General features: G+C 38.1%; 8 protein-coding genes and 1 long non-coding RNA gene across 11 annotated transcripts in view; 4 read left to right on the top strand and 5 right to left on the bottom strand.

The window, feature by feature from the left end:
• LOC141905929 (neuropeptide receptor 15-like) overlaps positions 1 to 13,460 on the bottom strand; it is a 15,744-nt gene extending 2,284 nt beyond the window's left edge. The window contains exon 1 of the mRNA XM_074795038.1: positions 13,247 to 13,460. Coding sequence (XP_074651139.1) covers positions 13,247 to 13,452 — 206 coding nt within the window. The 5' untranslated portion in view covers positions 13,453 to 13,460. The remainder of the gene's footprint in view (positions 1 to 13,246) is intronic.
• A 13,807-nt stretch (positions 13,461 to 27,267) lies between these two features.
• LOC141906155 (ragulator complex protein LAMTOR1-like) lies at positions 27,268 to 37,070 on the top strand. Its single transcript, XM_074795372.1, has 6 exons — positions 27,268 to 27,424; positions 28,254 to 28,330; positions 28,640 to 28,726; positions 32,114 to 32,191; positions 33,603 to 33,729; positions 35,272 to 37,070. Exons 1-6 carry the CDS (start codon positions 27,383 to 27,385, stop codon positions 35,362 to 35,364), a joined length of 504 nt encoding a protein of 167 aa, XP_074651473.1. The 5' UTR covers positions 27,268 to 27,382; the 3' UTR covers positions 35,365 to 37,070.
• A 511-nt stretch (positions 37,071 to 37,581) lies between these two features.
• On the bottom strand, positions 37,582 to 48,992 carry LOC141905597 (uncharacterized). The gene is made up of 13 exons (XM_074794532.1): positions 48,885 to 48,992; positions 47,789 to 47,831; positions 47,590 to 47,675; positions 46,248 to 46,394; positions 45,769 to 45,910; positions 44,772 to 45,061; positions 44,097 to 44,241; positions 43,223 to 43,234; positions 42,907 to 43,132; positions 42,530 to 42,663; positions 42,007 to 42,210; positions 40,595 to 40,827; positions 37,582 to 37,822 (listed from the first exon to the last, which is right to left on the bottom strand). The coding sequence occupies exons 1-13, from the start codon at positions 48,939 to 48,941 to the stop codon at positions 37,655 to 37,657; spliced, it is 1,887 nt and encodes a 628-aa protein (XP_074650633.1). The 5' UTR covers positions 48,942 to 48,992; the 3' UTR covers positions 37,582 to 37,654.
• Positions 48,993 to 52,007: 3,015 nt separating this feature from the next.
• Positions 52,008 to 53,153, top strand: LOC141906078 (uncharacterized). The gene has a single exon (XM_074795268.1). It carries the CDS (start codon positions 52,193 to 52,195, stop codon positions 53,042 to 53,044), a length of 852 nt encoding a protein of 283 aa, XP_074651369.1. The 5' UTR covers positions 52,008 to 52,192; the 3' UTR covers positions 53,045 to 53,153.
• Positions 53,154 to 53,177: 24 nt separating this feature from the next.
• On the bottom strand, positions 53,178 to 69,054 carry LOC141906077 (methylmalonic aciduria type A homolog, mitochondrial-like). Of its 2 annotated transcripts, none has more exons than XM_074795266.1 (7): positions 68,946 to 69,054; positions 66,910 to 67,305; positions 66,672 to 66,794; positions 66,405 to 66,575; positions 65,177 to 65,263; positions 55,530 to 55,678; positions 53,178 to 53,852 (listed from the first exon to the last, which is right to left on the bottom strand). In XM_074795266.1, the coding sequence occupies exons 2-7, from the start codon at positions 67,259 to 67,261 to the stop codon at positions 53,562 to 53,564; spliced, it is 1,173 nt and encodes a 390-aa protein (XP_074651367.1). In that variant the 5' UTR covers positions 67,262 to 67,305; positions 68,946 to 69,054; the 3' UTR covers positions 53,178 to 53,561. The 2 variants fall into 2 exon arrangements, with proteins under 2 accessions (XP_074651367.1, XP_074651368.1); XM_074795267.1 differs by having other exon boundaries at positions 53,181 to 53,852; positions 66,910 to 67,190; positions 68,946 to 69,022.
• A 3,759-nt stretch (positions 69,055 to 72,813) lies between these two features.
• Positions 72,814 to 73,763, bottom strand: LOC141906395 (uncharacterized). Its single transcript, XR_012619326.1, has 6 exons — positions 73,698 to 73,763; positions 73,494 to 73,583; positions 73,252 to 73,360; positions 73,125 to 73,151; positions 72,982 to 73,040; positions 72,814 to 72,897 (listed from the first exon to the last, which is right to left on the bottom strand). It is a non-coding gene; the product is annotated as an uncharacterized LOC141906395 (long non-coding RNA).
• Positions 73,764 to 76,459: 2,696 nt separating this feature from the next.
• On the top strand, positions 76,460 to 99,483 carry LOC141904947 (calpain-15-like). Its single transcript, XM_074793585.1, has 13 exons — positions 76,460 to 76,614; positions 79,609 to 80,775; positions 81,991 to 82,205; positions 82,980 to 83,163; positions 84,080 to 84,224; positions 84,729 to 84,795; positions 84,885 to 85,010; positions 86,233 to 86,394; positions 87,073 to 87,234; positions 91,580 to 91,764; positions 92,725 to 92,867; positions 93,307 to 93,485; positions 95,609 to 99,483. Exons 1-13 carry the CDS (start codon positions 76,564 to 76,566, stop codon positions 95,781 to 95,783), a joined length of 2,961 nt encoding a protein of 986 aa, XP_074649686.1. The 5' UTR covers positions 76,460 to 76,563; the 3' UTR covers positions 95,784 to 99,483.
• A 1,240-nt stretch (positions 99,484 to 100,723) lies between these two features.
• On the bottom strand, positions 100,724 to 126,905 carry LOC141905584 (kelch-like protein 8). 2 transcript variants are annotated; one of them, XM_074794515.1, is made up of 8 exons: positions 126,075 to 126,905; positions 124,802 to 124,945; positions 124,165 to 124,276; positions 122,866 to 123,034; positions 122,258 to 122,417; positions 121,370 to 121,571; positions 119,016 to 119,125; positions 105,780 to 105,913 (listed from the first exon to the last, which is right to left on the bottom strand). In XM_074794515.1, exons 1-8 carry the CDS (start codon positions 126,895 to 126,897, stop codon positions 105,900 to 105,902), a joined length of 1,734 nt encoding a protein of 577 aa, XP_074650616.1. In that variant the 5' UTR covers positions 126,898 to 126,905; the 3' UTR covers positions 105,780 to 105,899. The 2 variants fall into 2 exon arrangements, with proteins under 2 accessions (XP_074650615.1, XP_074650616.1); XM_074794514.1 differs by lacking the exon at positions 119,016 to 119,125 and having other exon boundaries at positions 100,724 to 105,913.
• Positions 126,906 to 140,506: 13,601 nt separating this feature from the next.
• LOC141906278 (G-protein coupled receptor 52-like) lies at positions 140,507 to 141,544 on the top strand. Its single transcript, XM_074795522.1, has one exon. It carries the CDS (start codon positions 140,507 to 140,509, stop codon positions 141,542 to 141,544), a length of 1,038 nt encoding a protein of 345 aa, XP_074651623.1.
• The last annotated feature ends 2,635 nt before the right edge of the window (positions 141,545 to 144,179 follow it).

Below are 144,179 nucleotides of genomic sequence, written 5' to 3'. Positions count from 1 at the left end.
GATGATCAGAGATTTTTCAGCAGTCGAGCAGAATTCACCCCATTTGCGCAGTGCATCATTTGCACAATTTGATTCATCATTGCACGAATAACGCGTAACAAGATGACGCTTTTTACTGTCACGGACGCGTCTCAGTTCCTAGTATAATCATATAGCTAGATGTGAAATGCCCGCGGGTATGCTACACACAGAGACGCTAGCGTCTGGATTATTTGAAATGTCTTTCAAAACTTGGCCGTTTGAAATATGTCTTGGCTGAATTAGAGAAACAACTTTCTTTAATGTATAAGACAAAGAAATCCCGACTTCAAAATCAAAGTCAAGACATTTTTTTTTCAAATTCCAAACGATAAGCGAGTCGTCGAAATGACCCAACGATCTTTTTCTGTTCCAGCGTTGATATATATCTTTGATGCAAATCTCTAAAAAGAATCGCCTTGTCATATGGAGCTTTAAAAGCAATCATATTTCAACACTATAACCAGATCCAGGTAGCTGTATTTGTTTCGATCGTAAGCTCTTTTTTTTCTACAGCATCAAAAACACATTTTCGAGTCAATTAAGGAATGAGTAGCTATGGCTCTATCTAAGTGCGGACCTAGTCGACACTTTATTGATTGCAAATGAGAATCCATCGATGAGCGATGCGTGTTTAGTATCAAATCGGTGAAATTAATGTGAAAGCAAGAGATACTTTGCAGATAAGAACCCCCCCCCCCGGTAACAACGAGGTATATATCAATATACATCCCTGGCAGTCAGCTGCACGGAAGAAGCCGACGCGCGGGTGAGTAGAAACGACCCGAGATGCGAGGCCTATGCGACTAATTCAACAAGTGTTTTTACGTCATGTTCCATCCCTGCGGCAAGTCATAACGGCCAATTAAGATGCGTGTAAGATATCCATCTAATGGAATGTTTATCATGACGACGAGTTTTAAACAGTGATCCAGCTCACGAATGCCCGGGGCTGAATCGAAGAAGTAAACCGTTGGCAGTTATTAGTTTTAAAAAAATATTCCTTTCAAATGAATATAAATTCAGAGACATTTTTTGCTGTCATGACTTTTATGTCACTCCTTTCAAGTCTTATTAGTCGCAAACGAAACGACCGTTGAGTGTTTATGCCAGCGAAGTTACGTCGAACAGGCGCCAGTTTAAAATAGTTTATTGCCGATACTTCGTTCATTGATCGGAATCGCTCAAAAGTTTATTCACGGCAGGTGTTCTGATTTTGGCTAATTTTGTTTAAAAGTTCCGATAGGATTTCACGGGAAGATCTTGGGGGGAATTTATTACAAATATCTGATAGCGTTACGCACGGAGGTATACAACGTATATACTAACAGTTCCACCGATTTCATAATTTATTGATGTGCACCGACCGCGAGAAAACGTGCTCCTATCTAACACTTTTCTGTGTAGCTTGAAATTGTTTATCTATCGAAATCATTCGCTAGTACACGAAGAAGGATTTATCATCCATCGATAAGCGCCGAAAAAAAACAAGTTTTATTTATTTTCAGTCTATGGTGGTGGTCGATCGATCGTCGGTTTCGTGCGTTCTCCCGTCGATAATGAAATATCAGTGACTGATTCTAAACTTATAACGTTCGCGTGATCCATTAGTTTTGCTGAGCATTCGTAATCACAACACTATTCAACCTTATTGAAATGGCAAAGGAGATTTGATTACTCAAAAAATATACACGGAATCATTCATTTTATTGCCGATTGTCTTTCTGCTTAGTTCGTATTGAAGTTTTTTTTTCTCGGAAAATCTACTGAATTAATTCACTTTAATTTGCGTTATTACTTTTGTTATATAGACAAAATACTTCTATAATAATAACTGTGTCTACGTGAAGCTTTTCGGTTGTATTTGAACTTAATTCCCCAGAAACGTTTCTTCAAGCAATCAAAATAACAGTCTGAAAACAAATATTTGTAGTGTTTGATTCAGCAAAAGATTTCTCATCAAAAACAAATGTAAATGCAATGTTTGACTGCGATAAATCGGTGAAACGCGTTGGGGGATAAGTACTTGGTTAACAGAGATATAATGCGTTATCGGGGAAAAAATCTAGAAATTATGAAAGACGATACATCCGTAGAAAACCGAGGGCCAAAGAACATTAATGGATTCTGTGAGACGCGACCGCGGATTTCCGAGCTCATTTTCGCCAGTATTTCTGCTCTGTGCAATGACGTTGTTCAATATTGTTCAGAAGTAAACTGAAAACAGTTTTTTTTTAACAGAACAGAATTTCAAATCTTAGTTGAACATTTTCGTGAAATTCGACCTAGCCCCGATAGAACATTGGATGTGCCGAAGAATAGGCGAGAAACGCAAAAATACACCGAAAAGATATAAACCCTACGAAGCTCTGCATCGGCCGTTGAAAATTCGACGAGGCGAACATCTCCAACGTATCTTTATCGCAAAACTATGAATCTGCAACGTATATTACAAAGTTGTCTGAAGAAGGTGGTTTCAAGTGTTTGCTTACACGCTATCCGTATACTCGTTTACAATATATACTTCGGGCATCTAACATATTGAAAAACGTACCCAATTTGTTTTCTCTCTCGACGTAAGCCTAAGCTTCTCACTGAATTCAGTTTTTATTTGATCACAAAACCTCTTAACAATACCAACGATGGTAATACATCGATTTTCGATATATAGATAAATGTGGTTGCGAGCTATCATCGCGGATATAAACAGCAAAATCGTACTGCAAGTATTGAAGCAATCTCTCGTGCCGAAAGTGAGTCCGATTCATCAAAACGCAATTATGGATACGTAATGTTTCCAGTAAATGATAGGTCGTGATCGCCTTAATTACCGCGTTCAAACTGTATATGTCGTTGTCCCGATCGATCGAGTTTTGTGTCGCGACCTTTTCTATATGGCATCGACTTCGGTTATTTTGTGGGAACAAAAAAAGGAGATGCGTGCACATTGATTTTCCTCAAATGATACAGAAAGAATGACATATTCAATAATAGGCTACGCTATCGTTTATGGTACAGTTCGTTAGTCAAAAAAAATTCCATCTAGGTTTTACAATGAGCCTCGCATGTGAATTGTGTTTTATGTGTAACCATCGTCTATCCATTAACAGTTCACCACACTGATAAAACTATTTATGAATAGTTATAGACAGGTTTAGAATAATAAAACTAAATGTAATATTGAATTTTTCATCGTTTATTTTCATACAAGAAAATCAAACCATATCAAAATGGTTGATGCCATTCCACATGATATAGGCTTAACTTTGAAATCTTAAACTATATATTGTGGAATTTCTTCGGTTTCTGCTCCAACAAGGGTAATTTTGCCTTTTTTCACGTTGAAAAAATGCCTTCATAATAGAGTTCGTATATTTCCAGTTGCATCGTGTAATGATGATAGGGCCCTGCAAGATATCGGTAGCTTGTGGCAATGCAGTCCATTGAGAAGATCGGAATGTGTAGACTTTAGGTAAAGCTTACATATCATTATCAATCAAAGATATTACTTCATTGACTTGACAGACGAAAGCAAGGAGTACAAGATGGAGCAGCTTCGATCATAATTACGGAAATTGAAGGAGTCGCATTTACGATTACAATGAATGACAGCAAATCGCCAGTAAATGGCTTGTAAAGTCTAATGCTGGTACTCTGAGACTGGCAAGACGATGCCTCAAAATTCCCCCTTCAAATGTTATTATAATATAAACAATGTACTCGACTCCTTCAAATTGTCATGAGAGGGTTCAATGGCACTAAAACGTACGCATCTGCACCTCCAAGAAATTGTTCAAAGGGTTAACATGATAACCGAGTGACACCGGAGCTCCAGCAGGCTACAGGCTCATGTCAAGGGGGTTTCGTGGGTAGTGAACGAACCTCTAAAATGTTCCCTTTAAAAGTACCCTTTAAAGTCAGTGTCAAACGACTTGGGTCAAGACTTTCCGCAATTTGGATACAATTTTCATGTTTTTCTTATGAAACTGAAAAGTAATCCATTCTTAAATGATTTATTCAGGTACCCAGGCACAACATATTCAAAGATCTGCCATTTGTCACTAAAAAGTGCCCTTTTTCAAAAAAGCTCGGCACGGGCCTGGGATTCAACCATCGTCTGATGTTGTTTCGCGATGGAAGAAAAATTCAATTCGATTACTCGTATACCAATAATCCAATGGAAAAGATCAAATGCTCATGTGAAATCTATAGAATGATGGTTCTTATAAAACCTTTGGCTAATCTACTAAACTGTCTGATTGGAATATCTACCGATTGAACCTATTCGGTAAATAATATTCAATTTCAGTCTCGAGGAATTATATTTGAATATATAGGAATTTGAATGATCGACAAAATGCGCTATCGATAGCGAGGAATCCAGACAGATATTCGCCCCATAAAACTTGTAATGGATATCACTCGAATGGCAAGCTGGTCAATAAATCAGTGTAAATATGAATTTAGCTGTAATAATCCAAATAATCTTACTGCAGATATCTTTTATTGGAAGCCGATATTCCTTAAATGGTAGACAGTTTCTGGTATCGCACTGACATCATGATTTGCCACTTTCATACGTACTTTGATAGCCGAAAAATTGAGAACGATGATTCCTTTGAATCTGAAAATATTGTTATCTTTTCCAAATTACAAATCAAAAAGCCCTTTTAATGTTTTCAGTTCCATTTCTTACAGACGGGCGAAAGTCTGAAGAATTATCTAATGGTTTAGACTTATTATCAGATTTTCATACCAAACGTAGTCCAACGTGGGCTCTACTATGGAGGCTTGCCTGGGTTTTTTCTTAGACTTCTAATTGAATCTGACACTGAATGTACGATGATTCGTTTCATTGAATAATGTAAGGTGTGTTTGTTATACACGGTATAAACTATAGTAATTACACTACTCATACTACATTACGTTAGACATTTGTCTAAACATATGATAGAAGTGTCAGCGATGGGAATATTAATCTTTCGATTAGAAAACCTTGTCAGATATCAATGATTGCCTCGATCGATGAATTGATCGAGTCCCGCGGGACGCGTTCATAAATCTGTCAATCGTGTCAGCCGAAAGCGATGTATGCGCAGCGAAAACAGTGACTGTTATCTGCGAAATTTGTCTTCATTATACAATCACGGACGCAGTTTCAACCTCAAATTCAATTTAATGCAACGACGCTTTGGTTTCGCTAGCTGTAAACATGGTACTCGGATTGTATAATGGATACGGCGTGAAGATGGCTGCCGAATCGTCCCGTAGAGAATTCGCTAAACCAATGCTTGGATTTTCTCAAAGTAAAGAAAAGGCAGTTGACGAGAGGAAGCAGAGAACACGTGTCGTATTGATTGTAAAACGGCTTAGAAAGTTTCAAGCGGAAGTTGACTCCATTTCACGTTTTACGCACTAATAGCCATCTCGTAATTGATTCCATCCATTCATTGAAGACACCGTTAAGTACATCAAACACGGAATTTTGCAACGTCATTATAGAAATTGTATAGAACATGTCCTCGACAATTGATTATTACACTAAAGGTTGGCCGAACTCATTTTGCCAATATTTAGTTTTTTACATTCATTTTTTGTTAATATTCATTTCAGATGATACAGCAGAACTTGCCAACTGTGACGACTCTCAATATACATGAATGGACCATTGGTGCATTTCTAGTCCTAGCAAGTAAAAAAGCTACATTGTATAAACATATTGTATAAAAAGATAAACGTCCCGTGATAGATACTTAGATATCGAATGAGATGAAATATTGAAACTTTGAATATGAAATGGAGCGCAGATGGTTTTAAGAAATGAATATATAGATAAATCCATAAATTGATTTATTGAATTGAAACCGCAAAGTTTCGGCTGTTGACTGACTGGTAATCGTCATTCCACCAGTCTGTTAGAGGAAGCATGAATATCGTTAGAATCTTTTTTAGATTTTTGGATTAAGAGTTCTCATTCATCCGAAGAAACACACGTATGTCACTCGATCATACCTGCGCGGCATCTTTCTTTTTTTTCGCTACGCTATCCAGTATCAATTAGTTACATATATAAAGTCGTTGCAAAATAACCTCTCGATCTTCATCATACATTTGTGGAGAGAACAAGTTGCAAGGTGAGAACATCTGATGGAGTGCGTCAGGGTGGCTGAAGACCCGCAAGATTGTCAGTAAATTAATATCGAGTATGCGCGCGATCGCACGGAATGATTAATGATGCGAAACCTTAAAAAGACCCAGCCATTATAAACCATAGATCAAATAGGCTTAATCTACGTTTTGAATTTTGTATTAAAGTCGTCAGTAGAATTTGCCATAATATTTTATTGTACTCTCAAAAACTTACATTATTAAACCTACATTATTTTCAATTATTCTTTTACTATTTCGTGACACTGCATTATTTTCAATAACTCTATTACTATTTCGTGACACTGTACCCCCCTGGTTAACACGTTGTAGTAGCGGATTCAGGGGGTGCCCGAGGGGGTGGTCTTGGGGGTCTGGACCCCTGCCTTCCCTTTGAGGCGGGCTTTTCATCAAGACAGTGATTGTTAAAGTTTGTAAAATTTGACACTCATCCTCTCGGAAACTGTAACATTTCTGCTGTATTTTAAAAACGTCTAAAACTGAAAGCGGAACCACGCGGAACCCGATAGAGGCATTTGACGCATCTTTTCTTTTGTTCTGGACCCCGGAGTATGTTAATTTAAACTATCTATTCAAAAATTAAAACCAACGCATCTCGAAGAGATCTCCCCCACGGTAGCTATAACTAAGAACAGTCGATCGCTTGTTTGGTATCGATTCAGTAACCTGTTGAAATACGAGCGTTTATATGAGTCTGTGTGAAAATTAGCGAACTATCCACAGGTTAAACGCAGTTAGCTTACGTCATTGCGGTTATAGACGAACTTGTTTTAATGCCCGAACAACTTCACGTCGGCGAACATGCAGTTTATCCCGGGAATATGGTAGATTACAACGTTTCAATGTTGAATAGCAGGAGTACTAGGCGAAATTATGAGATAAGACTTTGAGAAACTACAGACACTCGTATCTTACAGTACATCGTCTATAATATATAAAACCTGAACATTTTGCTTCGGCAAAATAATTTTTATATACAAACCTGCAGGTTTCTCGAGCGAACTCAGTAATTTCTCACTCTTCTGCGCGTTTTAATTCAATTTTAATTCTCAGAATGAATGCTTCGCTGCAAGGTCTGGTGAGGTTAATTTCATTTTGATATTCTGTACTTCTATCTGAGGTATGGGATATTGTTTTCAACTTCATTGCACGATAGAATAGGTGATCAAATTGATTCTAAAATTTTGTGTCTAAAAGGCCACGACAATCGTTTGCATTCAAAGTAACTCACTGCGAATACTTCCAAATTCATTCTTAATCTTAATCATCGAAAGACTTATTACCGGGTACCTTGGATAATCAAACAAAGACTTCCATCAATAATCTGCATTTAGAGCTCTTTACATTGGGAAAATTGGTAAATTACAATGAAGACAAGTTCTTACATTAAAGGGACGCACAGCAAATTATCTATATATTGTCGTTTTTGCCTCGGAAAAATGATGCCAAGGACATTAATAAGATACCGGCGAGAACGTCTCGGCGCAGAGATCGATATGCAAATCATTAATTGAACAAAACACTCATATGTGCGTGATAAACTTCGTGCACTCGAAATCTTATTCGATTAAACTGGGACTGTAAAAATCTACATACCGGGGCTGACCTATGTAACATGGATTTTCGAAAAAGAGAGCCTTGCAGAGTGGGAACTCACACTACAGGATAGTGTCGGCTATGGGTACAGCCTAGAGGTTTTTATATGCAATCTGAAAATGAGTACCATTTTGTTTTAGAATGCCCTTCTCTTTGCAATCTCCGATACCTTAAACCATATTTAATGATAATGCCGAGTGCCTACAAATTCATACAATCGTGACAGTCCATGGGCAAGCAGCTCCGTAAATTGTCCTACTCTATACAGCAAGGGTAAAAATTGGGATATTTTTTGTGGAGCAATCAATCATTATTGTAAGTGCAATTGTCCACAAGCATCATATTTGCAAATTCAACTGTAACTTTTTTGACGCCGCAAAAATCGTTAAAATAATGTTTGTGTACATTAACAACTACTATTCGTAATTCATAAAGGGGTCCGTGTGAGTCGATATGCACTACGTCTTCAATATTGGTCATCAATATTGGCGTTTTAAATAAAAAATAGAATTGTGAATTTTTATGTTCATCCTGTAATTGAATCTATTTCATGAATCTTATATTCTTTTTAAAAGATTTGTCTTTTTGGTAATGAATTTGAGTGGATGTGCCCTACGTCATCACTATTGGGGCTAGCCTGGTTAGACTGTTTGTCGGTAAATTCATTCTTACTTAAATTCAAAATAACTTAATCGACCCTTAATATCATCATATCATATCATTCGTTGTTGACAATATTAGGCGATAAATGTATCAATTTTCAAATCGTAAATAAAAATTCAAGTTAGTTTCATTGTTACTTCAGTATGCAGCTTGCACTTGACGACGGCCAATCTGACGCGCTGCAATGTCAGAAAATACCTAATCGTCTTATTTTTAACTTAGTCTTAACAACGAGGGCCTTTCATATAAATAAAGGCTGGTTTATGTCGACAAGCAACGCACCGCCTACCGACGCAACTGGGTTTATCGCCGATTAGCGGCAACTAGCGACCTACGAGCTGCTCTATCGGTTCGACATAAGCCAGCTTGTGACGGCAACCCGACGCCTACCGACTCGTCGCAAGCCATATCCGGCTAGTACCCCATGTTCTACTGCGGCCTACGGTAGGCCATGGACGTATAAACTAGATTATCTAGTAAATCTAGTTTATACGTCCATGGGTAGGCGGACAGTTGCTTTCGATCACAACCGACATAAGCTCATCTACGACGCGACGGAACTGAGCGCAGGGGTTCCAGCCAATAAGAGACCGCATATATATAGTACATATTATGACCGCTAGTTAGAGTCATTCGTAATTAGTCATAAACTTTCAAATTCAAGTAGTTCAAAACGTAAACCAAACCTCCAGCACGGCAGATGACTGGACCGAAGATTTAGAAACGAAATTGGTAGAATTATGGTGAGAGCGGCCATCTTACTATGGTGTCGCTAACACATTGTATTCTTAACAGAATCAGAAAAATAAAGATCTTGAAGAAATAGCTTTTCTAATAGAAATATATTTCCCAATAATTCAAAATTTTTCAAATTTATTCTCCAAAATGCTTATCACGTGAACATCTGAGCCGGTGCAGTTGCCAGTAATCATAACCGACATAAGCAGGGAAGCAACTGGGAGGATCTCGTATCCCGATAGTCGGCCTCAGTTGCTGGGAATCGGAGCGCAGTCGGCATAAGCTGGGCTGCGATCGCAGTTGCTCTCAGTTGCGTCGGTAGGAGCCGGAAGGCATCGCGTTGCTTGTCGACATAAGCCAGCCTTAACTCATCGTATCGTATTTACCAACTTATGCGGCGTATAGTTACGGTAAAAAGCGTATGGCTGTAAGCAAGATCTCTTTAATTGTCAATTAAAAAGATATAGAAACTGGTAATTTCATTTTGCTTCAATGCCTATATATAATACATATAAGCGGTTTACACTCACATTAGCTGGCCTAGATTTAGATGGTAGGCTAATTAATTGAGAAAATCTTATCGGAATTACTATAATTATGAAGTAATTTTCTTCTATTTACGACCGGCTTTTGACAGGCGTAAGAACGTATTTAACGCATGACGTTGGTTTAGACAGAATATCGCTCTTTGCGCTCAGTCAATCTGATTAATTCAAGTAACGGTGGCAAAGCGTCATCTGACCACACGTCAGCAACTATTTCAGCCATGTATATATTTTTTTTTTCGTGAATTCTCGTCATCGCGAAACTTGTTCATTTTCACGACGAAAAAAATTACGAGCACGGAAACGACGATGCCGCGTGGGTTTTTAACATGAAAAATAAAGGTATCGAGAATGATTGTGATCAATACGGAACGCTTATTTTGTTGCATCGAACATTTTTGGTCATGTCTGCCTGCTTTTTCCGAATGAATGCGCAAGTAGTTGTTAGCGGAACCACGTCACCTTATTTAACCACTCATTCGAACACAATTTCCTAACTTAATCGCGCACTTATTTTTCTAGCAAAGACTTTTTCCCCCCAATTGGCCAAAAAACATTTTACGTGGTAGTCGAAGCACGTCTAGTATACGTAGCACGTAACAAAACAAAAAAATATATATCATATTTATGTTTCTTGAATCTGTATTTCCATTATCGGTGTCTTTTGAAATACTGAGGGTATTCCTGTGTTTGGTTCTTTCCGTCTCCCTTTTGTTTACTGGGTTGTCTGATTTTCTACTCCACGGTGAATGAGAACCTCGACGAGCAAGGATAACCGTGGTTTGTCCGGGTCAATTATTTGGTCGAAGAAATAGCAAAGCGACTGCAATCAAAGGTAGCAAAGCGAAAAACAAGACGATAGAGTTTTAGAGTCGTCCGCAAATCGTCGCGTGGATCGTAGAAATTCGTATACATATATATGAAACCTGTTGTACCGTAAAACGGTATTGCTGACAACTATTGGGATAGAACAAAAGATAAAAACCCACCCTATCAAAAGACGCGCATTTTTTACATAACGTTCACCTTTCCGCGGCATCGATATATAAAGAAAGGAGATTGTGAAATCTTTTTGATGTGATTTTCTTACGAGAGCTTCAAAGTATATCAAATAAGACGTGACCAGATTTCCCCATAGATCAAAGACCAATCACTCCTCAAACGAAAAGTTCTCAACTTCTAAAACTCGGTATTTATGCGGTCGGTATTAAAGTTGGTACTGGGGCAAGGGTTAGACCGAGAATTTCTTACTCCTAAAGTAAGCTACACTGCAATCCCGGGTGTTGCTTGGTGATTTAGTTTGGACTCTGTATTAGAATCTAAAGAAAACGATGTTTGTTAGTTATCATTATTATGATTTTCATGATTATCATTATCATTATTACTCTCATTATTAATGCATTTTTAATCGAAATTTTGAAAATAAACTTCAGCCATTAATTGTATTGCAAAAAAGAGCTATCAGGCTAATTTCTAATTCCGATTATTTGGCGCACACTGACCCTATATTCAAAGCTTTTAATATCCTCAAGCTCAAAGATATTTAATAAACTTCAGCTAGGTACTTTTATCTACAGATCTGTCCACTCCGAATTACCGAAATCATTCGAAAACTATTGGAACCAAAATTTTCAAATCCACAGTCACAATACTCGGCGACGTCAAGATTTACAAACACTTTCTTTCAATAGTCTAAGAAGAAAATTTTCAGTAAAAGTATCCGGCCCTCTACTTTGGAATAACATCAGTGAAAATCTAAAAAACATGGAAAATTCTAAACTGTTCCAAAGAAATTATAGAAAGCAACTTTGTGCTTGATTTTATCATACAGTTATTCGAACTAAAATTATTGTTTTTGGAATATTTCAGAAAATAACTGGCTTATTAAATGATTATATCTTAATCAAGCTGTTATCATAGTTTACTTCGATTGCATTTTGTGTGTTAAGGGTTGACTGTGAGCATATTATTTTCTTTATTGCATTTCTCTTTTTTTCTTTTCTCTTTTGAGGGACCTGTTTTATACGAACTATTCCTTAGTTTCTACAGGCCCCTCCAGGTCTAATTTACTGTATTTTGTATTATGCTTTGTACACTATGCTGTAAATTATATTTGAAAAATAAAGTGTTCAAATCAAATCAAATCAAATCATCAGGGTTATACAAACTGGCATGATGGCAAATGCACACGTAATTTGCCAGATGTCACTTGACACAGACGGTGGAACAGAGTATAAAATTCAAGAAAGTTTGATGATTCGGTTTTGTGATCATGAGCTGAAACTTTCTGCAGCTGAACTTTTTCGTTAAAAGACATCCTCATTTTCTATCTTGAGTTCTAGCTAACGGGGAAAGGAGCGGTTCAAACAAAACGTTCTTTCTTCATTCAATTCAATTTCATAAAACCTGCTCTCCATTTAAGACACGATATCAATCGTCGATCACTGATTGTTTAGTTAAGTTGGTGACCAGGCGTGGCTGGTCACGTCCAGCACCCGGTTTCGATAAAGATGATGGCAATATCACATCATGTATTTCAGAATGCTCTGGTCTTGCACCTATCTCTGTATCGTGAAATTTAGATTGTTAGACTAAAATGATACATCCGTGAATGGGGACATGTCTGAGCTGTTGGAAATAGCAGACAGATATTGACACCATCACTCATATTGCCACGTATTTGTTGCGTCTCTGCCGCAGTTATCTGACGTTTTGATAATTCTTCAAATGTAATTCAACAATTATAATATGATTAATATGACAACTGCATAATTGAAACCCATTGCAAGTATCGCAATTAACACTGCGTGGTGAAAGTACGGGTCACAATTAACATACTACAAATACAGGATGCACATACAGCGTATGAGATATCACATCACACTTGTGGAAACTTCACAGTTTTGTTATTAAAAATGTGGCCTATCGATTCTGTGCCGTTCGTCGAATGTACGCAAATTCAAGAGCTCAGCGTTGTGTAATGACCATCGTGCGAAATGAATTTGATGAGAGAAAACTCATTGATATAAGCACGGAAAGTGTTGTAGAGAACAGGACGGTATACGATACACTCTGCGCCCATCACGAGAAATATCAACACTAAGTCCATAGAGTAATATGTTGATGATTCAAATGTCAATATAGACCTTTATATTGATTAGCGTAGATTTTCTGACATTTCCAGATCCCGATCTCAATTCCGTCGTATATATTTCGATTTAGAAAAAAGCAGGTGTTTGCGTTTTGGATAAACAGAATAGAAATAGGCTTATGAATGACTCTATAGAATTGGGCGAGTTTACCAGAGCTGAGAAATTGATAAAAATAAACTAGGTGGCATGTTACTGGAAAGTCTCCATATTTTATCATTTTCTTTTTTCTTTCTATTTTTCAACTTACACATGGAAATGAATTTTTCTGGTATACTTGTTAAGATGTTGCTATATGAATTCATGTCAAGATGTAAGGGCAGGATATAACTATTTCGGAAACACATGGATATTTTCGTGTCTACTCACCTCTCAACGCAAAGAGCCATTAATGTCATCACTGACGCATACACGGAAGAGGTCATTATGTACCTCATTGCTCTGCACGTGTCTTGCCCGAGTGTCCAGCCTCTGTTGCGGACAAACTGTATGATATCAGGAATACCAAAAAGCATTACAAAGAAGTCGGCCATCGCTAGATTCAGGATGAGAACGTTTGTCACCGAACTTCGCATTTTTCTGTCACTGAAAATAACGTATATTACCAAGGCGTTTCCTAATAGTCCAACAAGGTCTATGAGAAAAAACAAAAATCCAACACCAATAAGGGCACCCAGATCAGGCTCTGTAGAATTTTCCTCGGTAATGTTTTTCGGAAATGCCGTTGTATTTGATAGATTTGTCGTCTCAGCCATTGTTAAAGTATCTTTTCTTTATAGATGGACACACAAATTTAAAAAGTATCCGTATTTTGTTACCGAAACTCACTACGATTGTACCACGTTTCTCCCGCGTGACAGATTTTCGTGGCTTCGGCGAGAACGGTCATTAAATTCACTGTTCACGTCAAGAGGACAAGCCGGATGCGTGTCTCAAAAAGAACAAGACGTTTGCTATTCCCGCACTCGCATCACTTGCCGCCAATCAATGAACGAAGAATCTACCACAAGATGTTCAAAGGAGCATCAGTTCCGATAGTATGAAATCGAGTCAGTCCGACTCTTCAATGTTTACCGTTCGGAATAACGTGCTCCCACTGAGCGAACAGCGACACTTTATTCGCTCGTTAGTAGATTTCAGTCTATAACTAGAAACCGATGATGTTGATCGGGTTACTGTCGATTACACGTTTTTACGTTGCTTTCAGTCACGGATTGAACGGCGATATAGGCGAATGAGTTAAACTATAAAACTAGAACTATACACCGAGTCTAAATCTTTTATTTGTTTACACTATGCGCTGCAACTGGAAACACATCAATTCCACGAGGCAAATGAGGTAAAAAGATAAATTTTTGTCAAGCCACAGATATTCGTGAATATTCAAAAGTACGTATGCACATAATGAAATATCGTCCAGAATCATCTCGTACATTCATTGCGACGATTTTTTACAAGATGTTTTAAGATGACTTATGCCAATGAAAAAATTCATCGAGACTCAGGTGGATCCAGGGGTGGAACCAAGGGGAGGACGGTGAGCGGGAGGGCTTACGCCCCTCCTTAAAGTGACAAATTATATCAAAATCATACCTTGAAAATTCTAATAAATTCAAAAGCTTTTCGTTGTATTTCCAAAAATGTGAGTTCTTAAAAAAGGTACTCCTGTCAAGCTATGTAAATAGTGAAATGTATCCACTTATAGATCCCTAAATTCCTAAATCACTGAAATATTCTTTGATATTACGTTTGTATTGTCATCATATGTATGATATACTTGGTGTATACAATACGAGATATAAACATCTTACATAATATCTATTGTCAGAACTTGGCTAATATTAAAATACAATCCATTTTTTTCAGTACGGACTGGACCAAAAGGGACTGGAAAACATATCTATGAAGACACTTATTCTGTTGTTCTGTAGTTCGACCGTAATTTTGGGCTTGGTTTGTTGAAATACGCCCTTATATTCTAGAAAAATTGTCCTCTACTTATGGCTGGTCATCTAAAGCAAGAATTAAATTGGCGAAATATCACCACAACAACCCCATTTTACTATCTTTATCTTTTCCAAAAATTATTCAATTTCACATCGGTCATAACAATCTAAAGAAACTGTGTAAATATTTCTTGCCAAAGAGATTGAATTTATTGTATTCCTTTTTAGAGAAGAATTTACCATATGTATTTTTACCATTTCGGAATAAAAAAGGGTCATGAGTCAAGTTTCACGTCATGTTCTATTAACGTAAATAATCACTTATCTTCGAAATTGGTATTTTCTAATACTTGATTGATATAAAATTGATTCTGTACCCACTCGGCCCTTCTCGACAGGCGGGAAAGTTCACAGGGATCTCGAGAGCATCCTTTCCACTCGTATCGCGTAGAAAGTCGCTTTTCTCAACCATTCAACTCATATGACATCTTCATTAAAGTCACATAAGAAAGTTTGCATCCTTTCCAGGCATTTCCTGTCGGAAGAATGTTCTCCTTGCTGAATTCTGCCGACTATAAATACAAGAAATGGAAGAATGTGATTTCAACGCCGTAAAAACTGTTTCAATGATATACCTTGTAGGTTTCAATTGCATATTTCAATATACATCAATCCTGGCCTAGCATGCACTACTCAGTGGTTTCTGTATAAGTCATTGCGCACCATGTCATCAATATTGGCGTTTCAATTAATATCGTGAATTTTGGCGATTTTTGTGATTAAATATATTCCTTAACTCATATTTCATTTTTGATAGATTTCAAGTTAATCATTTTGAGATGTCCAATACACGGTAGATGTCCAATAGACGTCATCAATACACGGTGCTGGACTGGTTGCCGGTCAGTTCAATTCAATCATCGATATATTCAAAATCCGAAATAATTTCATTGATCCTTGATATTGTATAATTTGTGTTATGTTTCATGGTGTCAATAAACATTCAAGTTAGTTTTCTTGCTATGTATATATCAAACAGAACGGCAACTTCGGCCAGCACGAGATACGTGTATCCCGCAGTTAAATAAGCATCGTTTCGAGCAATTGATCGTCTGAATTTACAACATTTCAAATCCCCACCCCAAGCTGGTAAATTGACTGCAATGTCAGATCAAGATCAGCTATCAGACGTTCGATCGAACATTGCCGTACTAGTCTCTGGACTGAGAAGATTTCAAGGTAAACTTAAGAAATACCGCTCCAAGACGCGTAGGCACGTGTTTTAAGTAGTTGCTTGCGTATATCATCTTGAATTATCGGAGAGTCTGTGTTTCGCTGCCGAATTACTTGCAAAAATCAATCGTAACCGTTAGTCAAACACAGATGTCAATTGCTCTGATTTTATTATTTATTCAACTAGCTCGGTGTACAAGACAAAAACAGCTGCCAACAAATAAAACAACGGCATCCCTTTCTGAAATGAGCTACATGCGAATAGAAATAGTGTTTTTCAAAATAATACCGGACATTGTGTAATTCAGAATTCATCAATATTTCGCCAAAAGCCAGAACAATGTATATCGGTAATGAAATATTGTTTCATTTGCCAATTCAAACGTGTCCTCATTTGTTGACGATGCATTCAGTAGAAATCTGAAAAGTAGGAAATAGATTCCTTTTTATGTAATGATCCGACGAATCGATTGATTTGCACTGCTATGCGTTGTGCGAGCTGATATTTCAGACTCCTCTTAAAGCGTTGTTTTCGTTCAAACATAGAAACGAATATCCCGTTGCACGGCCTACTGAGTCTGATGATGTTGGATTTAAGCCGAACATTAGCTATACCGAGTGATCGATTGGACATGAGAAATTGAGAAAACTGTGTTCGTAGGCCTATACTCAATCGATTACTATCAGAAATCTTTTTGACGTTATAATATCTTATATAATATGGTGGTTATCGTTTGAGGAGCTGAATCATTTGGAATCGCTGATTTTTTTTACCTCCGCTTCCAACATATGTTCAAAACACGAATGAACAATGAAATACTCAAACCATGATGGCCCTAGTTAATCAATTCAGTCATTTGAGCAGTGGCACAAAATTACAAGGGAACTGAATTTGTCATCTTGAATAAAGGAGTAGCACACCATTATGCATTTTTTGGAAAATGCACAAAAATTACTAAATATTACGGCGGAGTTAGCCTTGAAATTTTTTAAAAGCATGGTTGTACCTGTGCTTCAGTACAAGTGTGAAATATTTGGTTTCAAATATCAGCAGAAATTGGAGAGAATAGTGACTAAGTACTGTAAAGTACTAATGGGAGTTCACCAAACTACGCCGGATTTCTTTGTCTATGGCGAATTTGGTATTTTTCCGCTGTTTGCACAATCCCAAATACAAATCATAAAGTATTGGGCAAAGATATTGAAAGCTAAGACAAGCAAATTAACCCGACATTTATACGATGTAATGCCAGCTGATAAACATAGTCAACCACACTTAATCAATTGGACATCTCAAGTGAGAGTCCTTTTGTGTAATTTGGGTTACGGCAGTGTATGGTATAATCAATCTATAGATAATGAATTTAAGTCAAACGGGAGTCTGTTAATTTATAACTACAGATACAATGTAATCTGTTATTTCCTATACGGATAGTAGGTAGAAGACCTCTTTTTTATATTGATTTATTTTCATAGAACTATACATAATGCAAGTACAAAACTAAGCATTACCGTATGTACATTACAAGATTAACACTAATTATGCAATAAACAAAATATGATCATAGTCTATGACGGACAGCCCAAGGAGGTTAAAGGCTGTAAATCTAGCAGAGTGGACTGCCCATGCGAAAAACTCTCTACTATCCGTACCAATGTCCACATTATCCTTGTTTGCGGCTATCTTTGTACTAGATATTGTTAATTATGTACTTGTCATAAAAGTATTCTTCTTTGAAAATAAAGTTTCTAATATATGTATATTATGAATTTGTTCTTGTTCATTTCATTTTCACTGCATACACATGTTCGATAGATAAAGATTTACTTCGTGCTAACTTTTTTTCCGTGAACTTTGTTCTTTAAGGAACAAATATAATAAATATTTCAATGATTCATTGATATTTCTCTGATATTAATCCGAAAATATACGTAACATGAAAAATGTATTGCAAATTCTTTTGAAGGGCTATCCTGGGGAGATATTAGGGCAATTTCATTTTCCAATTTGAGGTTATCTCACAGAAAATAACTTCTGACTACTCACAGCAGGATGAAAAAAAAATGTGTGATTCCGTGCAGGTCAAAATATACATTTTAGCGCTTTAGTCTATGATACCCCGTACTGTCTCCACCCCAACACGATAGCGACAGCACCTTCAATACCACTACTTTAAAATAGTAGTTAACAAAAAAGTAACCCATATCTTATACTTATTCCTAATTGAATAATGAATTATAATTTCTAAGATTATGTCTAAGATACTGTCTGGCTACCCCAACCTTCATCGCATAATTACATTTGACCAGTCCTCAAGCCCAAAGAACAAATAGGTATGAACAATGTTTGTGATTTGAGGGCGTTTTCTTATTATTGATAATCGGGGTTGAAAACTGAATCATTGAAGAAAATCATCGAACCATACGAAAATCCATAATGTAGAATTTGTTTTGCTTTTTCATTATGGCGAACAAGTTAATTCAATCGGCTCGGGGGTGGTGATGCCGGTAATTTTTGCTGATCGGAAACACTGTGTTTGAAACGTCAAATCATCCGGTCTGCTGAAGAAGCTCGCACTCCGACACCTACGACACTTCGGGGTTAAGCAGTCATAAGAGACACTAAATCATTTGGAATAATTTAGACAGTTACGCTACCCCTGCATTCGTTATTTTTTTGCCATCGAAAATATTTTGGGTGATTCCCTTCGCCACTGCAAATCATTTTGTTTTATTGATTAGGTAAAATCATACCGTTGGTCAAGACAAGGCCTCCATCCATCATTTGCAGTTCATCTTCTTCATATTATAATTGTGTCACTGTTCACCAGAAAAAGACTCATTTAACTACCCTGAAGGTAGGCCAACTCACACGTACACTCTCTTATTTTCTTCCTGATCGTTGGGGCGTCTCAGTGCACGGTAGCCGAACCAGCGATCCGGGCAATCTGTAAGGTCGATTCTTCAGTCCGACGAATTTTTCCGATATTGTAAAAACATCATTAATTCCCTAGCGACATTTACGTATCTATGTTTATCTATCCGCCATCTATATGAAATTACCCGAGTTCAAAAATCAATTTATCCGTGTTCCCAAAATGTGGCACGGAAAAGAAACCAATAACTCGACTACCAACGACGGTCTTTTGAAATGCCCAACAACGAAAGAACTTCATTTTCAACTTACGCTACCTAGTGCGAAAATACAACATCACGCTATATAACCGAAGTGGCTTTAGCCGTGCCAAATATTTTGCCCATGATTTATTTTATGAAGGTTATTCAAAAAAACTCAGCTAGGCCTGCTACTGTTGGTGAAAACGTATTTTGTGATCGAATATGAAACAGCTGCGTCTAAAACATTACTATCCGGAACATTTATAAACAAAGTGACTCAATCAACCTGAATCATGATACCGGAAAACGATCGTCTCAAATCGCTCTAGAGCCTTTGAAATGGAATCACTAAAAAAGTATCTCCTGGGGAAATTATATATCCAGAACCCCTCGAAAAAGAAACGGACGCAATTTTTTTTTGCGCGTTGATACCTCGCGCCGTGAGATATGAGCCAATCTCAACTTGCTTCCGCCGGCCCTGAACAACTGGCCAATCTTTTTAAAGTATATAAAGTAAATATGCGTAACTTTTTTAAGTCCTTTAAATAACGCTTTTGAAATACCTATTATTAGAAATATTACAGATTTAAACGCTGTAGAAAAATTACAAATTGAATAACACAATTACCTCTTTAATACAACAAACAGAAATAACAGTGTTACTTATTACAGCTATATACATATAGATGTACAGCTTTAGATATAACCCTTCCTAACACAAATAACTATTCTTTTACACAGAGGGCACTTGTAATCGTCGATATGTACAATAGGGTTGAAAATACGGTTTCTAGTGGCAGTTAGAGATTGGGGGTACTAAGTTTACATAAGAAAGAAATTCTAAAAATGGGCTTGCTGACATGGTTGTATTGAAAGCTTTGTGGTTTTGTATTTCTGTAGTAGAATTAATCGAACTTTGAGCTGATTACTTTTTAAAGAGCTAAGAGATCGGTGTTCTCTTACATTTTTACATGAAATATTACGCCTGGGGACTGGGAATCGGAATAGTTTTATTGTAGACGTTGACGTTGACCAAGTTAGCGCAAGCTTTTAGATGGTTGTTATTTGAATATTGTGGTGTCATCTATCAAACGTTGATAATTGCTAAATTACTTATGAAGAGTGTGCTGAAATCATTTCGCTGTATAGAAAAATTTACAGATGAAAGACAACAAACGTGACAAACTCGAGTGACTTCAGGTGAAGATCGGAGCGAACACGAAAGTAGATATGAGCCACGATTTCCATAGGATAGGATTGAATTTTCTAAATTCATCATCTAACTTACATTGAACTGCAATATCTTTGAATGATTTTTCATTAACTGATTCACATTGAATTCCAATATTCGATGAATTTTCATTATAGATAATTTGTTAATTATCAAAATTGAAATAATATAATTGTCTTTTTTCAATTCTTAAGTTAATCAAATCATTGCAACCTTTCGAAATTATTAAATCACTATCTCTTTCATTAAAAGGAGTTTGAAGTATATTTATTGTGTTTTCATCTAAATTACCTTTACAATTTAAAACTATATTAAATATATTAGGATTTTTAGCGCCATTATCAAAAGTATCGATAAGTTCAGTAATTAAATATGTTTCATTTGATAATATTTGATTAATTACAGTAGTATTATCAATTTTATAATGCCTCTCATACACTAAATTTGTCGCTGAGATATAATCTTTAATGTTAAACTGTGAAAATAATTTATCAGTTTCTTTTATTTCGATTTTGAATTTAGGTTCTTCTTCTGTCTTCATTTTTATAACAAAACTTTTATTAAAATAAATGTAACTCATACAATTATTCAATGTTAAAATATGAATTATTTCACTCACGCTTTACTCACACTTTTTATGTTTAAAAATCAAGAATCTAACACATATAAATATAAATATTCAATGTTTTAAATATGAATTATTTCACTCACACTTTACTCACACTTTTATGATTAATATATAATTCATTTTAAAATATATGAAATTCATGTAAATAATGTTCATGAATATGAAATTATTAGAAGAAATAGGGAATAAGTTGTTTCAGGTCAGAGGGAGAGAGGTTGAGTGAGCTCGACCTCTCGACCTCTGGCCTGAAACAACTTATTCCCTATTACTATCATCGTCAGGTGTGAGATAGGCCTATAGACTAAAAACAGGGGTATATATACAGAGAAGAACAGGTTAATTGAGTAAATTGGTGGGAGAGTTAGCAAATAATTAGTGTTTGGCAAGGCATGAAGCAATATACTTAGAAATAAGGGAATTGCGCGGAGAAAGCCATTATTTAAATGGGTACTTATGATACTAATGAGCACCGGAGGTGTCTGCGCGCGATGTTCTCTATCTTTGGTCCAGACTTTCTACTTTACGGTCTACGCTAGGGAGAATATTGACTTTATCAAGCACATCTTTAAGAAAGGGCTAATTTGCCACATCCTTCACACATCGATATTACTGGTTGAGCCCGGGAAATGCGACTGGATTCGATATCTAGGTACTCTAGAGTTTTCTGATTCTGATCCATTCTATGTTCTTCTAATATTTGTTCGTTGATGTTCTCGCCAATTAACTTTACTGTTTTAGACTTAGGTTTAGTTGGGGTTAGTTCACTATCTGACGATGAAGAGCTCGATGGTCGTTCTTAACGTTTGTTGGCGACAGTGGTTCATTGTGGATCAACTCGATACCCACTCAAGCGTGACGAAATTTAAGCAATATTCTGTTTATATACAGTGTCCACTGGTGTCGGTGTATAGAAATTAGCCAAGTCCAAACCAAGAACCGTAAGACTATGTTTCTAGCGTTAATCGCGACACCGCAGGTCTAATATTTACTGCACAGCCAGTGCCAACGCGAGATGAATGTTCTGTCCTGTAACAGGGTTCTTTATATCACCAGAATCACTCAAAACAATCTCAATTTTGTAGACGACAAACACTCCGTCACTTCATGCTATCCGCCATCTTGTTGTATCCTTTTTGTGTTCCGAAATTCGAGTTTTTAATTCACGACCAGTTTCTCAAAAGTAAATTTTATCACCGCCAAAACAAGGAATTTTGTAAACTCCGCAGTCCAAAGGTTTAGATTGATTGTTTCTAACCACGGTCTTACTAATTTTGTTTTCATGCGTGAAAATGATTCGTTTATCCAATAAAGGGATATTTTGATAGCTGTTTATTTGATATTTGATAACCTTACGTATGTCTGCAGGGAATCGATTTTTCAGATTTGACTATCAATTGATGGTTCCTGTGACTAGGATTTGTTTATGAATCTGTTGTATCATTTTTTAGGAAATGAGCAATGCGTTAAAAGCTTAGTAGGTCACTCGGCATCAAATAGACCGGGTTCGAACCTGGGGCAATCCTATATCTATCCTCTATTCAGCATCAGGACAACTCAGAATCAGTATCATCACAATCTCAGAAGCACAGGACCGGGATTGCATTCAAAAAAGATTATGATGACAAAATAGTCCAAAAAGACAGGTCGAAAGTAACCTTAGCGGATCTTTAACCTGAAACCTCCTGCATGCAAATTGAACGTGCTAATAGACCGTAGATCAAGAGTGACTGTCGATGGTGGGAGGGTTGTCTGGTCAGTGGTGACCAGTGAGCTGTGTGGTGATAACTTTGTCTATTCACTAACAATACCCGCTATATCGTTCAAGTTTCATATTGTGTTTTGTTTAGTGGCAAATTTTCTACCAAAAGAATTCCCGATCGCGCAGAATCAGTATACGTGTATTATGTCATACACTAAAACTCGAAATGAATTGAGCATTAAAAGTGTAAAATCTTTAAAGCTTCTCATAGAACTGACGATAGAACTGATACGTACACCATGCACACATAGAAGCCTACAGTTTTAGAAATTACAGCCTGTTGTGGCAAACTGTGGCGATGAGCCCGCACATCTATATGACTGCGCACAAGATGATTATAGAGTTTCTTCGAAACTAAAGCGAACATGAAGAAACAGACAGTGTCGCATCAGTACGAATCGAGTGACTGGTTTCTCTAACACTTTTCTCATCGCAATCAAAAACAATGACACTGAACGAAACAGTAGATCCTTGGCTGATTTGTTGTGGTACATTCTGTGATGGATCAGGTACGATCTTATCGTACAAGTCGAGCATGATACTAACGCGTGGTATACTTTATACAATCGGTATCATCTCTAACTGTCTCGCGTTCATTGTTCTCCATTTGATGAAACTTAGAGGTAGCAGTATTCTATATTTAGAGATGCTCGCTGTAGCTGATACCGTGAACTGTCTAACCGGTTTGTTCGGACGCGAGTTGGTCTCTAGGCGCTTCCCGTTGGAATATATTCGCTACAATCACATTTATCAGCAATATGTTCGTCATATCTTTCTTTACATAGACGCCATCTTCCAAATGACTACGACCACCAGTTCGTGGCTACTGTTCGCGTTAAGTTTAGACCGCTATGTAGCTATTAGATTCCCACTGTCTGCTAGGAATATTTGCACGATTCGAAATGCATTTCGTGTTTCTGTTGCAATTTGGATTCTTACTTTTATTTTCGATCTACCAACAATCTGGGATTTTAAAACATACGTGGAGATGCCCGATCAACCTTGTCGTTATATTTCGAGAAGGAAACTCCTGCTTCAGAATAAAGAATATGCATTGTATTACGATTTTATATTCGGTAAAGTTGTGTTGCAGTTTATTCCGGGTTTGATTGTTTTTTTGTTGTAATCTACATATGGCGGCTTTGGTTCGGTTAGCTGCTCGACAGCGACACAAACTCCAACAAATCGACGTCAAAGATGAAGATTCGACAAATAGTAAACAAGGACGACAAATAACTTTGACAATATTAGCTTTAAATGTAGTATTTGTGGTTGAATATGGAATGGCTTTAATAAATACAGTGTTACCGGCGATTTTACCTGATGGATCAGAATATCGTCCGTATCATTCGGGTCAGTTGTTACACGCTATCAATGCTATGATAAATTTATTCGTTTATTTAGTAATTCGAAGAGGTTTTGGAGAAACTCTAATTTCGTTTTTGAGTTGTCATCGTTTAGGAAACCGAGTGTAGTTGATCGAACAGGATAAAAGGTCACAATACAAAAACTGAATTTGGGAGTGGGTTGAAACAGGGGCACCCGTGTACATCATCTATTCAGCACCCAGATCACTCTGAATCAGTTTCAGGGTTGAAAGTGAGACGCCTGAAAATTATTCGATCATCGATCTCAACTCGATTCTTTTAAGAGCCAACCTCAATGTCCCAGAAACAGTCCTCTAGATTAAACCCAACCTGTTTATATCTCTGATATGATGAGAATTAATCTCCTTAAACCAAAACAATCTTGGGTCAGAACCCATGATCATAAGTTTGTACACCCATAATTTCCAATTTTTTCAAGAGAATTTATTTGAAATTTGAATTCTCTGATAATGGGCCATATACTTCCCGCCGAAAATGTATAACTTTTGATTATGTATGCCTGCAGGGAGAGCGATTCAATACAAACGAACAAAAAGGTAAAAAAATATATTTTAAAGATTTGATTATTGATTGATGGTTCAAACTATGTTTTTTATGGACCCGTTGTATCATATTTTAGGAAAGGAGCAAAACAAACAAAAAGACAAATAGATGCAATAAAAGCTCGTGTAGGTCACTCGGTATTAGTATCAAATAGACCGGGCTCGAACCTGGGACAATCCTATCTATCATCTCTTCAGCCAGGACAACTAAGAATCAGAATCTCAGAAGAAATACAGGGCAGGGGATTAAATTCCACCATAATTTGACCGTAGATCAAGAGTGACTGTCGATGTTGGGAGGGTTGTCTGGTCAGTGGTGACCAGTGAGCTGTGTGGTGTGGTGATAAGTTTGTCAAGTGTGGTGTTTGGTGACCAGTCAAGTGTGGTGAGTCTATTCACTAACAATACCCGCTATATCATTCAAGTTTCATATTGTGTTTTGTTTAGTGGCAAATTTTCTACCAAAAGAATTCCCGATCGTGCAGAATCAGTATACGGGTATTATGTCATACACTAAAACTCGAAATGAATTCAGCATTAAAAGTTTATGTAAAATCTTTAAAGCTTCTCATGGAACTGACGATAGAACTGATACGTACACCATGCACACATAGAAGCCTGCAGTTTTAGAAATTACAGCCTGTTGTAGCAAACTGTGGCGACGAGCCCGCACATCTATATGACTGCGCACAAGATGATTATAGTACTGTTTCTTCGAAACTAAAGCGAACATGAAGAAACAGACAGTGTCGCATCAGTACGAATCTAGTAACTGGTTTCTCAAACACTTTTCTCATCGCAATCAAAAACAATGACACTGAACGAAACAGTAGATCCTTGGCTGATTTGTTGTGGTACATTCTGTGATGGATCAGGTACGATCTTATCGTACAAGTCGATCATGATACTAACGCGTGGTATACTTTATACAATCGGTATCATCTCTAACTGTCTCGCGTTCATTGTTCTCCATTTGATGAAACTTAGAGGTAGCAGTATTCTATATTTAGAGATGCTCGCTGTAGCTGATACCGTGAACTGTCTAACCGGTTTGTTCGGACGCGAGTTGGTCTCTAGGAGCTTCCATTTGTTGGAATATATGCACTACGATCACATTTTTCAGCAATATTTTCGTCATATCTTTCTTTACATAGACGCCATCTACCAAATGACCACGACCACCAGTTCGTGGCTACTGTTCGCGTTAAGTTTAGACCGCTATGTAGCTATTAGATTCCCACTGTCTGCCAGGAATATTTGCACGATTCGAAATGCATTTCGTGTTTCTGTTGCAATTTGGATTCTTACTTTTATTTTCGATCTACCAACAATTTGGGATTTAAAAACATATGTGGAGATGCCCGATCAACCTTGTCGTTATATAGATAGAAGGAAACTCCTGCTTCAGAATAAAGAATATGCATTGTATTACGATTTTATATTCGGTAAAATTGTGTTACAGTTTATTCCGGGTTTGATTGTTTTTTGTTGTAATCTACATATGGCGGCTTTGGTTCGGTTAGCTGCTCGACAGCGACACAAACTTCAACAAATCGACGTCAAAGATGAAGATTCGACAAACACCAAACAAGGACGACAAATAACTCTGACAATATTAGCTTTAAATGTAGTATTTGTGGTTGAATACGGAATGGCTTTAATAAATACAGTGTTACCGGTGATTTTACCTGACGGATCAGAATATCGTCCGTATCATTCTGGTCAGTTGTTACACGCTATCAATGCTATGATAAATTTATTCGTTTATTTAGTAATTCGAAGAGGTTTTGGAGAAACTCTAGTTTGGTTTTTGAGTTGTCATCGTTTTGGAAATCGAGTGTAGCTGATCGAACAGGATAAAAGGTCACAATACAAAAACTGAATTTGGGGGTGGGTTGAAACAGGGACACACGTGTACATCATCTATTTCGAACGGACGGACCTGGAGGGCTAGTGCAGTATATAATTGTCATAACGGATGTTTTTTTAAAAAATCTAATCGAGGCTACGCCTATTAGAATTTATTCGCTACAATCACATTTAACAATATGTTCTTCATCTTTATGTAGAAGCCATCTTCAAAATGACCACGACCACCCAACCCAGTTCGCGCCTCGATTCGACTTCGTGGTAATATGATGAATTTAATACTAATTCTCGGTTTTTCTTATAGCATCATTACTGAGATTTGATTCACAAGAGCGCAGCACATTCATACAGGTTCCTGTCAGATCAATCAGGTCAGTATAACCAGATTAGTCTGTAGTGAAGAGTTGGTCGTCCTCACCTAACTCCGGGATCGATTGTTTAGCTTTTTGCGGTGCACGAGACACGTTCGAAATTTATTGACGGAACCACGGAAAACGTATGTAGTTTTTACTTTCTTAATATGTGAGCATTTACGAAGGTCTTACGCCCTATTGTTCCATTGCTCGGTAAGATAAGACAAATTAAGTCTTTTTATATTGTGTTGTATTTGCCCTTGCTCTTTTGGTAATTAGTGTAAAAGCTGGTTTTGAGGGATTCGATCTAAACTGTAGCCGGTGTCAGCTGACAAACCGACTAACCAGGAAGTGAAATTCGTGAAATAAATCATTCCGGCCAATAATTCCCGGTTGTTGCGTTTGCTACTCACATAAACCCATCAACCCGTTGGATGATATGGGGTGTTGTTTCAGCTCGGACGATGATAAAAGTTCACAGGTGATAAGAACCTGCTGGATCTGTCAAAAAACCAGACAATTCAATTCAATTTCACTTTATTGATCGTTATTTTTGGTGACTTGTTTTACTACAACATAGGCACTTAAATGTGGGTTTGTACAAACAATTCAACAAATTCATCGGCCATTTTCAAGTGCCTGTGGTTAAATCCTTCGATCATCCACCCTTTTTATTAGTTAGCACTAACCCATGATGACATGATCCTTCTGCTGCCCAATGCGTGCACTATTCTTGCCGCTGTCTATTAGAAGCCCGCGGGATGACATGAAACAATCCTACCTCCAATGTCTGTAATGGCTACTTAACTCTGCCTGGAGGCGTTTCATGGCCAGAAAACTTGATGAAAGAAATAATCTAAGCCATATCGCGAGAAATATGTGCGTTGGTTTGTTCTTTGGCTGGCAGTCTGGGCGCTACCCAAAAAAAATTTTAGAAGTGTGATGCGCTCAGATAAGGCCTCTTCTAAGTGAGTGATTTTCGTTGATATAACAAAGGTCTAAGTAAATGAACATACGTCTAATGTAGGCACCCCTACATGTATTGAATTGTAATGGTTGTAATGTTAAATTGCTTAATATTTCTTTTTGAATTGAATATAAGCAAACTTTAAACCCCCTCCTCCTCGTGCTACGGGTCTGTGTTCTCACATGGGAAAAAGCTGAAGTAAGGCAACTGATCAATATGCCTGGACGACCCTAGCCGAAGCCCCATGTGCCAGCTAGGGCACAAAAAGTGTCCTAATTAAGAAGTGAGTGTTTGATAACCTAATAGTGAATAGTGTTTTGAATTATCGTTGTCCTTTTTACAGGAACAAGATCCAGATGAAACCACCCGCTTACTAAGAAACCCTGTTAGTGACGCTGACCAAAGCAGGTCTATGTTTAGGTACGTAATCTAAGACGTCAGTCAAAATGTTTCAATCTAAGGAGTCAACTGCGGCTATCTTTGAGCTTAGGAGCCCATCGGCAGAGATCCATAGATGTATTCTACTTCAGGTTTTGAAGTTATCCATTCATAAAACCATCAATAGTATGCATTGTAGTCAAGAGTTTCTTTACCACCCGCCTTCTGGGGTCGTGCCAGCTAATTAATGTAAAATTAACCAAGCTGAATGAGAGGGTTGTATTATTATTAATGATGTATAGTTTTATATGGATATTTATTCAATTCACATCTATTTTCATGTGACCGCAGTGATAGTAATTCAAGCCCACATTATCAAGCCACGCAAAAAGGAGATGAGGCCTCGACATTAAGTAGGATTTTACTTCAAACTGCCAAGTAAGTTGAAGCTTTTTGTCAGTTAGATATGCTGTCTCGTGAATAAAGAATAGATCGTGACGCTTTATCTGACAATAGCCAATAAAAATGATTACAACATAGGCCTATGTGTAGTACCTAGAATAAAGGAATTGACTAGTTTCTTGCTTCTAGCTAATTTTGGAAATTACTCACACCGGTGGCGAGTCTCAACGTAAACGAATGTTTGGGGTTGAGTGATAAAGGGGGCTCTGTTTGACTGTACTCTTGAATGAATATCCTGTACTCATAAGTGAGCATGTTTTGCCAGTATTTAAGACATGTGCGCAATGGGAGCTTGTTTATAACTTAGATATAGTAAACCTTGCTTGAGTCACATCAGTGAAAGTTGGGTAATCTCTTACCGGTATATCCAATGAATATTGATGGTCCCGATTTCCCTTCTCCTTTTCAAAGAAATTAATATTTTTTTTATTCCAAAGTCAGATTTTATATGTCAGAAACTCGCCTATCTCGTAGTGCTTTTCTGCATAAATAAGAGATCAGTTAAAATCACCGAACCAAAAGTCGGAGGGCAATTTTCTTTCCATTGCAGTTTAATCAAAAATCTTCCCTATTCCTGGTTTTAAATTGACGATAGCAGTGCTTCATCTAGCCAAAAATAGAAGGGCGGTCCGCCCCGCCCCCGAAAATAGCCGCCCTTGTGCCCTTCAGATGTGTCCCATGCTCGCCCTTGTGCCCTCATCACTTGCCGTATGTCCGCCATCCTGCCCTTGTCAGTCACGAGTAATGAGTCAGGGCTTTCAAAATAAGCCGACGCATCCGACTGTTAGTAAGTTTCCTGCGACGGCTATGAAATATCTCGTATGATATCAACGATAGTAGCTCATGTGATCAGTGGTTATATTCAAATGTACTGCAGTCAGTGTGCATCGTGTGAAAACGTGCCTCAGACGCGTGGCCTAGTTTAAGTTTCCAGGAAATTGGCTGACTCCCAAACTACTGTCAATCATTCTAGCGACTGCCGTTGTAAAGCTGGTAGTGTATATTCGATGGATTGTTTCGTTTTGAACATATCGTGATGCTCTGGGCTCTGGATCTTTTTATCTAAACTATTAAACAAATTTTATATATACAAGGTGAAAAACTTTGTTCGGTGAACTCACAGAGAGACTCGCACAGACAATTAGTTTGAGTAGCCTAATAGCAATAATGTGTTCTTAAGCTGGCTGCTTACCAATTATCAACAGTTACTTGCCAATCACTAACACTATCAATTTAAATCAATTAATTTGATATTTCTAAGATTAAAAATATGCAATTTCATGTAGGCCTATACACTATTGCTGGCTCTTTTTCGCTGTATTTGCTACTTAAGATTGCTTTTTTCTGCAATTTTTTTGTCTGCAACTGGTTTTCCAAATCATTTTGAAAGCCCTATCTAGATTAACTTTTGTTCATTGACAGGCATAGGTGTAAGGATGTACTGTGGTCAAGTGTGTCACTCATGGCAAAATCAGAGTTAAACATAGTTTCTAGTCCTCAATCGTAGTAAGGGGTACCTCGATTCTATGCAATAGGGAACATTGCAGTTTGCCCCTAAAACAGACGTGAGCGCGTTATTATGTGCCCTTGCTCCGATGGAATCACGCACAAAAATGCTCTTATTTGAAATCAGCACCCTGCCCTTTTTTAATGCTAGATGAAGCACTGGATAGATATTAACAGTCGTTGTTTTAGTTGTTGTGATTTGTGTTAGTGTTTTTAAATCATTTCTGGTAGATCTTGATGTAATTTTTCCGCGTAACGAAATTAATTCTCAGGTTGTAATTTTCTAAGACAGATGATTTTTGCTTGGTCCCAAATGATCCGACTTGAGCAATGTTTACTGAACATGTGTAATAATTCATTGGTTCTCATTTCTCTGAGCAATGAGATTCACATTCCTCTGAGCAATTAGATTCACATTCCTCTGCGCAATGAGATTCACATTCCTCTGAGCAATGAGATTCACCTTCCTTTGTCACATTCCTCTGTGCAATGAGATTCACATTCCTCTGAGCAATGAGATTCACATTCCTCGGGTCAATGAGATTCACATTCCTCCGAGCAATGAGATTCACATTCCTTTGAGCAATGAGATTCGCATTCTTCTGAGCAATGAGATTCACATTCCTCTGCTCAATGAGATTCACATTCCTCTGAGCAATGAGCTTCACATTCTTCTGAGCAATGAGCTTCACATTCTTCTGAGCAATGAGTTTCACATTCCTCCTCGCAATGAGATTCTCATTCCTTTGAGCAATGAGATTCAGATTCCTTTTAGCAATGAGATTCACATTCCTCTGATCAATGAGATTCACATTCCTCTGTGCAATGAGGTTCACATTCCTCTGAGCAATGTGATTCACCTTCCTTTGTCACATTCCTCTGTGCAATGGGATTCACATTCCTCTGAGCAATGAGATTCTCATTCCTTTGAGCAATGAGATTCACATTACTTTGAGCAATGAGATTCACATTCCTTTTAGCAATGAGATTCACATTCCTATTAGCAATGAGATTCACATTCCTCTGATCAATGAGATTCACATTCCTCTGTGCAATGAGGTTCGCATTCCTCTGAGCAATGAGATTCACATTCCTCTGAGCAATGAGATTCTCATTCCTTTGAGCAATGAGATTCACATTACTTTGAGCAATGAGATTCACATTCCTCTGAGAACTGAGATTCACATTCCTCGGGTCAATGAGATTCACATTCCTCTGAGCAATGAGATTCACATTCCTTTGAGCAATGAGATTCGCATTCTTCTGAGCAATGAGATTCACATTCCTCTGCTCAATGAGATTCACATTCCTCTGAACAATGAGCTTCACATTCCTCTGAGCAATGAGATTCACATTACTCCTCGCAATGAGATTCGCATTCCTCTGTGCAATGAGATTCACATTCCTCCTCGCAATGAGATTCACATTCCTCCGAGCCATGAGATTACATTCCTTTGAGCAATGAGATTCACACATTCCTCTCAGCAATGAGATTCACATTCCTCTGATCAATGAGATTCACATTCCTCCGATCAATGAGATTCAATGTATACAATGAATTTTGTGAGGCTCACAAAATTGAGTTTCAAGCTAATTATCTGGGGCTGGTTTCATAGACTGGTGTTCACTTTACCCAGGGGTGACTGATTCTTTTTCAATTTATTTACCCCTAGGTTAAAAATAATACCAGTGTATAAAACTGGGCCCCAGTAATTTATAATATATGTCTTCCGAACTTGGAGTATTCAGTTTGATTACTCCATCCAAGGTCTGAATGACAACTGTCAGGTAATTATGCTGATGCATCTCTATCTCATGTAACTGACTAATTCATGGACATTTATATATATATTTCAGCAATGTTATTGATGTTTCTGCCATTGACACTCATAACTTAGAACAACAAGAATATTTCGATCGTGTTAAACATTATAAGTAAGTTATACACATAGTTCAACTAATGAGATGGGCCAGTTAGTAAAAGGGTTGATTCAACTACCCTGGTTCCAGTGGTGAAGCGTGACAGTAACATCTTAACGTGACAGTAACGTCAAAAGCCTCATCTACACGAGAACAGTAGTTTTGGTTATAATAGTATTGGTTTCATGTGCATGGCCGGCGGATCCGGGGTGGCCTTGGCCGGACCAAAACTTTGCCGATCACTTTGACGTAATACATGAATGCCGATAATCATACAAAATTTTGCATAAAAACTACTATCGTCTTGCCGTGAATTTTCTCCCGATGTAAGGGGATTAATTTCAAATATCTCATGCCAGAATGTCATTAAAACGCATCTCCTGGTTCTAAGCATTTCAAAAGCTTTTTCAAAAAGAGAACCCCCAGATCCCCCACCAGTGCTCGACATCTTGGGTGCTCGCAAATATCTCCACACTAGCGGAAGTGGCCGGACCAATGAGTTTCTCCTTCCGCCAGCCCTGATGTGTATGTAGTATCAACACGGCAAGCTCTGTGCTGGGTTGTTTTACATTTGAATTTATTAAATTGCATTGTTAAAGATTGGTTTGGAAAAATATGATATAATGAATAGATACATTAGAGAAGCTGTTGGTAATTTTCTATGACCAGATTTTGCATATTTCTTAGTTTTTTGGGAAAATCTGAAGATTCTTCTATGAATTCTATTGTTACATTTCAATATCTGGCACATCAAGAAGACTATTAAACTTCTAAGGTAGTCACCTGGTGGTCATATCTGGTAGGCTAGAATGTAATTTTTGGCCTGAATTCATTGTCGCTTAGCACTGATTGTCATGACAATGGATTTTGAGATTGGTATACTGTTGGAATGGATTTGTGATGTTTTGAATGGATTTTTGCTCAGTCCACTGTACACAATTGGCAGCCAGTCTTAGCATTCATTGTGTTATTTAATCAAAAACGTCAACAGATTCTTTGCTTGAAATTTCATATCCAAACGATAAAACTTAATTGTCTGGCTCCTGATACCACTTGTACCTGGAATCGTTATTAAGCATACTTCACTTCAGTAGTCCTATAGGCCAACCAGTCATGCTATTCACTCACATTATCACAATCCATTGAAAAGTTGTAGCTCATTGTTTTGAGTTGTAAATCCTGCCTCATATACAATCCCCCAATGTGAGAATAGCGCGCATTGAAGGTGTTACATTATAACCCTCGCTAAGTGTACGTATTCTGTATATTTGGACCAAATATCTGTTACGATATAACCGTTAATACGATATATAAAATACAACATATACCAGGGATCAGTTGCACAAAAGTTTGTTAAATTTATGCGTTACGTCCTTGTGTGGCTATTCTATTATCATGTTACATCGTTTCCTTTCTTATTTTTCAGAACGAGAGTTGAAATGATATGCAGTAATTCACATAGAATGCGATCGACTTCGACGTTACCTAACGCGGGAGCTCCGCCTCATGTTATTTTATCAGCCCCACCAGTTTCGTTGACTGATATTCAGTTTGTACGTATCAATTATTATTCTTGTTAATGGAATGCGGACTACGCTACTTCTTTATTTCAATTAATCTCGAATCGAACCATTTTTGCCATGTATATGTAGATCGATTATTCATGGAAACCTTTTTACAAGCACTCTGATAAGAAAAGTTATCTTTCGTATGATTTCTCGGTGGCTCGTATGAAAAGATTTTGTAATTTCGGAGAAATTGACTGTTATTTCGTATTGTACATATCGGTACAGCACACCGTCAGTCAAAAAAGCTCTTAAGTGGTTCCTTTCAGATTTTGTCTACACTCGTTCACTCAATTCCTAACTAATCGATTCTCGTGCAGTGGTGTGATTGCAAAATCAGCTGTTCTATCTGCAGTACAGTGCAGTATCAGAGTCAAGTGCCCATTACGCTGGGAGGGGTGAAGGGGATTAGAAGAATGGCCCTAAATGCGAAATAGGTCTGCTTTTGAAAAATAGATTTTCAGAAATTAAATTCCTATTCTTGTCCTACGTATTCCCGGTTCTGTAGGCCTTCAGGTATGCAGGACTGGCATTGAGCTCCATACGAAGCCTAGAACTGCGAGCGCATTTTCTAGTCACTTATTGAAAAAGTTCCATTAGTTTCCGATCTAGATGTAATGTATCTGGCTCTTTGTAGTCCATATATTTGCATAATCCGGAGTGGATTTCAAGGTCCGTTTGATCGTATCACAAGCTGCGATCACACAAGTGTTTGGTCCAAGCCAAATTTTAGCAGGGGTCATTATTGTGTGTGAATTGCAACTGGTTCCAGAGGTAACTCACTTCGCGTTGTTTAAGCATTGTTTAGTATCAAATCTCGTTTACGCGTGAATACACTCTGATTAGGCATGGGCCTAATTTAACTCGGGCCTGTGATCATGGCTATACTATTTATTGCACTTTGTCCTGACCAAGGGGATTCTGAAAAAATTTGCGTATTTGTCTAGAGGATAACTTTTTAAACGGCAATGTATGATGTTTATCCATTCATCAGGAAACTTCCACGGTTTCTATGTATAATTAGAATGATCAGAACCTATGCATAATTACTGGTAATTTATGATGTGTAATCCTGGTAAATTTACACGGTTGGAGGTGATCGAAATTACGCGGGGTTGACTGTATAATAACGCTTGCCAATAAACTAAACATCTAAAAAGAGACGGGGTAATTTCCTCTAATTGATGACAACCGAAACATTGTCGAATCGGTTGAGAATCACAATATCCGTGATAAGACGACGAGTAAAAATCCCACAATAAATGAATGAATCTAAAATGTTAATTTTTAAGATTAGAAATATTTTGGGTGGTTGCTACCACCCTTCTACAGTCTGAAATGACGTATTTATTTGGCAAGTCGTTTTAGATTGGAGAAGGGTGGTTGCTACCACCCGAAATATTTATAATTTTCAAAATTTACTTTTTAGATCCATTCATTTTATCGTGGAATTTTTACGCAACCGAAACCCTTTCAGGTTATGTTTTGTTTTTCGTTGCTTCTCAATATTATTCTATTGTTTACTTGTAGATAACTGTGGCGGCTGAGAAAGCTTCAAATGCGTTGAAAGATGTGAAAGTTCACCATATTGTGGATTTAGTTGTACCATTCGGCGTACCGTAATTAGTCTAAATCGTTAAACAAATGATATAATTATTTCTCTTGTCTTCACGATCACTGAACACACACACACACACACACGACAAGACGAGAGACAGGACTGGGGATGCTGCGGGGTTGATAACTAAACATTTCTCTTGCGTTTCTCTCGTATAAAGAATGAAACAACCATGTGATTCATAGGTTTGTTTACGTGGAAACGTTTTGATATATTGTGTGGAAAAATATGATTCGCCAATAACATCAATTGAAAGGTTATTTTTTTACCGTTGTGAAGTGAAATCGTTGCCGGAACCCCCGAAGTGTAATTTGTATGCATCGACTATCTTGGTTTATTACATCAAAAGTTGTTTCAATGGATTGGATTTCTACAACTCAAGCCAATCATGCCTCTGTAAACTGCTCATATCTATGATTTTTGATTTCGCATGAAGATCAATCCAACACTAATTATTACTCCGAAGTTGCTTGACTGAGTTTGGTGCAATCAACTGTATTTCTGTCAGAGATGTTACTGATTTTCTATATTTTGTCATTCGTTCATTGAGAAATTACGGATTTAATCTGATGTATCGAAATATCGAAGTACTAATAACATCTATCAGTATATTGTTATATTGTTGCACGGACTTATGCTGAAGACTAATACATGTATCAACTTCATAACGGATGGTACTTATACGTACATATAGCTGGTGATATCAGTGGAATCTTGTTATGTAGCGATTTATCAGTTTTATAACAAACCGAAATATCAAACCAATTCCTTATTGAAAAGAAATGAGATGATAATCGGTTGTTACGATAACTGAGGCAGAGCCGTCGGAAGGAATTTTTCAGTGGTGAGGTTTATTTCTGAAGGGGGTGTGGGGGCCCTCCCTCCCTTAGAAAAATTTTGAAAATTCAATCGCTGGAGATGCGTTTTGGAGCCATTTCACGGTCTCATTCACAGAAGCATGAGAAGTCATGAGCAACCACCTAGTACAGAGAATCGACGAGCTGCTACGCGGTACAGCGTTCTTTTGAGAAAATTTTTGTAAAGCAAAAAAGTGTTCCGACTGCCCTGCTGAGGTGAACCTAGTACCCTGAGCAGGGGCAGATCTAGGTGAAGGTTGAGTAACCTTGTCAAAGGCAGGTCCCCACCATTGGTATAAGATACTTTTGAAAAAATATACACGAAAGATGCAATTTCCGAGATGAGTGTCAAATTTGCAGGTTTTAAAGAAATGTGTCACAATGAAAAGGGCAACCTGAATTGGAAGGCAGGGATCTGGACCCTGGAGACCATCCTCCAATTCAGCCCCTGCCGAGGTTCATTGTAACAAGGTTCCACTCTATAAAAAGGTTGACAGCCATGTAGTGCAACAACGGTAAATGTTGCTCAACTCGAATGTTTTCTGTAATGCATAAAACATCTCTGACTGGGACTTGCATTTATTCAAATCTTGTATGATTATTCCTGTTGAGCAAGGTTTACCGATTCACCTTAATGATTATTCCAAGTATGTAATTGTGAAAAAAATGCGAAATAGTTGAAATGCGAAACACATTGATAGCTGTTTGATATATTGAACAAACTGGAGTGTCTCGTTGTAAATACCGGTACTGTATTACTATAAATGTAACTCGAAATTATTCACATTATACTGTATGATAATGATTATGAGCGTTGATTGAATGAATGTGCTAAAAATAAATAAAATATTTATTCAAAAATTTTCTATATAAACATGAATATCGTAATAGTTATCTTTTTGATTGACAAATGTGGTCTTAGATAATCCGACAAAGAAGTTTCGATAAAGTGCCTTATGTTACGTATAGGTGATTCGGGACATACATTGTATTTAATAATTCGTTAAAGGCTGTGGATGCTGAATTTCGGAAAACAGTTTGCAATTTGGTATGGGTGCCAAAACGAATCGATTTGGCTGTTGCGACTAGGCAGGGGGTATTACTTAATCGCAGTTTGCATTTCGGTGCCTCCGCTGCCTGATCGCAATTTCTTTGCAAAATTGCATATTCATGTATCTCCCGCATTTCAACATGACGACGATCGCCCTGTGGTGCAAGCATATTACTCAGAAAGTTACCATGAATTCACGAAATTACCGGGGCACCAATCCGGTTCTCTCGATGCTCTATCGCCTGTAATTAGCCTCTTAAACTTTTCGAACAAAATGAAAAATGCGTGTAATTTATGATATTATTTTATTCGTTTGTTTATCTTCAGGATTGTGAATATCTATCACATTAAGCGTGAATTGTACATGCATGAGAAATCGATCAAGGGTTAAGAGTTTTCGGCAATTTCGGTGGCAATCCATTCTAAATAGGACTGCACTCTCGTGTAAACGACTGGAGTTTTGTAACTGCCACATTCAGCTCCCCATGACACAATCCCGACTGTGATCCATTTGCCATCTTCATTTTTACATACTAGTGGTGTACCGCTGTCTCCCTTTGGAATGATAATAAATACCGATATATATGTTAGAATAGTAAAGCTGACTTTCAAGGTTTTCGGCTCAATGTTGAATACATATGTAAAACCGTATGGCGTACAGTGTCAAAATTATAACACCATTTTAACACGTCAAAAGACGACTTAGAAACTTTAGTGTGTAAACAAGGATGGAAATCAAGCCGCTCCCCACATTAATGAGAACTGGCGCAGATCTATGGGCATGTGCTACCCTTTAGATTTTCAGTTGCCCCCGAAAACCTTTCGGATAAAGAATTTAGCCCGTAATTTTTTGGTTTTCTTTTATTGAAAGAAGATCAGATGCTTGGAAATTGCGTCTGCCTTCGGCGCTTGCAACTGGATAGTGCCTCTTTGCTATATTGGCCTTTTCGTCGTGCTACATCCGCCCCTGGAGAAACGAGTTACCCAAAACAAGAATCAGAATTCCCTACATGACAGTATTTCCACGAATATGATCAGTATTGTGTTTATTTGCACTCTAGGATATGCACGTGGTACGACTCATCAACTTTGATAAAACATATTGAAATTACTTTTCAAAGCTGAGAAATAGCTTTTGACACTAAAAAAGGATTGATGTTATCATTTTGACAGTATATCCACGCCATTACACCCGATTAAATCAGATGTATATATTGTTATAGAAGCCATTATGAAAAAACCCATCCAAACTACTTATAAATGTGTATAGATACCCATTTAATATACATTGTCACATATATATTTTGAGTAAAATTGAAAAATCATTTTTAGCCTACTTTGGACTGTAGTCCCAGCGGACTATTGCGTTCACTTTTCGTCCGGCGTCCGTCTGTCCGTCCGTAGACAGAATCAAGTTATTTCGGGAAGTTTTGAAGAAGCTTCAAGGTAATGTCTTGATATTTGGGTTACACATGTATCTACCCTAGACACATCTTCAGGCCAAAAACTGGCCCTGTCAGAATCAAGATGGCCGACTGGCAGCCATTGTTGTTCGCCAAAATCAGCACTTTTTACACATTTTTGAAGTTTTCGAGGGAAATTTTGAAGACGCTTGCATCAATTACCTTGATCTTTCATTTATATTTGTATCTCTCAATGGCCCATCAGCATAAGAAATATGGGTAGATCGGACTCAAGATGGCTGTCCTGTAACCTTTTTTGTGCCCAAAAATGTCAAGTTTGGCCTGAATTCTGAGTCCTGTAGCTTCCTAAGGTTTGCATTTTTCATTGCAATTGCTGATGGGTATTCTTTGCAAAGGGATCTTTTATACCCGAGACAGGTAATTTTCATCAGGCAATTATGACGCAATTATGGCGGCCATCTTGGTGTCATCAGTACTCATTCGTAGGTAGGAAAAAGTTTTTCCACATTATATTGGATTGCCGATATTTTGTTACCACAATCAATTGGAAAGTTGTGGCTAATGACATGTTCTATGATTGTGGTCAGTTTCAAGCTAATTGGTTTTTGTATATGGCCACCAGGGGGCGGTGAACAATACAATAACTTAGTATTACTATATTATATTCGTTATTGATCTATGCATATTTTGATACCACAATCAATTGGAAAGTTATAGCTCATGACATGGTCTATGATTGTGGTGAGTTTCAGGGACATAAGTTGTTCTATATGGTCACTACGGGTCGTTGAATAGTAGAATAACTTAGTATTTCCTTATTATATTGGTACCCAGGAAGAAAGACACTCTAAATATTTGGATGGATATATGAAAGCTGTGGGTACTGGAGTGTGTAATGGGTAGTGTAGTGTGATCTGTGTGCATTTGTGGCCGGCACACAGATCACATTGTTCAATGGGGTTTGGTCCAGGACTCGCGAGATTTTCAACAACACGGAAGTAACGTGTAATAAATGATGACTTGAATTGCATGACTACCTACCCCTCATTATTGTTGGAAAACTAAACGTTCGGCACTGACTAAAAATTAGTAATAACATTTTAGAAATGGCCAGAATTTTAACTTAGGTCCTATCTCATTTTTATTTTACAATGGCGATTGGTATAATTTTTTTTTAAACGGCCGTTAAGGCTTCATGTTTCGTCTGCAATTCACTGCAAATAGTTACGCAACCACGCACATTTCAGTGTTTTTGGCAGCTGTACACTCAATCGGCACCGTTCGTCACTAGCTTCACTGCGGAATTATCATTAATTAACATCGCCATATCACATCATCAACTTATATTGTGCCTTAAAGCGCTAACAGCCGAAATAATTGAAATGGACACACGATTTCTATCATTGAAAATTGAGAGAGTGGCCATGTTTGTGTTTGCTGCTTCGCGTAAATCCCGCGCGGTGGCGCCACCGCGCGGAGTGGGGCCGAAACGTCTAGGCATATTTTGTTACCATGATCAATTGCAAAGTTGTAGCTCATGACATGTTCTATGAATATGGTGAGGTTCAAGGTCACTGGGCTTCACATATGGTCACCAGGGGGCATTGAATAGTAGAATAACTTAGTATCTCAATATCATATTGTAACTAGGCATATTTTGTTACCACAATCGATTTCAAAATTGTAGCTGCTGACATGTGCTATGATTGTGGTGAGTTTCAATGTCATTGGAATTTTTAAAGGTCATTGGATGTGGCATTGAATTTGAAATTGTTAGATTGTTGAGCATCTGAAACCACTTCCCAAGTGGGCACAGTGTCCCTGGACCCCTAGTTAACTTCAGACACTTCAAACAAATCTAAAGCTTTGATACAAGGTCCCCTCCAAATTAATGTTTACTCACGTGGCATCCTCCTTGTAGGTTTCCATGGGGTCCTTCAGCACACACGATACCTTCTTGCCAATTTTGGGGAGAATATTCGTATGCCCGAATCGTATCGTTGAATATCAACGTCCCATTATCGTCGTAGTCGGTGTACTGTATTTCTTTTTCGCCATAAACACCTTGATACATTTCCTTACACTTTTCGTGATCGACCAGTTCAACATTAGTATGTAGCGCCGTCTCCGGAAATACTGGAGTACATAAATAGCGAGTATATATGCAATAATTCAAAATACGTGGGAATTTTTTGTAGGAAGAAAGACAATACTAAAACCAAAAACATGTGTTTTAAGTTATGTGCTTTAAGTATAGGGTACAATGGTATAAGCATTTAGACAAAAATTCCGACCCACCCGAATTATGGCACCCCGTTAGGACGGGTGACATTCTATTTTGCTTGTCGTGCGCCGTGCGCTTTCCCCTCGTTAGCGCTTTACACACTTCAAATTTCGTGCGATTTTCATTTAAGTCGGTAGTTATAGGTAGGTCCACACGGTGAGGGATAAAACCTATCGAAAATGAACTTTCTCCCTCTACCAATATGACCGCCACGGCGGAGATATCTTGTATTTCTTGTTCGCGCTCTACACGCATATCAAATAACGTGCAATTTCTTTAAATTCGGTTTGTGTAATGGGGCAGCAATCGACAGTGATGATGATATAGGGGATTACCTAGTCTGAATACCAGGCGTTGTTTGAGGAACAACGGCTAGATTAGACTAGGGATTTGATTTGCCTGGAGTAAGGGTACCAAACACGGTGGGTATTCCCTTACCTGAACTGGGATACCCCCTAGTGGTTTGATTATTCCAATGGTTTGATTATTATTTAAAAGTTAGGTTGGGTGGGATGACCACATCAATGCGTAGCTAAGATGTTGGCCTATAGCAACCATAAGCAGGATTCCCCAGGATTTACGAGCTTATACGTATTTGAATTTAGCCCTCGAATTTCTCGTTTTTACTATAATATTTTGGAAAAGCGGTGTGCGCTCATTCTTGTTGCCCTATACACGCATCAAATAATGTGCGAATTCTTTTAAACTCCGTGTGTTAAAATGGGATTGTTATTCAAACCAATTTTCACGAACTATAGAACCGTACATGTCCATATTACCATAGCAGATTTCGTACCACAGCCTATCAATTGAAACAGGAAGGAAAATAATGTTGCCAAACATGAAGAAGAAAGACTAGTCGCCTTGTTGATGAAAAACATATTCTTATAGAATACAACTCTTTCACAACCGATAGAAGCAAACTAATCCCGGCCCCTACATTTTGGACAAACCGTATATACTTACAGGGAGGAGTAAACTTCTCTGATACATATAAGTATATACATATAACGAACGAACGAATGACCTACCTTCTGGATCCCAACTTGATTCGTTAGTTCTTCCCCATCCGGAATGTACACAGTTCGTACCGGTAGAGAATACCTCGTTTGGACCAGGCAGACAAACGATGTTGATGTAGTCACTAAGTTGTATGGGTAGATCCAGTTTAATCAGAGCAATGTCGTTATAAATCTCAAAGTTATACACGAAACCCTCGCTCAATGACTTGTTACCTTTAATTGAATGGAATTTAAGGAACATGAACGCGTCTGCAATTTAGTTTGCTGGGTATCGAATTTTAACAATTTCACGGAACAAACTCTATACACAAGCCATCAGCATTCTGTCAAATGCCACATAATAATGGCTAATTTTCACATTTTGTGCGTAGTTTAGAATTTAACACTTGTGTTGAAATATTTCAAAATAAACTAATGTCAAGTCAGGCCAGCGCGCGCAATTTGGATCCACGTTTTGGAGTAAAGCAACGGGGGATAAACATTTCTAATATAGACGACAAAATGAGCCTAGATAAAAAAAGTATATGTTTACCTTGTCCACCTTTATAATCAGGATGGGAAATTATCTTTTCAACATCTCGGAGAACCTCTGTTCCCTGTTCTAGTGTGAAATGACTTTCCCCGAGTAAAATCTTGATCTCATCTGGTGAATCCATTGATAAAGACCTAAACAATTAAAGCGAGAGAAAACCAAAAAACGGGCAAATATGAAAATTTCTTCATCGTTCATCTAGTCGTGCATAAAATCTTTTAGTATGGCCCGAATCAGCCCCCATACGATACAGTATTTACATCGGTGTAGCAATTAAATATGTAAAAGATGTCATTAATATTCGTCAGTTTTAAACACGCATTTACAAATTTGGAGTTTTTCTATTAGTGTATGATCCCTTGATCGCTGTGACTTACGAGACACAGTGAGCGGCAGTTAAAATCCATTGTGGATGTATGAGTGCCCCTCCGCAATTATGGGCCGCCTTCAACGATGTAACGTTAGCCTGTTGAATAGATACAATCCATGGCCATTCTCCGTGGTTCGTGGGGATTCCGTTGATCACTCGGCGATCAACATGATTTTCTATTTCTTGATGTGAAAAATCAGTCGACTTACTCGCACCGCAAGTCCCGGCAATGCCTGTACGGTTATATTCAATGAAGTTTTTTGCATGGATCTACACAATAAGCGAATCGGTTAGAACTATATTTTTCAATCGCATATACTTACCTTCGCCGGTTCCTGTAAAGACAAGAAAATGATGAAGTTCTTTTTTACTCATCTTCAATAATTGGTTGCATAATTTGATAAAGGTGGTAGGTGTATGTACGTATGTACGTACGTCGCGCGCACGCACGTACGAACGCACGTATATATATAAAAAAAATATATATAGCCAGGGAAGTGTCTCATTACACTTCCCTGGTATAGCTGAGAAATATTGCCCTGGGCCCAGTTTCATGAAAAAGTTTAAGCCTAAAAAGGTTACGTTTGAATTGTTGTCCTCATTGAAAACATGAAGTAACCATTGGCACAAAAAATCTGAGTTTAAATTTGTTTGTGAAAACGAGCCCTGAACAAGATTGCAGTGATCGGAAGGCACAAGCCCGGATGCGGACACAATGTTTTGTAAATTGACGGCTCTTTTCAAAATAGGCACTCCGAAACGCATTCTTGGATGATTTGTGCCTGGCGACTTTAATAGAGCCAAGTTTTTCTAGTAGCGAGTTGTCGAACGCATATTGCACTTAGCGACTTTTTGAATGGTTGACGGGGTCGGTCCCAGAAATTAGATATGGGGAGCTGCCCCTCTGCCCGGAGGTAGCACCACTGGAGGGTTATACTGAACGCACGGACTATCACTGCTGTCGATGTTAGACGACTGGATTATTCAATAGGCCTAACGTACTATGTAAATCTTAACAGAATTAGAAGAAATGATTTTTTAGAGAGTACATGGACTACAAAAAAAAACGATTTTCAGGAGTCCATGGATAATCTCGATACTCGATTCAGGATCTCGCGCCTCCCTGGCTCAATCTATCATGGACTCCATTTTTTTAAATGTATTCCATGATTTTACATATTACTAAAATTTTTTTACCACATCCGTAGAACTTCACATTCACTTTCAATTCATCCTTAGTTGTGTCGGGCGAGGCTACCATAGTTATGTTAAAACACGAAGCTCTTGTTGGTTCCTTATATAGTATGACATCCATTTTATTTTCATCAGTCAGTACAGCAATCTGTAATTGGATTTGAAGACAAAACTAGTTCATATCTTTAAGTTTAATTCCCGTCAACACGAAATAGATTCCAGATACCGTACCAAAGTATATAGTTGTTTAACGGATAAATAATGATAAATGTTTTTGGCGTTCTGGCGCCCTCATTTTTGTCCTGCACGTTATGTCCCGAATCAGCCACCTAACGTACGATTGGTGACCAAATATATCTCAGCGTGTGATTCTCCCATGAAATGCGTTGCCAGGGAACTAATCCGATAAATTGGCATACAATTAAGAAGACTGACTTGACAAATTTGACAATACTAACATCATACCTGCACTATACCACCATAGCAGTTTATTAGTAAAATATTTCTAAGAAGTCCAATGAACGTACGTAGCAATATATTAGATAGCGCTAATGAGAATTCGTGACTGGGTCCTTTGATATCGAACTAATAAAACGCCGCATCCATCACCCATAATGGTAATAATAGCGATAGTAATGATTGACGAAAATATGCTTAATACATAGATCACAGACTAACCTCGCTGTACTTTGAATAATTGATACAATTTCGGCTGTATGTTACTAGTATTCTGTGTTTGCCGCTGGTCCTGACTTTGATGCTGGTTATGATCTGTTCCGATGGAAAGGTTACAAGGAGCCATGCTCCATCTTTAGCGTGTTCTGGTATCCATCCAGCTCCTCCCCAATGAGCTTCGCCTGGACCATGTTGTCTGTCACTCTTTCCTTTATCGGATGACGTGAAAATTATATTTCCCTTTACGTGACTACTCGTTACCATTATGTCTTTGTTGTAACACCAAGATTTTTCTAAATGAATACAAGTCAGACAACGGATGTAAACGATCTTTTTCATATAATACAATTAATGAACTAGTAAACAAGGTGCCTGTCAGCCGAATAGCTCAGATGTGACTTCTTTACCGCTCTGCAACTGTATAGAGTAATCGCGTCGCAATTTAAACGATTTAAACAAAATTTAAACGCACGTTTAAATGAATGAAAAACATGGGTCAAATCAAATAGAAATCAGAAATTATTTTCTTTTGGATTCTAGAGACAAATGTAATTTGCGAGATTTACACAAATTTTCAAAATCCTTTCACTACGTGGCCCCTCCGCATAGAACACCCATATACCAAGTTACATCACTGTCGGACACAAACTGAATAAAGGGATACATTTTTTTATAAATCCCTAAGATATGATTTATTTTCATGGTGCAAACATGTAAAATCTGCCAGAACCATATATACGCAGTTTGATGAGGATGAAACCTGAAGAAACAGACTACCAGACTGTGGCATACATTGCAAATAAACGCTTTAAATAGTAAAAGGTTTCACATTTCTACGCGTCAAAACGACCAATATTATATTTGCAAAAAATATCAGATCACGATTTTGACATCGTGGAAAATATGAAATTTAAAGTACTGGGATGTATGCCACGGTGACGGCGGATAGCAGGTTTACCAGCCAGTCTGTCCTAATACAGCGAATCAAAATGATGCTTACCACAACCCAAAACCTGAGCCATGACTGTGGCGAATTTCTCGGTATGATTTGACGTGGTCGTTAGCCGCAGATATCTCATCAGTTTAACTCGATGGAATAAATTCACGACCGCAGATGTAGCGTCGTAATTACCTAAAAATAACTTTATAAAAACGAAAAGAAAATTCATCATCTGTTCATTATAACCATATTAAGTATTACTCTTAAGGCTAAAAATTTTTCTTTTAGATTTTTATACATCTCATGCAATAATCAATAAGGACAATCTTTTTTTACGCTTACTTCATCCCATACATAAAAACTGTATATCAACTCTAGATTCAAATTCGTACATTGCCCATGATGAAACAATAATCTGTTTATGCGTTAATAAAAGCTTGAATTAATGATAGATATGATAGATTATTATACCTAATGATCTACTGTCTATGTCCAAACGGTAATGATAATATGCATAAAAAAGTTAACTACGTTATTACCCTGGTTTGATTCTCCATATCCATTATAGGGAGGAACTCGTCACCATCTTTGCTGTAGAAAACCTCGTATTTTTTCACCCATGATTTTGAGATCGCGTCTCCTTTGGTAACGATTCCAGTGACGAGGTACATATCTTCAAGATCGAGCTATATCAAAAGTTTTACAACGAAAAATAGCTATTCTACATCAAAACTCATATAGTTCGTATTGTGAAAATGCCTGTCTACGAAATTATTCTTTATTCTACTGCAAAATATATATTTGATCCAGTAAATCGAACTATCGATGTTGGATTGTTTTAAACATCTACTAGACTGACCACTAGACAGACCGACCACAAAACAAGAACTTGATTTCCAACTATCAGTTGAACAGTAGAATAGCTCGTACACTTTGACGTGGGGAATAGATGATAAGTTTAAAACCCACTGTATAAAAGAATTTAAAAGCAAATTTTATTTATGAAAAAAAAAATCAAATCAAAAGAATACGACGTTTTGGCTCGCTTGTGGCCATCGTCAGGTATGAATAGAATGGCTAAAGCTAAAGGGAGAGAGAACAAGTTAATTGAGTAGATTTCTGAGTAAGCACCGGTAGATAATAAGCGATTTGTTATACTTAATAATAATAATAACGATAATAATAATGATAGTAATAATAATAGTAGTAGTAGTAGTAGTAGTAGTAGTAGTAGTAGCAAAGCAGTAGCAGCAGTGGCAGCAGCAGCAGCAACGATAACGATAATAATGATAATAATAATAATAATAATAATAATAATAATAGTAATAATAATAATAATAATAATAATAATAATAATAATAATAATAGAAATAGTAGTAGTAATAATGATAATTTATTTTCTAATATAGCGCCGTACTGATGGAATTTAATCATGGCGCTTTACAAAGCAAAAAACATAAGAATCATTAAGATACAGTAAAACATTAAGAAATTAGCTAGATATAAAAATATACGTAATCACACTTCAAATGTTCTTCTAAAAATGTAAGTTTTAAGATTACGCTCAAAAAAGCATCAATAGATGGCCTTTCCCTGACAGTTTTGGGTATGGATTTCCATAGGTGAGGTGCCGAGTTCTTAAAAGCTCTATTTCCATAATTTCGTTTTGGCACATTTTTGACAAAAATAATAGGATCCTGACTAGACTGTGGAGAGCGAGCTGTTACGTAAGGAGACTGATTTTTGGTAACATGGACATTGGTTATCTTTGGTTACTTTCGGTTACTTTGGAACTTATGACCATGAATTTTATCTTCAAATAACCAGGTTTACGAAACAGATTCAGATTTCAAGACTCTCCTGACTGAACTCTATACTCACCGTAATTTCACCATTTTCACTTGCTTCCCAAGTTTCGCCGGCCAGAGATGGAATCGGTAAAGGATCGTGACAATTCACGATAGTATCTGCAATACGATGAAAACCAAACTTCCAAAATACATCTATATTCTTTATACGAATGAGTGAATTTCCAGTACGCTTACATATATTCTATCCTCATTGGGTATTTCACTCTCACCTGTTTTTGATTTCGCATCGCTTGGAATTGGATCCTGATGTGACTATAATCAGAACAAGAAAACTAACTTGAAAATTTATTGGCGCCTCGAAAAATAACGCAGATATTGCTTAATATTGTTGACAATAAATAATATAATATAAGATTATATATACTATTAAGGATCATTAAAGTTATTTTGGATTAAGGTATATCGATAATTGAATCTAATTGGTCTGACCGGCAACCAGTACGTTCCATTACGTTTTTATTGAATGTGTATCTACTCTCGTGGGTGTTGTGGTCCTGGTTGAAAGAAGTCGTTGAAGTTTTTCTGTTTTAAAACTTTAAAACTAAGATGAAGTTATTGTTTTTTTCAATGCCAGATATTATGGATCACTCAGAACAAACTGAAGGCGCCTGATTTCGTGGATAATTGTTGATACACGATCGAACAAAAAACAAACCCAACTTAGAAACATGATTTTCTTTGAGAAGTTGGGAATAAATATTGTAGCCGATATACGCGAGTTTTCGGCTTAGAAAATTCGACCTTTACATAATACCACTCAATAGTAGAATGAATAGAAAAAAAAACTGTAGACCTACATCATAATTCTGGCCGGACAATGTGCGTTTTTCCAACATTCATGAACTTGTCCGAATTACTCATAGTCGACTGTATAACGGAAAGTTTCATACCATGCCGAATCTTTACCGGGATTCGACATGGACAGTAAATGATTGATAAAGAAGATCTGATTATGATAACCAATTTTATATTGAATGAAGTGAATACCAATTGAAAAGCCTAATTTACTTATCATATGGGAATCTATTTGAACATATCCAACAATGCTGGAACTCAGGGGTACAAAGCAGTGCTTCTAGTAACCTTTTAAAGCAACACATGCTTGAATCAGTAGAACATCGATTTGCGTAAACCAATAGTAAGAATGATAGACGTATGAAATACTATATCGTAAAATATATACGTATAAGCCTCATCAAGAGGTGTTGTCCACAGGCATTGGAGGCATTTGTTTCATATCAGGTCCAAAATACAACGTTTCCTACGTTAAATTCGCTGAAAGTTGTTTGAATATGCAAGGCTCACCTCGTGTAAAGTGAAAATAAAACAAATCACAAGAAAATTAATCCAATAATAAGACATTTCTGATAAACATGTAGACACAGGCACTGCAACAAAAATGAACTGGTCCAATAGAGAACATCCAGCGTGTTTACATACTGACCCAATTAGGCAACCAGATAAATATGAGAAATGATCGAAAATGGTAATTGGATGATAACATAATGAAATATGCTGTTTCATATTGTTGCTGATGAGGGCCATAATGTGAAATTAAGATTATTCAATTTTTGTATGACGGATAAACTGTTCTAAATGCGGCGTAAAAGTAGATGAACTGTTTTGACGCCACGAAAGAAGAAAACGGTTTAATCATCTTAAAATATCGCAATGTTAAAACTCCTGAGCACAGATAACACGAATCCCACATTTAGTTCTACTAGTTTTTATTTTAAACATTATCAAGCTGAAACGTATTTCACGTCTTACAACTATCCAAACATAATAGCCTACACTTGTCCATCTACATTTATTAAGAATTTCGTTTTATCGACAGCACTCTGCAGAGGCCGCATATCTGAGCATAACTGTTTCCTGGGAGGGCCCCGACCCCTGTTTCAACCAAATTAAAAACGAACGCCATATATCCGTCCAGCTGGATTTTGAATAAAAGTGTTTGTTTAAATGATAACTTGGTCTAAGCAGTGTAGGCCCGAGCTTACAATGCTAATACGCCCCTGTTCTGCCTTCTGTCTAACTGTCACGAAGTTCGAACTTAAGTGAATATACCTATACATCACTTTGATTGTGATAATTAGGGTTTTCTGACTTTCGTCGAAAACCCTCTTGAAATTCTGTTGATTATTATTATTATTATATATTTTCCGCCGATTTCGTCAAATAAAATTCATCTTCATTCAGATTCGGCAACTGACAGCTTCGAAACGAAATGTATAAATTGATACTGTAATAACGGTCTCTCCAACAGATTGTCTGAATGTACTTTCCATCCTATTTGAAACTTAAAATTACTTATTAGGTTACTGTAAATAAAGAATTGAATTGAATTGTTAGACAACAAGCACCGGCGAAATAACAGTTTGTGACGTCATTTAGTAAGTAAATAAAGGAGGGCTCCGAGAATTTCCAAATCACGGGGGACTATACTGGGGCTAGACCATTCAACCAAAAAGAGGATTGCTCCGATAATATCCAAATCATCTCATTTTATTTTTTCCATCGAATACCCGGTAATTAATTTTTCCTTTCGATCACATGCATCCAGAAAACCCGTTATCGCTGCTTTGCAGCTATTTTTTCTGTTTGTGATCAGGCTCGGGATGTTTCGAGATCGTTCCATTCCGTGCACTGGACAAGAGAGATGGACTCGGAAGTTGACTCCATTTGGTGAAAACAAGTATTTCAGATACATGTGCACGTACTATATTATTTTTCTCCGCGCTCCTTTGGACAGTGATAGTGGTTCTACATTAATAACTATGCGATTGATTTTCACGTTGAGACGCGCAGGAGCGGCGAGAAAAACCACATATCAGGTAACATCTAACAGCGGTATTAGTGACCGTAGTTCAACTTTGATGTCAGTGCTCATTTTGTGTTTATTTTTGATGAAAAACGGTTTTTTTCTGAGATCAGCAGTGTTATTAATTAATCTGATGGCAACTCATGACGAAAAAATTGGTAAAGGCTCCTTAGATGCAATTAAATCAATTGCTCATCGTCAAAATGATTGATCGTGGCATCTTAGCGAGAAAAACCACATATCAGGTAACATCTAACAGCGGTATTAGTGACCGTAGTTCAACTTTGATGTCAGTGCTCATTTTGTGTTTATTTTTGATGAAAAACGGTTTTTTTCTGAGATCAGCAGTGTTATTAATTAATCTGATGGCAACTCATGACGAAAAAATTGGTAAAGGCTCCTTAGATGCAATTAAATCAATTGCTCATCGTCAAAATGATTGATCGTGGCATCTTATATTTGATTTTGTTAGTGTATTGCGCTTCGAGGCGTCGGTTTCAAAGCACCTGAAAGCAAAGAAATCATAACTAAACAAACTGCACCTTATTCTTTTTTGATATCTATTTTGTGAACATTTGATGAATATTCATTAAATAAAACATAAAACGAATCACTGAACTGGGTCAAAGGGCCAACGGACTAAACTATGGACTAGGGACAGCCTTGCTATTTCATTGCTACTCAGTTTTTTTTCAGAGACTGTTCGATCCTGAAGAAATCGATAATAAATCAATCGCTTTTTTCATATATCGAACGCGTACAGGCGCTTTTATACTTCAGTTTTAAGTCAAAGAAAAATAATAACACACGCGCGTGGCGCTTGAGGGCAGATTTGTATCGCTGGTGTTTTTCTATGTGAAAACAAGTAATCTCTTTTGGTTAACTAGACCAATCAGACAATTGACTGGCAACCCATGACACAATACCCCAGTGAAGTTCATTACTTGTTCCTTATTCCTTACTCCGTTACTTATTCAGAATTCAACTCCCAATAAGGAACAAGTAACATGTTACTTGTTCCTTATTCAGATTTTCTTGTTACTTATTCAGAATTCATCTCCCAATAAGGAACAAGTAACTTGTTCCTTGTTCCTTATTCAGATTTTCGACTTTACCGGTTCAATTTTCGTTACTTATTCAGAATTCATTTCCCAATAAGGAACAAGTAACTTGTTCCTTGTTCCTTATTCAGATTTTCGACTTTACCGGTTCAATTTTCGTTACTTATTGAGAATTCATCTCCCAATAAGGAACAAGTAACATGTTACTTGTTCCTTGTTCCTTATTCAGATTTTCGACTTTACCGGTTCAATTTTCGTTACTTATTGAGAATTCATCTCCCAATAAGGAACAAGTAACTTGTTACTTATTACTTATTCAGATTTTCGTCTTTACCGGTTCAATTTTCGTTACTTATTCAGAATTCACCGCCCAATAAGGAACAAGTAACTTGTTACTTATTACTTATTCAGATTTCCCAATAAGGAACATGTTACTTGTTCCTTATTGGGAGTTGAATTCTGAATAAGTAACGGAATAAGGAACAAGTAATGAACTTCACTGGGGTTGACACAATATGTAGTTGGCTAAAAAAAATCGAAGCGTCAGAAAATGTCAATCCAGGTACGATCAAGTCGTCCATGGTACAATGATTGTGTATAGCGTCAATGCGGTACCGGTAATAAATAACAGCGCATTTATAGCGAACGCTAGTGACTAGAAAACGCGTCCCTAACAACCGTACGCGGCTCAACTGGCGTTCTGTTTTACAGAATTATCGTCGAGTAAAATGAATGCCGCAAGATTCAGTTCCCATTGCGGACGAACAGGATTCCGTCAAGAGGAGTTCAGCTATCCGTGGTTTATCGATACAAATGCGCTCGGGGATATCGCGGTCGCCGATACTGATAACCACCGAGTTCAAGTGATCGACGCCAATAACCATTTGACGATTATAAATCCAGCCGGTAAGTCCGGGCATCCGGGTCATGGGTTGGGAAGGCTTTGGTATCCAAGGAGCGTTAAGTTCACTCCATCGTTCATGCGGAATTGCCAGCTAGCTGTAGTCGATAGCGGAAACCGTCGGGTTGTGATGCTTGGAGTCGGTCGACCCGACGGATTCCTGGAGGAGGTTGTCGATATGGGAAATACATACTACGGGCAGCCGACCGATCTCGTTTTCGACGCGGATAGAGGTTTCATGTTCGTGACGGACACGTCGAAAAGTAAGGTATTCATTCACGACTCGGACGGCAGAATATTCAGCGAAGTGCGTCCAAATGCGAGATATCCGCTGCTGCGACCGACGGGAATCGCGATGGACCAAACCGGACGGGTTTTCGTTTCCGATACTGGCAACGATCGCGTGCAAGTTTACGATCGTAACGGAGAAAGCATAGGTTGCGTGGTCGGTACAGATCACACGAAATTATCACGCCCGAAAGGTCTATGCGTCGACCGACAGGGGCGAATACTGATAGCCGACGAAATGAACGATCGCGTGATGTGCTTATCGTCGGATCTATCAACACTAACCGAATTGGTGACCGGCGTGCCGCGGCCGAAAGGTGTCGCTGCGAACAACGGATTAGTAGTTAGTACCGGAGATCCGTACAATTTTATCAAATTCTTTGACGTTTAAAACGCTTAGAGAAAGAGGAAACGACTGTAAGACATCGATCATCAAACCTCCGACGAAACAAAAAAATTCATTCATTTTGAATAATAAATAGACTATATTTTTTTCTTCAAAAATCTCAAGCTTTATGCAAGCAAAACTGTCATAATAATTATCTACGCATTACATTAAAAACCTGATCGATGATTCTAATTAAAGCTCTTTATCAGCAATACTACTTCATCTAAAACAATATAATGATTAGCTGTCAGGGCAAGTAATATTACTCATTTAGGGAAAAACTGAATTCTTTGTTACTCATCATTTTCTAAACAAGCCAGAAAAAATTAGAAAGGCCCGAGTTTGAGAAGCTGGCACCTTTGTTTCGTGTGTTTGGCCATGATTCATTTGGAAGGCATTCCACCTTAAGCATATTGTCAAAATAATGATTTTGAATTTATTTTTTAGACTGCATTAGAAATAAACGACGTTTTAAAACAGATCATATTCTTTATCAAAATGAGTTCTCGGTGATTATCTACTAGCTTTCTACTCGGCTGAATTCTTTCAATAACACGTCCGCAGCGAAGCCCGGTGTGATGACCCCCGAAAGAACTTTCTCTTCTAGACTAGAATATTTCGCTCTGACGGCCGGGTGCTGTTGAAACAAGTGAAGTATATTGTCTTTGATTTGGTTCCACATCCAAATAGTCCGTTGTTTCTCGCGTTTATGCACCAGTTCACCGCTTGTCGTCATCACCTCCAGGTAATCTTCCATGATATCCCACAGCTGTGTTATTCCGTCTCCGGTTTTTGACGAGATCCGAGTCACCTACAAGAGACGTGAGCAAATTGAATGGTGCCCTTACCAAGAATCGGCAGAACTACATGTATTAGGAAATAATATTATTCGCCATAAAGTATCTTGACCAAAAATTCTTTTTTTCTGGAAATCTCTAAAAATTGCCTGAGAAATTAAAACATTGATGCTGACATAGAAACATTCATCAGGTTGACCGCTGACCTTGCCAGGGTGGTCACCTTCTACATTTACAGATTTCCTCAGTTTTCCCTGATTTTTCCATGTTATAACACAAAATTCCCGCAGTGAATCGGAGAACTTTGGTGGTTTAAAATGTTTCAATTTATTCACTTTTTTCATGAATCGCGTATCGATGAAAAAAACTGTGGTCAATTAGCATCATCTGAATTGCCTGAGGTTTTTGGCAAAATTTATCGAATTCCCTCAGTTTTTTCTGATTCCCTGAATTTTCCAGGTCAGTGGCCAACCTGCTTGCACTATTGCATTGCCAGATCTTGCAGCAAGATTTGTGGGTGCAAGGCCACTAAAATATGAACCTTAGTTTCTTATCCTAAACTTCTTCACAATATGACGAGGGCAGGTGAAATTTATGTTTATCACCTTAAAAAAAGATACGATAAACACCAGATGAGGCAAAATAAAAACTTGATTTTCATTTTCGAAATAAAACTATTTCCATGCATCGTACAAGGGCTGTAGGATTTAGAGATGCCAGCACCAAATTTATAAGACCGGACAACTGTTTGCTAACAGTTTTTTTATTCAAAAATTCAATTGCTATTCGCACTAGCGGCTCTATGACCTATGTCAACAAAAAAAACTTTAAAATGTACACGGGCAGACAAAACTTTAATACAACGGTGAAATGCTTGAGTATGAAGCACGCATGCGGATTTAAGTTTGCATAAAAAGACATGCAATATTTCTTGAGGGATATGGGAGCACTTCCTTTTTTTCATTTCAAGTGACACTCATGTAGTTTTTAGAACTGATGAGAAACTAGGTATCAATTATGACTGGGGGACCATCCATGATCAGTACATATGCAAAAATCAGCCGTTTTTTGACCCAACCCCCTCCTGTACACAGCTGAACTTTTCTTCACTTTATCCCAAACGCCGCCGCCGCCTTTCAGCGGATAGGCGGCGTCTATAGTACCTAGTATTTATGAGAAAATAGTGCAAATAAAATCATCCTCGATGTCACAGTCATTATTACAAAATTATTAAGGATGTTTTAGAGAACCTAAGGTCCTTAAAACTCACTTCATTTTTTAACTTGAATGCAGAACGAACGGTCAATAGAGTGCAGAAATGATTATTAGGTGAGTAATGATCATTAGAGCTACGTACCCCCCTCGGCTACCTCCCCTGTACGGATTTGTATGCATTTTCACAGACCCCCTCCCTATCATGCGCACGTTCTAAATGGATGGTCCCTGGCCTATGAAATTTTTTATAAAGGCATTCATGCAGTCCTTGGGACTGGAAAATACCAATATACAGACTTTTCGACAAAATTCTGTCTTCATGCCCTTTTCCACATTTTTACACCAACATCGTGCCCTTTTTGACATAAAAGTGCCTTTGAATACATACATGGGGCAAAATTTTGAAGATCGTATGGAAGACCCCCAGATCAACTTTTGTCTTGTTTCTATCCCCGCAATATGAAAGAGAAACGTACCTTGGGTCGCCAGGTTTTAGATCTTAATCGTAATAAACGTAAAGCACTTGAGTATTCCGTCTGTATTCTTCTCGCCGCAGGCATCAAATCACCATCCGATTTATTGATAACTATTACATCAGCCATCTCGACTATACCCTTCTTTATACCTAACAAGAAAACAAAACATCGTCTAAGTCAGTTAATATTGAAGTGTCTATAAACCTTCTACAAATGTAGCTGATGTTGATAAAAGTATTATCCTAAAAAAACGTTTGAACAGTTTACAAAGGCAACATACGTCATGTGCGTACATGTATTCATTTTCGCTTGAATAATAGATTATCGATGAATGAATTTACAATCATCTGTTATCTCACTTTTACAGATCCGTTATCTCACTATTAGAGATTCGTTATCCTACTATCGGGGATCCATTATCACACTATCAGGGATCGATTATCACACTATCAGGGATCGATTATCACACTATCAGGGATCCGTTATCTCAATATAGATCCGGCACTTATGAAGTACCGTACTTTGCTGGTGCCGAATTCACCAAAATACCACGCTTATGCAGCCAGTTCCGTTCACATGACGAGTCGGCAATTTTGCACTTGGAAAGCCCAGTATGGCTGTCATCCGGTGTGCCGATGAGGGGATTGTAATTAGTGTCGTATGTAGCATACTACGAGGATGTAAATATGCAGCAGCTAGGCGCTGAATCTATGCTCACACTACAGAAAATACGCGGCCAGCTCAGTTCCATACTGAGATTGGGTTTTCGGCACGGAATCACTTTCCGCGCTTCATAAGCCGCGTATTTCAGTTAAAAATCTGAATCAAATAAGCCGCAAATAGGCCTCGAATAATTTCATTGTGTGAATGCTTATTACCACACTGAAATCCTAGTGTGAACGCAGTTATTAGAGATCCGTTATTTCACTCAGGGATCCATTATCTCACTCAGGGATCCATTATCTCACTATCAGGGATCTGTTATCTCACAATCCGGGATCCATTACCTCAATATCATGGTTCTGTTATCTCACTATCAGGGATCCGTTATCTCACTTGGGATCCATTATCTCACTAACAGGATCCATTATCTCACTATCAGGGGTCCATTATCCCACTATGAGAGATCCGTTATCTCCTTTAGGCATCCATAATCTCACTTAGGGATCCGTTATCTCACTCAGGGATCTATCATCTCACTATCAGGGATCCATTGTCTCACTATCAGGAATCCGTTATCCCACTATCAGGGGTCCGTTATCTTAGTATCATAGATCTGTTATCTCACTATCAGGGACTCGTTATCTCAGTTTTAGCAATCCATTATCTCACTATTAGAGATCCATTATTTCATTCAGGGATCCGCTATCTCACTATCAGGAATCCTTTATCCCACCATGAGAGATCCGTTATCTCACTCAGGGATCTATTATCTCACCATCAGGGATCCATTATCTCACTATCAGGAATCCGTTATCCCACTATCAGGGGTCCGTTATCTAAGTATCATAGATCTGTTATCTCACTATCAGGGACTCGTTATCCCACTATCAGAGATCCGTTATCTCACTATTAGAGATCCATTATTTCACTCAGGGATCTATCATCTCACTAACAGGGATCCATTTTCTCACTATCAGGAATCCGTTATCCCACTATGAGAGATGCGTTATCTCCTTCAGGGTTCCATTATCTCACTTATGGATCCGTTATCTCACTCAGGGATCTATTATCTCACTATGAGGGATCCATTATCTCACTATCAGGATGCGATATCTCACTCTAAGCGTTATCTCACTCTAAGGGATCCATTATCTCATTCAGGGATCCGCTCTCACTATCAGAAATTCTTTATCTCACTATTAGGGATCCGCTATCTCACTATAAGGGATTGTTCCTTGTCAGCTTAGAACGGTGCAGAAATATACCCAAGAAGAAAGACACTCTAAATATTTGGATGGATATATGAAAGCTGTGGGTACTGGAGTTTGTAATGGGTAGTGTAGTGTGATCTGTGTGCATTTGTGGCCAGCACACAGATCACATTGTTCAATGGGGTTTGGTCCAGGACTCGCGAGATTTTCAACAACACGGAAGTAACGTGTAATAAATGATGACTTGAATTGCATGACTACCTACCACCCCTCATTATTGTTGGAAAACTAAACGTTCGGCACTGACTAAAAATTAGTAATAACATTTTAGAAATGGCCATAATTTTAACTTAGGTTCTATCTCATTTTTATTTTACAATTGCGATTGGTATAATTTTTTTTAAACGGCCGTTAAGGCTTCATGTTTCGTCTGCAATTCACTGCAAATAGTTACGCAACTACGCACATTTCAGTGTTTTTGGCAGCTGTACACTCAATCGGCACCGTTCGTGACTAGCTTCACTGCGGAATTATCATTAATTAACATCGCCATATCACATCATCAACTTATATTGTGCCTTAAAACCCTAACAGCCGAAATGATTGAAATGCACACACGATTTCTATCATTGAAAATTGAGAGAGTGGCCATGTTTGTGTTTGCTGCTTCGCGAAAATCCCGCACGGTGGCGGAACCGCGCGGAGTGGGGCCGATACGTCTAGTATGTCAGGATATCTCTCAACTGTTTCCAATCTCCGGCCGCAATTAAACGTCGCCAGCATACTCCTGACGACAAACGGTTGCGTAGTCATGGTAAACTTTGGTTAAATTGGGTTTCACTAACTATTCATGGACTTAGCAAAGAACTGCTTGGAGAGTTTTGGCTAGATGAAAACTCCCAAAGCCCAGACTATTTAGTCCAGACTATTTAGTGCATATTCTCTCCCTCCGGCTAAAAGGAAAATATATACAAACATGGCAAGCTTTATGTAATCAAACTCGAGTTGCTGATACTTACAAGTTCTTCAAAACAACTTGGGGTTCTGAAAAGTATCTCACAGACTTACAAACTGACTTGCAGATTTCATTTTACCGATTCCGCTGTTCAAATCTTGTGTTACTGATCAAAGTGTGTCATTACGACCGTACACCACAAGAAGAGAGATGCAAGAGAGAAGCATTTTGGGACCAAAATACCATTTTTTGTTAACCTGTCCTTTTCAATGACCTGCGTGCGGCGTATTAAAAAACCTTTATACAGAAATAGATCAGGCCATTTAAAAATTTACCAACTTACAAATTCTAACGCAAAAACTTGTATCGACTTGTCACAAGTTCTTTATTGTCAGAAGAGCTTAAAACATTTTCAGATCTATTGTTTTCTTTGCCACTTTGTTAAATCAATTTTATGTATTTGTACTTTTTGCTCTATGCAAGTTATCTTTTGTGGGCAATAAAATATGAATATAAGCTAAACCATGGACTCTAAATCGTTTTAGAGTCGATGGCTAAACTGAATGTCAGTTAGTCCGAACCATTGTCCCTGGACCATGAATTAAATTCCAACAAGTGCTCCAGGAGGCAAAGCAGCCAGCCTGTAGTATTCACTTTACAAGAGACGATCCAATTTGTGGGTTATATGTGACACTGATAGGCTGTTGAAAGAAACAATTTATTTCTCAACTGTGATGAGTTTTTGCAGAATAAAACATGATTTGACGTTTATCTTGCTAAGTAAAATCTGCAATCCGACGCATGGCTAATTAGTATGTAACAGTAATTCATGCCTATGGTGTAGGCTATTCTATCCAACCCTTGCCCAATATTGTCGAAGATAAATTTTCCGTTGTACAAATAAACAGTCGTCCCACAAACTGAATCAACTTAAAATTTCACAGAAAATACCATCTTTTATCACAAAATAAACCCGGAAGTAAAATAGTAGAATATAGGTCGAGAAGATACACAATATCCATGGAATATGAATACGTAAAAACTCCACTAAAACGTTTTGGTGAAATTTTGGGATTTTTGACGGAAAGCAGAATATACTGTTGGCGCTCACATGAACTTCTGCTGATATCTGCAGCTACCCAATGATCTCCGATTGGCTTCTTAAAACTGATTGTATTCCGCTATAGTAGGATTTTGAGTGATTGGCTGCGATCGCCAGTGCCAGCGATTAGCCATCAGTCGCAGCGACCGCCTGATCACCGACTGCCAGCGTCGCGCAGAGTGGTAACCCGGCCCAAGCGCTACCTGCGCAGCGACCTACCAGATCTATGCAGTCCCCTTTAATATTATTGTACAGTGGCGGATCTAGGTTGGAGCCCAAGGAACCAGGGCCTTTCCCCCTAGAGTTTTGAACATTTTCTTTTTTTAACTCTGCATTATCTCGAATACTGCCGTGCCTAGGCTTTAGAGTGGTGTATACTTGAATTAATTTCCATTTCCATTCCCATTTCCACGTATTAAAATTAGTTCTAAATTGTAGGAAATCGCACCATTTTGCACATGGCAGCAGGTTTTTTTTTTCCGCCCACAACATTTAAGCGCATTGTGAGTGCTTTACATAAATCTCTAACAGGGCCCCCCCACAAAACAGCCCTATAGGTCCACCCCTGATTGTACAAAGGTGCAATCTCATGTATGAATTTTAAAAACTGACAACAAAAATTTAAACTGTAGACGCTTGAACACGGACAACAACCAGACCACGAGTATATAATACTATCAACATGTCTTATATTTGACCTGTTTTTATCTTTTGACCTTGTTGATTTAATCTTGTTTTTTTTCGCTGATTTCAACCTGGCCAACCATGAAAAACGAAACAGGACATGAATGGAATATCTCACGGCACGCCAGGCAAAACAAGCATTACGCCAGGTATTTCTCAACGTGCATTCATTCAATCAGCATTGATTGATTGACGGGTTTCCCCGATCCGATACAAGGAATCAGAAAGAAGGGGGGAATTCCCATCAAAATAGGGGTCAAAGGTTAAACAACTAAACCTACTGAATGTCCGACCCATAAAAAGGTTCGAAGTGTATACATTTGTTTTTTTTTTTTGTAGAAGTAGTGTTAGGGTCGACTGGCAACAGCACAAAGAAGCATTCAAATAATATCCTAAATTCCACTTAATCATCTACAGGGAATTTCTTTTTTGGTTGGTTTGATATTGACTTTGAAAACTATAGCATTTTTCTTAGTTCTTACGTCCGCGTATTTGTGTTTTGTAAGGATGGAACTAGGCTCATAACCCGAACAAATAAAGCTAAAATATTTTGTTGAACGAAATAATTTGTCCACTGATCAAACAAAAAGCTTTTCTAAACTGAAGCTGAAAAGTCGCAGTCGGCCCTGGCAGATTCATTTTGACTGGCTATAAGACCAGCTACACCCTTAACAATAAACAAACACAATGCACGCAGGAACTTCGTAAACTATCCACAAATTAAAGCTAACACCGAGAAACAACCAAACAAGAATCAATCAGAAAGACCCAGAAGTGACAATTCAGACGAGGAATAGAGCGAAATATCAGTGCTGTTGCCAAGTCGATTAACACTACTTCTGACGAGCGAGGAATTGGCTTGAATTTATATACTAGCTGTCTGGCTCGTGTAGGGAATTCCCCGATACCAGTTTCATCAAGAGGGCATGTATGGGAACAATTCAACGAGTCACCATTCGTTTTTATCAATATCCGAACGTGAAGCAATTATTTCCATACAGACTACTATTGGTGAAATTTATTCTTGTAAAAATAAGGGATGCTGTGTTTAAATCGATAAATATATGTGTCACGTGATTTTGGGATGAACAAGAATGACACCATTGTCGTTTGGATGGATCGTGAAATAAAAGCTAGTTAATTTCTTTTTGAAGCTCAGGAAAGAAGAGCATGTAAGATCCCAGGAGAAACAGCTAACACAACACTATACTATCCTGATGTGATTTTACGACGAGTCCATATCCTTTGATTTAGAAATAACTTCAGAATTTCGTTTGATATTGTTGCAGATTAGAGATTTGCTATAGTCACGAACAATTTCTTCAAATTCGATTTTGTAAAACGAAAGAGAACCCGTTGAGACCCTTGTGCCGCATCGAAACGAAGACGTCATTTGATTCAATGTAATAAACCTCGTGGTGACTCATTGTGTAGTTTCCAATATTATAACATTATTCACTTGCACTTTCTATATCATCGGTATCAGTAGTAGTCTAAATAAATGAATGGAATTCCAACGTCCAATCATCTATCTTATCTTATATAAAGGGTTGCACACGGAAAACAACTCAACAAAAAATATACAAATGGACAATACATATGAGCTTAAACCTTATAGCTATTTCAAAATCCCAATGTATTAAATTAGGCAGCAAACAAAAATTCTGCCTAACCAGTTGCTTGGCCATTGAGGCTGGATGGATATGAGCATTTACATACATGAACGGGAACCGAAAATGTCCAATCGTGTAAATTAGACTGACCATCGAAATTGAACTATATATCGATTACGATTTCCAATTTCAAAATCAAACCCAACCTGTTTTGTTCCAGCAGTTGTGGAGAGTTTGTAGGGGACACTCAAAATACGCATAACATCAAATCCCAAATCGAAAAATTAAATAAATTTTTTCACTCACGGAGCATAGTTAAGTAATATTGAATAAGAAAAAGCTTGAATGAAGTTCCTGTTTTTATTCATACCTGGTAGTAGCTATACTTATATTATTATACACAAGCGGAATTTTTCAGAGTTTTTCCTTTTTCCTCTTACTAGACGTATAAAAAAACTTGCAAATTATTGAATTTTTACAGGGTTGTCCCCAGCTAATTATTGGGTGGCTCATTAGACTTCAGATAAAGTTTCCATAGCATAAAATAGCCTTTCAATCAATACAACTACTACATGTTAGGTGATAATTGTGACCTCTCTTTTGGGACCTTGTGAATCATGCGTGGCGAAAAATGAAACGTGCAAAATGTGAACCCTTTTTTGACCGTGGCAGTTCAAACGAAGCCCCATCCTTGCGTATTCTCCAGTTTCTTCGTTGTTTGTTTCAAAATGAAAATGAAATGGAATTTCAAAATTTCCTATTGATTACTAATTACTTCATTCTTTTATATAAATAAAAAGCTTGCTGTGCATGCAATATAATATAAGCGATAGTAGTTTGTTCAGTATGATATCATTTCTCACGATAATTCAGTGCACACTATGCAATAAATTTCTACTTTTATCGGTGCTTAGTTAGACCACAACAACATCGACATGGCGGCTGGCAATCTGCTGCAGTGGTGATACAAACGGCTGCATTGTTTCACACATCAGGGCTCGGTTTCATAGAACCGGGAACAAGATAATTACTCGCAACATTTTGAAATTTGTCAGTTATAACCATGGTTTCTCATTGTTACTATGCTGGTTGTTACCCAGATTTAGGAGTTACCCATAGGGATAACTATGATACCAGTCTATGTAACCGGGCCCAGGGCTGGGTTTCATAGTTTCATAGATGCGGAACCAAAATAATTACTCACAACATTTTGAAATTTGCCAGTTAAAACCATGGTATTTCATTGTTACTATGGTGGTTGTCACCAAGATTAAGGATTTACTCCTAGGGGTAATTTTGATACCTTAGTCTATGACACTGGGACCAGGTCGAAGATTTACTCCTAGGGGTAATTTTGATACTTAAAGGCTGGCTTATGTCGACAAGCGACTTGATGCCTACCCGCCTACCAACGCAACTGGGTTTATCGCCGATTAGCGGCAACCAGCGGTCTGACGCCTACCGACTCGTCGCAAGCCGTATCCAGCAAGTTGCACATGTTCTACTCTGACCTATTGTAGGTGGACAGTTGCTTTCGATCCCAACTGACATAAGCTCATCTGCGACGTGATTGAACTGAGTGCAGGAATTCCAGCCAATCAGAGAACGAATATACAAAGTACAAATTTTGACCACTAATTAGCATCATTAGTATCTTTCAAATTCAAGTACCTTCAGCACAGCAGATGAATGGACCGAATATCTAGAAACGAAATTGGTAGAATTGCTTTGTGAGTGGCCCTCTTTATATGATGTCGCTAGCACCTTGTATTCAAAACCGAATCAGAAAGATTAAGATCTAAAAGAAATAGCTTTCAACTGGACTAAATTTCCCAATAATTCAAAGTAACTTGAATTTATTCTCAGAATGCTAATCACGTAACCATCTGAGCCATTGCAGTTTCCAGTAATCATAACCGACATAGCAGGGCAGCAACTGGGAGGATCTCGTATCCCGCTAATTGGCCTCATTTGCTTGGAATTGGAGCGCTGTCGAAATGAGCTGGCTGCGATCGCGGTTGCTGAGTTGCGTCGGTAGGAGTCAGTAGGTGTCACGTCGCTTGTCGACATAAGCCAGCCTTATCGTCGGTCGTTAGGAATCGGCAGCCAGTCGGCCAATTTTTGCGACATCAGTGTACTAAAGATCGCTAAGTCTGGTCATAAGCACAATCGTAAGGATCGGGCATGTTCTATTTCTTATGACGATCGGATCATATGCAACCTGAGTGTACTTATGACCAAATCGCAATGAATCGGGGTCGGATCTTAGTGCGACCTGAGTTAGGTATTTAGTCTATGAAACCCATCCTCGCTTGCCAGGGGTTCGGTATCGCTCCCCGAACTCACTTCCACCAGCCCCCTGGCCTCACGACGCGCGATTTCATTGCTCGCGCTTTTGCGCATGACGTCATATATCGATATGCGAATTACTTCCTTGTTCGGTAAAACGTTCGCTGATTGGTCCATTAATCGAAATTCCAACAGAAACCTAATGTCCCTTGTTACAAGCGCTGTGATTGGTACGGCAGGATTCTGGTCGGCTAGTAACAACTCCAACGACTCGTGAGGTCAAGGGGTTCGAGGAACGACTTTAGCTTTAGTGGGTTCGAATCCCTTGACAGGTGAAGATGATGAAACCGGGAAACACAAATTTTCATTGGGTGCAATATTTTCGTAAGACTATATCACAGAATTCAAAAGCCTGCCCGAAACCACCCGATCAGCACGCACTATATGTTTATTAGACTTAAGAAAATTGCAAGCGATAAATTGTTTAGTGCAGGCTTTAGATCATTTTTTATAGTTCAGAGGAATCCTAAAGCCATGCTCAAGTCAATTTACAGTCGAATCAGATCGTCGTAAGAACAGCGGTAGTAAACACGTGAGACTGCCGATTGCCGAATATTTTGTCTCACGTTCTTAAGAGCACTCAGGTCGACTACGACACAATCATCACAGAGTCTAGAAGTCATGTGATGCAATACTCATCACTGATTGGCTACATTAAGATCAGCTGTAGGCAATAGAACTTGTTCTATCGTTACGATTCAGCTTACTATCGGTCTGCAATCAATCTGTCGCAAGCAGACTCATGTCGAAAAAGGTTCCATGTGAAAAACATAGTGAAATATTAGTAACTAACGATCCACCGCCCCTCGGTGCATTATAGTGGTACATGTATACACACTGGGGTGGAATTCTGAAAATTTTCAAATTATCTCCAGCACTTTTGGGAATCAATTAGTCAGCGCTGAAAGGCATACGGCTAATGACATCGTCAGGTCAACGACTGCATAAGCTCACTAGACGCGAGCTAGAAAACCAATGATAACCGTCACAAGCCACTAGTAATGAATCGAAATAAAACTGATGGATGATGCCTGACCGGTCAAAATAGAGCTTGAGAAATAACTTCTTACCTTGTAATTCATCACCCCCTGCAGGTGGGATCAATAAACAAAACATATCAACCATATCTGCTACCGCGTATTCTGACTGACCAACGCCTGAAATATTTCAGAAACCAATCGAAATTCAGATGTTGGAGATCACATAAACTGAAGAAGACCCACACAAATTAAGAAATTTAGACATTTTTCATATGAAACCACTTTTTGGATGCAATTACCATATTACTATACCCATACAGCTCCCGAGACATCAACACTGGCTGCCGCAGTTTTCTACTCAGATTCAGATTCATTCACTACAGTAAACTACTGTCAGACATCTTCACAGACATAGACATACAGTCAAGCCCGATTTAGGATCGGAATATATTGGATTTTGATTTATCGTATTGCAATTTAGTGACCAATTATATCCTTCAATAAAGCCCATACATATTCATTTATTTATGTATAATAAACTTTTAAAAGCTTTACAAATAATTTGGATTTTTTTTACAAGTCATTGCTATTCTATATGGTTCAAATGTTCAATATCCATTTACTCTTTAGAATTCAAGTTGTATCGGATAATCTCAAGTGCGATGGTTTGATTTTACTGACATATCGAACTGCAGTAGATGAACTCCGTCAGCGTATTATTGATCTTTGTGGATTTTCCCTGCTATAGCTAGATTTAGCGATATCATTTTATGCTTATCTGGTATCTAGTATCGATGAATGAAAATAGGGGTTTATCGAGTCTAATGGCAGCCAAATGGCTTTATTTATTTCATATGGTCAGACAGTAGCGAATCACCAAGGGTCTGCTTCCTTAGATAATATGCCAGACCCAAGTCTTTCAATAGACTTGACATTTCAAATTGCGCGACACTTTCCTCAGTTTTGGTTCACTCATGATGCGCTTTCATAATGAAACCTATGGCCAATTTAGGGCACGAGTGCACAGTAGTAGTAACATAGTGCCTAATATGAATCACCAATAGTCACAGAGATGGAGGATCGATAGTATTGTCAAGTACAGTATTTTAGGTGATGAGCCGTTAAAGTCTAACGGTTTTGGTGCAGAATGAACAGAAATGAAGTCAAAATTTTACTGGACAATAAGGCAGATTACCGAATAGAGCAATACTGGACTAGGCAATGTTCATGTATTAAAAAACAGTTGCAAACGGAAATCTTATTTTCAGGCAGGAACCGGTTAAGGCAGAGTGCACTGTAATTATTGAATTCAACTTACCAACTGTTTCCACAAGAATATAATTATAGCCAGCACCTTCACATAAAACGATGGCTTCGTTTGTACTTCGTGCTACACCACCCAAGTTACCACTAGTTGGAGAGGGACGGATATACGCATTCATGTCGCAAGATAATTCAGGCATACGAGTTTTATCTCCCAATAAAGAACCTAGTGAATTATAATAACGATAAATCAAAATTCAGAGAACGATCTTTTTGATGTATTTTCATAAACCGGATCAAGTGCACCCGATTAAAAACTCACCTCCAGTTGTGGATGACGATGGGTCAACAGCCAAAACAGCAACCTTTTGACCTTGAGATGTCAAGAATTTACCAAAACGTTCAATGAACGTGCTTTTACCAGCGCCAGGAGGGCCTGAAAGACCTGAACGAAAAGGAAAATTAATGAAATGTCCATATCTTTTCATAAACCAATAGCAAAAACTTCAAATGCTAACTGATAGTAGCAAAAATACATGTATTTTTTATAGTAGGCATACCTATTCTGAACGTGTTTTTCAGGTCTGGATTGGTTCTTGGACGCTTAAGAACTTTAGTTAAAAGCATTTGTCCTTGAGCTTTTTTATGCGGATTGGTCGATTCCACTAACGTAATAGATCTCGCTAAAGAGGCTCGTTTCCCTTCGGTGAGACCGTTGAATAAATCGTTGACGACTGGGTCATCTGGACTGATATCTTCTAATAAATAAGAACTCGCTTGAGTTTGGAAGGTTCTTTTTGACAATGAGTTGTCATGGTTTCTTACAGGCCCTTTTTCATTACTAAAACATAGAAGTGTCCGAAACTGAATGACTGCATTCGGGATTCTGAAGTTAATTGCTCGGCGAAACATGATCCGACTGTCATTAAATCATCAGAACACTTGCGGAAAATTCTCTGCAAAGAAAGCAATAATTGAAACTGTGATGCGATATTTCTTGAACACACGCCGCAAAAAGGACCCTGTATCGGGAATGAGTTACTAGTTATTTGTTAAATGGTTCGATGGAGGTATCATGATGCACTTCAAAAAACAAAATAGCAGATTTTTCAACTGGGCTTTGGTGACAGTTTCATGTTAAAGCCGAGCAAAGTCTGTTTATTTTTGTCTGGGATCAAAATTTTTTGCAGGCGTTTATTTCTCTTATTTAATCTTTTGCACACAGGCCTCAATTTGGTCTAGATACTATCAGTGAAACTGTGCTTTCTGAATAAACCATCATTTTACGCTGTATTGTTAAAATAAATAGACCTTAGCACACTTATAGGCTATGAGTCCATTTTATCAATTTTTGATGAGAGAAAATCACTGCCAGAAAAAAAACTAGCGCAGCATGTGCCGGTACCTCACCCAAGAGGTCGCACTGATGTTTAAGGTGGACTCCTTTCTGGTCCTACTTAGTCAGTAACCTGTCTGTGGTTTAGTTTCACGATCGGATATTTTCACAAACCACAGTCAGGAATGGGAAGGTCATTTTTGTATGAAATCTTCGTCAGCCAATTTGACTGACGAGTAATTTGCCTGGCATTTCATTGTCTCTTAAGATATCCGTCTAATTTTTGTTGTAATCGACGCACAACAGATTCGTAGTTTGTCTGATACCTATAACACCTCACCTGACGATCTTAATCCATGTGCAAATCGGCCGTAAAGTGAGAGTAAATTTCCGTAGAGTCAACAATCTGCCATTTTGAAAATTACTGGAGGTGCTGGCACCTGTGGAATGAGGCCAGGACAACAGCACAAACTAACGAAGCGAAACAACGAAATTGAAAAATATTAAGAAATCAACACTTATTCCCATTTTTCTTTTACCAGAATTTATTATTTAAATGTTTATTAAGGAAAACACGAAGATTTGAAATATAGGTTGGAAAACCATCAAAAATAAAAATTGTCGTTTCGTCTTGGAAGTTTTATATAAATCCTTGTAGGTCCCCTTGTCTTATCATGCCACATGTGCAATACAGAGAAATGGCGGCCAATGGCGAAATTTGTGGAGAAATTAATTAATTTTTCAAAATAATGTTGATTAATCACTCGAAACATGCATAAAATTGGATTATTTCGAAAGGTACCTGTGTTAGTTTGTGAATTAAGCCATTAATTGTGGACTGAAGTGGATAAAAAGTATATTTTTGAAGTGTTTCTTTTTTCAACCGTGTTTTGGCCCTTGTGATCCCTAACGTTGGTATAAGCGCATCCGATTATAAAAAGCTTACCACCAACGATTAGGTAACTAACTAGGTCCTACTAAGACCTTTATCAGGTATGTACTACCAAAAATAAGTGAGCTAGGCCACCCGGAATGCTCTCAAGTCAGGTTGAAATAGACATTACTAGGCCTATAGACAGACTGGCATCCATGACATGGGTCATGATGATGATGGTCATTTTTGGACCTATTTTAGGCCAAAGACTTTGCGGCAAAGAATATGATTTAGCCAGGATGAGAAGAATTGAATGAGAAATGCGAGAGGATTTTCCACACCTGCTCTACTAATTAGCCTAAACCCTATCCCAATCCTCAACCTACATTTGAGATGCATGCTTAAATCTTGGAGGAAAGTAAGGTCATATTTTTTTTCAAACGCTCTTCAACCTTGAGCCACCATCAGGAAAATGGCATATGAGTTAAACTGCAGCGTCCCGTGAGAGGACCCGGGCCTGTGACGGGACATGGGTCCTCTCACGGGACAAATGTAGAATTCTTACATGAAACGTCGATTCCAATGCTAGCGGTTTCGAGTCCCTTATATATTCTTATGTATTCTGCCTATAACGATTATGAATAAATAAATTCAACTATCGATTGTAATTATTACATTTTCCATTTTGATTTCATTTATAAATACATAAGGGCCTACCGAAAAATTCTAATTTACTGCAGGGCCAGGGGGACAATAGGGGATATGAATGCACGTTTTTCACGCAGGATTTTACAACGGAACCCGCGATTCAAGTTACCGTCCCGTGAGAGGTCCCGATTCAACACAATGTCCCGTGAGAGGACCCGATTTTAAATACTGTCCCGTGAGAGGACCCGATTAAACACACTGTTCCGTGAGAGGACCCGATTTTGAATACTGTCCCGTTAGAGGACCCTATTTTAAATACTGTCCCGCGAAGGAACCCGATTTTAAATACTGTCCCGTGAGAGGACCCGATTCAACACACTGTCCCGGGAGAGGACCCTATTTTAAATACTGTCCCGCGAAGGAACCCGATTTTAAATACTGTCCGTGAGAGGACCCGATTCAACACACTGTCCCGTGAGAGGACCCTATTTTAAATACTGTCCCGCGAAGGAACCCGATTTTAAATACTGTCCCGTGAGAGGACCCGATTCAACACACTGTCCCGTGAGAGGGCCCTATTTTAAATACTGTCCCGCGAAGGAACCCGATTTTAAATACTGTCCCGTGAGAGGACCCGATTCAACACACTGTCCCGTGAGAGGACCCGAATCAACTTACTGTCCCGTGAGAGGACCTGGTTTCAAATAATGTCACGTGAGAGGGCCCGATTCAACACACTGTCCCGTGAGAGGACCCGATTTTGAATACTGTCTCGTTAGAGCACCCTATTTTAAATACTGTCCCGTGAGAGGACCCGATTCAACACACTGTCCCGTGAGAGGACCCTATTTTAAATACTGTCCCGTGAAGGAACCCGATTTTAAATACTGTCCCGTGAGAGGACCCGATTCAACACACTGTCCCGTGAGAGGACCCGATTTTGAATACTGTCCCGTTAGAGGACCCGGTTCAACACACTGTCCCGTGAGAGGACCCTATTTTAAATACTGTCCCGCGAAGGAACCCGATTTTAAATACTGTCCCGTGAGAGGACCCGATTCAACACACTGTCCCGCGAGAGGACCCTATTTTAAATACTGTCCCGCGAAGGAACCCGATTTTAAATACTGTCCCGTGAGAGGACCCGATTCAACACACTGTCCCGTGAGAGGACCTGGTTTCAAATAATGTCCCGTGAGAGGACCCGGATCAACTTACTGTTCCGTGAGAGGACCTGGTTTCAAATAATGTCACGTGAGAGGACCCGGTTCAACACACTGTCCCGTGAGAGGACCCGATTTTAAATACTGTCCCGTTAGAGGACCCTATTTTAAATACTGTCCCGTGAGAGGACCCGATTCAACACACTGTCCCGTGAGAGGACCCGAATCAACACACTGTCCCGTGAGAGGACCCTATTTTAAATACTGTCCCGCGAAGGAACCCGATTTTAAATACTGTCCCGTGAGAGGACCCGGTTCAACACACTGTCCCGTGAGAGGACCCGATTCAACACACTGTCCCGTGAGAGGACCCTATTTTAAATACTGTCCCGCGAAGGAACCCGATTTTAAATACTGTCCCGTGAGAGGACCCGGTTCAACACACTGTCCCGTGAGAGGACCCGATTCAACACACTGTCCCGTAAGTGGACCCTATTTTAAATACTGTCCCGTGAGAGGACCCGATTCAACATACTGTCCCGTGAGAGGACCCGATTCAACACACTGTCCCGTGAGAGGACCCGAATCAACTTACTGTCCCGTGAGAGGACCTGGTTTCAAAGAATGTCACGTGAGAGGACTCGGTTCAACACACTGTCCCGTGAGAGGACCTGGTTTCAAATAATGTCACGTGAGAGGGCCCGATTCAACACTCTGTCCCGTGAGAGGACCCGATTCAACACACTGTCCCGTGAGAGGGCCCGCTTTTAAATAATGTCCCGTGAGAGGACCCGATTCAACATACTGTCCCGTGAGAGGACCCGATTCAACACACTGTCCCGTGAGAGGACCCGAATCAACTTACTGTTCCGTGAGAGGACCTGGTTTCAAAGAATGTCACGTGAGAGGACTCGGTTCAACACACTGTCCCGTGAGAGGACTAATGAAATTGTCCACTTTGTCAATGTTGAGTCCCATGTTCATAATGATAATGCATTTTTGCCATATATAAAAATTACAACAAGAAATTATTATTTCAACAATATGCGTACAATGATGGCTGGATGTACGTACTAAAAGCCAAATTGGCTATGTCCCCTTAAAACATAAAACAAATCGTATATATGTGAAATTATGTTCAGTTATTTATTTATCAAAATCTGTAAACCATATTACATTCGAAGACTATATTATTCATATTTGAACATAAACAACATACGTTGGAATTCGAAATCAATTTAGCATTTTAGATTACTAAATCTTTGTCGCCAAACTAAATTATTACTTATCATTTAATTATTAATTATTACTTTACACGGTAAAAAAGGTTATCATCAATTCTTTCATATTTCCCCTTTTACTCTTCAGCAATATTTCCCAATTCCGGATAGATGTATTATAATTTGAACCAAAAATTATCATTTCATATTGGATGACAGAAAACGCCCTTGTCTGTTAAGACACAATACAAAAATAATATTTAACACGAAGTAGTACACAGCATAAGACATCGACAACAAACCAGGCAGATAAAACGATCCACTAATTAACAACAATTTACAATACCATCTCGGCCCCGGCTGGAATCTTTCAACCATCATTCATAACTTCTGAAACATCATTGCAAAGAACTTCTATAGGCTATATACTACACACATCTATTAGAAGACTGGACAGCATTTCAACAATTCAAACATCCATGTCACAATCTGGTTCCTATTAAAACCATTACCAAAATTCAGCAAAGACCATCTCTAGCAATCCAAAAGTTCATCGCAACAAGAAAACTTATTCCATAGAATACAATCATTACGGGATAACCAATCTACAACAGCTCCCATTTAAGAATCGAAAACTGCTTCACTCTTCAATAATCTGGCAAGAAGTATTTGGACATTAGTCGTTGTACATCTTTTAGTTTTTTGGCCTCTGTTCTTCTTCCAAGAATATCAGCCTCGTTGTATGTGATATTTCGGTAGGTTGACACCAATAAACAAATGGCCTCTTTAAGCAAAACGTCATTAACATACGTTACTGCTGACCTGAAAAATATTTTAATACAATGAATATAACATGGATGAAATTCTTTTAAGAAATTAGCAATAGAAGATGAGAATGAACTTACGTCTTTCCTTCTTTAAAAACTGAATTCAGCATTTTAGAATGATGTTGTCGGAGGGTCATGTAGCGAGTTGAATATGGTTTCCTGTAATTGAAATGAATTGATTATCATTTCGAAATATAGTAAAAAAACTTCACGTCTGATTCATGTATATACTTACGATTTGTCCGCAAAGGTAGGGCTGACGTATGATTTCATTACACTATAGAGATATGCATGGCCCTTTAAAATATTGAATATTACGATGATCGAAAGAAAGCTCATTTATTTGTACGCATTTCATATTTTCTGTTATCAATGCTTACCCCATCAGTTAAAAGTCCATAGCCATATCCTTTCAGTTCTTTTTCGGCTCTTTCATGGTCTTTGTTAATCAAGTCCAAATGTCTCCTGAATTCCGGCCTTCTGAAACCAAAGATTGTATATTATCAACAAAAGTTTGAAAAATTCAACAAACTGGCGAGATTTCTACTAAGGTACAATATTTACCTCTTGTCTTTTATCTCGGCATTAATTATACGAGAAACGTGATATTCAACCGCGCCAAGCTGCGAAAAGAAAAACATTTGATTCATTGCTTTCTAGTGGAAAATGGCAAGAGTTTCGTATGCATTATGTATCGGATTCCATACCTGACTCTTAATGAATCGTTTAGGTACCTATATAAAAAGAATGCAATCACATTGTATAAAAGGATAGCATAGCAAGGATATAGGCATAGCTTATTTGATCAAAATATTTTTTTAGTTCATCGCTTACCTGAAAACACGTTTCGCATCTATAGTCAATTTTCTCCACAGTATCTTCGTTCAGACCAATACATTTCGGATGGAACCACCCACTACATTCATCGCATTGCAAATACTTCCTAAAATGCAAATGCAGAAAATTTTGAAAGTGAAGGTAAGTGAAAGTGAAAGTGAAGGTAAAAGATTTTTTCGACAATGACGACTGAATCTTAAAACAACAGCCTGATCTTATATGATATAATTAAGCTTTACCTTCCATCATCTGGTTTCTTGCAAACGCAGTAGATTCCTTTATCGACAACCCGTCTTCTTTTTTTCTGCGGTTCTCAGAGGTAACTGTCACTTTGACGCTATGAAATTCAATTAATTAACCCTTAGCTGACATGAACAAGGCTTCTGATGGCTGTATTATTTTTGCCAAATAGTCAGAAGGGGTGGCATATACTATCAACTTACCGTCTTCCGTGGGTTAGGCCGCAAGGTTACCCTCTGACACTCTCGACTGACACGCGTCGTCTTGGGATATAGCTCCTTTTTACTAGGGCAACGTAGTGAATATCTTGAATATGCCCTAGTAAGATGGGTTCAGCATTTTTACATTCGACAGGATCTATCATATTGATGTTTGACTGCTCTGAACTGGTATATAGTACCATTGGTCTCCCTTAACAGTCAGCTGTGGCACGGACAACTAAAGCATCGGCCCAGGTGGCTTTTTGTCTCATTTTATTAAGATATAATGGCCATGTCAGATGAGACTCCAGAAAGTCGGCCTTATCAGCCCCATCCAGCGAAGCAAACCATAATATGTGTATATAATATTTATTGTAGTCTGTCTTGATATATCAATGGGTTTTTAATTTACTTACAGCGCAATATCTATTTTCAGAAAGGTATGAAACAGCCATTAATCGTAGCTCATGTGCTGTTATGTCAACGTTTTCTCGCCTCAATTGTTCGACAACAGCTGCAAAAAAAGCAGCTTCCGTCATCCGCGACCGACACAATATTCAGATTGGATTCGGAAACTAGAGATTGAAGCCTTTTCTCTGCACTCTGACGGAGATGTGACTCTTTGAGTGATAACTTCATACTGATTTTAATCTGTTCTGCCTCGGTGAGATTTTGTATATCAAAGACGTCGTCATACAATCTAAGCCAGCCGTCTTCTGCGGACACCTGTAATTTCATACAGTAAAATATATTTTTTTTCAATATTTGATCATTTTTTCATATTGTACATTGAAGTTTTCATGCAACAACTTTTGGCTCACGTTTGAAATATCATCGCCCACGTCATCGTCTTGGTCCTGTCGTTCGCCGGACACCTATAAATCAAAATAGAGAAATATTCCAACAATATTCACTATTTGTCATAAAGATATTTATTCAACAACTTTTCGTTCAACAACTTTTGACTCACGTTTGAAATATCATCGTCCACGTCGTCGTCTTGGTCCTGTCGTTCGCCGGATACCTATAAATCAAAATAGAGAAATATTCCACCAATATTCACTATTTGTCATAAAGATATTTATTCAACAACTTTTGACTCACGTTTGAAATATCATCGCCCACGTCATCGTCTTGGTCCTGTCGTTCGCCGGACACCTACAAATCAAAATAGAGAAATATTCCACCAATATTCACTATTTGTCATAAAGATACTCATTCAACAACTTTTGGCTCACGGGACAGTGTGTTGAATCGGGTCCTCTCACGGGACAGTGTGTTGAATCGGGTCCTCTCACGGGACATTATTTGAAACCGGGTCCTCTCACGGGACAGCAAGTTGATTCGGGTCCTCTCACGGGACAGTATTAGAAATCGGGTCCTCTCACGGGACAGTGTGTTGAATCGGGCCCTCTCACGGGACATTATTTGAAACCGGGCCCTCTCACGGGACAGCAAGTTGATTCGGGTCTTCTCACGGGACAGTATTTAAAATCGGGTCCTCTCACGGGACAGTGTGTTGATACGGGCCCTCTCGCGGGACATTATTTGAAACCGGGTCCTCTCACGGGACAGTGTGTTGAATCGGGCCCTCTCGCGGGACAGTATTTAAAATCGGGTTCCTTCGCGGGACAGTATTTAAAATAGGGTCCTCTCACGGGAGAGTGTGTTGAACCGGGTCCTCTCACGGGACAGTATTTAAAATCGGGTCCTCTCACGGGACAGTGTGTTGAATCGGGCCCTCTCACGGGACATTATTTGAAATCGGGTCCTCTCACGGGACAGTGTGTTGAATCAGGTCCTCTCACGGGACAGTGTGTTGAATCGAGTCCTCCCACGGGACAGCATTTAAAATCGGGCCCTCTCACGGGACAGTGTGTTGAATCGGGTCCTCTCACGGGACAGTATTTGAAATCGGGTCCTCTCACGGGACAGTAAGTTGAATCGGGTCTTCTCACGGGACAGTGTGTTGAATCGGGTCCCTCACTTTGAATTCTCTCTCGAGAGTGATCTAGGGCCATTAAGTTGCCCCCCTCCACTTTTACTTTTGTTTGCAGTGTAACGCTTAACAAACGGTTACTAACACCATTGGCACCAAAATTGTCAAGATACATTCACTTTATTTTCGATAGTATGAGTCAGTCTATACACTAAAAATTGAAATTTCGATAGCTGTGGTTCTGTCTTCTCTTGATCCGATCTTCATTATTACATTTAATGTTTCGATTTGATGATATCATTGATCTGAAATAATAAAATTACGAACAAATTTCGATTATTAACATGTTCTTAACATTATTTTGAGTGTATATAGTAACCAATCGAGTGCAGTTTCTTTCGACATTTCGTCTACGAAATGCAAAGTTTTCATTTTCCATCGGGACCTGTGACGGGACATCCTTGTCCCGTCACAGGCCCCAGGTCCTCTCACGGGACATGCTGCATAGCTGCAGTTTAACCTGTTTCGAAAATGGTAGCAACCGTATTTTATATCACACCCTAATATTCGGCATCGGACTTTTTTGGTGGCCAATGGATTATATTGCAGACCTGCTTCAGAATACTGTTTCTAAATTACTTGTATGGTAAAGTTTACTTTATTTCAATATAACGTTAGGCCTATATCAGGCGGCAATATCGATACCAAATCTTGTAGGCCTATAGGTCTTATTTTTGTCCGAAAGAAATTGATTTGAATTGAATGGAGCGAATCGGTCGCTAACTTACATCTGTCAAAACTGTCCTTAACGTCCGCTGGCTTTACTGTCAAAATAGAAAGCGAAAAAAGCAATGTTCCCCCGTCCAAATTTCCTCTAAGCGGGCCTACTACTAGGCTCTAGTGTAGTAATCATGATGAACAGGAAAGAAAATGGGTTCAGGAGCTTCAGTTTTATTCACGAAGAAAAGTCAAAAAGTTGAGGTAAAAAGAAGGCAAACAGTAAACACAACAACACTACCTACCTCTACTACTACACACCAAATTTGACTAACTTGTGACTTTTTGTCACGAAATTCGTGACAAAAAGTCACCAAGTTGGTGTTCTAGACACAGGGACTTGTCACAAAAGAATTTTGACCCAGTATCCACTAGGTACTAATATGTCAAAGTCAAAGAACTTGGTAAAGATACAGCCAGATTTAAGTTTTAATGAATAAATAGAGGCGAGCCAGTGCCTCTTCAGTCATAGAATTCTATATTGTAAAAAACATAGGACGTTTTGTTGAAGGCACCTGTGTTCGGCGTGGCCTGTGGCCAAAGAAAATCGCCCAAAATATTGAAGATCCGCCATGAGCGATGGTTCGCCGTGATCACGTGATCTAGAAAAGAATTTTATTTTTGCGAAAAAAAATACTTTGGGAATGTTGATTATAAATTATAAGCCCGTTTTTGTTATCATCCATACGAGAATAAATCTTTCTGTATCGTCAGTACGCCAACATTAAATCTTCACGGCTACCCAAGTTCTACTACATTGTATTGTATAAAACATAGGTTGCGGCTGGAAGGTACCCGGTGTTTGGCGTGACAAAGAAAATCACACAAAATATCATAGATCTTCGAGCGAATTAAGGGACCCGTGAAATTTAAAAAAAAGAAATTTATTTTCTGCAAAAAAAACATGGGAGTTTGGGAATGTTGATTATAAATTGAGAGCCTATTGTTTTATCGATTATACGATAATAAATTTTTCTGTAGTTAAAAATCGTCAGATTTCTACATTAAATCTCATGGCTTCAATAGTTTTATATTTTTTACACAAAAAATTTGTTCCTAAGTATTACAACAGGTTGCATGGGTACGGAATTAATGGAACAATGGTATTTTAGATACGGATTATATTGTATGTAGGCCTATACGAATTTTACTCGAAACGGAAAAAGGGAATAGCGTTTGAAAAATGGGAGTAAAAAACACATAAAGATACGATATGTTAAAAAACGCACGGCATTTTACTCCCAGGGATTTGCAAAATTTTGAACTAATTATTTAGTACTTGTGTGGAGGGGAACGGTCATTTTGTAACAGGCGCGTTATTCTCCGGGACTCGACCCTTAGTGACACTGTGAAACAGGTGCGCCTGTTATTCTAGAAAATTCAACCCGTTGCTAAGGGACTGTGCTTTTTGTGGGATTCGAATCCAGTCTTCCATTCGGTTTCTATGGAGAAATACGAAATAAAAATAACATTTTTTGACATTATTTTGTGAATATTTTTTGTAAATATTCTGAAAATTACACAAAATCATTTTGTTATCCTTCATTCACGTATTTAAACTACCCGCGCGCCGACGCGGCCCGCAAGTTTCGACGAAAGTCCGTCCGTGACCGTCATTTTGGTTGCCGCGATTTAGCCAATGCCCATGTGTCCCGGATGTAAACTACACTTTTTGAGAAGGACGGTATGGAGAAATATAGAAAATTTGAATTTGCCTCACATGCGCGATTAACTTAAGGAGCTTCCAGCTCGTGCCTTCGGCGCTCGCTGTGCGCTTAATAAAAGATTTTTTAAATATTAGTACCTAGGATGGGTCAAAATCATTTTGTGTCAAGTCCTGTGGTTCTATCTAGATTGTTGACGTGACGAATTGATGTCGCCACAACAACCAGGACCAGAGGCAGGGGCTTATGTATCAGAGTTGTACGTACTGTAAAAAATTGCTTGCTACGCACACAGTGCAGGGCAGGGGCTTGTCACAATTTGATGGAGGATGGATGACACCAGTGCCCCTGTGATAGTAGGCCTATAAGCCTATCCTATTATCATAGGATTAACAGATTATTGTTTTTACAGTACTATTTGGTACAGCTATATACAGAAAATCGACAATTAACAATGATTATATTTATTTTTCCTTCAGTCTACGATTTATGTTTTTTAGAACAAAATATAGGCCTACGTGGTTAAAACAGGATCCATTGATCGTTGCAACGGCATTCAAACATTTTCTTATTGCTGGTACACCTAAGCCCGCGATGCGTTCAACACACAAACGATGGGCAGGATTATTCTATTAAAGCTGTATTAATTATCTAATCTAGACTTTGTGGCACAAAACTATAGCCTCCTTGTTCTTTTAATCATTGGTAGCAAGCATTTATTATTGGATTGCCGATAATGCATTCTGATTGGCTAATTCACACATATAAGACAGTAGTTTATCTCTTAAATTGTTCATTAGTGGTAAGCAAACCAGTCAACCTCTGAGCAAATGAAATGGTAGAAACCTGTATTTTCTCTCATAAAACCACAGGCACTCACTGATGGGTTTGGGATACAGTTTCTGGGGTTATTGATAATGTTTCTGTATTTTGTACGGTATGCAACAAATCGGAGAAAAAAGTCTTGCTATTGATACGTTTAAAAAGACGATGGACACTGGCTCCACGTCACAACAACATCAGGAAATACTGGCCCGAAATACAAATACAATTGATAAACAAAATCATCAGCAATTTGATTATTTAGGACCCTCAGAACTTGCTCTCATGCTTACTGTACATGTATGGCCTACCATTTGCTTCTATCGATCTTAAAGAAGGGATTGTCCCCGTTATTAATTTTAACGTAGATTTCATTCCATTTAGTGTCCCTTACAAACCCACCACACCTGCCGGGAGCAAAACAAGGGGTTTGATTTTGAAATCGGAAAATGAAGTGCTGATATAGTCTGTTTATCGAAGTACATAGGCCCTAATTGGAAATTTCAGTTCCAGTTCATTCAAACACTCTTCCAACCAGCCTGAACCGGCAAGCAACTGATTGGGGTTAATTTTGTTGGCTGCCTAATTCAATATATCAAGATTTTGAAAATAACTATATTTTAACCGTTTACTTTTATTAATCAATGACGACAATATTCAGTAAATTTCTAAATTCTCATCATCATGATTTTATCTTTTCATCATTCGATAGTTGGTAAAGATGACTGAGAACGGTATTCAGTGGCGATGCGATTATTGCACGTCGTTCAACGAATACGGCCGAGTGAGATGCAGTCGATGTAATATTCGGCGAAGAAACTCGCGCGACGACGCGGAAATCGACTCAATTGGCCGGCGTAAATCGTGGCATCGAAGTGTCAGCGACAGCGGCTCGAGTCTGAAATTGCCCAATAATGTATTACCGCGTAATCTATCGGCATTGGACGTACAAACGAACGGAACGCAGTCGCCTACACACTCCGAAAGATGGGAATGTCCGAGGTGCACTTTCTTAAATGCCGTCGCATTACCGAGGTGTGAAATTTGTGAAAGCAAACGATTTTCCAACATAGGCCTACCAGTTTCGATACCCGACGAGCTAACAGTTGCGCCCTCTAGTAGTTCCGTAAGCGTCAACGGGACTGTTACTTCAACGGGAGGTGATAAAACGCCACCTACTGCGGAGACTAAAACTATTTTCGCCACTTTGTTAGATAAACTACCGTTTGTTAATAGCAATAATAAACCGACCGATGCTAATTTACCCAAACCTAGTCAGAAACTAGACACAACGACTGAAACTTGGACCTGTGCCAGCTGCAACTTTCCGTGTAATCCGAATTGGAGTCGTGAATGTTCAACTTGTAACTCGTCGCAACGGCTGGGATCCGTCGTCGATAGCCTAGCCTCGAAACGTCCGAATAATATAACCAATCAGTGGAAATGTGCAGTATGTGCATCATTAAATTTCATCGACAGCCCGATTTGCACCCTGTGTAAATTGCCCAAAGGTAACGTCATCGCAGGTCCTCCTAAATGTGGAACAAATATATGGAAATGTCCCAAATGTACCCTTGACAATCCGAATGCTTGTCTAGTTTGCGGCGTTTGCGGACATGATCGTGACTCGAATTACGACAAGGCGGTGAAACGTAAAAGTTTGTCGACCGGAATTTGGCGATGTAATCACTGCACGTATTTGAATAACGCGTTGTCGAAGATCTGTAGCAATTGCGAGACGACGCTGGATACAGGAAGCCCGGAGACGACGCGACCGAAATTACTACATTGCCCGAGCGTGAGGGTGGATGATGTGCGCTACGAGGCGGAGAAACACGGACATGAAACAATGGAGAGAATCAAACTTCATTGTATGGCGGTAAGTTTTTCGAAAAAACCTGCGTGAAGTTAGTATTTTCTTAAAAACTACGGTCAAGCCCGCTGAAGTCGAATTGAAGTATATTTTCAATCAGCTTTTCGACAAATTTTTTGTCCATTCAGACAAAAAATATATGAAAATAATACTATGGGACAGTAGAAAACAATCTTAGATGATGATCATGGAGAAATTAAAATCAGGTAATTCAAGAACATGTACTTAAAACGTCGTAGTTCACTGTGGTTACTTCTCGAACAGTTTATTCCCAATATGCAGATGGTGCATTTATATTTGATTTCATGCTATGTTAGTAATTTACTTTCACGTAGGCCTATCTCGTAAAATACATTGATCCAAATGAATTAAACTAAAGCAGGCTTGACTGTAGCTCATTCTAAAAAATGCCCTTCAACTTCCAGAAATTGTCAATACTTTCGAGATGAAAATTTTGCCAAATACCCTTCTTCACAAGTTTTCTTTCGGGTGCACGGAGCACTGTCAGTATCTAATGCCTGCTTAACACACAGTTACTGCTTTGTTAGACTAACCATGGTCAGGCTGTGGTTACGGGTATTTCCTGGAAATAACATGATGAATGATATTGTTGGTCGACAACATCTTCACAGACCAGAATTCCACGAATTGTCGTAGGGCCTATGATAGATTATTATAGGCCTGTTAGAATTTTCTTTTTTTTTCAAAATTGCAAGATGGTTGATATTCAATAATACACCACTCGGATTAATGGCCAGCTAGAGTTCATTGTATATCACACCTTTAACCGGACACTAATGGTATGCCAGTCTCTTCCACAAGGGTACGAGATCAGTTAACAGTAACCTGTTAAACTAACTATATATAACCTAACTTGGCTTTTGCGCGGCCACGTTATATGCGCACTAATAACACATCAACTGTGGTTAGTAAGAGAACATTAAGAGCGCTTCCATATACCCGCCCCTGACAGGATTCAAATAGCCTAAAGCCGCGACCACACAGAGATGATTTGGCCCAAGATGATTTGGCACGGACCAGGCTCGAGGCTAAATTTGGCCCATTTGGCACCTGTGTGAACAGTTGTTCCGGGCCAAGAAATGCTTGTGTTAGGCACAGTAACGTATGAGTTATAAATCTGACTATATATATTAGTTTTTTATCAAATGATGTAACTATAATCGAATCAAAACTGGAATCGTAAAATTTTTGTATTTTCAGAATAGCGTTTCATTCGTGGACGATTCATTTCCTCCGGCTCCAACTTCGCTTTATTTCAGTTCCAATAAAGACACTCGGACCACGCGACCATCAATTAAATGGCTTCGGCCGTCAAATATTCTGGTACACGATAACAGTGAGAGAAATCTAGATTGGAAAGTATTTCGAGTACCTCGACCGTCAGATATCAATCAGGGCACCCTCGGAAACTGTTGGTAAGGCAGAGAAAGATTCAAGTTTAAATTGAAGCTGAAATGGTATTTATGGGAGGGAGGTAAAAAGACCAGTTTCGCGGTAGATTCAAATATGTATATGTATAGTGCATATACATATACATTCTGCTGTTCGCGCAATAGGGAACCGTCCGTGGCAATCAAGGATTCCACTTGTCGGCTAGCGAGGATCCGCCCAGTTCGCTATTCAACATTCTATGTCCAATATCTTCTTCGCATCAATTAAAATCGAATATCCCTGCAGTAAATAAATTATCACTGAAGACCATACCAATGACTAAGTTGACAAATCAATCTAATTAATATCATTTCGGTGGGTTGTGTGAATATATAGTGGATTCGAGAGCCTTGAAATTTAGTCCCGAGTTGATTGAAAATGAACCAATTTTGACACTGTAAAATGTGAGTGCTCGTCACGCGTCTGTCATTGCAGTCCGTCAGTTAAATCCAGATCTGGACATTATACACAGTCCACCTAGCCTATACACAAATGTGCATGCATATTGAATTAGTCCCAGCTCGTAATTAGCGTGTACTGATATCTGGTTTATGAGGAGGTTGTGCTTTTAAAATTGCTTCTAACAGAACGAATGAATTATCTGCTGTCCACTAGATTGAACCATATCCCAAAACCGTTGATATGATAACACGTTATGTCACAAATCTCCAAAACGCTCCAATAGGCGAGGATTATACAATGACCTAGGGTTAGGTAAAGGGTGAACCTTATTGATTACCAATTACTTTTCGATTCAGGTTTTTGAGTGCCCTGGCTGTTTTAGCCGAGCGACCGGAGCTGGTGGAGAATATTATGGTCACAAAGGAGATAAGCGAGGAAGGAGTCTATCAGGTTCGATTGTGTCGTGATGGACAGTGGACAACTGAAATCGTCGATGATTTGTTGCCTTGCGATTCAAATAATAGACTAATCTATTCTCATGTAAGATACAGACTGTACAACCGAAAATAGTTTGAGCTGAAAAAGTAGATATTACTAAACTTACTAACTCAAAACATATAAGACCCTTCTTGATTACATCAGTACCAATTAAGAAATGTTTTAGGAATTTTCTAATTTCGTGCTGACTGTTAGGTTCTCCCAGTGGAGAGCACATTTGAACTTTGCAGAACGCATACATTACTTGTGCTTAAGTGACAATCTTTTGTTATTACCAATACTATTCGGCCTAATTCAGAAATTTGCTCAAGATAGACTGATTTTAGCCCACTTGACTATTGCATTCATCTTTTGTCCGTTTGTGGTCCGTTCGTTCTTCCATCTGTCTATCCTCAGATGGAATCTAGTTATTGTGGGAAGTTTTGAAGACGCATCAATGGATTGTCTTGATAGTTGGTAGCACCCTAGGCACATCTTCAGCCCCCCAAAAATGTGTGCGATTAGATTCAAGATGGCTGACTGATGGCCATGATTGTTCAGCAATAGCAACATTGAATTGTATAGATTCATCCATCCATCCATGTTTCTTCGTATAGTTGAACCTTTTAGACTTATTTTCACTGGATAATATTACTTACTGGAGCTCATCTAGTTCTCTGGACTTGTTCACAAACTGGTGTTTCCTCTGATGACATCATTCTGGGATTCCGATTGGTTGAGTCATTTGGGCATTCCTACTGCATTTGTTCACCAGGGAGTGTTTAATAATGAAATTGTCAGGTTATCAAGCTTTCCACCAAGTAGGCGTGATGTCCCTGGGCCCCTAGTAGTTTATCTTAATAAAATATAAGCAATCACTAATGTTTACTGCTAGAATTTAATGAGTTACGTATCGATGTTTTTTACTCCAACTTTCATTACATGAAACTGCATCGTTTGATAATTGTATTTTTAAAAGGCAAAAAGGAAACAGCTATGGGTGCCACTGATAGAGAAAGCTATGGCTAAAATATATGGATGTTATGAAGCGCTGATCGCTGGTAAATGTATAGAAGGTTTAGTGACATTAACTGGAGCTCCATGCACCAGTATAATGTTACAAGGTAAGCTGTAATAAATCGGTTAAATTTTCGTTTTTCAAAGATTAATTGCTGTTAGCTATACCATAACTGAGTTCGTTGCTAGAATATTTAAACCAACCATTTTCAATTGATTTATCATCTCATATGTAGCCCTTTCATGCTTTTCACGTACATGTACATATACATGTGTACGTAAAAAAGAAGCAAAATTTTCATCCCCTTTTGATAGAAAAAAGGGTGATGTTATGCTTCCTTCTAAAGCCTAGTGCACACTGCAAGAAATGAATGCGAAGCTCAAAATTTGTGTTTCGATGATTTGGTTCACCCGCTGGCACACCGAAACAAACCAACAGCACCAGGAATGGAAACAAGTGTTTTGTATTTCGCGAAACGCCAGTGTTTTGTTAAACCATGTTTTGGAGCGGTACACACAGTCACGAAAAGCGTTTTGTCTTCATGTCTTGCTGTGTGCGCTGCGCTTGAGGATACAACCCGAGTTGATGATGCATTATCGATATATTACAGATAGTAAAGATGAACAGGTCGATAAAGACTATATTTGGGCTTGTCTCCTCAGTTCAAGAGAATCGGGGTCAGTTGATTCATTGAAATGGAATTCAAATTTACGACACTTTGTATTTCGATTGATACATAATAGTGGCTCTAATTTTCGTATGATAGATTTTTGATGGGAGCTTCATGCGGAGCTGGTAATATGAAAGTTGACGATGATCAGTATAAGTTGTTAGGATTAAGACCACGTCACGCGTACTCGATACTTGATGTTCGAGATGTCGATGGAAATAGGTTTGTAAAATTTGCATCTGTCATCTGTCCTGGAGACTTTTCATACCAGTATACTAATGAATGTGCCCATTAATTACACGAAAGTTTTGACAATTTTCTGTGTAGGCCAGTGGTAAGAGCGTTCAAATCTGAAATACCAGATCATTGGTTTGAACTCCGAACATTACCATTATACATGTAGTGTGCCGAAATTGTCTCCGTTGCCGGACGGAAGGTCGGCACCCCTTCTCAGTACGCAGTATTCACATTAAAAACCTTCATATATTCCAATATACAACTGGGGCGAATCCAGAATTTTCAGAGGAGAGTGCTGGTCATCCCCAAGTAATTCTAAAAATTTGTCTCATTTTCATGCATTCTGAGCATTTTTAGGCACTGCTTGATCATCTCATATATTCAAAATGTACGTAGTAGTTTGAAACGTAGCGTTGAAAATAAATAATACAAAGGAAACTTTCCAAGGGGGTGCTCTAGCACTCAAACCACTCCCTAGATCTGCGCCTGCACAAGAATGTGGTAATAGTTAGGTAGTAAGAACCTCACTTAGATGAAAAGGTATGAATCTTTGTGGAATAAATAACTTAATTCTCTTATTCAGTCATCAGAAGATTCCAATTTGGCATTCCCGTGCGGGTGCCACAAACCCTTGCCTCGCTTCACATAGGAGGAAATGGGTAGCTGGCTTGATGGATGACTGCTTAGCATAGTTCTACCCTAGGACAGATGACTGATTACAGTTGGAGATATGGGCTGAGGGTATAATAATGTATTTATGGAATGTATTTAGTGCTAAAGAAGGATCATTATTATTTCATAACCATAGTCAACTATTATGCAGATTTGGAGCCCCTTGGACCAGTCGCACTGTCATGTCTTAGATTTAAGACCTTCTTGGTTCTCTAACCAATCTTAGTAAATAATAACTGAGGACAAGACTTATGATTTAAGACCACTTTTGGACACTTTTGCAGTTGAGCCCTGGTGGTCTACCTGTTTATCCTCATTGATATTGTTTTAATATTTGTATACATGTATCTACCCTAGACTTGTCTGCTGGCCAGAAAATTGGCCGATCAGAAACAAGATAGCCAACTGGGAGCCAATATTGTCTGCCAAAATCAGCACACTTCATGCATATTTGAAGATATTTTAATCAATTTTCGATGAAACGTGTTTAGCATCTCTCCGTACATCATAAAGTACTACGATATACAAATTTCAGGTTGTTACGTTTGAGGAATCCATGGGGTCATTTCTCGTGGAATGGTGATTGGTCCGATGAATCGCCATGTTGGCAAACGATCAGCGACAAACATAAATGTCAGCTGATGGTTCACGGGGCTAATGAGGGTGTGTTTTGGATGTCATTGGAAGATGTTATGAAGTAAGTTGTAAATTACTAAATAGTTGTAAATTTGAACTTTATATGCCGGCTGGCAATTACAATCACAATGTTATTTTTCAAATGATCTCCGTTATCAATGATATATGATGAAAATTATTTCCTCATACATCACTGATCAATCAATTTTGATTGGTTGGCTTTAACCATGTGAAAAAACCAATTATGTATAATACAATTGATAGTAAATAAGAAAACTAAGTAAACTAGGTTAATTGACGCCTTGAAGAAAAATACACCCATTGCCTGATATTATCGACAATGAACAATATGATATGATATCAAGGATCAATTAAGTTATTTTGAATTTGACCATTTCAACAAATGAATTGAATTGATTAGAACCAGGCTGGCCCCAATATTGATGATGTAGAGGGCACATCCACTTAAAATACATTATCAAAACTACACAAAAGTTGATTGAGTGGATAATAATAAGACTCATGAAATATGTTTATATGTAATTACAAAATGGACGCCAAAATTCACTGTTCTAATTGATATTTCAAAACCAATATTGATGACGTAGTGCACATTGACTCACAAAGTACCTCTTATAACGCATACTAGGTATCAATGTATATAAACATTATTGAAACAGTTTTAACAGTGTCAAAAAAGAGTGTGATGGTGGGCAGTGATATGTATATTTCGTTCCAGATATTTTGACAGTATTGATGTATGCAAGATATTACCGGACTGGTGGGAGGTGCGGTTACCAGGGACTCTACCTGGAAACGGTGGCCAGTCTATAAGTGTTACCAACCTCATCGTGTTGAAGCCGACAGAAATCGAGTTCAGTTTATTCCAAGAAGGAGATAGGTCAGTTTATTAGATAAGATATTTTGATGATACCTGGGAGATATTGTGGGTTAGTACTTAGTGAGATCTTGGCAATGGGGTACCGGCAGTGCTACTGTGGCAATCAAGGATTCCACTTATGGCAGGCGAGATCCGCCAGGTTTACTTGTAGATCATTGGTCGTCCGCGTTCAATTTCTTCTACATTTCAATTAAATCTAAATGAACTTTTCTCTCAAGTGAATCAATTATTTATGAAAACTATACCAATATCCAAGCAGAAGGATGAAAGTTATGTATATTTTCGGGGTGCTGTGATAATATGTGGATTGAGGAGTCTAAAAATCCAGTTCAATGTTCATTGAAAATGAACTAATTTTGACAACGGACGACCTACTGCTTGTCACGCCATCTGGCGGGATAGCTGATTTTGCGGGTACCCCATTCAATTACCAGGCATAATGTTGTGGGATCTTTTGCCGTCATAGAGATCCTTCTCAGAGTTGGCAATAGTGCTATTAATCAGCCATTATTCAGAACTGATCAATGAACATTAAGGATGAAGCAGAGTTTTTTCACACTGCCAGCCAATATGGTTAGGAAATGTATCATTCCAACTGCTGGAGTGCGAATACAGTCAACTACCTGTTATCTGCCACTATTGGGACCACCACAATTTTGGCGGATAATCGAGGTTGGCAGATAAGTGAGTTTAAGAAATTGTCATTATCCTCAAGAATGCCGAAATTTCAAAACGGATTTTTATTGTTATTACCGAGCTGTTTTCAATGAATACACAAACTGTTTCATTGAACTCTGCCTTTTATGAAAAGTAGTAAGAAGTTTATTCTATCATTTAGAATATTCATCAATTGTATTCTGATGAGAGTTTAGTACTGGTAGTTCTTTAAGCCTAACATAGATGTTCACATGGGCAGGGGTCAGATTCATGTGAAAAATGAATATTCATGCGAAATACGTGAAAATTTGGAATTATATCTTCGAGAATATTTTTGCATTTTTTTGTCATGGCGAATGTAAAGATTTACAATTACTAGCACTAGCAGGCCTGTAGGCTGGGGTGTGACACGTCATTGCTCTCTGTAACAGCATTGAGTTCTGCCCACGACAAGTCACATAAAAATTTCACTATGAAATTTGTTTTCTCATAGAATGTCTCATGTGTCCCAAATTATATTTTTAAGAGTCTGAAAGAAGCTCACAAATCACTTCAACGGGCATCAAATTTTAGGAAATTTCTAGGTGAGATTCCCCAGAACCCCTTTACAGCTTCGTGCCTAGAGCAATCACAAGCATTAGTTCCGCCTTCATTAAACGGCAGACTACAATCGAATTTATTCCTCTGGGCCTGAACTCAAATGTTTTCATTTTCTGAATTAACATATTTTGTATGTGAAAATATTGTGAAATAAGTCAGAAATCACAATGTGAAAAATTGTGAAAATGCTGATATGCATCAATCTGACTCCTGCATGGGTGATGATTTAGAGGATAACATCTTGAGGTGATTTACAAACAACAGGATCAATGTAGACCATTTGTTGCCGATAAGTAAAATTTGTTCTTTGTTACTACTATATGTGTTGAATATTTTTGATGGTGCATAATCGAACAAAAATTAACTATTATTATGAGATTTGTTTAGAAAATTGTGTGGCGATGGATGATATTGAATTGGGTGGAAAATCGGAAGTTAATAGCATTAATCAATTTGGGACTAATATTCTACTTGGCAGTAGCCGGGAGTGATGGATAAATGGAGGGTTGATAACCGGGAGTTGACTGTAATAAACAGTGAATAAAATGAACAGCTGAGAGTTAGAAGTGTTAGCAAACATACGTACTACAGGGTTCGTACAGATCAGGGAAAATCAGGGAATTTTTGAATCAAGAGATATTTTCATGAATATCATTGTTTTGTGAGTCAGTTATGAATCTCAACACCAATGATAAGACGATGGGTAAAAATCCCGCAGTAGATGAATGAATCTAAAAAGTTAATTTGAAAATTAGAAATATTTCAGGTGGTTGCTACCACCCTTCTTCAGTCCAAAATGACTTGTCAAATAAATACTATATTTGCATTTATCCGAAATATTTCTAATTTTTGAAAAACTTTTTAGATTCATTCATTTATTATGGAATTTTTACTCGCAATTGTTTTGTATCTACTCTTTGTATCTGCATGCCCTTAGCAGTGTACACTAATTATTTTTCTTAAATTACCAACCACTCCAATTACACAATATAAAGATGGTGGTTGATATGATAAGATTGGCTAGGTGTCCTTAGTAAATAAAATAAACAGTAAGTTAAGAGGTCTAAAGGCTGGCTTATGTCAGCAAGCAACGCGACGCCTACCGATGCAACTGGGTTAATCACCGATTAGCAGCATCTAGCAGCCTACGAGAGGCCGCCAGTTGCTGCTCTATCGGTTCAACATAAGCGGCGACGGCAATCCGACACCTACCGTCTCGTCGAAAACCGTATCCGGCTAGTTGCCCATGTTCTACTCCGGCCTACGGTAACATAAGGCAATCTGCGACGCGACAAAACTGAGCGCAGGGGTTCCAGCCAATAAGAGACCGCATATACATAGTACAAATTATGACCGCTAGTTAGCGTCATTCGTAATTAGTCATAAACTTTCAAATTCAAGTAGTTCAAAACGTAAACCAAACCTTCGGCACGGCAGATGACTGGACCGAAGATCTAGAAATGAAATTGGTAGAATTATGGTGAGAGCGGCCATCTTTATATGATGTCGCTAGCACATTGTATTCAAAACAGAATCAGAAAGATAAAGATCTTAAAGAAAAAGCTTTTCTAATAGAAATATATTTCCCAATAATTCAAAATTTTTCAAATTCATTCTCAAAATGCTTATCACGTGACCATCTGAGCCGTTGCAGTTGCCAGTAATCATAACCGACATAAGCAGGGAAGCAACTGGGAGGATCTCGTATCCCGCTAGTCGGCCTCAGTTGCTGCGAATCGGAGCGCAGTCGACATAAGCTGGGCTGAGATTGCGGTTGCTCTCAGTTGCGTCGGTAGGAGTCGGTAGGCGTCGCGTTGCTTGTCGACATAAGCCAGCCTTAAGGCAAAACGAAGAAATACCCTAGTTTCTCAAGAAAGTCAAATGCTGCCCGTGTCATAAAAAAGTCCCCAATAAAAATTGAAAAGTCAAATGTGCCCGCCGCATCGGAAAAACATGCGATCGTCTGGTTTTATAAAAATTAAAACCTCCTCGCCCGCCTGGCTGAATAATGTGCGACATTGGCTTATTTTGCGGGTGTTAATATGCTCATCCTTCATGTAATCAACATTTTTCGGTGATAACAGCAGCGACAGGTTCGTTTCATTTTACTTCATTTCTTTAAGTTTAGGGAACTTCTTAGTTCTAAATAAGGTTTTTTGCATAAGTTCTTCTCGCATTACTAGTATTTGACATGGTCCCTCTTGCGTCTCTTCTATAAGTCTCTGGTTTAGCTTTTTATTTCAATCTTTTTTTTTTTAAAAAAAAGCGATGAAATTAAAATTTGCCTGCCCTTTGCATTTTCCAGAAAAAAATCTGATGAGAAACTAGGGTATTCCTTTGTGTGGCCTAATATATGAATGAATCTAATTATGACTGATGTGGTATTATGATTGAAACTATATCAATTGATATACGGTAATTCATGCTATTTCCTCTCTTAATGAATTTCATGGGCAGATTCACTCAGCATCGATCCCACAGAAAAATAAGAAATTTCCTTAGGAGGGTCCCAGACCTTCTAGTGCATCTTTGTGATTGCAGTAGTGATGCCCCACAGGTGCGACAGGTGCGACAAATTTTCGGCCAATATTGACAATATGAATTTTTATTTTTTTTAATTTTAAAAACATATTTGGAGTGTTCAGTGTAACAATTTGTGGACTGGAATACATGGTCAAAAAACTGTAATAGGCATTAAGTGCCAATTCTTTCTTTTAAAAACATTAAAATGCATGTTGATATCTGTGGTTTTCAAAATTTTCTGGGGGACCCAGACCCCTATAAATTGGCACATAATCTCGACACAAAATGTGCCCTCTTTTCCTGCCTAACCATTGCAAAAAAGGATATGTCACTGTTGCAGTGTTGAGGCAACCTTGAATTGTGTCAGTTACAACTATAACATAAATGGCACTGAAAATCTCCTGCTAATTATTCAGATGTGTTCAGTTATTTAGCGCAAATCAGGCAATTTGGAGACTTTGATCAGCGAAAATTCATAATTAGGGAAAATCATGGAACTCTGGGTGTCCATATCTGTACGAACCCTGGACTGGTACTAAAAGAGGCAGTCTTCTTTTATTTGCAGAGGGAGTGAGGCTAATTTCCCTGTTGATTTATGCGTACTGATATTCCGCGGGCGTGTAGGCAGTAATGTTGGTCCTCTAGTTGAGAGTAGTCGCAGACAAATTCGTCGCTTTGTCAGTTGTAATTGTATGTTGGAACCAGGAGATTATTCTATCATAACCACAGCTTTTAATCACTGGTCATTAGGTAAGTTGATCATATGAGAGAATCAACTTAGTAGTAATGTAAGTTCGTCATATGTGGGATATGATGAAACTTAGTGACAATGTTTCCAAGGCTAAAGGTGTATATCAAAAACCCAGAGTTGTTGGAATATACAATGTGGAATGGAAAGTTCGGTATTACAGTAGACCCTGCTGGACTTCGTACTTGTCAACTCGTTTAATTTTAATTCTATTTTTAATTTCCCTTATTTTCCTGAGTTAACATTGTATTTTTGTCCAGAGCGGTGAATCTCTAGCGATTCCCCTCGAAGAAAATGTTGACCAAGGAATCAGTTATAATTTTGGGAGAACCGATATTAAAAATTGCAAGCGCTAACATGCTCTCTCTTTTTTACAATGTTCTCTTGTCTGGTACAGTTTACTCTAATCCGGATGATATTTGACACTGATGACAATGCAGTTAATGATAAATCTCGGTCAAACAATCTATTACCTTCGTTTACGTGTAGGTAGTCTGGATAAGATCAAAAACTGAAATAAACTCACTGGTGTTTTGATTAACTGCTTACTACTCACCAGTTGTTGTTGCCTAATTGCTCCCTATTAGAGAGCAGGTAGTTTTATGTCATTTTGCATCATGGAGGAATTTCAATTAGGATATCTCTATGCCATAATATAAACCTCATACCCAGACGATGGTGTTAATGACTTGGCTCAGAACATTTCATTTTAGTCTTAATCTTACTAGGGTTTCAATAACATGTAGTTGCACAAAATTCATGATTTTCACTCGTAAATATTCCGCTCACACTGAGCTGGCATGGTTGTTTTGTTTTGAATGAAGACCCTATGAGGGCATATAATTACATTCAAATATATATATATATATATATATATGTATATATATATATATATATATATATATATATATATATATATAAATATATATATATATATATATATATATATACATGTATTGTAGAAATACACAGCGAGCGAAGGGTGAACTCTGTACTGGTAATACACAGTAGGAAGAAAGTGACAGTAGATCAGCTTGATGTACCTGCAGTCATGTTAGCAGATGCTATTATTCAACTCACTGTCGCTAAAGGCAAACCACACCACGTGAGTTAATCCATGATAATGATCACTCTATGAATCAGCCATACGTCGCATTACTAAATTGCAAAAAGCCATAGTCACACTTTTCAAGAATCATCACATTCAATTTCATTGTGAAACATATTTCATGACAAGAGTGATGCATTTCCTATGGGGAAGGAGTAGTAGCTGGTATTCTTAGTTATGGCTTGATGATGAAGTCGGTTGCTGGGGTGATATTTGACACAAGAATTAAGCAATATAACCTGTCATTTTTGCCAACTTACTACTTAAGAAATAACTTCTGTTCAATTTGACGTGATTGACGGCAGATCAGATTGAGCTATGAAATAATGTTATTTTTCGATTTCATCCAATGAATAGATCTGGGCTTACTTTTCAGAAATATTTAACTATTATGAATTTAACAATTATATGTTTATACCAATGTTTCTATTCACAGGGTCGTGAAGGAATGACAGCGTATTATCTATCGCAGGGATGGTCCGGTATAATCGTAGTCGTTGAAAATCGTCATCCGGATCGATTTCTTCATATTAAATGTAACTGTTCTGAGAGTCATAACGTAGTCTCTACGCGTGGAGATATGTTTACTATAGATAGCATCGCACCATTACACAGGTATATATATATATATATATATACTATTGTACATGTATGTATTCATAAGATTTTATAAGCTCCGCTGTGACCGAAGGACAGCGGAGCTGATGGGTTAGAGTTATTATCCGTCGTCTGTCCGTCCGTAAACTTTTGCTTCAATTTGCTACTAGTGCTACAGTTCTTTTCTAATCTTGACCAAACTTGGTATGAAGCTAATATGGGTCAAGGGCTAAAAAGTTATAGGCCTAGAGCCGTTTTTCTAATTTGATCTCTAGGGGGCGCTGTTCAGGTGGCGCTTGTAAAATCTGTAAATCGCTACTTGTCCTACAATTATTGTCCGATGTAGACAAATCTTAGTATGCAGATACTACAAGCCAAGGGCTTTAAAAGGTATAGAGCCGTTTTCACAATTTGATCTCTAGGGGGCGCTGTACGGGTGGCGCTTGTAAAATCTTTAAATCGCTACTCATCCTACAATTATTGTCCGATGTTGACGAAACTTGGTATGTAGATACTATGGGCCAGGGGCTAAAAAGTTATAGAGCCGTTTTCCTCATTTGATCTCTAGGGGGCGCTGTACGGGTGGCACTTGTAAAATCTCGAAATCGCTACTCATCCTACAATCATAATCCGATCTTGATGAAACTTGGTTTATAGATACTGCAGGCCAAGGGACAAAATATTATAGAGCCATTTTCCCAATTTGACCTTTGAGGTCATTTTCAAGGTTATGTCATTAAAAACTAGCTTTTAATGTCTAGTTCTCTACCACTAGGTGGTGCACTGGGCTCATTCTTTACACTGCACAACTAGACCCTCATACTAACATTGTACTCAAGTTTCATTAAGTTCGGCTAACCAATTACAAAGCTAAGTAGTCGTAAGTGAGACAAAGAGATCCATCCTCAGGCTCAAATCCATCTCTATTACGATCTATATTAATTATAATCTATCTCGAAATTACTTTGCGTTAGTTCCCATCGCATTTTGGATATGTTTTGTACCTAGGGCCAAAAGCTAAGTTTTGTCAGGACAAATTTTCTAATTTCGACCCCGTTCCTGAGTTATGAGGATGAGGTCATCGTCATTGTCGTTCACTGAAAAACAGGATTTAGTGCCTAATTCTACCGCTAGGTGGCGCACCCAGCTCATTCTTTGCATCTTTATTTAATCTATCATTTGTTAGTATATGTAAATAGGTATACAAATTTTGCAAAACTGATGTGCAATATGTTATAGTTATAACATTCATAGTAGTAACAAAAGTACAGTACAGCCTAAAGTAACATAACTCATAATGCGTTCGTCGGAGATCGTTGCGTTTTCGTTTTTGATAAAACGAAATAGAAACGGGAATCAAACTAGTTACTACTGCGGTTCAAATTTAACGTATCTGGCGCACGCACAGCGAATGCACATATGTATTAATAGCAGCTCCCTTCTTTTCAAGTGCAACTTCTTGTATTTGGATGACATACATGGTAAAATACATTGAGTAACATTATAAGCGCCTAATAGGAGCGTTTCGAAGTTTCGTTGCACCCATAAGGATGCAGCGAAACGCGTTATTCTGAAACGGATATTCGCCGCTAACGAGTGTCGAACGCGTTCGGAACTAAGCACAAATGAATTACAGAACGCGGTTTGAACGATATAAAACTAAACACAAACGAAAACAGAGTTAAGTTTCTTCTAGGCTGTACCGTATGACTCAAGAGAGTAAAATATTTGGAAATGAAGTAAAATCAACTGGATCCATTCCAATGTTGTGAGTGAAGAGTTAACTTTTGAGCTATAATATTTTCAAAGTCAAATTATATCGACGTAAGAATTGTGTTTCTGGGTCCTGAACATAAATGAGTTATGGGACAGATATCCAGAGTGGAGTTCTGAATGTGGATAAAATCTAGAGCAATACACATTCATTCAATTTTCATTTCAGTGTGTGTTTAATTTATGATTTAAATAATTGGAAAATAATTCAATATTCAGATGACATCAGTAAATCTAGCAATCTAGCCCCTCCATTTCCATAGTTGACTGCTGGTTATCACTGTTCCCAATTAATTTGAGTTGGGATGAGTCGGTATTTTCCGTGTAATTGTTTTGATTTTATGCATATTTCATTCTTTCATTTTCAGACAAGTAGTAATGGTTTTATCGCAGTTAGAAACAACGGAAGGTTACGCTATCGCTCACCGTCTTCTACATCGATTATCGTCGAAACATTCGCTGTCTGACTGGGGTCAAGGTCAAATAAACATTCCATATCTATGCGATGAAGTTCGAGGATTGCATGAACCCAGACCGCTATGATGCGAGTCGTCACAAATTAGAGCGTAGAAGTTAACGAACGAATGTCCGATATTGCGAAAAGCGACACAAAAAATGTTGCCCAATGTTTTCAAGGCTTTTGCAAACTTCGACGTTGTGTTTTTATTGGTCATAACGAACTCAAATTTTGATGTGATATCCCCTTAATTTGGCTGTAACAAGTTTCTGCTGTATTCTGAAGTGCACGACAAGCAGTGTTTGATTTGCATTTGAAAAGACATTTAAGTTTTTCTGACGCTGTTTTCGCTGGGCTTTTTGCTGGATCAAATACAAATAATCAAAACTGTTAAAAGCAGGAAGTTTTAAGTTTATGTAAATTATGTGAGGCTTTTGTTCGGTAATGAATGATATTATGTTTTTCACTGTTCGGCTTTTACTGCAAGCAATACGTTCAGATTTTCAATATACGTATGTCTAGCAGCTAGTACTACTGTGATAGGCTTGGCTGCAATGATCCCAATTTTAACTTCATTTCATTCCAGGTCCCAGTTTCACGGAGTTAATCAGGATTAAACTGAAATGAATGCATTCCAAGAGAATCCCAAAAAGGTTGTCGTCGGCGACATCATGATTTTGCCCTGCGAAACTGGCTCCAGGAGTTTGATAGGACCAAATAAGGGAATTCTGTCACTGGTTCTTAGATAAACTGAATATTTTTAGTTACTGGTGTATACATGTAAATGTTTTTGCTGTCTGTTGAATTAGTATCACGAAGTCTACTTTATGATGAGCGAGTGTCTCTTAAACCTCAGGAATAGAATTATTAACTCTGAAACAGTTTGATGTGAGTAGATTGATACATGTAAGCATGTCTGTAAGTATTGTACTGCTGTTTTCCACACATATTCCGCTGTTCCTCCGCTGCTTGTATATACACTGGTACAATGTATATCGTTCCTTTGAAAATGCTAGCAATGTTTGTCTGCTTTTCTTCATATAAGCTACGTCTACACTTGCATCTTATACGTCTACACTACGCTCGAAAACGCAGATTCAATGCAGAGTTTTCCGCAAAACCCGGATTTTAGAAACCCTTCTTGAAAAAGACTCTTGAGTTAAGTGTAGACGCTACTCGTTGCGAATGCGGGTTTTCGTTGAACCTGCGTCCATTGAAACCCGGGTTCAATGAGCTAGTGTAGATGTAGCTATAATCCGACTTAGCTAAGACTGCATTACAAAAATCGGAGCAACCCTCAGGTTTACCAGAATCCCATTTATTAGATTGTAGTGTGATAGGTGTACCTTGATGTTCGTACTCATTATAATTTGCTATGCATAGCATAATGGTACCTGATTATCTAGTTTTTGAGTAATTGAAGGTTTGACAACTTAAACAACCATAAGAAACATACTGTAGTTAGGATTTATTATCTTGTTATTGAGCCTTCTAATGATAGATTTCTGGGGTAAAATTTTACCACCATGACAATCATTGTAGGAAGTAGGGCGATCTAAATGGCAGGGGCCTACTAAGAATAAAGAGCAATTAGAGGAGATAAAAATGAACCAAGCAGGTAAGAGGTAGAACTGCCCCCTAGATTCACCCAAGGAGAGTCAGTATTATTGCATTGGTTTACTCAACGCTGACTCTGTGATGTCACCATACATTTGCCTTTGCGATCTTTGAAATTAACCAGGGCCCTCGCTGTCTGGGATAACCAATAGATTCTTGGTAATATTTTCTCCGCGAGCATTGAGGATAGCGTTTTTCAAGATTTCAAGACTTACAAATGAAAAACGCTAATTAAGAATTGAGACTGGCAAATTTAGTCTAGAATATCCATCGTTCATCACTAAGAGTGAGGTGCTGAACGAATCACAAGATTACTAGCATTGCCTAGCAAATTTTTGAGGCTTTCCCATTTGCTTATAGTTCTATGGTTTACTCATTATCTTCAGCTATCATCATGCAGGAGGACCTACCTAACTATATTTAAGCTGTTGTTAATTTTGAGTTCTTTTGGTAGTTAAAAGCATTAATGAAAATGTTAATGCGAATTTTCAATGTTTTTTTTTCCAACATTGGTGTTACCCTGAAAATGTTGGATTTATTTTAAGTCAGAATTTTTAGCACATCGAAATGAACGGTGAAAATTATGATATACTGGTATATCTGAGTATGCTATTGCATTGTTACTGTATACATGCATATTATATCTACATAATTCTAACTGGACAAATTGGTTGGATGTACAAAGTTAATTATGCATGTACATGTAATACCATACCAGGTACTTATTAACACCCCACATTCACCTATTACCAAATAATCTCACTCTACCTAAATATATGTGAAAAATAGCCTCTCACCTTCCACTATTATATCAACAAATACATGCTGACTTTGCTGTAGGTCTGACAGGTCAGACAGATAAAAATGAAAACTAAATGTTTATAAAAACACCAAAAAAGCAACAAATTTGCTATGGAAAGGGGGTTCTACATAAACTCGTCAAATGAAATAAGAATCTTGATTTTTACCAGTACTGAAGGCCTGGCCCCAAAATATTTATCCCCTCACATGAATCGCATGAATTCCCTTGTATTCAGAGGTACCGGCTACTTAGCTGTAGGTAAAAAGTTTGTGTTTAGACTCTAAATCATTTTGAATCATCTAACTCGAAGGTGAATAGCATTTGAGTAGACTTACCTTGATTTCTAAAATCTTTGGAGTAATTATACCTACACTGTAATTTCTCCTTTTAGTTTAGAATGGGAACTGCTTCATATATTTCCACTAGATGAATTGACTCCATGAGCGCCCTCTGGTGGAGTCAGAGTGATCACTCGCTATTATTTACATTTTATCTATTTATAAAGGTGATGTGTATGGGCCTTACACTTCTGGGCCTGGTTTAAGTCCGAAAAAGGTCTTAAACCTGACTTGTCTTAAGTTGTTAGATTGGTAATAGAACTAAGATGGTCGTAAATTGGTCTTAAGTCTAAGCCATGACTATGTAACTGGGCCCCGTAATTCTGTACACTTCACTACCATAAACTAGTTTAATTAACTCCAGTTTGTACATCCAACTTTGTGACCCTATGAAACTGCACAACTTATTTCCTATTGTCTGTGCGTATACTCTATACAAGACACATAAATGTGTTTATTCTGCAGTCAAAAGCCTAAGCGTAAATTAGAATGAAATATTCAAATGAAACACTGGTTACGCAATGCACGAACTTACATATAGCATGGACATATCTTGTTTATACGTCCATGGTTATAGCAAGCACTAAATTGTATCTATCAACGATAATATACCTCAAACCCAGGGCAGGACCTAGCATTTCAATGTTGGGGGCAGAAACCTTAGACGGCAGTTACCTTAAGTGTCGAAAACTGATATAATATATATGATTCTCATATACCCAAATAAAAACTGTTAGGCCTATAACAATATGCCTAAGGGCACGAGAGCACAAGTAATAGCAAAAAAGGCCCGATCGTACCTGAATTTCAGGGGGATAGCACTGCCTTCCTGCTCCCCAATGGTGCCCTGAATTCCCGAGCTTCACTATCTTATGATCTTTACAAGCACTTTTAAGTTGTCCACCAGAACATATCCTGGTATTATAAAGGCAGATAATTTTCAACAGCAGTTGATATAAATCAGTTATGTTATTGCAGTCTGTTGCTAGAATCATGAATGAAAAACTGAATGAAATAAAAGATATTCTTGTGCATGTAGTTACATTAAAACTTTTTTTTTTTCTTATTGTATGAGGTAGGGTTTTAGTCTGAAAATCTGATGTAGCGGTTAGGATTAATTTTTCAATACTGGTTGAACATGTGGTCATTCCTGCAGTTTTGGAGAGCACACAAACCAGGGCACTTTTTCATTCCAGTACCTACATATTCAAGTCGACAGGAAGTTGAAAAGAATTGGGACCTCCCTTTAGAAAATATTGTATTTTGATGCATTGTAAGATGCATTGTAAGAGCATCTCGGGAACAGTTATTGGAAAATTTATTTGTACTTGAAAAGGGGCTGGCCCCTCTGATGTCGCATTTGAAATCTGTTTGACTGAATGCAATGTCAAACTAGAACAGTATGCCAAAGGCCATGAAAGGCAAACCAATAAAACAAGTCAGTGGTGCAACCATTCACCCTGACTAACAAGTTTATCAAAATAGGACGAGAAGAAATCCAAGATAAGCAAATAGTAAAGGGGCAAGAAATCGAAGACAAGCTACAAAAATATTGTACATACATGTATATACTTCAAAAGCGGCCGAGTTCACTTTAATTTTTCATTGACTTCGTAAAAATTATTGGTTAAAGGCGAGAAGAGAGATTAACTTGGTTTTTGCTCTCACATCGAGCTTCATGGATATCCGTCAGATATTGCCGGCTGTGTCATGTTATCAAGAAATTGAAGATGGCTGCCCTGGCGGCCATATTTGATGGATGATAACCTCCATTTTCAATGGGAGTGGACATCTCACCTGTCTACATCATCACACTGAGTTTGAAGAAAATCTATCAAGAAATGTAGGCTATACATTGGATACAATCCACTACTCAACCTTATTCCAGGATACCCTAACTATATTTAGGGGGATATAGTAAGGTATGACATGTTATTCATTGGTTAAATTCCATAAAGTATGTACTGTTTCAAGTTTTACGTCTGTAGTAAATGTAACTGGCTCAGCATGTACTACTTTTCTGAATGGCCCCCACAGCCCAATCCATGTAACATGTACTTTTAGGGTGTTGCATTTGCTATCAGCTTTCACTTAAATTGATGTCACAGCACTTGTATTAGGGGGAGGGGGACACTTGCAATGAAGGCCATGCGGTGAGGAATATAGCATTGAGTGGGTTCAATTTCAACTTAGAACTAAAATAGCAATCTTTGCTATTATAAGCACCATCGATCTGATTTAAAGAGAAAAACATCACAGTTATCTATAATACCATTTTATTATTGAACATACAATGTATAAGCTGTTTTAATTGAATATCCACAGAGGAACCTGCCTACTGTAATTATCTATTTCATATGAGCTGCGACTTTTAACAACTATATGTACCACATTATCATGGTTGATTCAACACATGCACCGCCAGTAAAACCTTCGAGTAATCATTATTAAGCCAAAGTAAAATCTTAATAGAAAAACTATTTGATATCTACTATTAAGATCGTTTAGGATTTGCCAGGTACACTATATTCAAACAATAACCACTGAAATATATACTAGAATAGCATGGGCGTCCCCAGGAATTTTCATAGGGGGTTCGAATTAGCATCAATCCAGCATCCAAGCACAATATCTGGTGTTTGGTGGGCCTCCCCCAAAAAACTTTAAAATTGGAGGCTTTAGAGACGTTTTCCAGGCTCTAAATGAATCATTTAGAGGTAAAAGGCTAGTCAAATTGGCATGAAAAATCTTTAACATTGATTATATAGTACCTTGAGAAGTTAGCTATCTCGAAAAGGGGTGCGTCTGCTACCCCCGCACTCCTCTTGGGGACGCCTATGAATAGCGTTTGAAAATCAACAAATTATAAAAGTACCAAACATGTAGATACTAGAATAACCCATAACCATTGGTTAGACCAACTAAATCTTCAAATGATTCGTAATAATGTTAACAAAACAACAACAAAATTAAAGAGCAAAATAAACAAGATAAGGCTAAAAAAAATTGATACCTTGTTTCTCCGCTCTGCTGAGCTTAAATGTTGACCCGGCCGGCCGCCTATCTACCCTATACATTACTTTTTTTAAAATCGTGATCAATTTTACCATAACAGACCCGGCCGCTATAGAAATGAACTGTTTACAAATTTTATCATATTTTACAAAAATGACCCGGCCGCTGCGGAGAAACAAGGTATCATTTTTGTTTAGCCTAACCACATGATTAAATACATATTTAAACGGGAATTGACAGCTACATGTACTGCCGGTTTCACGAAGCTAAATGTAATTGAATCATATCGCTCGTTACTTATAGCCGGAATCACACAGAGACGATTTGGCTCAGCCGGGCCAAAATGGCACGGATCGGGCAGGAGTAAAATTTGGCCTGAACCTAGGAGAGCGCTCACACGCAAACCATTCACTTGATACTAAACAATGCCCAAAGCGAAGTGAGTCATTTCCGGAACCAGTTGCAATTCAAAAACAATTGTTTATCCCGTGCTAAATGCTAAAATTTGGCTCAGGCATGGTCCGAAGTATTTGATCGGGCCAAAAATGCTCAAGTGATCGCGGCTTATGTCATTAGCCTTGTCTGCATGAGAACAGTAGTCTTGGTTACAAAAAACCAAAGACTATTTATTAGCTTCTGGTTTATGTGTCATTAGAGTCTACACTATGACCACCGGTCTTGGTTAATTTTAAGTTCCTGGCATTGGTGAGTGTTGTTCGTTTATTCTGAGTTTGGAAAAACTAGGTTAATACATTGTAACGTAGAGAAAAACCAGGAAGAAAGCCACTAAATATTTGGATGGATATATGAAAGCTGTGGGTACTGGAGTGTGTAATGGGTAGTGTAGTGTGATCTGTGTGCATTTTGGTGGCCAGCACACAGATCACATTGTTCATTGGGGTTTAGTCCAGGACTCGCGAGATTTTCAACAACACGGAAGTAACGTGTAATAAATGATGACTTGAATTGCATGACTACCTACCACCCCTCATTATTGTTGGAAAACTAAACGTTCCGCACTGACTAAAAATTAGTAATAATAATCAATAACATTTTAGAAATGGCCAGAATTTTAACTTAGGTTCTATCTCATTTTTATTTTACAATTGCGATTGGTATAATTTTTCTTAACGGCCGTTAAGGCTTTATGTTTCGTCTGCAATTCACTGCAAATAGTTACGCAACTACGCACATTTCAGTGTTTTTGGCAGCTGTACACTCAATCGGCACCGTTCATGACTAGCTTCACTGCGGAATTATCATTAATTAACATCGCCATATCACATCATCAACTTATATTGTGCCTTAAAACCCTAACAGCCGAAATAATTGAAATACACACACGATTTCTATCATTGAAAATTGAGAGAATGGCCGTGTTTGTGTTCTGCTGCTTCGCGTAAATCCCGCGGGGTGGCGCCACCACGCGGAGTGGGGCCGATACGTCCAGTGGAGCTTCTATCTATCTTATGTAGTTTAGATACTAACATAAATCTCAGATTTTCAATCCATTCAATACACTGTATTGAACAATTGCAAAAGTCTTCATTGTAAGGGGTTGAATAATGAAAAGTGACTCCATGATGGGAATGTTCAACATATCTACACCATGATTTTTGACAATTTAAAAAATCTTCAGTTGGTAGGCATGGAGTCATATAACTATACTTAATCTTTTCAAGAAAAAGGTGTCTCTTTTCTATCAGGCAACCCTTATCAATGAAGACTTTTTTGCAATCCTTCACTACAGTGTAGAATGGATTAAAAAACGATGTTTTAGTATAACTGCCAGCATTCTGGTCTTATTAAGACTTTGATCAGGTATGTACCACTAAAACTGACTGAGCTAGGCCACCTTGACCCAGTTCCACAGTTGTGAGTTAACACTGAGTTAAAGTTTGTTCATTTTCAATGAGTTAACTCACGAGTAAAATCTTAACTCAGAACTCTGGAACTGGGTCCAGATTTCCTCTCCAGTCTAGTTGAAATAGACATTAGTCCCTGGGCTGTAAGACATCACCTAGCTCGCGGGGTTTAATAGTCACAAGATTAGACCCCACATAGACATTTGTCCCCATTTGCTTTGAAACTAACCCCTGTACCCTGATACTTTTTCAGATAATTCACGGAGAACACAATTGAGCCACATTGAATTCTTTTGGGCCACAAACCTCATTGCATGAGGGATTTTCGCCAGGATAATAAATTTGTCACTTCCTAGCCTTATGTACATACACATCATCATCAGTGACCAGAACATACACAATAAATTCTCAGTAGACATATATCAAACAAAAAACAAGTAGGATAAAAATGAACTTATCCAACTCAAAAAGCTCCCGTGACCTAAAATGCACAAGTTACTCTGACTAAAAACCGGTCAAAAAACCAGTTATATTTGAATTTTACATTGGACCTGATGAAATAATACAACCAGAGAAGATAGTATGACTTCATAATAAATGCACTAAATTTACTCACACACAAACATACCGATATTGACCATTCTTACAGTTCATGAAGGATAGATCATAATTTTACACCATTTCCAATCTTCAGGCAGGCTGCACATAGGAACATACAGTATTTGGTATATATTTCGTTGGGCACATGTATAGCGGGTAGCAAACAACTACATATTCCATGGCCACACACATATTATAGACTGGATCAACTAGGTCCAATTCTACCAAACGGTATATTAGCTTTTGGTGGTTCTGATGCTTAGAAATTGTTATATAAATAATGGATAGAATATGATATCAATCATTTGTGTTTATTCGTAGTATTTCATTTGTAATTTTCATTTGTAAAGAACGAATCTTCGAAGAAATGATTTTATCGGCAGCGAATGACCGAGAACCAGCGAACTTATAGTGCCCTTATAGTCGATACCGTACTTCTATAAGCAGCCTGTCTAAAGTAGACATTTTACGAACTACTTAACCCATTATAGCTGTGTATGATATCGATTGCAACTGGTCACAAATGGTTAATTAGGTCAACTTTGACATGATCAGCAATGGTGTGTGACTAGTCTGTCAGTCGCAAGAACAGCTTATGTCGGTGAAAAGTAGGAACTCGTTGCAAGTGGTGTCGTAGGTGGTCGCAAGGCTACAGCCAGTCATGGAGAATTGCATCGTAAGGCCAACCTAAACCTGCATAAAGGATACACAGCATTCTGCTCAAGCTGGACCTGACCGTTTAATAGGTTGTTTTATAACCCGACATAAGGAATATACCTAGATATCATTGAAGAAATCAGACAAATTTTCACGATCCATAAAAAGATCTGATGACCTCATTCCAAAAATACTCCTCTTAATGTATTTTTGATAGAACTAATGTTAATAATTAAATACTGATAATGTGTAATTTTGATTTTCATAACACATACATAAAACAGTTACACTTAACTTAACCTGAAAAATGATACCTAGTTTCTCAAACTACAAGTATGTGACTCAGCAGGATGATATAAAGCAATAAAATTAGCATTTAGTCTATTATTTGATCTTCGGTGTTCATAAGACAATAAATACCTTTTAAGTAACAGGCCAGATTTAAATTTCTATGAAAAGCAAAAATATGAGTTTGAAGATGACTGTGCAGACTGCTTTTTATTTCAACGATCATGTGAAAATCTCAGGACCCAGCCGCCTGGAGTTGAAAAACTAGGTATCTTTTCAGCCTCATTCATAAGCGACAGCAGGCTATGGATTTCACAAGTTTCAATTCAGCCAAGACAAAACTGTAAGAACTGTTTGTGGAAACTATTTTCAAGCACGGTAGAAGAAACGATGCCGGGGTACTGTACCATCCTGTACAAATGTATTCTCAAGTTTCGAATTACCCGAATTACACTAATCAGGAGGAGTTAAGTTAGTAGTAGTATTAGTAATACATATTTTGGCTGATCGAAATATTCCAACAATGCACATTTTCCTTGCCGGAAAAACCACTGTACACAGCAACAGATTTGAAAATAATATAAATTATACCACTGCCAAGGCAGTCAAACGCAAAGAGGGAATTTTACAAGAATTCTTTACTACAACATTTCCAGCTTGGTTTTCAATGATTTCATGATGGGCAATGTTGATTGCAAGCAATTACAAATCAAAATGTTGACCAAACAAGACAATGACTGAACGTATGTACCAGTATACATAATCAATTTTACCATTTAAATTCATTTTGATAAGGTTCTCTTTTGATTTTAAAAAAGTGAAATGACTAGATACGTTTATTTGGCTATTCTAATATTGACGCATTTTTACACCAATGGGGAGAGAAAGGTTTCTACCTCGGCTAAACATGAAGCACGTAATGTGTACCCATGTGACATTCAGCACGCTTAGTGAATAGTGATCTGACTGGCACGTCCATTCGAGCACAACCTGCTCCTGCACGACACTGGCCAATCTTTCCTACAGGTGACCAGCTGAAATGATGAAATAAGCACATTTTAGAATACATGTGTTGCAAAGAATATTTTGCCAAAGCAAAATACTAACTGTACAATTAAATAGAAAAAATAATTTTTAATGATACCACAACATTAAGACATTTCCCAGGTGATGGATGAAGAAAAAACTATTGGCATTTCAGTGCTTCAACTACCAGTCAAAAAAGGTAAATGATCGTTAGAATGAGTTCGTTTTCAATCAACTTTGAAGTAGTATCTAATTTTAGGCACCCAAATCCAAAAATCATCTTTGAAATAAAGAAATTGAATGTGGTGTGAGTTACTACATAGTGAACCTAACTGAGCCTCGTGAGCCAAAAGTGGAATCGTCGATTGCTAAAGTGGCATTGAATGTTCCTTAACATATAATTGAATTTAATTTGAAACAATGCACTAATTTCATGGATTCAAACCACGTCTACACTAGCACCTTGAACTCAGGTTTCAATGAAACCGTGTTCGCAGCAAGTAGCGTCTACACTTAACAGAGTTTCGGTAGTAAGAATCCACATCTGTAGAGCGAGTTCAAGGTCAATTGTGGCACCTGAACGCTGCATTGAACGCCGGTTTACCGTCTACACTAGAAAAATGCTTACTCAAACGTGGGTTCAATGTGGAGTGTATCTTCCTTTTTCAAGAAGGGTCTCTAAAACCCAGGTTTTGTGGAGAACTCTGCATTGAACCAGTGTTTCAAGCGTAGTGTAGATGCATAACCCGGGTACAAAATGCTAGTGTAGATGTAGCTTTTACTGTCCTACCTGTGGACAACTTAGTTATTTTGTACTATTTTTTTTTTACCTTACATGACCGAAACTTTTTGAGAAGTAGTGTTACAATAATCATTTCATTTTTATGCAAACGATCTGGTGAAGCAGTTTTCATTGAAAATGAATAGAGTACCGGTGTGTCAACAAGGCACATCACATTGGCTATTGAACCAATAGTGTTGATTTTTGGTGTCATGTTTGGCTTAATGAGTTTTCGGGAGGACAAAAATTTCATAGTGATCAAGTTATTTTTAGGGGACTTATTCTTGAAAAACATGTAAAAACCCTGCTTTTCAGCAATTAGTAATGGCACGTTTTTACATATGACAATTTGCATACTTGGGATTGAAATATATAAAAGTTCAATCCTTCCTGGAATTGTTGCCGTTTTTTGTGCGACTCATCTCGATGTACTTTTCAACCTACAGGCCCTCACTTTATAAATCCCTAAATTTTCTTGCTTCTATTTATCTGAGTTGACCTTGTTACCTGAGCTACAATGAATGTGATTGGCTGTTTGTGGGATATACAGGAAATTCCGGGAATTTCGGCGCTTCTGATGTAATTGGGATAGCCCATTGGGAAAGCCCGATGTGGAGCCCAAAACAAAATGGCAAGCAATTCATTCTACTAGGTATCTTATGTTCGCTCATAATATGTTCGGTTTTACGAATATAACCAAGTAGGCTATTCAATTCAGTATCCGAACTAGCAAGTATGACGATACCAATGGAGTTTTGGCTTAGATTTGTCTTGTCAATACCTAAAGACCTGCTAACCCTTACGGTTTAACTGCGGCCGTCGCGTCGGCTTTTTTGTGAACCGTGTTACTACTCTACTCTCATCAATTTTAGTACGTTCTTAGGTAGAATTGTGAGCGGTGATAATTAATAATGGGACTAAATAGTCTGTAGACCATAGCGGGCAGTGGAATGCTATTCATCTAATCAACAGTCAGTTTTTTCAACACTGATTTAGAGGTGGAGCTAGTCTACACACATAGACCCTTATATATCGCTATCGTGCCACGGAAATCCATGCGAAGCGATCAGTAGAGAACGTACAGTACAGTTTGGTTATCACACACGTGCTGTTAAAAAACAAACACAGCTGAGACAAGGAGACGCGCGCCGCGCGCGTATTTTGACTTAATTCAAGGATAATAAAATCTGGAAATTGCGAGTATTATAATATCTTGTATGTATTAATCGTGTAATAAGGGACTAAGAATTAATGAAGAGATTAGATTTTGAATAAAAGATTGTTGTTTGAAGTTTGTTCAGCATATCATTAGTTGATGGTTTAATTCAGTAATCTATTCTACATTTGTGTCGTAGTGTCGATTTTGCCGGAGTCGATATGTAACTCCGAATTCCGTGCCGCGGTCATTTTACTGGTCTGGCAAGTGGCGCCGCCAAATTGAGTTGGCGTCCTTGGAGACCCGCAGCGTCAGTCGTCTTCGTATTACTATGAAGTGATGTACGTTCTTGAATAAACGGTGGCATTTGACAAAGTTTACGTGTTGTTTACTCTGCAGGTTCGGGGTCGTTCGAGGATTCTTCCCACCGGCTTCTACAGTTCGGGACAAGGAGGAACGGCACAGCTGCATCCTGCTGAATAGGAACGTGGGTGAGGTGAAGAGCTGAGAGGAACTCGTAGGTCGGTTCTCCCTGCATTCGATCAGAAGTTAACTCCGGTGCAAACGGGACCGAGCTACGACATTGGCGCCCGGTAAATCATTCGTTTGTTCGTGCTGATAATCGTCAGCGTATTCGGAAGTGAAGCAAAAGGAGCGGCATACAGGGAACCGTTCGTCAATCGCGTCTCCATTTCGGTATGTTAAACCAGCTACCGTGTGTGTTTGTGCTTTATGTTGCTTTGCTTGTGGTGTTGTGAACACAACGTTAAATGTGCTTTATTTTGCTTGCTAGCTTAGCTGCGATTAATTAATTAATTTTGTTTGGTGATGGTTTTATGTGGCGCATAAACCATATTATTTGATTAACGCTGCTGGGAATCTGCAGTGTCGTCTTGTGTTGCATGATTTTATACTAAATTCGGGTGCGTGGTATTCGTGCTCGTATTGGTGATTGTGGCGTATATGATTCTGCGTGCGTTCGCAGAAAGTTTTCGTTCATAGATTTCGTTTCGTGGAGAATTCGTTTTTGTGGCGGATCGGGAATGTCCGGCGTGGGGTGGTGTAGTTTAGTTCGGTTTTGTGGCGGTCACGTTATTAGTTGATTGTGTGGAACTAAATTGTGTTGCCGATATTCGTTATTAATTCATTAGCGAAGGACGCTTCAATTATTTGAGTTTTGTTTATATTTTTCTTTTGGTAATACTGCATGAATATAAGTCTTATGTTTACAGTGTCTTGTATGTAATTGTGTTTAATTATTTACTTTTCTTGTCATTTTTGTTTTTTTTTGTTTTTTTGTGTTTTTTTTTGCTTTATTTGATTGTTTTTTTTGCTTGCTTTTGATTAATTGTGATTCGATTTGCTAGGATTGTGGTACACTTAACACGCTTGTTTGTTACAATAATATTGTGGTTGGTGGAGCTAGGGGTAGTGTTTTTTTTTTTTTTTTTTTTTTTGTAGCTTATCGCATAAGAGTAAGTAGTTACGGTACAAACAATCAACACTGTTCTTGTCGATAACTGTATCAACGTGGTTTTTTTCAAATCATAGTGTTCACAGGTTACGGGTGTGAGTATATTAACGGGAAATTTAGACGTCCATATTAGGTTATTTCGTACGGTATATACTGGGTAAGAAATTGACTTGAAACATGTCGTCGCTTGAGCGTGTACTTTTTGTAGAAATAGATCCTGTATCGGTGACTGAGCGTGAGTTGTCGACTGCTTTAATGGCTTATGGAGTGGTGGAATTAGTTGTCGAGGATCCTCGCGGCAAAGGTTGGTTTGTGATGTTCACCAGAGTGTCTACTGTAATGTCTTTGTTGTCGGTGGGTGAGTTGCCAGTAGGTAAGGCTATCGCTACACTCAGCTGTATTGATGCCGCGGAGGCTGAGCAAGTGGGGGATATTCTATCCGAGGGGAGGGAGAGGAAGGCGCTGGAAGAGGCTCAACGCCTTCTTAGCTCCGTTAGGAGGAATTCTGCTCAGCGTAGCTTCCTACAGTCGAAATTAGACTCGGTCACCCCGGTTAAAGTGGTCCCAGAGCGGGCTGTTGGGGTTCAGCCGATATCTTTTTCCTCACCACGGTTGGACAATTTCTCTGGAAGTGAGCGGAAAGGCGAAACCACGTATAAACTCTGGAGGTCGCAGGTGGAAGGTTTATTAACTGATCCCGCGATTTCGGATCACGTCCTTTTGGCTCTAATAAGACGATCGGTCCGGGAATTGCCGGCCGAGATTGTATTGAGCATGGGCAGTAGCGTTACTCCGGAGGATGTGTTGCGGAAATTCGATTCCGTGTTTGGGTCAGTAACGACTCCGACTCAGGCATTGTCAGCATTTTTTACTGCGGAACAAAGACCCGAGGAATCCGTTGCCCTTTGGGCCTGTCGTCTCGAGACCCTGAAGAGTCGTGTTCTGGGAGTAAGTGAGGAGATGTTAAGATCGCAATTCTGTAACGGTCTGAAGGACTCTCAGATTAAGCTGGCATTGCGACCGACTCTTTCCACGGCTGCTAGTTTCCCTGACATGGTCCTGGAAGCTAGAGGTGTGGAGGACATGATAGGAAAGACTTCCACAACACCGGTACACAGAAGGTCGGGAGTTGTGCAGCAGCACGCAGTTCAACCTCAAAAGATAAAACTTCAGTCTCGTTAGAGGATGTTGCTGCTAAATTAGATGATGTAGTTAGAAAATTGAATGGGTTCGAACTGGAAATTCATCGCTTAAGTAAACGAGTTGACCATATAGATCGAGTGGTGGAACAGTTCGGGTTGGGGGTAGAAGGAAGGAGTCAGACCGATACGAAGGTTTCGGTTGACCCTGATCCACCGATCTCGACAAAGCGCTGTTTCAAGTGTGATTTGCCTGGTCATTTTGTCAGGGAGTGTCCTCAGTGGAGGAACGACATGGGTTTGCGTTGACCTCCGCCCACTTACACCTGTTATAAATGTAATGTCGTTGGTGATCACTACTTTCAGGATTGTGGGAAAGGACAGCCACCGTTAAACTCCTAAGGGATCAGCGTTCTGGGCGCGTTGGTCCCCGCCATGGTGAAAAGCCCAAGTCGGAAATTAAATCGCCGTCGGTTGCGTCTCGCGAAGAGTTGATAGAAGGGTTATTGGGACCGTCCAGTGAGACAGAGGTTCTCGTAAATAGTGTCGGTTGCAAGGCCCTGATTGACACTGGCGCCATGGTGTCAACGGTGTCGTTTGCACAACAGATAGGTGCGGCAGTGTACCCTTTGGAGGGGATCTTGAATGTTTCGACAGCTGCGGGTCATAAGTTGCCCTATCTCGGTTGTACTGTCGTGACACTCGGTATCGGGAACAAAGAAATCGAGGTATTGTCGCTGGTTGTGCCGGAAACTGAATATAACCGGGTAGTACCGGTTGTCGTAGGCACGAATGTCTTGAAACGGGTACGCGGACTCGTAGATGAGTTACCCCTGCCTTGGAAGGCATGCGTCCAGTCAATGGCGCAAGTGGAGGAAGAGCTGGTAAAAACGACAAAGCCGATACAAGTGCCTCCCATGAGCGAAATTGCAATTCATGGAATCATCCGAGGGGAGTTGAGTAGAGCTAGTACGGTGATGACCTGTCAGTCTACGGTCGTTTTACCCGGAACGCTTACAGTGGTTCCATCGGTGTCGTCTTTGAACGGCTACGGAGTGAATCGGGTGACGGTAGTTTTAAGGAATGTGGGTTCATGTCCGGTGAGTATTCCGGCTAAGACGCCCGTTTCCAATGTTTTCTTAGTGTCGCCGGTTCGCTTGGCAGGGCTCGGGACTGATGCTTGGTCAGCAAGGGACGGTCCCGAGCCAGCTGTCAACGGTCGCGGTAATTTGTTTAGTATGACTGCTGAGACAAACTGTGTAAATAATTCGAGTGATTCAGAGAATCTGAGTAAAAAAGATTTTCTTGCGTCTTTTAATTTTAGGGACACGTCCTTGAGCGAGGCTGAGTTTTCAGAGTTGGGAGATTTCCTATACAGTTGGAATGGTTTATTTTCCAAGTCTGCCGATGACATCGGGCGCACATCGACGGTGCGACACCGTATTTTATTGAAAGATAAGATTCCGATCAAAGAACGGTACCGACAGGTACCCCCTGCTATGTTCGAAGAGGTACGCCAGCATTTGAAGATGATGCTGGATGCGGGTATAACCCGGCACTCGTCCAGCCCTTACGCGTCACCTGTTGTGTTGGTAAGGAAGAAAAATGGTGAGCTGAGGTTCTGTGTCGATTATAGGGCGTTGAATTCGAAAACTGTTGGCGATAGTTTTAGCTTGCCCAGAATCGATGATCTCTTGGACTCAATGTCTGGGGCGAAACTTTTTTCGAGCCTTGATTTGAAGGCAGGTTATTGGCAGGTCGAGATGGAAGAGTCCGACAAAGAAAAAACTGCCTTTTCTGCTGGTCCAGGCTTAGGGTTTTTTGAGTTCAACGTTATGCCCTTTGGACTTACAGGGGCGCCGTCCACCTTTCAGCGCCTGATGGAGAGATGTTTGGGCGACTTATGTATGCGCGAATGCTTATGCTATCTGGACGATGTCCTTGTACATTCGGTCGATTTTAGGCAGCATTTGGTCCGTTTACAACACGTTTTTGAGCGGTTGCACCAAGCAGGGCTCAAGCTTAATCCGGCTAAATGTGTATTCTGTTGTTCGTCTCTCATATATCTAGGGCATAGGTTGTCGTCGGAGGGCATCGAAGCAGATCCCGGTAAAATCTAGGTTATCTCTGATTGGCCTGCTCCCAAGACCATTGGGGAGGTTCGTAAATTTCTTGGGTTTACGGGGTTTTATCGCAAATTCATTTGCTCTTACGCGTCTATAGCCAAGCCCTTGACGGATTTACTGGTGGGTGTTGAATCGGGACGAGGAAAAGTTTCAGAGAAAAACTCAGTACAGTGGGGAGATGAACAGGAGAATAGCTTCCGGGAGCTGATTCTTGTCTCACGACGCCTCCTGTGCTTTGCTTCGCAGATTTTACGAAGCCATTTGAGTTACACGTCGACGCCTCCGGAACTGGTCTCGGCGCTGTTCTCTACCAGGAGCAAGACGGATGTAAACGAGTCGTGGCATATGCTTCTAGGTCTGTATCAAAGACCGAGCGGAATTATCCGAGATTATCTCTATGGGAACCGTTGTCGGGTACTTACGGACAATAATCCGCTGACATATGTCCTTTCGACGGCGCGTCTGGATGCCACCGGCCACCGATGGCTTCAGGCTCTGTCTGTTTTTGACCTGGAAATTTCTTATCGTCGAGGTAAATTGAATGTCGATGCCGATCTCTTGTCCGGATGTGGGGTTAGGTCGGAACACTTGGAGGTCGACAGGGATTGTGACATATCAGGCGAGGTTTTTGCAGCTGTGTGCCAGTCTGTCGTTAGCGACGTTAAGTTCGTGGAGGCTGATTTCGGTATCGGGGAGGTCGACTTGTTAAAATCCCAGGAGAGAGACCCCATTATTGGTCCCATTCGGGAAGCTTTAGTCAGCGGGAAGAAAGTAAATTTTACTTCCCGTGAGAGTAGGCGGTATCGAAAGTACTTAGCGGGTTTTTCTGTGAGAAATGGACTACTTTGTCGTCGGATGAGAGGTAACACGGGAGAAAGGTGGCAGGTGGTCCTGCCTAATTCCGAGCGAGCCTCAGTGCTAAAGTCATTGCATGATGAGATGGCTCATCCTGGACGCGATCAATCAGTTGCGCTTATTAGCGATCGTTTCTTTTGGCCAGGAATGAGAGCGGAGGTGGAGGGTTATGTACGTTCGTGCCGACGCTGTGTACTTTTTAAATCAACGGTTGAACGGGCTCCTCTTTCTTCGATAGTTACCACATATCCGTTTCAGCTGTTATGTATGGATTATTTGAAAATCGAGCCATCAGGAGGAGTTGAAGATGTGTTGGTAATAATGGACCACTTTACGAAGTATTGTTGGGCTTTTCCAACCCGGAATCAACTCGCTTCTACCGTTGCAAAGGTTTTGCACGAGCAGGTGATTACCAAGTTTGGTATCCCGTTAGTGTTGCATTCCGATCAGGGCCAGAACTTCGAAAGCAAAGTGATCAGGGAACTCTGCAAGCGGGCCGGAGTGACTAAATCTCGGACCACACCTTACCATGCCATGGGCAATGGGGCGTGTGAGAGATTCAATTCCACTCTCATTGGCATGTTAGGTACGTTGGAGGAGGGTAAAAAAGGTGGATGGAAGGATTATGTTAGTTCGTTGGTCTTTGCGTACAATTGCACTCCTCATCGGGTGACCGGCTTTGAGCCATATTATCTGATGTTCGGTCGTCAGCCACGGTTACCGGTGGATTTGCGTTTTGGGTTGAGGGCTGATGAGGAGGGGGAAGTTGGAGAGTTCGCTAAGACGGTTGATGAGAGACTAGAGTATGCTTGGGGAGTTGCGAAGGAGAGAATGGAAACAGTCGGGGGTTATGACAAGGTCAGATATGACAAAGCTGCTCGGGGAGGTGTTCTGGAAGTTGGGGATTTAGTACTGGTTAAGTGTACTGGGTTTAAAACCAGACATAAAATCGCTGACAAATGGGAGGCGGATCCGTACATTGTGGAATCGAAGCCGGCAGGTGAAGTACCGGTGTACGAGGTCAGAAACGTAGTTTCTAAAAAGAGGCGTGTTGTTCACCGCAACCTCTTGAGGGTCTTGGCTGTAGAGCTTCATCCTCCCCGCGAGGGGGAGAATCCTAGGGTAAAACACTCTAGGGAAATGATTCCTCAGCCGCCGATTGTGGATAGTAAGGTGGGGGAATCCAGTGATGAAGAAGGAGATGAGTTTTTCATTCTTCATAGGATGCCCGACGTCGGACTCAGGGGTAACCGGAGTGACAGTGGTGAGGAACTCAGTGGCGTAGATAACATTTCGCCCCCCATAGAGTTTCAGACTCCTGTTCACGACGAGGATAGTACGACCTTGCAGGAGGAAGTGGCCCCATCACCAGAGGTTCCTGAAGTCAGGTCCCCTGAGAAGGAGGTATATCTTCGCAGATCACAGCGGGTGCGAAATAAACCTGGCTGGATGGAGTCGGGCCAGTATGTCCAGTCCTTGACTCAGCCTGAATGGCGAGAGGGGGCTGATTATTTGGTGTCGTTGGCCGGAAATGCGAGTGTAGCCAGTAACGCATGCTTGCTGAATGCTGTGGTCCAGTTTCTGGTCAGCACGGTATAGTATTTTATTGTGAATTTTACTGATTTGTGATACCGTGCAATGGTCTGCAGAGATTGTCTAGTTTGTTTATTTATGTTATATACCTAGCCGGGTTGTGCGGATGTTTTATAGCAGGAGGTAGTTATTTTAGTTGTGACAGGTTTCTTTATTCCTAGGTGGTTAAGAGAATTTCCAGGTACATTCCGGGACGGAATGTTCTTCAGGCGGGAGAGTATGTCGTAGTGTCGATTTTGCCGGAGTCGATATGTAACTCCGAATTCCGTGCCGCGGTCATTTTACTGGTCTGGCAAGTGGCGCCGCCAAATTGAGTTGGCGTCCTTGGAGACCCGCAGCGTCAGTCGTCTTCGTATTACTATGAAGTGAAGTACGTTCTTGAATAAACTGTGGCATTTGACAAAGTTTACGTGTTGTTTACTCTGCAGGTTCGGGGTCGTTCGAGGATTCTTCCCACCGGCTTCTACAGTTCGGGGCAAGGAGGAACGGCACAGCTGCATCCTGCTGAATAGGAACGTGGGTGAGGTGAAGAGCTGAGAGGAACTCGTAGGTCGGTTCTCCCTGCATTCGATCAGAAGTTAACTCCGGTGCAAACGGGACCGAGCTACGAAATTTGATTGCAATCCAAATTAATCTATCGTTAAATTTTTGACAATATACACTCAATGATTTGATGGTGAGCCACAGGGCCATTGGACCTTTATTCTTATTTTCCTTGATGTGGCGACATGGATAAACCCTGATTGATTAAATTTCATCCTGGTGGGCACTACAAATATGTCAGTTGGTTATAAAGCCAAAATGGGTTTATCCTTTTCTTATGCTTGTGGAAGTGTGGAAGAAAACCCTTTCGCTGCGCATGACATTGGCTCAACATCATGGATGTGGCAATCAATGTCATAGCAAATTTAGCATCTGTTTGGTGGCGTATCATAACCATTGTTACTTAAACAAGCAAAAAAGGCTAAGGCCCCAATCGCCATGGCATAAATATATAAAAAAAGATAAGAGGAATTGAAGTGAGAAGTGATGAATTCATATTAGCTCCTATTAACAAAAAGATGGCCCCCAGTCAGCCCTGTTGAAGGGTGGAACCCCAAAAATCAATAGGGTTTTCCCTACATGAGCTGGCAAGATGCAATAAGATTTCAAAAGATTCCATCCGCTGGTTCAGCCTATATCCCTTCCCATTCACAAGATATCAAAGCTCATTTAATTCTATCCTCTTGGAAGTGGGTAGTATAATTTTAACTGAATCCAATCTTAGCTTCTAAGACCTTAATCACCATTATCCAAATTAATTCACTTATCGACCCATAGGCCGATGTACTACACATCGGCATATGCTTAGAGTCAAACTATTACCCCAAGGTACATATTAGTCTGGATTTCATGTAATATAAACTTAAGAGGCATACTGTATTCACAACAGACATATATGTACATTGTATATATATATATATATCTCAGTTGAAATCTATAACCAACAACACCAATTAAATGTAATCATTAGCAATTGAAAAAACTGATGATTACAAACCAAAAACCCATATGAACCAGAATATTTTATACGAAAAAACAATTTACATGTCAAAAGCCAATATACATCCAGTACTATACATATCAAATACAATCTGAACCCATATGTCAAGATTATCAAACCCCATACATGATAAACAATAAAACACTGAAAGCTCAGCAGCTTTAATAATTCAAAAGACTAGGGGTCCAGGGACACCATGCCCACTTGGGAAGTGGTTCCAAATGCTCAACAATCTAACAATTTCAATATTCAACACCCCCTGGTGACCATATACAGAATCCAATGACCTTGAAACTCACCACAATCATAGAACATGTCAGCAGCTACGATTTTGTAATTGATTGTGATAACAAAATATGCCTCGTTACCACTTTAATATGGAAATACTAAGTTATTCTACTATTCAACGCCCCCGGGAAACCATATTCAAAACCCAATGACCTTGAAACTCACCACAATCATAGAACATGTCACGAACTATAACTTTGTAATTGATCATGGTAACAAAATATGCCTAGGTACCAATATAATAAGGAAATACTAAGTTATTCTACTATTCAACGCCCCCTGGTGACCATATAGAATAACTAATGGCCTTAAAACTTGCCACAATCATAGATGATGTCATGAGCTACAACTTTGCAATTGATTGTGGTTACAAAATATGCATTCATACGAATATAATATAGAAATACTAAGATATTGCATTATTCAACACCCCCTGGTGGCCATATACAAAAACCAATGATCTTGAAACTCACCACAATCATAGAACACGTTATGAGCTACAACTTTCTAATTGATTGTGGTAACAAAATACGCTTAGGTATCAATATAATGTGGAAAAAATTTTTCCCACTTACGAATGAGTACTGCTGACACCAAGATGGCCGCCAATTTTGTCATAATTGGCTGATGAAAAATACCTGTCTCAGGTATAAAACATCCCTTTCCAAAGAATACCCATCACAAATTGCAATAAGAAATGATAAACCAGTAGGAAGCTACAGGACTCAGAATTTGGGCCAAAATTAACATTTTTGGGCACTAAAAAGGTCATAGGACGGCCATCTTGAGTCCGATCGACCCAATTTTTGTTATGCTGATGGGCCCTGGGGGAATTCACATATATCCGAAAGATCAAGGTAATTGATCAAAGCGTCTTCAAAATTTCCCTCAAAAAGTTCAAAAATGTGTATAAAGTGCTGACTTTGGCGAACAACAATGGCTGCCAGTCGGCCATCTTGAATCTGACAGGGCCAGTTTTTGGGCTGAAGATGTGTCTAGGGTAGATACATGTGTAACCCAAATATCAAGACATTATCTTGAAGCATCTTCAAAACTTCCCAAAATAACTGGATTCCGTCTACGGACGGACGAACGGACGACGGACGAAAAGTGAACGCAATAGCCCGCTGGGACTAAAGTCCCAAGTGGGCTAATAAGAAAAAAGAGAAAGCCTGTAAAATGATAGCGTAATAAATAAATGACAGCTCTTCTTGGTTGATTTCTAATTTCAAGCCTAAAATTACAGTAAAACTTGAGTTTGTCCCTCTGTTACTGCCAGATGATTTCTAGTTTGATTCTAGCTGCTGTGAGATCTCTCTCAGGAAGCCAGGAATTAACGTTGTATCTATGACAAGGTAGTTGTATCTTGGTAGTTAACATTTTTAAGTATGAAGTATTGATGCATAATTTGTCTGGAAAAGTGCTTGTTTTTTGTGATTTTTGACCATTTTTTCATCCTAAGATTTAGAAGAAAAGTTGATCATGATGACCAAGTGCATGCATAGAAATTCAGACAACATTCCAGCTGCTAGCGATATACAAATTCCGTAGGAATTAAATAACTGAATATAGATACGTTTTACCTGACATTATGTTTCTATCCACACATGCCAAGTAATTTTACTTAATCTCAGATATTATGTTTTGACAGATAAATATAAGGTTTTAAAGGGTTAACCCTTTCAGTGCATCTACATTGCAGTGCGATGTACAAATCAATGAATTTTGCTTGTACAACGCACCACGGTGTGTTGATGTTATTAGTTTTTTATCTATAATGAAAGATGGCAGTACCTGTCAAACACAATCAAATATAAGTAACTAACAATACATTGCATAGCGGTGCATTATAGTGTTATGCCTGTTATTCAATGCATTGGGGTAGAATTGTTCAAAGAATTTTTAAAGTTTTCTCCAGCGCTTGTGGGTGTTAATTAGTCAGCACTGAAAAGGTTAAGAAGAATGATAATTTTCCACCAGAAAGCATTCATAAACAGCATAGAAAAAATACAGTCAGATTTAACAAACTCTCACCAATCAACCCCACTTTCCACTGCAAAAGGTATGCAAATAACTGTAAACCAGTCAAACAAAACATCACTGAGATGCAGACACCCAAAAATGTAATATATGAGATAAATACATCGTGGTGTACCTGCTGAAGTAGGAATCTTTGCTACTTCAATAAGATACTTGACAGAAGTATGTATCATGCCAACTCCAGCACCCGCCCGACAAGTGTCCAGATTACTACAACTAGTCCAGCTGCATGTATGATGAAAACAGTTCATATGAAAATAGAATTCAATAGTTTTGCGTCAGTGTGAAAACCTGCTTAGCCCTTTTGTTACCGGTCTCCCCATAGCCTGGTCATACGATTTGCAAGTGCCTGCAGTTTAATGTATTGAATATTATGTCTCATAACCACATACCGGTGGGGCATCCAACTAAATTGTCCCTATTGCAATGGCATGTATACTAGAAATTATGATTCAAAACAAATTTCTCGATATATTTTCCACCTTTTCATTGGGATTTTACAAAGAGGATGATAACTGATATGGTTATTTTCCATAGGCCTATATCCTAAAAATTCTTTCATTTCAAGGCGCTTATGATCTAAACAATAAGTCTTCACTGAAATTTACCCCGGTAATCATAGTTTCCAAGGAATGTCGAGCGTCACAAATTACTCCGGAATATGGAGATAACTATCGAAATGAATTCGGTAACAAAAGGGTTTAAAAGCAATTTGTGCATCAATCTGACTATGTGAGAGCAAAAGTGAGTCCAACTGAGTGTGAGCAAAGTTAACATTCAGATAAAACATATTACACCGAAAAAGTACAAAACATATGTACGTGAAATATTTCAAGAGCAGAAATCAGCGTCGACATTCAAAGCTGGTAGAAAAATGTAATATTAAAGTCAACTCGGAACCACAGCTCCTCGGTTGTAGATTAATTGATAGGGGCAAACAAGCAGATATTTCATGCCATGATAAAACAACCGTCAGTACCGTTACACTCAATCGTGAGTCGTGGTCACTGAGCATAATCCAGTAATGTGCTTATTATCACCAAATATTATCACGATGCGATTGGTTGCAAAGCTGGGTTCACATTATCGTTTAGTTTATACGTTATCCAATTATGGCTGTTTTTTCTGCATACATCCGCTGTTATCACTGGTCCTGCTAGGTCCAGCAGCGAGTGATTGACAGGGTGTTAAGAACTAAGTTTCTATCCGCAATCAAAGATATGCTCTTGTCTAAAAGTTAGAAGGAACCTGGATCGATATTTGTTTTTGGCCAGTTCAAATCAGTTCGTTTAGAATAGTATGGACCAATTCAGCAGACTTTTGCCAGTGAGAACACTTACCTCATCCGTTTTAAATTGGAATGAACTAAATTTAGTGTGAACACGACTTTAAACTGTTACATGCCATTAATACGAATGCTGTACTGGACATGAATATCCAAGCCATAATCAGTTATCGCAACCATCAACGCATTATCAAAATTTCTTTCTAGGTGCAAATATTTGTTTGCGTGCCCCTAAGGCATGAACTTGAAGATGTTTCAGTCAATATCAAGAACTCTAACGTGATAGCGGTTAGACAAATACATATAGCAGGTACCAGTCGCTCAAAAGTTGATTTACGTTATTAACCAGTGGATAAATGACAGTGACATTTAAAACTGAATTGTCGCTATGGAATCCATCGAAATCTAACCATTGAATGACTGGCAACAGATCATTCGAACTAGATCGATACGGATGGGTTAAACTATTAGTGCAGAATCCATATATTTAGTCAACTCCCCACATTTATCGGCCACTCTCGGCTACCGCCAAATAAGTTCTTAGTCCCAAATAAATCAATACTATAATTAGCTTCTGATTTTCCGCCGAATTCCATATCCACCATCTGCCACATCATTTTCTGAACAAATCTATAATAATATTTCATTTTCGTTCAATCATCTGCCATCATCAAAAGTACTTAACGCGTGTAGTTACGAAGTTCTACTTCACTTATCGGCAACAATTGGTATACGTATAATACACCGATACTGTTGTTTGTTTATCACCTCCAGATGTTGTCCTGTAAAACATCCCCCTCCCCGATGTGAACATCTATGCTAGTCTACAGGGACTACCAGTATCAAACTATTGTCAAGAGTACAATTGATGAATGTTTTAAATAATAGAACAAACATCTCACTACTTTTTATAACATAGGTCAATGAAACAGTTCATGAGTTAATTGAAAGAAGCTTTAAACAAATTAATATAATGAATACATTTTGAGTTAATTACCGGTGCCTCGAAGAAATTTCCTAAATTCACTTATCCACCACCCTCAATTATCTGTCAAAATTGTAGAAGTCCCGATAGTGGCGGATAACCGGGAGTTGACTGTATTATCAAAGTCAGAATACATATTGACACATGGCAGAAAAATCTTAAGTTAGTAAAAAACTCGAGGATGGCAATCAAAACTTACGTGTTTGTGATGGGATCGTACGCTTCAACTGAGTTCAGATAATTCGTACCATCATGACCTCCGACTGCGTAGAGTTTACCGCCGAGCGTTGTTACACCACATCCACCACGAGGACACGACATTCTCTCGATCAACTTCCATCTGTCTTTTTTCGGATCGTATCTCTCGACGGAATCCAGCGGGCTGTCATCGTCAAAACCACCTGCATTAACGAGTGATTGTTAACTTCGATAAACTAGGAGTCCTGGGACACCATGCCTTGTTTGTGAAATGCCAGTACATCTCACAATATCAATATTCAATACCCCTGGCGAACAATTACAGAAACCGATGACCTTTGAAACTCACCACAATCAAAGAGCTTGTCATTGTCAACTATGGAATGCATAGGTACCAATCTATAGATAAATTATCACTTAATAGTTAAATCCCAAAACTATGGTAATCCCAACTCCACATGAGGAGATGTGCCCTATGACACCGACAGTCAAACAACCCAATGAACCACTAAGCCTAACTACTCACAAATAACCGAGTAAAAGTTTTCAAATGCCATCATTGGTGAGTTAACCCTTTCAGTGCATCTACACTGCATTGTGTGGTTTTTAAAATGGTGATGAACTTCACTTGTACACTGCATCGCGGTGTAGTTATTAGTAATAATATTTTATCTCTATTAAAAGATGGCAGCACCTGTCAAACATATTGAAATATTAGTAACTAATGCCTGATATTCCACACATTAGGGTGTTCTTAAAAGTTTTCAAATTATCGCCAGCACTTTCGGGTATTAATGTGTCAGGACTGAAAGGGTTACCGGTACCTATCGATCTTTTATATCATCTTCATGATAAAAAGGTCGATTAAGGCCTAATGGATGTTACATACCAACAGCATATAGGTAACCATTAAGCGTCGATACTCCTGCACCAGCCCTCCGATATCGCATTGATGCTACATATGTCCATTTATCTAAATGCGGATCATATCTCTCAACTGAATTACATGAACTGATTCCACCATTTCCACCAACTGCATACAAATAACCCTAGAAAAACAAAATTATGCATCTTTAAACTCACTCACTCCCCAACTTTGCTGGAGAAAATATTGATATGGGTATTTTCAAGTCACCATATTGCAAAGAATAATGAATTAAATCCAGTACACACTAAATGATTTCCTTTCTTCACAAAATAGACCTATTTTGAGGTATACTGACATTAATATTTGGCACATCTCCTTCTTGACTGCAATTCTCTAGAGGGAATGTTTATGGGTTTTCAAACTCGGTGGGAAAATGGCCATAGATCTAAAAACTAGTCTCACATCTTGCGGGTAGAAATCAAATTTTCTCCAAAGCAAGCGAATTCCAGGGCTGTCAGAGCAACAATAGGTCACAAAATTGGTACATGAAAACTTAGCTGTATGGCGAGCGGAGTCTCTTTTTTCCTTAGTTCAACAAGTTTTTCACAGCACCATCTTCATGAACTTACTTTTAAAGTAGCGACACCAACACCACCTCGATGTTTAATCATACACGCGACGCACGACCATGAGTCAGATTGTATATCATAACGTTCTACTATATTGAAACACATGCTATTATCTAATCCGCCAATCGCGTACAACGGCCCTCCGAGACTAGCTAAAGCGATCCCTCGTCTGAAAAAATAAGCCACATTTAAGTCATCATATGCGTATGAATCATCAAGACAAGGAGCCTATCAGCTTTTATAGCTCCGCTGTGTGATTTGACGAAATAGAAGCTGCATACCTTGGGGGTGCTCCATTGTGGCCAAATCCGAAAAGGGCTCTGTACTTTGTAGGTATTGGTCCATAGAACATTCATACCGAATTTGGAATTGACAGCATTAAAACTGTAGGACTAGTAGCGATTTGAAGAAATAGAAACTCCACCCCCAGGGGCGCTCCCTGGGGATGAATCCAAAAAATGGTTCTGTAATTTCATAGGCCTTGGTCCATAGAACATTCATAGCAAATTTGGAATTGATCTGATTAAAACTGTAGGACTAGTAGCAATTTTTAGCTCCGCTGACCTTCGGTCACAGTGGAGCTAAAATTGATGAAGCGTCTTTAAAACTGGCAGATTTTGATGAACTGCGAAGGCTTCCAGAGACGAAGGTGCTAAAAACCTGTCTGATATGCCAAAGAACTAGTTTCAAACTATACCCATCTCAAATCCAATTGTTATTTGGCAAACCATTGAGAGAACCTAGCAGCCTATGAATTGAGACCTAAAATAATATTTTTCTAGTTTCCAAGCAACCCAACATTTGGTTTAATGGTGTGTCCTAAAAGTGCCAATTTCAGCGAACAACAATGGTCGTCAGTCAGCCGTCTTGATATTGAGAGGGCTAGCTTTTGGGCTGTAGATACAGTTAACATATATCAAAACAATTCATCAATGCATCTTCAAGATTCATCAAAATATCTAGATTCTGTCTATGGATGAATGAACGGACAAAATAGTTCACTGGGGCTATGCACCTAGTGATCTCAAAACAGGACATTTTTCCTCCAACTTGAGCATTAATCGGACTTGCACCAAGTGAACCTCGCCTAATTTGGACATGCCCAACTCAGACTAACTTGGACGAAAACGAAATCATTTTTTTATCTAGTATTTTATCTGCAATCCTTAACAAAGACTCCTAACACTTGTAAACCTTATTTTGCCAGTCCCACTAAGTCCAAACTTGTAGAGGTTTACGATATGTAGTTGAACTTGGAAATGTACATCACTGAGCATGAAATTCATTTTAAACACTAACCTTGGTGTTCCCATCGGTGATATGTATTTCCATTTGTTTGTTTGTGGATCAAATACCTCGCCACTATTCAGATGATGGATTCCGTTATATCCCCCTATTGCATACAGTTTTCCTGAAAACAAAACAAAGTTAATTCATTTTGAAAGAAACTCCGAAATACAGCCTAGATATCAAGCTGCGTTCATACTAATGTTACTTTAATCACATCGGGAACCAGACACAAAGTTTTCATGACACAACATGCGTAGCCAAAGCCGAAATGGAGTCCAAAGCCAATGATTTGGATATTCTTGGCGCCACCGAAATCATTTTGAAGAAAATCTAACAGAAAATGTTCTTAGCTCGACATCAACCATTGTATGAGCCTACGACAATCATATCTGTAGATGGGCGCTGTCATCTTCAACAAATATGCCCATCGACGTAACATACCATAACACTGGAGATGTATATTTGGGCATCCTAGGTTATAACCACCCATAATAATTTTTAACAAGCTAAAAATTCTTAGGAATAGATTTTCATCCGAGTGTTTTGAGAAATTAGAGATATAAGATCATTGTTGCGACTATGTCTGTTATAGGCTTAAACATATTAAGGATCATTTTGTCTATAAATAAATAGCGTTTATACTGACCACCGGTCGCGACGACACCCACATGGCGCCGTCTAGTGTTCATTTCTCCGATATTAAACCAACGATCTTTACGCAAGTCGTAACATTCAATACTGTGAAACGGTTCGCCAGACGCTCCACGACCACCAACGCAAAACATTACTCCTAAAAATATACACGAACAATTTCTTGAGTTTGTGATTGGGGTTTGCTTTTCAAGCCAGTACCACAGTCACCGAGTCAAATTGGTTCAATTTTAAATATCTAAGGGGAGTAAACCAATAGTCAAATAGTTTCTCGAAACATTTTCAGTTAATATAAACCACTAGAACAGGTATGGGACTCCGCTGAAAGACCCAAGTGGGCTGAAAACCTTTTTCCATCTGCGATTTAGGACTGACGATTCTAGGCCGGCAATTGCGTGATAATTAAATGATCGTAAAAACCTTCAATATGTTCAAGATCTTTTCTCAAAGTATACCAATCATGAATTTCAATGAAAAACGGCAAACCATTAGGCCGTGAGGGGGATACAAAGATAGGCCTATTATCAAAGATCAAGAGTGATTGTAGCATCTTCAAAATTACCCCAAAAAGAACTTCAACTAGGGGTCCAGGGACACCATGCGCGCTTGGTGAAATGCTTGATAGATAATCTGACAATTCGATATTCAATTAATTCAGCAATCAATTAACTTGAAATGCTACAAATTTGCAATTGATTGTGATCACAAAATTTGCAGAGGTAGGCCTACCAATATAAATCGAAAATTATAGGCCTACATAGTATACAATTCTATAGTTAATTCCCCCTAGTGGGGGAGAACAAAAGACTGGGTAACCTCAATTCTACGTACGGAGGTGTGTCCTGTGACAATGCTCAAATATCAAGACTTCCAAGTTAAAATTTTACTAAAAATACCTATTACACATCTATGCATAAGAACTGATAAGACTAAGATAGCCACCAATTATGTAAAAATTGACCGAGGAAAAACCGTTCTGAGGTGTTAGAGATATCTAGCACACCCATAACGAATTTCAACTTTTCAACCCCCTACCCCCCATGTGCGCAAAATCGGCCAACTTTTCATATATATTAAGCGCAATTGCACTGACACCTCCTCCTCCCTAATGCATACGTAATAAATGAATGTCCCCTATTTGACTATTCATCTAACCTCTGACTTGAATGTCTAATTTCCTATTCGAACCCCCTGTTACGTGTTGCTCGTAAAAGAACTAGATAAAACTGAAGAGAATGACAGTAGAAATCAACCGTCGCAGACTTTACCCGAGTAACTCTTCCGCGGACGATGTCGCTCCGTGTATTTGATTTCAGGCAGAAGACCGGACAACGACATCTGGTAATACTTCGCTTCGTCGAGATAATCGCGACATTCCAGGTTCCGTTTCAACAAATCTTCTGTTTCGACACAACTCAACAAGTACGCCGCCGGTAACAACGGCAGTTTCACCTTCGAAATCAACTTCGGCAGGAAACTTTTGCGTTCGGCGACATTCTGTTTGACCCACTTGACGACGGCCTCGTAAACCTGCGTTTCGGAATCAACGTTCAAATCGATCGACGCGATCAACATGTCGAGGTGATTCGGCGTCAACTCGTAGAACTCGTCACTGGCGACGACCTCGAGGAAGTTATCGAGGATATACTCGTCGGCGACGTGTAGCAAGTTCACCTGGCCGTGCATATCGGCGAAATTACGAACCCCGATGCAGTTCGTCGGGTGCAAGTGTTTCTGCATGAAATCCGTGCACGCCGTCGCGACGGTGTCGATCTGTAAAATCGACGCCGCATACATCAACGACTCGACGTTGTCGACGGTCATCGCGATCTTCGCCGTGTACGCGTACTCGATCAGTTTCATCATGGCGTCCTCGTCGATGTCGCCGACGGTCACCGATTCTCGCGTGCGTTCGACCATCTCGGCGGTGAACATCGTCTTGAAATAGCGACTGACGCTCGACAGCACGACGCGATGACAAGCCGTCTCTTTGGCGCCGCATTTGATTTTCACGTCGCAGAGTTCGCCCGCGCGGTACATTTCGTAGTACGCGTTGTAGGCGTCTTTGAACAAGTCTTTAGCGACGAACATAAACACAGTTTCCGATGACGTCTCGTCTGTTTGCGACAGTTTCGAGTTGTTGCGCGACTTCGATTCGTTATTTTCTCGACCGACATTGTCATCGCTAGCCGGAGGAGGAACGGCGAAATTGGGTTGTTGTTGTTGTAGGTCGAGTGAATCCATTCTCTCTGGCACTGGAGGATTATCCATCATTTCCTCTTCTGCGGCGGCTGCTGCTGCTGCTGCAGCTGGGTCTTCAATATCATGATGATGAAGATTATTCTCCACATTGACAACTTCCATTTTATGACACTTGGCATCGACGAGTTATAATCAACAACACCCTATTTATTGCGGATATTTCCATAATTCATTGAGCAGGCCTTATCATTAGAGATGTCCACTGCCTATCATCATCGACATCGATATTTTGACAAGGGAAACTGTCTGAGTAGCCATTCTTTTCCATCCCTCAAACCATCAATTTAATTCAATTCAATATTTATTTATCAAAAAATGACAAATTTATGTATCCGCAGGGTCAAATGGCTCGGATAGTGTTTTTTTACGCTTCTTACACGACTCGGATCTGGGAAACCGAGACAAGAAAACCGACGAGTGAATACATTATTTGACGCCTTCATAAAATGTCTGGAAGCGCGACAATGGAAAGCGCGGGAGGCGAAGGGCGGCGGCGGCCACGGTAAATATGCGCGCGGGATTGGGCATGTCTTATCTACAGGTTTACATAATATTTCTAGATCCGATTGAAAATTCCATATGAATTCCAATTGAATTCCATATTCCAATATAATTGAAATCAAAAAGTGAACAACATATTTAACACGTTGATATATTAACATGTGAATGCACAGTCAAGATATATCAATCGATGTAAGTCTGTTTTACTTAAGCGGCTTTATGTTGGATGATGCCCTATTCCAGATACAAAGTTTGCAGGCAAGTTCTTACCTTGTACAAAGATTTCTCAAACGCTAACTGAAGTAGCCATTTCACGCGATACAATTCTGGTCTACTACTACGATTATGTTAATTGCGAAGCATTCCATATGGAATGCTCGGATAGCCCGCCAAACGGAAGGATGATCGAGTGCAATTAAATTTCTGAAACCTACGTTGTTTGTTCTTGGATCAGCATCCAGGGGATCTGGGCTGATTTCGACATACACTTGGTTTTTCACCATTCCATTATACGCTGTCAAAGTTATTTATAAGGGCTTCTGTTTCTGGTGGAGCCGAATCGTGCAAATGCTGTATCCACTGGTGAGAAAGCCATCCAGTTTCAGTCTGCATCAACATTGTACATAAAATACACAAAGCGTTGAATTAGACAACGATTTCAAAGACGTAGCAATCTCCAACAAAACACCCAAGTTACTTCCTCTGTTACAAAGACCGAATTCGTGTGAGTCAAATGATAATAAGGGGCTGTTCAAAAATTACGTAGCACGAAATTTAGACACCCCCCTGTAACAGCTTGTAACAAATGTTGTCACCCCCCCCCCTAAAATATTATGTAACAAAATGAAATACCCCCCCCCCCATATAGGCCTATAGGAGCAATGTACCACATGTGTCAAGAATACTTCAAACGTAACTGTTGATTGGAAGTGTAGGACTTTTTTTGTGAAACGAATGAAATGTGCCAGGTTCATATGTAACGAAAAAATTAAAAATCCCTTTTAGCTTTCAGACTCGTGTGTCCTTCATCGGAATTTATTTACTAAGCTAACTTCATGAAACTCAACTATAAACAATCAAATAAAAGGGTAGCCAACTGCGCGTCATCTGTATATCGTGTGAAAATATACTATTTGTGTCTGTTTATTTCGCGAACCGAGGGCGAAATAACTGTATGGCAGCATTTCGGAAGCGATGATTCGTTATGCTATAGATAACGAAATTAGCGCACGAATCAACAACGGTCATGAGAATGCCAACTTTTCTGACAACCATTCCAAACCTGTTATTTCTTATTCTGATACCTTCCGATAAAAAACGATCGATAAGAGTTAATTGGGAATAAGTTGTTTCCAGCCAAAGGTCGAGAGGTCGAGATCATAAAAAATGAAAATTAATTCTCGCACGCTCGAATTTATTTTCATTTTTCTACTCACTCGCCCCCTCAACCTTTGACTTGAAACAACTTATTCCCAATTACTCTAATAATTCCACAATTTAAAAGAGTGAGTAAAGTGTTAGCATAATAATCTAGAAAAATAAGATCAAATATAGATTTCGAATAATGAAAAATCAATTATTAAACATAAAAAGTGTGAGTGAAATAATTCATATTTAAAACATTGAATATTTATATTTGAATGAGTTAGATTTATTCTAATAAAAGTTTTGTTATAAAAATGAAGAAAGAAGAAGAAGAACCGAAATTCAAAATCGAAATCAATGAAACCAATAACTTATTTTCACTGGAATAAGTTGTTTCAAGTCAAAGGTTGAGGGGGCGAGTGAGTAGAAAAATGTTTTATGAGCTTTATGTTTTATGTTTTATTTTTTATGAGCTCGACCTTTGGCTTGAAACAACTTATTCCAAATTACTGATAAGGAAAATGGATTCGCAAAAAATAAAAATGGATACGACTGTGACAACCATTCGCACCACTCGCTGTTCTTTCGTAGCCGATTATGTCCGGTTGTTCAAAGTGGACAGCATTTTGCCGCGTTTCTTCCTCTTAATAAGTAAGTTGATGATCAATGTTGCATTGTTATGCACAATGTAACCAGTGGGATTCAGTCCAGTCATGAATTGCATTACTCCATTTAGATAGGACCTGACGATAACCTGACGATTCTTGATGAGTTTAACCCCTCTGTTTACTGTTATAGTTGGCCCGTATTCACCGCATGGCTTAATGAACACAAAACGCCCCCTCGGAACAAATTGGGGTATATACCTTGTTACTGCAAAAATATGTATGAATGCAAGTATTGAATTGACGACTTTTCTTCACCAGAATATTCGGGATTTGAACGATAATCTATGGTGGCTGATTCGGGCCATGTCAAATTTTTTTTTTTCGTCCTCCACGAAAACGCGCAAAAACAAATAAAACAAATTTTGCGCGGTCATATTTGTTTTTGCGCGTTTTCGTGGAGGACGAAAAAAAATTTTTACATGGCCCGAATCAGCCACCATAATAATCAGCCTTTCAAAACTCAACAACAAAATACACTAGTTACGGGTTAGAAGGAATACATAGTAGCCCCCGTCACGTGGGAAATCTTGATAAAAGCTTCCCCGAATGACCACACGAAAAACAATGTCATCTAAAAACCGATACATGTAGGCGGCCCTCATTGGGTACCAGACGTACATAAACAATGAGTAGTGCAGATAATATGATCGGTTTCTCATTCTGTCCAAAACGACGATAATCAATGCATTTGAAACTATGCCTATGATTGCGGCCGGTGAATAGAAATATATGTAAATATAGACGCTGAACTGATAGTTCCATCTGATCGGCTTTAACCGCCATTTGTCACAGTCAGTAAGTTTGATACGGCTCGTCGTTGTATTTTGCATTGTTATCTGTCACGGCTTAGTGCGCGAGAGAACGCCGGTGTCTGAGTTAACTTGGCGTGTTTGAAGGAGGCTGATACCAGTGCGTGATACGAACCAATCACAATTTTGTCGCAATCACACTCACTCCTGACTAGCAAATTGACATCGTCGCTCATAGTGCTGTTCGTCAAGTCGATGAGAATCTCCCGCATACACCTTCAAAGATCAAAAATGTTAAACAAAGCGCATAAATAAAGCAAGAATGAGGAATTTGCAATCGAAAAAAACGTACAGAACCCGGGAGGTTACGGAAAAAATTATTCCGATTGATCTGTATGCACGTACGTTATTGTGATAAATCACTGCACACGGGCGTTATTTCAATCAATCCTTGTGCACGGACTTTTCTGTAATCAATAATTCACCCATAGGGGTCCATACCTATGTTCCTATTATGTTCCTATGTCCTATTTTCCCCGGGTTCTATATTCCCCCAAGGGAAATTATAAAAACAGGGTTCTATATTCCCCGGGACCTATGTTCCCCCAAGGGAAATCGTACATAAAGAGGTTCTATATATTCCCCGAGTCCAATGTTCCCGGGTTCTATATTAGTCCCCTGGTTATATAATACCCCACGGAAGATAATGGAAAATGTACAAAAAAGTCCTTTGTTCTCGTGGCCACACACACTAAATTTTGGCGCCCGGAATTGAGAGCATGATTAAGGGCCAGCAGGCTGCAAAGCCTGAAATGCAACCAAGGTTAGTCGATGTTGTGGAAAATTGGCACTATCTTCATTCTATCTTTACTCCATTGAATGAAAATTAACGACATGAATCACAATAAAAAATTGCCCGGGCAAGTCTAAAAGCCTTTTTACAGTGTGACGTATGCTGCATGAATTACCGTGATCGATCGATATCGTCATTTGGAACTGATCTCGTTCAGTTCTCGCTGTTGCAAAAGAATTAAAAGCAGCCTTGTCTGTATCAAATTTATAGTATTTAGCTAATAAATGTTATAATTGATGGAATATCATTAAAAGCATAGGTATGGACCCCTCCGGTCAACCTTTTTATTATTTGGAGAATAGGGAACCCTTTTTGTATTATTTCCACTGGGTGAATATAGAACCCGGGGAACATAGAACCTGAGGAATGTAGGGATGACCCCCAAATGTGGAACTGAATATTAGACCCTAAACCCCTTACTTTCTAGGCCTTTGGCTGTTGGTGATTACATTGCATCGTAACTCCTTCAATACTAATTGATTCTCCATTGAGTATCACTAAAAAATGGCGCGGCGTCAACAATATTGCACGATAACGAAAAGAGATTAAATGATAAAATTGTGATTTATGGAAGACGTTAAGGCTCATTTTTCTAAATCAAAATGCACAGATAACTTGCGGACACAATCTGATTCGGTGCTGAGCCATAGCAGAGTTAGGTTGACTTTTCCAAACCTCCGATTTCCAACAACCAATCAAAATATTGACCGCCAAAATATGGTTAAGAATTCGACGTTGTTGGACTACTTCTAACTAATCGCCAGTTAATGCCGGCAAAATGCCCGAACTACCCACTGGGAAAGAGAAGACAACTATACGGTTATCCGAAAACTCGGAATGTTGTTGAGGCAGGTTTCCACTTAAAACCAACTTTTCGTTTCGTTTATAACCCCACGTTAAAAAGTATTTTCGTTAAATTTTCATTTCAACGGCGCGTTAAAACTTAACCTTTTGTTTTTACGTGATCTCTGCCTTTTTTAATTCCATGTCAAAACCGTACCTTTGTAATATAGGAAAAACATTGGTGGAGATTATGGGAAATCCCTCTGCAACGGGTAGTTAGGAAAGATGTTCAAACAATTCAAATGCACACCCGAATTGCAAATTACGATATACACGTATAACCTCTAAAAATGGGAGATATTTGAAAATATTGTCCACAAATTAATCAAATTCGCGATTTTTTGACGCGCGGTAAGAATATGCGGTCTTTGGTGGTTTCACATCGTCAATACCCTCAATTGCTGCGTTCGAAAAACCCAAGAATCACCATTTACATCTACTTTCAGTTCTTTTGAAATGACGTATGAATTTAGTTTTTCAAGCAAGGGACTGCAGAGCTCATTGATATTCAATCAATTCTTATAACTTATGAATATTCTTATGTTCCAAAACCAGTGAACATTACCGCAACAGTGGGAATCTCGAAGGACCGCTACAAAATTCCGCCTAGAAACTAAGTGCATTTTCTACTGCTTGGCTGCTATAGCTTTGAGGGCAATAGTTGTACGTGTATACGTTAGCAATTTTGTGTAGATGGCAATAGTGAGCGCTGGAGTGCAGCTCCTTTCTGTCTCCTCCAAATAGCCCCAAATACGTAGCTCTAAAGAACAAAACACGGCGGACATTTGTTTCGTGAAATGTATTGAATTCAGGGTGATTGGATATTATGATCGAATGTGAACAATTTCCCATATGGGTAAATTTGAATACAAATCAGTCAAGTTATCGTTTAAGCCCGTGATATACATGGCATGGTGATTTCTGGAGAACATCGATTCGCCGAATATCTTTGCTCTTGATATAAATTGCCTTTGGAATTCTGTCACATGCTCTATCGCCGAATTCTTAATCGATGATAGTACTCCATCAACTACATTTTTTTAATGTATATTATTTATTCATTAATTCTGAAAAAAAATTATGATATATTATATGATATATGATATATTATTTGTTCGGTGAATTTATCTTCGCTCCGAATTCGATACAATGTATCAATCAATCCAGTCTCTCGAATTCAACCGCAGGCGAATTATACGGCAAATGACTGTCACATGAGATCAGTTGCTATAGAATTACTATATAATATACCGGCAATCGACTAATCGCATTTATAACCAAACTGATTAATGGATACCTCAGTGCTGTCCTCCGATTCAGAGCTGTTTTCATCCGCTTCGGCTGGTGCTGCATCGCTCGCTTTAATTGATTCCCTGGCCGGGGTTCTAGTATCGGTGTCTGAGCCACTCGACCGGCCACGTTTACCTTTATTGAAGTTCTTCCCCGGTGGATTTTTTTGATTTTTTCTTGCCGGCATGTTGTGATCTTCGGCTCTTAAAAATCAATAAGGCCGCCACTACGAAATGCTGACTGCGTCGAAATTATCGAAATTATCCTGTTATGTCCCAGAACAGACTGCCTGTTATCTCCAGTATTATCAGCGACGCGGCAGAGATACTATTACATAAGTTAATGTTAATACCTTCACTCGTGGGTTGAATAATGCTGTTCCTAGTTGAAAGTAATAGGGGTAATGGGCTTTCAGGCCAAAGGTCGAACGGTCGAGCTCGTAAAAAATGAAAAAACATAAAAATAATAACAATTTCTACTTGAATTACTCGCAAAACTCATAAAAATGAAAAATAAATTCTCACACGCTCGAATTTATTTTTCATTTTCTACTCGCTAGAAAAAGTGTGAGTAAAGTGTGAGTGAAATAATTCATATTTTAACAGATTTCGAGTAAAAATATAAGTAAAATAAATGGATAACTAAACGAATATAAAAGTGTGAGTAAAGTGTGAGTGAAATAGTTTATATTTTAAACATATTTCAATATTTATATTTGTATGAGTTAGATTTTTAAACATTAAAAGTGTGAGTAAAGTGTGAGTGAAATAATTCATATTTAGAACAGTGAATATTTATATTTGAATGAGTTTTAATAAAAATTTTGTTATAAAAATGAAGAAAGAAGAAGAACCCAACTTTAAAATCGAAATCAATGAAACCAATAAATCATTTTCACAGTTTTACATTAAAAATTATATTTCAGCAACAAATTTAGTGTCCGCAAGACATTATAAAATCGATAACATAACTATGATTAATCAAATATCATCAAATGAAACATATTTAATTACTGAACTAGTAGATACTTTTGATAATGGCGTTAAAAATCCTAAAATATTCAATACAGTTTTGAATTTTAAAGGAACTTTAGATGAAAACATAATTAATATTCTTAAAACTCCTTTCAATGAAAGAAATGATGATATAATACTTTCAAAAGATTACAATGATTTGATTAACTTAAGAATTGAAAAAAGACAATTATATTATTTCAATTTTGATAATAAACAAATTATCTATAATGAAAATTCATCAAATATTGGAATTCAATGTGAATTAGATAATGAAAAATCATTTAAAGATATTGCAGTTCAATGTAATTTAGATGATGAATTTAGAAAATTCAATCCTAATGAAAAAGTGCATTGTTATTGCGGAGGTAAATATTTAAAATCACATAAATCAAAGCATTATGAAACAATTAAACATAAAAACTGGCGTAAAGAGTAACAATTCTACATTATAATTATTGAATTGAGTTAAATGATTTAAATATCTAATAGACTGTTAAAATGATAAATTGTTTGACAGTTGAAATGATAAATTGTTTGACAGTTGAAATGATAAATTGTTTGACAGTTGAAATGATAAGACAGTTGAAATGATAAATTGTTCGACTGTTGAAATGATAAGACAGTTGAAATGATAAATTGTTTGACAGTTGAAATGATAAATTGTTTGGCAGTTGAAATGATAAATTGTTTGGCAGTTGAAATGATAAATTGTTTGGCAGTTGAAATGATAAATTGTTTGGCAGTTGAAACTATAAGACAGCTGAAATGATAAATTGTTTGACAGTTGAAATGATAAATTGTTTGACAGTTGAAATGATAAATTGTTTGACAGTTGAAATGATAAATTGTTTGACAGTTGAAATGATAAATTATTCGACAGTTGAAATGATAAATTGTTTGACAGTTGAAATAATAAATTGTTTGGCAGTTGAAATGATAAATTGTTTGACAGTTGAAATGATAAATTGTTTGACAGTTGAAATGATAAATTGTTTGACAGTTGAAATGATAAATTGTTTGGCCGTAAATTTAATTGTTATTTGATTTAATCATTTAAAAGTTTGATATTTTCAAAATGATTATAAAATATTTAATTAAAAACTAGCAAATATTTTATAAACTGTTTAATTTCTTTCTTAAATAAATGGATGGTTTCATCCCAACTGGGAAAAGTGATTTGAAACATTATCTTGTAGCAGGAGGATTAATATTGGCTGCGCTTTATTTATACTATGAGAATATTAGTAAGGATTTGATGAATGAAAATATAAAATTGAGCAAGAAATTGAAAAAATTAAATGGAAATAAAAATAATCATAAAAAAGTTATTGAATCAGATTAGTGAATTAATTAAATAAATAAATGAGTGAAAATATATTAAACTTATTACATCTAATATATAAAAATCAACAGAATATTAAATCAATTATTATGCTTACAGGTTTATTTTCATTCTCAGTTTATACTATAAAACAGTTGTTAGAATTCTATGATTGCTGTAAAATTAGATACGCTGAATTAATAGAAAATATGAATTATATTTCAGATAGATTGAATAATATTAAATGCTGTGAAGTATGTAATAAAAGATATAAAAATTTAAAGAGTTTAAAAACTCATAAATATATTCATGAACTTGATGAAAAATTATATGAATCAAAATAAGAAATCGACTGTTAAATTAGCTGAAAATATAAAATATATTAGTTGAAATGTATGAAAATAAAAGTTAATAAAAAAAAGGGGTTGAGGTATCAATGTATCAGATACCCTATTAAATACCCTAATACCATGTATTAAATACATATCAAATACGTATTGATGGTATTAAATACGTATTAATGGTATTGAATACATATTATGCTTTATTTCTGAAAATGAAGTAACAGAAGTAATTTATGTTTTAATTCATTCAAGTATGATATTGTAAATTCTTTACACTTGACTAGGATAATACAAGAGTGATATTAGTTAGTTGGCTTATTCAGTAAGAGAAACAATGAAATAATACAAGAGTGATACTAACAGTTAAAGTTATTGAATTTCTTGTTAAATCTTTTTGAATTCTAGTCAATTCTTGTTATCCAATAGCGTGAATAGAAATCAAAAAGATTTAAATAAAAAAACAATAAGTTACATAAGTTAGAACCTTTATTATTTTTTAATTACTTCTGAGACTACAATTTCCATATGAATATAAATTTATAAAATAAAATCCTAATTCAAAATATTATAGAATTCACTGTATACTAATGGATGAGTGGATGAATTGGATGAATTGGATGAATTGGATGAGTGGAAGAGTGGATGAGTGTAATAATATATATATTTTACTTTTTAACACATAAATTGGAAGAATAGTATGAGTATAAATATAATATTTATATTCTTTATTAAATTTAACACAATATATATATATTATTAAAATAATATTTAAATATAGTATAAAATTGATAAAATAACTTCAAATCAAACTCTTACTGTTTTAAAAATAAAAAACATATGTAAATTATATATTATTACACTCATCCATTCATCCACTCATCCAATTCATCCAATTCATCCACTCATCCATTAGTATACAGTGAATTCTATAATATTTTGAATTAGGATTTTATTTTATAAATTTATATTCATATGGAAATTGTAGTCTCAGAAGTAATTAAAAAATAATAAAGGTTCTAACTTATGTAACTTATTGTTTTTTTATTTAAATCTTTTTGATTTCTATTCACGCTATTGGATAACAAGAATTGACTAGAATTCAAAAAGATTTAACAAGAAATTCAATAACTTTAACTGTTAGTATCACTCTTGTATTATTTCATTGTTTCTCTTACTGAATAAGCCAACTAACTAATATCACTCTTGTATTATCCTAGTCAAGTGTAAAGAATTTACAATATCATACTTGAATGAATTAAAACATAAATTACTTCTGTTACTTCATTTTCAGAAATAAAGCATAATATGTATTCAATACCATTAATACGTATTTAATACCATCAATACGTATTTGATATGTATTTAATACATGGTATTAGGGTATTTAATAGGGTATCTGATACATTGATACCTCAACCCCTTTTTTTTATTAACTTTTATTTTCATACATTTCAACTAATATATTTTATATTTTCAGCTAATTTAACAGTCGATTTCTTATTTTGATTCATATAATTTTTCATCAAGTTCATGAATATATTTATGAGTTTTTAAACTCTTTAAATTTTTATATCTTTTATTACATACTTCACAGCATTTAATATTATTCAATCTATCTGAAATATAATTCATATTTTCTATTAATTCAGCGTATCTAATTTTACAGCAATCATAGAATTCTAACAACTGTTTTATAGTATAAACTGAGAATGAAAATAAACCTGTAAGCATAATAATTGATTTAATATTCTGTTGATTTTTATATATTAGATGTAATAAGTTTAATATATTTTCACTCATTTATTTATTTAATTAATTCACTAATCTGATTCAATAACTTTTTTATGATTATTTTTATTTCCATTTAATTTTTTCAATTTCTTGCTCAATTTTATATTTTCATTCATCAAATCCTTACTAATATTCTCATAGTATAAATAAAGCGCAGCCAATATTAATCCTCCTGCTACAAGATAATGTTTCAAATCACTTTTCCCAGTTGGGATGAAACCATCCATTTATTTAAGAAAGAAATTAAACAGTTTATAAAATATTTGCTAGTTTTTAATTAAATATTTTATAATCATTTTGAAAATATCAAACTTTTAAATGATTAAATCAAATAACAATTAAATTTACGGCCAAACAATTTATCATTTCAACTGTCAAACAATTTATCATTTCAACTGTCAAACAATTTATCATTTCAACTGTCAAACAATTTATCATTTCAACTGCCAAACAATTTATTATTTCAACTGTCAAACAATTTATCATTTCAACTGTCGAATAATTTATCATTTCAACTGTCAAACAATTTATCATTTCAACTGTCAAACAATTTATCATTTCAACTGTCAAACAATTTATCATTTCAACTGTCAAACAATTTATCATTTCAGCTGTCTTATAGTTTCAACTGCCAAACAATTTATCATTTCAACTGCCAAACAATTTATCATTTCAACTGCCAAACAATTTATCATTTCAACTGCCAAACAATTTATCATTTCAACTGTCAAACAATTTATCATTTCAACTGTCTTATCATTTCAACAGTCGAACAATTTATCATTTCAACTGTCTTATCATTTCAACTGTCAAACAATTTATCATTTCAACTGTCAAACAATTTATCATTTCAACTGTCAAACAATTTATCATTTTAACAGTCTATTAGATATTTAAATCATTTAACTCAATTCAATAATTATAATGTAGAATTGTTACTCTTTACGCCAGTTTTTATGTTTAATTGTTTCATAATGCTTTGATTTATGTGATTTTAAATATTTACCTCCGCAATAACAATGCACTTTTTCATTAGGATTGAATTTTCTAAATTCATCATCTAAATTACATTGAACTGCAATATCTTTAAATGATTTTTCATTATCTAATTCACATTGAATTCCAATATTTGATGAATTTTCATTATAGATAATTTGTTTATTATCAAAATTGAAATAATATAATTGTCTTTTTTCAATTCTTAAGTTAATCAAATCATTGTAATCTTTTGAAAGTATTATATCATCATTTCTTTCATTGAAAGGAGTTTTAAGAATATTAATTATGTTTTCATCTAAAGTTCCTTTAAAATTCAAAACTGTATTGAATATTTTAGGATTTTTAACGCCATTATCAAAAGTATCTACTAGTTCAGTAATTAAATATGTTTCATTTGATGATATTTGATTAATCATAGTTATGTTATCGATTTTATAATGTCTTGCGGACACTAAATTTGTTGCTGAAATATAATTTTTAATGTAAAACTGTGAAAATGATTTATTGGTTTCATTGATTTCGATTTTAAAGTTGGGTTCTTCTTCTTTCTTCATTTTTATAACAAAATTTTTATTAAAACTCATTCAAATATAAATATTCACTGTTCTAAATATGAATTATTTCACTCACACTTTACTCACACTTTTAATGTTTAAAAATCTAACTCATACAAATATAAATATTGAAATATGTTTAAAATATAAACTATTTCACTCACACTTTACTCACACTTTTATATTCGTTTAGTTATCCATTTATTTTACTTATATTTTTACTCGAAATCTGTTAAAATATGAATTATTTCACTCACACTTTACTCACACTTTTTCTAGCGAGTAGAAAATGAAAAATAAATTCGAGCGTGTGAGAATTTATTTTTCATTTTTATGAGTTTTGCGAGTAATTCAAGTAGAAATTGTTATTATTTTTATGTTTTTTCATTTTTTACGAGCTCGACCGTTCGACCTTTGGCCTGAAAGCCCATTACCCCTATTACTGTTGAATATAAACGGAGTGCTATCTCGCACGTCCTACATGGTCGCCGCCATATTGTTAATGTGTAATGTGTAATAATATTTTGTCGTAACTTTGATGTCACCGGAGCAGTAAATGATGGTAATTTTAAGCGCTCGCGTGTCATTCGAACCCGTAGTTATACAATCGCGCTGAAATCATAATTAATCGTAAACACAGTGACCTGTTGCTATCACTGCACTGAAGTACGATGAATGATGTCGAATCATAACCATATTGCCGATTACGGGTGGTCACTGCAACCACAATTCATATTGCCTACGATTATTTCTTTCACTGGAAGTGTTAATAACATTTTTGTTTGGTGAGCGCTGAAAGAATCTATACTTCTGCTGTAAGGTTCAGTTCAGTAGCGTCAAATTATCTTCATTTTCCGATACGGATGTGGTTTGTTTAATGTAAACTCGCCTCAAAGCGTCAGGCGACAAATAACCGACACGTAGAAATAGCAAATTACATCTCACGGGATCACAGTCAACACGAAAGCAATAGTCGATTTGATTTTTCAGAATATCCGCGTCGAAAGATGCTACAAAATAATGATTTCGAAGCGTTCACAGGGATTCTGCAACCAATGCCAGTGAATGCAGAATGTACCAGACAGATTAATAGAGCGGACAGCCTAGGATAAATTTGGCTATCGGATATAGGTCATCTTGAAGAATGAATGTCACTACAAATTCTACTCAGGAAACAGTTGATGGAAGCTACGTTCATCCAATCCCGTCCGTGTTTCGTGTTATATTCACATCATTCGTTACATTCGCTATAATTGTGTCGAATATTATAAACCTGACTTGTATGCGGCATTTAAAGCAGTTACCAAAAACATCTCGTTTGTGCCTTTTAAATTTGTCTTGCGCTGACATTATGGTTGGATTATTTGCGTGTCTACCGTCAATTTATCCTAGCTGTATAGATAAATGGCCGTACAGTATCGATTTCTGCCAGGTCTCCGGCATGTTTCACGGCGTTTCTGTCACCGTGTCAATTTGGTCACTAGGCTTAGTGAGCATCGATAGACATCTAGCCATCACTCGCCCGTATCGCTACGGCCAACTTGTAACGCCTTGTCGTCTTTATATCGTTTTCGGGGGTTTGTGGCTTGGAGCTAGTATCACCTTCATGACACCAATATTGCAATCACTACCCGAGTCCTATTACAAGTATAGCCACGCAGAAAATATGTGTGCCATGTATTGGATTGACAATTTTTGGTATTGTCTGATTACGGGTATTTATATACCGATTTTCTCTGGATTGATTCTAATGAGTACGTCTTGTCATATCGCGAAAATCGCAAGAAATCAAGTGCGACGGATTCAGAATTTGGAAGTAATCGAACACGAGGGGAAGGTATCGAAAAGCGATATGCGGGCGATTCGAGTACTTGGTACCACGGCTATAGCTTATTTCTTATCTTGGGGAACTTATACTGCTGTGGCAGTCGTTAGTTCAGGTGATGTCCGAGTTCCGGACGTAATCAGTTGGATAGCCACGTGGATTGCTAACTGTAACAGTTTTATGAATGTTATAATTTATTCTTACGTTAATCGTATGTATCGTAAAATGGTTTGGCGTTTGCTTGTTAGTGTCATAAGTTGTAAGATCAGGATGTTGACTACAGAAGGCATTCGTCGTATAGGTGATGACATCTCTGACGAGATGAGCAACAATAGAGAAATGGTTGAAATCGGATAAACATTCACAGGATTTGATATGACCCCCACGGAGGTCTCCTTCATGCGTGGTAGGATTTCAACATTTTCGTGTCATTAAGTGCACTTCCGCAATTAAGAGGTGTAGCTTATTGTAAAGCAGCTTTCAAACTACATTTCAATCAGTCTTTTTTATACCAGGAAAGTCGTGGTACTGGTTGTTATATTGTACATTCCGAAACCATTTATTCGAATGATCAATATATGGATAATAGCTTAGTATATTTTTCAAATAGATAAAATTCAATTATGAAAAACCCACCATTGATTTTTGCTCATTTTGTAGTACCGGTACTCTCCATGTGGTATTAATAGACATGACATGACTAGGTACAGTGATACGTATTTCAGGACACATACAAAGTTGTTATGATGGTGCACGTTTTCTTAAGGCACTTTTTATACGACATTAATAGGTTTTCACATTATTAGATTTTCTGATATTGCCTTTCAACAGAAACTCTATTGTAAGTTATTCATTCCCACGTTTACCTGTTTTTCTTTCACATAAGAATCGCAAAACGATCGATTTCTCTGTCAGAATTCCTTATAGACCTTCATGAACTGTTCAGGATGTGATCAGATCCTATGACAAATAATATTATGGGGATTTTTGCTAGGACCCTCTGTTGGAGGCACTATTGTAAGATGCCGCAGCCTGGTAGTACCACAGTATATATCTTTTTTACAGCCCGATTATTTAGAAAATAAGATTAATGAAAACTTTAGCCAATTTGCAGAAACTCATTACCGCTGCTTGACAGATGTAAATTTGAATTCTCATATTCGAAAAAATGAATAAATCATGGAAACCCAATAGACTGCACTTTAATCCCTGAAGGAACTGAAAAAATCTCGTCTAGGCCAAACCTTGATTAGTCCCCTCCCCAGATAAATCGTGGAAGATAGAAAAATGTTCAAATTACGTATGTCTACAGACATACGTATCTGTATCATCGCACCGTAGAATTAATATCTGTATGTCGGAGTCATTAACGCATAGCAAAACCAAAACATCTCAGATTTACACGAACAAAATGTAACCGATCAGTAATTCTACATCGACACACACCGCATTATTCCTATTTGCCCCGTGGCAATAAATGATCTTATGTGAACACCACGTAAGCCACAGCAAACGGCTAGACGTAAACACTGTGTACAACACCTTGAGTGATGGAATATAAAATTCAATCCGCATCTATAGCGCTAATATTTGCCCATCAACTATATACCTATCAATTCAATCTTGTAGCTGTAAGCGCACGATGCACTATGCAATATATACATAACCTGTATATAAAGTTATATACAGGTTATGTTCCGATGACATTTTTCCAAATCGTCGCGCCTTATGAAGCTCTGCTTCATCTGAAGGTTGCCTTTCTTTATTATTGAAGTACAGTGCGTATTATTGACTTCAGATGTTCAAGATTCGTATTGCGTCTTGTAAGACGTATTTCTGCTAGTACTCGTAGTTCATCGGTAAAATAATCAATTGACTTTCGTTGCTAATGACGTTTGTAATGAATTCTTTTCAAATCAAATCAATTTGATTTGAGTTCTATGTTTTCACTAATGCTCGAATAAAAAATTCAATATTTGTATTCCGGTTTTTCCTCCTGTTTCTCCTGCTGTAATTTTATCTTTTTCACTCTTGTTTTCGCAACTCTGTAAATAAAAGAAAACGACTAGAAAATGTTCACGCAAGAGAGCTGAGAATATCTCTCGGTGAATCCTGAGTGCAATATCGTCATTACATATATTCTCCAGCGTTAGGTTCTGATTTTACGGAGCCACGCAGTCGACGCGGGGAAAATGAAAACTTGTTTGTGGGAACGAAATAATCTTATCGTTCGAGCCGAACAATTTTCACCGGAACGAACTAATCTTTTCGTGGAAAGAAATGTCTTTCTTCGCGGCCACAAGATAATGTGTTTTTGGATAAGTATTCACATGTAGACTTTTTTTCTAATGATAAGTGCCAGTACAATATAGCATACGCACCTGTAATGGGCTCCGGCGGTGAAAATAACCACGATTAGATCAATGACTTCGACAATAGTTAGCATGCTACCACCCAAAGTTAGTCCCAGCAAACCTCCGATATCACCTAGAATTCAAACTTTCCAAAATGTTTATGTGTTACTTCCTACAAACTACGTTTTTAATGATAGTTTTAGAATTTTAGTTTAGCCTAGCGCGCGCACATCAAGATATAAATCCGAAACGCAAAACAGGGACGTTTTTCTGAATTGTTTCGTGAGACCCGAAATACGATACACGTGATTGCGCGCGTGGGCAAACCGAATCATCATCGAAAGATATCTATTATGTATACACACACAAGTTGTTTCGTGTTTCGGATTTATTTCTTGCTGTATGCACTAGGCTTCACTATATTCATAATTGATTAATAATTGATTTGTGACATACTCCACAGCATTCCGAGATCGTAGGCTGTTCGGATGGTATATTTGTAAATGGACATCTCTTTCATGTGGATACTAACTCGCAAAAATGTACCGCTGAAAATACGTCGTTGAGATTATTACTATTTGAATTATTATACGTATATATCAGTCATGTGGGTTCATAAACCAGATAGTTTCAAAACT

This window comes from Tubulanus polymorphus, chromosome 5 (genome assembly GCF_964204645.1).
Source record: "Tubulanus polymorphus chromosome 5, tnTubPoly1.2, whole genome shotgun sequence".
Taxonomy (NCBI): Eukaryota; Metazoa; Nemertea; class Palaeonemertea; order Tubulaniformes; family Tubulanidae; genus Tubulanus; species Tubulanus polymorphus.
The sequence above is the reverse complement of the archived record's forward strand: the minus strand, read 5'-3'. Positions and strand labels throughout refer to the sequence as shown.

Excerpts from the sequence above, each read along its gene's own strand:
- LOC141906155 (XM_074795372.1), top strand. The coding sequence starts at position 27,383 with ATGGGGTGTTGTTTCAGCTCGGACGATGATAAAAGTTCACAG. Across the intron at positions 28,331-28,639 it reads CAAAGCAGGTCTATGTTTAG|TGATAGTAATTCAAGCCCAC; the intron begins GTACGTAATCTA and ends ATGTGACCGCAG. Across the intron at positions 33,730-35,271 it reads CGTTGACTGATATTCAGTTT|ATAACTGTGGCGGCTGAGAA; the intron begins GTACGTATCAAT and ends GTTTACTTGTAG.
- LOC141905597 (XM_074794532.1), bottom strand. The coding sequence starts at position 48,941 with ATGTCTTATTATTGGATTAATTTTCTTGTGATTTGTTTTATTTTCACT. Across the intron at positions 45,911-46,247 it reads ATATGGAGAATCAAACCAGG|TTATTTTTAGGTAATTACGA; the intron begins GTAATAACGTAG and ends GTTTTTATAAAG. Across the intron at positions 42,664-42,906 it reads ACTGCCGCTCACTGTGTCTC|GTCTTTATCAATGGATTCAC; the intron begins GTAAGTCACAGC and ends TTAATTGTTTAG.
- LOC141906078 (XM_074795268.1), top strand. The coding sequence starts at position 52,193 with ATGAATGCCGCAAGATTCAGTTCCCATTGCGGACGAACAGGATTCCGT.
- LOC141906077 (XM_074795266.1), bottom strand. The coding sequence starts at position 67,261 with ATGTTTCGCCGAGCAATTAACTTCAGAATCCCGAATGCAGTCATTCAG. Across the intron at positions 66,576-66,671 it reads ATCGTCATCCACAACTGGAG|GTTCTTTATTGGGAGATAAA; the intron begins GTGAGTTTTTAA and ends ATAATTCACTAG. Across the intron at positions 53,853-55,529 it reads CTAAAACCTGGCGACCCAAG|GTGACTCGGATCTCGTCAAA; the intron begins GTACGTTTCTCT and ends CGTCTCTTGTAG.
- LOC141904947 (XM_074793585.1), top strand. The coding sequence starts at position 76,564 with ATGGGTTCAGGAGCTTCAGTTTTATTCACGAAGAAAAGTCAAAAAGTT. Across the intron at positions 84,225-84,728 it reads CACCAGTATAATGTTACAAG|ATAGTAAAGATGAACAGGTC; the intron begins GTAAGCTGTAAT and ends GATATATTACAG. Across the intron at positions 92,868-93,306 it reads CTAAAGGCAAACCACACCAC|GGTCGTGAAGGAATGACAGC; the intron begins GTGAGTTAATCC and ends TTCTATTCACAG.
- LOC141905584 (XM_074794514.1), bottom strand. The coding sequence starts at position 126,897 with ATGTTCGTCGCTAAAGACTTGTTCAAAGACGCCTACAACGCGTACTAC. Across the intron at positions 124,277-124,801 it reads GGGTGTCGTCGCGACCGGTG|GAAAACTGTATGCAATAGGG; the intron begins GTCAGTATAAAC and ends TTTTGTTTTCAG. Across the intron at positions 105,914-121,369 it reads TACGATCCCATCACAAACAC|CTGGTCACCTGTAGGAAAGA; the intron begins GTAAGTTTTGAT and ends TCATCATTTCAG.
- LOC141906278 (XM_074795522.1), top strand. The coding sequence starts at position 140,507 with ATGAATGTCACTACAAATTCTACTCAGGAAACAGTTGATGGAAGCTAC.